Source organism: Haliotis asinina, chromosome 6 (assembly GCF_037392515.1).
Source record: "Haliotis asinina isolate JCU_RB_2024 chromosome 6, JCU_Hal_asi_v2, whole genome shotgun sequence".
Lineage (NCBI taxonomy): Eukaryota > Metazoa > Mollusca > Gastropoda > Lepetellida > Haliotidae > Haliotis > Haliotis asinina.
This window is the reverse complement of record NC_090285.1, coordinates 13,504,224-13,648,402: the sequence shown is the minus strand read 5'-3', so window position 1 is coordinate 13,648,402 and position 144,179 is coordinate 13,504,224. Positions and strand designations below refer to the sequence as shown.

Below are 144,179 nucleotides of genomic sequence, written 5' to 3'. Positions count from 1 at the left end.
CCCCAAGGACATCGTAGATTAACTGTTGTCTTAAGTCATTGTGAAGGTATGGCTGTTACGATGCCTTAGTGCCACTATTTCTTTGTGCACAGGGTCCCAGACCGGATCTATGATAAATTGAGTGATGGTATGTGAGTAAGGTTTTATGGCGCTATTTACAATATTCCAATATGACTGCAGACGTTGAAGGACATACTCTCAATTCCATTACTCGAGGTCGTAAGCTGCTGTGTACCCGGGTCCCGCTTTACAAAACTATCCTAACTACTGTCGTGCCTACTATAAAGCGATGGTAGCGTTAAGATGATTGTAACTCTCATACTTTAACGTTAACTTACGACTGGCGTGGCTCTGCGATAGCTCTCTCAAACGGGGCACTGTAACAATGAGCTACGACAGCTGTAACGCTACGATAGTTTTCTCAAACGGGTCCCTGTAACAAAGACTTACGGCAGTCATAGCACTACGATACTTTTCTCAAACGGGCCCCTGTAACAGACTTACGACTGTCGTAGCGCTACGATACTTTTCTCAAATTTGCCCCCATAACTAGACTTACGACTGTCGTAGCGCTACGATACTTTTCTCAAATGTGCCCCTATAACTAGACTTACGACTGTCGTAGCGCTACGATAATTTTCTCAAATGTGCCCTTATAACTAGACTTACGACTGTCGTAGTGCTACGATAATTTTCCCAAATGTGCCCCTATAACTAGACTTACGACTGTCGTAGCGCTACGATAGTATTGTGAAACGATCACCGATACGTAAAACGACAGGATATCGGACAAGGATATCGTATCGTTAGAAAGAATACCGATAGAATGAGTAACATGTACTTACTCAGGTGTGGCCAACACATATAGATGTAACGGTATACACTGAGCCCGACCAAGGTTTTCATGTCCGACAAGGCCAGGATGAAGGTCGTGAAGGCTTGGATGAGACATCCGATTTCTCCATACAAAAATCGCTGCGCAAAACAGGACGTAGTGGTCAGGGGGTACCCAAACAGTGAGATACCAAGGTCCGATATTGTTAGATTAAGGATGAATAGATTCTGGGGATTTTTCAGAAGCTTCTTGTTTTTGTAGAAGATGTGTAGAACAACCACGTTGCCGAAGGTTGCCAGGACACCTGAAGACACAGACATATAAATACAGCAAAACACCGTTGTGTCGAAAGTAAAGGGACCACAGTTCGAGTTATCAAATGTGTGACACAATATCGTGGTTACAGTTGATCTTCGGTAACCCATGCATGTCGTAAGGGGCGACTAGCTGGATTAATCACCTGTGCCCCGTTAGTCAAGGTGTTGGTAGAGCTACGACAGTCGTAACGCTTTTACTTTAACGTAGACTTACGACAGTCGTAACGCTTTTACTTTAACATAGCCTTACGAAAGTCGTAACGCCCATACTTTAACATAGACTTACGACAGTCGTGACTCCCATACTTTAACATAGACTTACGACTGTCTTTGCGCTACGATCGCACTGAGGAACGGGACCCAGCACCCAGATTTTCGAAGATCTCTTAGCGCTAAGATAGTCGTACGTCAATGTTATTGTATGGCACTTACGACTATCCTAGAGCTAAGAGAGCTTCGAAAATCTTGGCCCTGGTTTATTACGTATCGGATACTTTTTTGTTTCACTTCATGATATATTTTTTCAAAAACGGACTGTGTGTTGTGATACTACACACTTTCTGTATTTGTTTCCGCATGGCATTAGTCATGGTCACACACTACCTTCAGTAATTTTTCTTATGATAATGTCTTGTTGAACTTAATTACAACCTACAGTGATGTTTGTTATGAAATATCTTTGCTGAACTAAATTACAACCTGCAGTTAGGTTCATCATTGACAATGTCTTTGCTGAACTTGATTACAACCTGCAGTTATGTTTATCATTGATAATATCTTTGCTGAACCTAATTACAACCTACCGTGATGTTTATTATGATAATATCTTTGCTGAACCTAATTACAACCTACCGTGATGTTTATTATGATAATATCTTTGCTGAACCTAATTACAACCTGCAGTTAGGTTTATCATTGATAATATCTTTGCTTAACATAATCACAACCTGCAGTTATGTTTACCATTCATAATATATTGATCAACTTAAATACAACCTGCAGTGATGTTTATTACGGTGATATCTTCCTGAACTTGGTTTTAGTTGTTATTAATCATGATAAAGAAAAAACCATGATGTTTATTGTGACATTATTTTATTAACCTTGAATTCACAAGATATCAACCATGCACAAATGCAGTAATTTAGTGAGTTTAGTTTTACGTCGGTTTTAGGAATCGTCCAGCAATATAACGCCGGGGGACACCAGAAATGGGTCTCACACATTGTATCCATGTGGGGAATCGACCCTGGGTCTTCGGCGTAACGAGCAGACGTTTTAACCACTTGGCTACCCCATCGCTCTGTGGTCAAATATAGACATAGACAGTGTTTATTAATGAAATATATCAGTTTATAAATTCAGATTATAACTTCTTGTTTGCTCTTGTTTCGATGGCGTTCTTACGTCGGTATCATTATGTAGCTTGATAACGATGTAAGAATCTACACCAAAACGTCGCTCAACGTAATAAACAAGATTTGTAGCTTGATAACGATGTAAGAATCTACACCAAAACGTCGCTCAACGTAATAAACAAGATTTGTAGATTGATAACGATGTAAGAATCTACACCAAAACGTCGCTCAACGTAATAAACAAGATTTGTAGCTTGATAACGATGTAAGAATCTACATCAAAACGTCGCTCAACGTAATAAACAAGATTTGTAGCTTAATAACTATGTAGGAATCTACATCAAAACGTCTCTCAACGTAATTAACAAGAAGTTGTAATCCATAAAGCTGTATGCTTCATTTTCGGCTCACCAACCTCTAGAATGCCTATTAAACAAGTGGTAGTGTTTATTGTGATACTATTTTGCTAAGCAAGTTTTCAAACGATGTGCTAATCAACCAGGACCCGATATTATGTTATAATTCTACCGAACATGACATTAATTAGGATCAAATACAGACAACTCGTATTGGTTTTTTAATCTAAAAAATATATTGTTGATGCTTAACATGCGTACGACGTACTTTATCAAGATCAGTTGGGAAACCTCCATTGTGTTAACGGCAAGGGTGTTTTCCCGATCTTGGCACCAGCATAATATATATGCTCTTGGCATCAGATATTATTGATTAACAGCAGGTGAACACTGACATTTTCATTTAAAGGACTGCAACTTTCGCGTGACTTGAATTGCTGGAGTATTCCTCGCTTAGGTGAAAAAATACAAGAACATTCATTCATAGAGCTGCGTACTGGCACATGAATTGTAAAGCAGTATATTGCGATACGTGTTGCAATATATTGGGACCTTTCCCAGTGTTTGACAGTGAGTGACACTAATTATATGCATGTCAGTCCTAATTTCTACAACATAAGTTCCTAAACATACTGTATATGTAATGGTTTCGATAACAGGAAATTTAAAAATTAAAAAATTTAAAATTAGGTTGCATAGACATGATTTTCATGTTCTTTTTCAATTTATTGTATTACAGTGTCTCATTATCATTGAATGACGAAGGCAAACATTCGTTGTGACTGAAAGACTGGTTAGATTTTGATTTAAACCAAAACGATAAGCACAGAAATTTTATCTATGTTCTTTACCCAATGTACAGATTCTCAGAATAATCATTGCAATGGGTATCGTTGGAAAAGCGTATTGCGATAAACCGGTATATCGGCAATACGATGCAGTGAGTGAATGAGTTGGGTTTTACGCCACACACAGCAATATTCCAGCTATATGGCGGCGGTCTGTAAATAAACGAGTCTGGACCAGAACATCCAGTGATCATCAACATGAGCATCGATCTGCGCAACTGGGAACCGATGACACGTGTCAACCAAGTCAGCGAGCCTGACCACCCGATCCCGTTAGTCGCCTCTTACGACAAGCAAAGTCGCCATTTGTGGCAAGCATGGGTTGATGAAAGCCTATTCTACCCCGGACCTTCACAGTCTTTCAGTGGTGTTTTAGAAATTGAGAATTACAATGTGGACAAAAAGTTATGGATAAAATCTTTACATTTCGTGAGTGTGAAGTTTCGATAAACATTCTTGTACCGTTGTCAAGCACTCTTGAAACAGATGCAGTTGTGATCATCAAAGTTAGTTCTACAGCATTCATCCACACGTTCAGAACCATTTGGATGGTTGAAAGCAATAAAATTAACTTGCTATTAAACAATGACGTCTTTGTGTGGCATTTTTAGAAGTTGGACGTCTTATAGAACAAATATAAATGGATCACAATTTCTTTAATTCTCGACATTTCGATACAGGTTGTTGTAATGTTTTGAAGTATGTATAGTTTTGATATCTATTATACTGTTTAATAACTTGTTTCATGAGTGTTAATGTGAAATAACGTGTATAAAACAATTTAAGAAGTTATTTCGTACACATATTAGTGAAATTACGATGAAGAGCGCGACATGTATATGGAAGGCTACATGTGTTGAGTGAACAACAATCTCTCTCATTTAATCGTAGCGATCGATTTTTCACTAAAGGAAGGTTGTTCCTAAATTAACAATGGATCTAAATTACATTTCGGATCTGAAAAAAGCAACGCTAAAAAAACCACGAGTGTCAGGTTGCATAACTGACTGAGCAGTGTACAGGTGTGTGGAAATTCATGCTTCACAAACTTAGTGTATCCCCAGTAAAACTGAAGCGTTGGTGTAACCTAGTGGTTAAAGCGTTCGCTCGTCTTGCCAAAGACCCGAGTTCGATTCCCCACATGGTTGCAAATTGTGAGACCTATTTCTGGTGTCTCCCACACTTTGCAGGTTAATCATCTGCCAGTGGTAGAAATGGTAAAAAAAACTATTAGGACGGGAAAATAACGAAGCCAAAATACGTCTCTATATTTTGCCTCATAACCCTAATTAGTTTATTGTCATATTTGTATGATTTTGAAAATTGATAAAATAACACACGGTCTGCTTATACTTATAGTAAATTTCTAACATGACAGCAACATTTATACATTGTATAGATTGCCAAGAATGTGAATCCTATTTCACACACATACGCGATCTAATGTGTGTTTTCTTTCATACAGATTCTGCTGAATGCTACAAGAAATAAATTAAAACAAAATGCAAATAATGAATTTAAAACAGACTAATTTTTTAACAACAATGTCAGACTAATACCTTGTTCAGGAATGTATCCATCAATAACCACCTTAAAGAACGATATTCCATTCATCTGAAGCTGGTAAATAATCTTGCTCTATGTCGTATTTCTTACAACATTCTAATTTGCGAAAAAGTGACACATCGTTTCACGTCTTTCACATTGGTGAAAACCTGATAAACCTTTCATTGGTCACCCAAGATAGCACACCTGGCAACTAATTGGGCGATGTCCGCCATTCTAAGTAATTTTGTTAACCAAAAATAAGCAATTAATCAATCAACGCAATGATGGTTAATTCTTTGAAGGGATGATGTTGTTTTTACACTCGCACTTTACGACAGGGTATAGTCAGCATAGATTAGTACATCAACACACACTGCCTTTTGACAAATCCGCTGTAGAAGATAAAAGTAATTAATCAATCAGTGTGTTATCGGTTAATCCTTTGATCGATGTTTGTTTTATAACTCTGCTGAGTATTTACCCCAGACAGGAGAAATGCCAAATGGGAACCTTTGTTGAGTAACCTGAGTGGTGTTACCACTAACCATACCTGTTATAAATTAATTAACTGACTATCAAGAGAATGATGACAAATAACATGTGTAGGCTTACACCATCAAACGCGAGTTACAGCAAGGAAGATGTAATCTCTGTGTCGCAAGCGTCGAAGATCTTGGCCCTGATTTATTACGTATGGAATACATTTCTGCTTTACTTTATTTCAGGTGATATATGTTTTCAACAATTGTGTGTTGTGATACTACGACTTGCAAGATATTATTATGATAATGTCTTGCTGAACTGAATTACAACCTGCAGTAAAGTTTATTATGACAGTATATGGCTGAACGTAATTACAGTCTACAGTAATGTTTATTATGATAATGTATCGAACATATTTACAGCCTACAGTGATGTTTATTATGATAATGTATCGAACATATTTACAGTCTACAGTGATGTTTATTATGATAATGTATCGAACATATTTACAGCCTACAGTGATGTTTATTATGATAATGTATCGAACATATTTACAGTCTACAGTGATGTTTATTATGATAATGTATCGAACATATTTACAGCCTACAGTGATGTTTATTATGATAATGTATCGAACATATTTACAGCCTACAGTGATATTTATTATGATAATGTATCGAACATATTTACAGCCTACAGTGATGTTTATTATGATAATGTATCGAACATATTTACAGCCTACAGTGATGTTTATTATGATAATGTATCGAACATATTTACAGCCTACAGTGATGTTTATTATGATAATGTATCGAACATATTTACAGCCTACAGTGATGTTTATTATGATAATGTATCGAACATATTTACAGCCTACAGTTATGGGTTTTTTTTATGACAACGTCTTGCTGAACGTAATTATAGCCTACGGTTATGTTTATTATGATACTATCTTGCTAAACTTGATATTACTTGTTATTAATCATGGTCAAATAAAACAAACTATGATGTTTATTATGACATTATTTTACTAACCATGATATGACATTATTTTACTAACAATTTTACTAACCATGATATGACATTATTTTACTAACCATGATATGACATTGATTTACTAACCATGATATGACATTATTTTACTAACCATGATATGACATTGTTTTACTAACCATGATATCAATCATTGACAAATGCAGTAATTGGGTGAGTTTAGTTTTATTCCGATTTTAGGAATATTTCAGCAATATCACGGCGGGGAACACCAGAAATGGATTGTTTTAACAACTAGGCTACCCCACCGCCCCATGGTCAGATGTAGACATACCGTAGACTCTATTAATGAAATATATCAGTTTATAGATCACCACTTCTTGTATTACGTTGAGCGATGTTTCTATGATTATCAATCGTTATTTAGCTTGATAACGATGTAAGAATCTACATCGAAACGTCACTCAAGGTAATAACCAAGAACTTGCAATCCATAAAGTTATATGCTTCTCAAACTTATAGTTTAATCCCCAGTAAAACTGAGGCGGTGGTGTAACCTAGTGGTTTGGCGCTCTTCTTGCCAAAGACCCGAGTTCGATTCCCCGCATGGTTACAACATGTGAATGCTATTTCTGGTGTCCCCCATCCTGATAATGCTGGAATACTGTTAAACGCAATATAAAACTAAACTCACTCAGTCACCAACTTGTGGTTAAAATATGGAACGAAGTAATTAAAGTTAAGAAGATAAAATGTATACTACTCAAAAATAGTTAGAGAAGACCCGATTCTTTCACAATAAACTATAGTATATAAAGTATATACTAAAGTATATAAACTATAGTACTAAAGGAATCCAGTGTTCTTATGTTTCGTTGAGTGGTATATATTGTTGGGTGAAAATCGTTTCTTTGATTGACACAACGGTCGCTCTTCGTAGAAACGGGATTACATGTGAACGGGCAAATAAGGTCGCATTAAAGATTATGATTTCATTGGCTTTAGAGTGAGTGAGTGAATTGAGTTTCACGCCGCTTTTAGCAACATTCTAGCAACATCACGGCGCACGACGCGAGAAACGGATTTAAGACAGTATACCCATTTTGGGGAATCGAACCCGGGTCTTGGAGGTGACGAGCGAACGTGTTAACACTGGGCTAACCACCGCTTCTTGTCTTTGGTGGTCATTGAGACTGACAGATTGTTTGACAAGTACTAATAACAGTATACCTTACCAACAAGGAAGAGATACATGGCGCAGGCGATGTACCCCACGGTCGTCAAGGGTGTCACTTTGTAGACCCTCTTCAGGTATTCCCATTCATTTTCAATATAGGTGACGTTGTTGCCCAGGGAAACGTTCATGCTGTAGATGTCAGCAGTCATGCTGGTTCTGGTACTGGTTCTCGTCCAGTTCAGTGTTAAACGAAATCTTGATAGTCAGAATAAATACGTCTTTCTATCAGCGAACCGATGTGTATCCAGAATGGTACAGCCTCATACGCCACGCCAGAATCTACAGTTTTATATGTCGTCCAAACATTTACAGGTTCCTACGGCGCGCCAGGATCTAGAGATTCACAGGGCACGCCAGGATATACAACTTCATATCACGCACCATAATCTAGAGCTTCATACGTCAAGCCAGGATGTACATCATCATACGTCACGCCAGGATCTACAGTTTCATATCACACAGCAGGATGTACAGCTTGATACGCCACGCCAGGATATACAGCTTGATGTGTCACGCCAGGATCTACAGCTTCGTATCACACACGGGGATGAACAGCTTCATATAGAACGCGAGGATCTACAGCTGTAGATTGACGTCTGAAACCCCTAGTAATTACTTTTACTAAGGTGGGTCAAATGCTATCACTATCGTCCGCGAGTTTCAAGAGCGAACGGGCAAATGCCATTTGCGTGTCGCACTTACTGTCAAAGGCGACATTTCCCCGCCCCCATCAACAGATACCGAATCTGTTTACACGACGATCACAATCAGCCAATTAGGACATACCATTCATGAATCTGCCTATCAGCGTTGATACTGATCAGATGATATAACACCGCGTCATTCTCCAAAGCGGGGATAAAATTTTACCTCCATTGTATCTTACACTGCCACGTGTCAGTGATGTGTAGCAATCAGACTCAGAGTCAATTTACCGTCCACGTTGTCGGCAACGTGAGCATAGAAGGCATACGATGCGACGGTGACTTATTGCTGAGATCTTGACGTAGGCGTTTCATAAGTTTTGACCATGGTTACTAGTTTGCTATATTGAATGAGTTGAAAAACACTGCCCGTTGGTTGTAAACAGCTGATGATAAGAGTTGCACCAGCATCTGCTGAGCTGCATCATGGTGATCACATGTGCAGCGGAAGGTTGGCTGTACACCCACAACACTACAGAGAGAGAGGCAGGTTTTGTGCCGTTATGTAAGATTAATGGTTCAAATTATCGATTTTCATTAGGCAAGTTCACACCAAACACCATGACCTAAACTGTCCACCGCCAAGTGTCAACCAGACCCATTTACCAGTGTGTCGTGTGAAGTATACAATGAATATGTAATCTGGAAAATAATCATATCCAGACCCTAGTAGTTGATGTGAAACTTATTTTGTGTGGGAGGTACCGCCCAAATGGTTTCATATAACTCAGCTCTCGTCACGAGTGTAGAAGACTTGTTGGTTGGTACCATGAAGACCCTAGCTTGTCCGTAATTCTTTACATAACAATCTGGACAAACAACATGGCATTATCACCACCGTTCTGAAAAGAATCCTTTACACTCGTCACATACTCGGACATGAGAACTAAACAATTGTGAAATTTGTTATTTGAATGTTCCCAATGAACATTTTCCACTAAGAAGTAACGAAAAAATGATAAAAATAGCGAGCAAAGAATAATTGATCAACGAGAAAATAATTGAAATAACGCGACATTTTTCATGTTTTTCATTTATGTTACAAATGTGGTATGTTTGTATCTTTGTGGCCATATCAGAGGAGTTATAGAAACGATAGTCAAGAGTGTGAGAGTCCCTTTATTGTTGGTAATGTCGGTACATTCGGAGGGGGAGGGGAGTTGGTGTGTGTGTGCAGGTCACAGTATCAAAGGCTGTTTGCTATCAATTATTTCGTTACATCCCGGGTACCTAAACTTCCACTCCGCAAAATCTGGTACCATGTTTGTAAATTTATGTAGTCAGGATGAACACGATATGCTTTTGGAAAGATGAGTTGAAGGTTGTTGTCATTTAATCCCACCATTTTCGCAATGGCAAAGGGGGCATGTGGTAAAGATGTACTAAAGATGTATGTGACCTTCACTATTGATATACAACTGGATTTGGCACCTATCATCATCACCATGATCCCCACCACAATCGCAATAATTGCTTTGAAATTAAATTGGCAATGTCCCTACATCCGCTGCCGACACCTCATCGCTGGGCATCAGTGGACATCTCTACATTAATCAGTACAGAGTGCGAAATCTGATTAGATGCCTGTGGATATGTAATTACCATGTTGAAGCTTGCTGTAGCGATAAAGAGTGGTGTTTCCATAACAGACCTCTTCATTACTGAGTCGCCCGCATCAGCCGATTACACTAAGTCGCGATTTAGGTAGGCTGCGATCTGCCAGACTACTTATTTAACTATGACAAATGCCCGCAAGATGAGGCCTGGACTCTTCCTTGAACACAGGCATGGCTGAAAGTTCGCTCTGATCAAACTGATGGTGGACGAGAAGGGACATGGACACTTGTGTAAATTGTGGGTTTTTTTGGTTTTTGGAGGTATGCGGTTTGTACATGTGTGTGTGTGTATGTGTGTGTGTGTGTGTGTGTGTGTGTGTGTGTGTGTGTGTGTGTGTGTGTGTGTGTGTGTGTGTCCGTACAGTGGAGTCAAATGTCACCTTTATCAGTGTTCAGCCTGAAGGTGGATTATCCCCTGATTCCCCGTTCTAATAGCGAAGACAGTTCAGACTTCAGTAGTAGATTGATATTCGCCCATAGCCTGAAGACAATTAGCAAGTACTGACACTCGCTTATCCAAATGAAGAGAAAGTTGACTGATTAATGTAGCCGGTGAATGACCCGTGAACTGCAAATACCTGCCACTCACACGCTCATCTGGGCAGATGGCTGAAAACAATTGCCACACACACTCTCATCTGGGCAACTAACTAAATATAGTTGCCACACACACGTTCAGCTGACCATAGCAAAGATCACAGGATTTGATGATAAACAAGTCATGAAAATCTTACTCTTTCCAAAAAAATACCAACACACTGGGACACCGAGGCCTCATATATGTAAACACTCCGCTTTTTTCGACGGATATCAAAGACGTGTTTCTTTCAACCCAATTCCTGGAAAGATCTTTAAAAGAAACATTCACAGATTATTTTTTCATTGTGGAGAGAAATAGAAATATTTGCCACACACACGTTCAACTGACCAGTTCACGAAGAACATCAGACACAGGCTCATATAAAATACCTAGCTAGAACACTTGATTGTGAGGGCAGTTGATAGAAGCATGTTCTCCAAGGACACGTGATTGCTAGACCAGTGCGAACTGACAAGCTGCAAGATAAAGTTGACCCACACATGCTCACCTAACCAACTGACAGAGACTAGTTGCCTAACCTTACATATGCTCACAGAACCAACTGACTGAGACTAGTTGCCCAATACACTCTCACCGAACCAACTGACTGAGACTAGTTGCCCAACACACAATCCATTTACCCGACAGTAAACTGCGCGCGGTCACATCTTATACCCTTCGTAAGAAACTATTAATGCTTTTGTCTAACAGTAATGTTTGATTGCATGAGTGCATACACTGATACGATACAGACAAGTATCAATTTTCCTGACATTATGTGTTTCGTTTATGCTTCTGTTCGAAGTATATAGCTCTCCCAGCTGTTCTTAAATCAGACTGAAGACTCAGCGATACTCAGGTTCGATACATATATAATTGCACTATAACAGTTTCGGGTTTTAAGACAATATCAAAATTTAAGACATCTTAAAGGATCGGGTAAGTAAACTTATAGAAATTTTAAACATCTCGAAAAAGCACTTTGAATAGGAAAGAAACATTTTTGGTAGATTGTAACGACTTTCAATTCTTTTATTTGCAACCTAGAATGAGCGATTAGTAGATTGGTGCCCTTGCTGCGTCAGAAATATATACAGTCGGCACTGGAAAAACAACTCATTTTTCAGCAGACATTTCTTATAATGAAGAATGTTTATATTTGTTTTTGTTGTGTTAAGTATTTTATTCTCTACGCTTTCTTGTCCTTGCAGAAGCGTAGGACAGAAGAACAGGGCTCGATTCCCCCCTTTGGTACAATGTCTGAAGCCCAATTCTGGTGTTCCTCGCCGTGAAATCGTTGCAACATTGCTAAAGGCAGCGTTAGTAGTCACTCACTGACTCTGCCAACTGTCTTTACATTAATGTATTAATGACGTCTGTCAGTGTAATAACATATTTGAACGTCATTTCCCATCTCGAGGGCGGAGATCGAACTTGACCTTCCTCTCATTAGGCAGACGCTTTATCCTCGACTAGCCGTGGGAGGTATTATTCATTGCTTTTTTTCCTTGTGGTGCACAAAATGGAATCGTAGATATCGGAATTTACTTCTGTGGTTGAAACGAATAGGATAGGGCAGCATCACCATAGGATTGAGTATGAGAGTTAAGCTGAGGTTATCAGAGACGGGTTCTGTGACGGAGCAGATCCACAACAACAGGCAGCAATATGAGTAAAGAACTTCGAATTCCACTTCATCGTAAACATGTTTCCGCCTTGCAATTTCTGAACAGCGAGAACAGACGATTTAGAATGGTATGACAGACAAACAATAATAAACAGTATGGCAAATGTGCGGAAATACCAAAGATCACAGGATTTGATGATAAACAAGTCATGAAAATCTCAGACTTTTTCCAAAAAATACCAACACACTGGGACACGGAGGCCCCATATATGTCAACACTCCGCTTTTTTCGACGGATATCAAAGACGTGTTTCTTTCAACCCAATTCCTGGAAAGATCTTTAAAAGAAACGCGCACTTGTACACGTTATGTCTGTATGATAATGATTAACATTCACAGATTATTTTTTCATTGTGGAGAGAAGAGAATCATTGCTCCGATTTAAAGGGTTTTAGTGTCGGTTCATGAACGATGTATTTATTTTTATCAATTATTTCAAATATTTATCAACATTTATTTGAGCCTTGGAGACGAAAAAAATCCCACTACCGTGACTAAACAGCTGAATGCTTTGTACTTTCAAGAATATAAGTGTGTTCTCCATGATCACGTGCATGTTCTTTAATACCATTTGTCGACCCATGAAGGACCAGGGGTAGAATAAGCCTTCAGCAACACATGCTTGCCATAAATGGCGACTATGCTTGTCCTAAGAGGCGACTAACGGGATCGGGTGGTCAGGTTCGCTGACGTGGTTGACACCTGTCATAGGTTCCCAGTTGCGCAGATCGATGCTCATGTTGTTGATCACTGGATTTTCTGGCCCAGACTCGATTATTTACAGACCGCCACCGTAAAGCTGGAATATTGCTGTGTGCGGCTTAAAACTAAACTCACTCACTCATTAAAACCATTTGTCAGAAGTATGTCAAAGTCATCACAAGTTTCCAGGATTTAGTGTGATCAAATCTCAGTACACACTGATTATGATCCTCGACAAAGAGAAACAAAAGAGTGCTTAAAGCGTGTGTCCGTCACGACCGGGTTCTAGTCTTCACGGGTAAAATGTGTGAAGCCCATTTCTGATGTCATATTGCTGGAATATTGCTAAAGTAAAAGTCACCTCACTCACTCACTGAAATTGAAGCAAGAAAACCCCACAAAACCCTTTCCACATTTGGAAAGAACATTTGCTGTTTTGCTGAAAACAGAGCCGATTATCCAAACACGACCATTCAATAAACATGGATAGTGCCCTTTATGGATCAATGTCATTTTGTGTGGGTAAAATGTTCGCTCGTCGTGTCGAAGACCCGGGCTCAGTTCACCACGGGTACATCGTGTGAAGTCATTTCTGATGTCCCCTCCGTCTTATAGTTGCTAAATATCGCTAAAAACGCAATAAAACCTGTCTCACTATAGAGTTGTGACAATACATCGTAGTACCGATAATCGTGGTACTTTATCAGATGATAAATAAATCGATACTTTTTTGTATCATGATACCTATTGCTGATCTTAAAAGTATTGTTGATTTTCACTAGAAATTGACGGTTATGTGAAAATATACACTGTTATTTGATATAAAAATGTATGTTTTTAAAGAAAATAACTAAAGATATCATATCGTGAAGTGCATCGAATCGAATCGTATCGCTCCAAGATATCACTCACTATTTGGTCATGTGAACAAGGTGTCCGACATCAAATCAGAAGTTTCGTGGTTTGAATCCAATCACATGACTCGAAAATAATATGGCCGTTATGAATTTATCACCCTTTCCACACAGCCCAGTGGATACCGTTTTGTCTCTCTCGGACTTTAAATCTCTCTGGATTTTAAATCTGCTCTCCATATCTAAATGGATCTAGATAAGTCTATATTTGAGACCATATCTTTGAGACTAAATCAATATAAGTCTCGCATACTTGGATAATTACATGTCATCGAATCCCAACTGTGTGGATCGATGACCACCTTGATTGAATTGTACAGACTCGAGTTTCTGCAGACCGCTGTCATGTAGCTGAAATATTGCTGAGGTTAGGCTAAATAATAAACTAATACTCAAACAGACTAAGTTGACGCCATCTCGCAACTGAAACCGTACTTCACTTGAAACCGTACCTCATGCAATGTAAAACACAACTTTGCAGATCCTGATACCTTTCGGTATGCACTTACCGAAACAAATCATCAGAAATGCCAATTCAACATATGAGAAAAGGCTCGCGAAATCGGAGTTCCGGGGGAAAAGTGGTTTCAACAGCTATGCTGCGCTGCGCTCATAACGCATGCGCAGTGGATTGGTTCGCGGAGCTTGAAACAGTATGCCTGCCCCTTAGTAAGTGGTCGTGAACAGTAATCTAATCTTGTAACAAGTAAATAATCCACTTCTTACATAAAAATAAAATCAAACAAAACATGGTGATTGTGATAAGCAGACTCTGTCACAGAGAAAACTCAATGTCTGGTTTATTGACACCTGTATGTTTGCCTGCCTGTTTGCTAATGACAACATGCAATTCACAACTTCAGTCATTGATCACATGCAATTTGAAATTCACACCTATCAACACCTGTAAACAAAGAGACGGCTAAGCGTATCGGCAAATGACACAGAGGCCAATGAAAAGGCTTCGTTATACTTGAGTGCACACTCACAGACTGATTGGGTTCGGTATCGCGGCTGCTTCGTTTCGAGGGAGGTAAACCCAAGTACAAAATAATGCACTTTTTGAGATTATACACTTCTAATTTGGTTTATTTGGGGTTTTGTTATCAGCAATACATTTTATATATCACGAATCAGTGATGACTGTGTTTTAATTATTTTGGAGTTTTGGTTGCATGTGACCTTTTAGGTAGTAGGAATAAGCAAAGTATGCGTCACAAAATACGTGTAAGCAACTTAAGAGTGAGTGAGTGACTTAGACATATATTTTGCGTCAAATTGTAATTGGATCAGGATGTACTGTTGCCATATCTTAAAAACCTATCACCAACGGACAGAATACTCTCTATCACTAAATCCAAAATTGCTTTGTAACTAGGTATAGGAAAATATAATCTCTGAATGTTAGACCACGCTGCGAAAAGTAAAACTGGGGCAATAGATCACATTAGAACCGACAGGATCTCCACACTGAGGACCCCAGGGACTTACGGTACCTCTGCTTCCTTCGTGGTGACCCCTGAAGATCAGGGTTAGAATTGATCTTCACTAAACCATGATTGTCGTAAGAGGCGACTAAAGGGATCGAGTAAACAGGCTCGCTGACTTGGTTGACACATGACATCATATCACAGTTGCCTAGATCGATGATCGTGCTTTTGATCACTGGATTGTCTGGTCCAGACCCGATTATTTACAGACCGCCACCATATAGTAGTTCACCAGCACCAGTGTTAATATATTTCCTCTAGAGCAAACAGTGTGTCTTATTTTTTACCTGTCCGTACAAAATATGACATTTTATGTCAACACAGACAGTCTTGTCAGAGGTGATTAAAATATTCACAAAGCATTCATATCGGTGTTACATGTGTGTCAATGTTTACCTAACGGCTGTTCCCAAGTGTGTCTACGTGTAAGAATGTGCACTTTTTACACCCGACCATAGCACTGATTATTTAAGTAACATGCTGATTCTGACTTGGATCGAGTTTATATGTGGAAATGGCTCACGTGTGCAGGAAGTCGTGCAATGGGTCCACTGCGATGACACATATTTTAAAATTCCCAGTCAGGACGATATTGCATTCTGTGATAAAACACTCCACAGTTGGAAAAGTATATCGGTAAAGCTTTCTGTGGTACGGGCGGTGGGGTAGCCTGTTGGTAACGTTCACTCGTCATCCCGAACACCCAGGTTCGATTTCCCACATGTGTGAAACCAAAATCTAGTGTCCCCCGCCGTGATATTGCTGGAACATTGCTAAAAGCGGCGTAAAACTCAATTCACTCTCTCACTCACTCTCTGTGGTACACATACAAGGACAGTTGGACAATTCCACTTTGGACGCATCAGTTATTAAAAGGGATGTCCATTGCGAACCCTTATTTTGACGTACCCCTTGTGGTCCCGTATTTCATGTAATTCGGATGTGTTTGTGACTTGTGGGGCATGACACGCTATTCGCAGGGCAAACAACTGACATCAGTGTTTAACCGAGATTAATAAACGCAAGTTCATGGCAGTATTCTGAAAAGCGAAAAAAACCCACAATTTTCGAAAAAATGAAATCTCATAAAAGTAAGCGTTCATGTTTATGTCTTCTAGTTAAAAACTTGACAAGAAACAGAGCTGCCTTTCTTTTCCTGTTCAGTATATATGAATTCATGGATTCTCTTAAGGATCGACAACAGAAACGGGTTTTGTCCTCTTTTTCACGTGCATTTCAAGTATAAACCTCTTTACTGTTAGACCCCGCAGTATTCTCCTGTTTGAATCTATCTTCTCCCAGTCAGTTGGACTGGATTGAACTGGACTGAACTGTACTGAACTATACTGAACTGAACTTCAAGAATTTCAGATATTAAAATTTCATTCACATACGTTAAATGCATGTGCACATATACAATATTGTTACGAGTGTGTATTTTCTGTAATTTGTATTACTGATTGGGTGACAATTATTGTTGGTCACATTGCTTGGAGTTTTGAGTGGTATATTATGGGTCACATTTCGTAGCATAAATGTTCAGAGCTATTCGCACTTTGGCAGTAGGCTTTAAGGTAGCGCTTTAGAGTTACCTTCCTTTGTATATGTGTTGATTAGTTGTGTTTACTTCCGGGAGAATATTCTACGTTAATGGTGTTGGTGGCACATGTGCTCGAATATTCAAGAGTCAGCGACCGTGTTGGTCGTGTTGACGACACGGACACGGACACAAACACACGCGGATTAACTGGAGTTCATCAATCGGCATGCCTCTCCGTCAACGCTTGACCTACATAACCGCTGCATGCTACATTCAGTATAACTGTGTCTCACTCTCAAACGAAGACTTTGAGTTACTTCATATTATATTTGTGACCCATTACTTTATATTTGACTCAGTTGCATTGCACATGAAACCTCTGTTGTGAATCTTTGTGTCTTGCTTTTGTTTGCTCAGTACATATTACTGAATATTTCAGACTTGTCAGTGTTATATTTCGCTGGTTCTTGGGGGATTTCTTACACCTTTCGTCACGGCAAATTTTTAACCGTAGCAAAATATAGCCATAGACCTGGTTAGTAAATAGGACTTGTGCTCTTGAGTGAGGGTTTGTTGTTTTGCACCGCATTCAATAATATTCTATTTCAATAACGACCACCTACTGCAATCCACGTTTAGAAGGCGTAATTGTCAAAAGGAGCTGCGATGTGCTCCCTCAGTTGTGCCATGATTCAGATCATAGGTTCGAATCCAAGAATAGTCAAATAACATTCCTTGTTTGTCAGCACTAAACCCATCCCTTAAACGAGTCCGATCATGTCGCTTTGTACCTCTATAATACTTTGCCACGTGTCAAGGAATCGATATTGCCATGAACATCGGTCACGTCTTGATATCCATGCCTACGTCTAATGGCAAAGTTTGAGATAGATTTTATGCACGCTTTATTCGGATCGACGAGTGATAGGACAAAACCTTAATTTGGGCTTGTGTGGTGGTTAAGGTGTTCGCTTGTCATGCTTGTTCTTACATGGCTGACATGAACGAAGGTTTCTGATGAACCCCACCTTGATATTGCTGTAATATTGCTGTAATATTGCTGAAAACGGCGTAGAACCATAGGCATTCGTCCAACTTCTAGAAATTCATGATCATTTTGGAAATAGTGAATTTGAAGTTAATATACTGAATCCCGAGTAGCCTCTAAATGCCCCCGGAATTCCTCTTTCCAAAAGAGGAACCAGTAGAGAACTGGGTTAGAACTGGTCTTTAGCAACATGTGCTTGTCAGACTCGCTGACTTGGTTGACACGTGTCATTGTATCCTAACTCCTTATATCGATGATCATGATATCAGACACTGGATTGTCTGGTCCAGGCTCGATTATGACAGGAATGTTGCTTAGTTCGGCGTTAAACAACTAATTACAAAGGTAGAGCAAATGAGAGTCGGCAGCTTCAACGATGACGCATTCTTTTGTCAAGTCCTGACAATTAAAGTGCATACAGAAGAAGGTGGTTCAGCTTAAAGACAGTCTAGGTCTGCCTATGCCAGTATTGCCCAAATAAGAAAAAAAAGTTTGACTTTTTATATAAAGCGACATAATGAAATGGTCTCACTGTACCACGCACCAGGCACTGCCATTCTGTCAATTTCCTTAATATTCCGATTGTTTTGGCTGCAGCAGAAGGTGTATGTATTTACGAAACCAGGGAGAGGAAATCACGTGGCCAGACCTCGGTGTTTATTTGTGGTAGGGGCATGTACACAGTGGGCCGCGTGAGGCCAAACAGCCTGAGCCAATTAGTCGTCGCTATCCGACATTGCGCAATCTTGAACTGATTTAAAATGTCACCTTCGTTCTATTGCAGAGTTTGGTGAAAAGCAGACAAGTGCCCAAACAACGGTCTACTGACTGACGATGGTGTTCAGAAAACAATGTTGATGCACACATCACATGCGATGATGTAAACATGTTGATGTAAACATACTGTCATACAGTATGTATGTATGTATATATGTATGTTTGTGTGCGTGCGTGCGTGCGTGCGTGTGTGTATGTTTGTGTGCGTGCGTGACCGCGTGCCTCTTACGACAAGCATGGGTTCCTGAAGGTCAATTCTAATCCAGATATTCACGGGCATCTGTCTGTCTGTCTGTCTCTCTGTCTGTCTGTTTGTCTGTCTTCTTATGCATTTGCAAACTGTTGGCCATCTAAGCGACCATTTATTGCAACAGCATGAACAAGCTGACTTATGAAATAGACGGGAATACATGCCATCGCCAAATCCAAATTTTCTAAGAAATGAAAATGTTATACAGTTGTATACAGTCAAATTGGGATTGTTGAGGAATAATAACTGTGGCTTGTTTTCATTGTTTCGATTTGTCTTGGGTTGTTGGTGTCGGTGTTGGATAAGTGTGCTGGGTCTGGATTGCAGTTCATTGCTTGAGAACGGTTTGCAGCTGGCTTTCGATTGCTTTGGATTGCCTTGGATTGCTTTGAATGATTGTAGTTTGCTTTGGGTTATTGGGCTTGCCTTCTATTGTTGACGCTTGCTTTAGAGTTATAGCCATGTAGCTTGCTTTGGATTTCACTGGATTACTATGGGCTTCCGTTGTGTCGACGTTTTGTACCCTTATGTCATGTTGTGGATTGTTACGGCTTGGTTTATATCAGTGTGTCATGCCTTGCATTGCCTTGGCTTGATTTGTATCACTATTTTGTATCTATTGTCCTGGCTTGTTTTATGTCACTATAGTTTGCTTTCTATTGTCCCGGCTTGTTTTGTGTCACTATAGTTTGCTTTCTATTGTCCTGGCGTGTTTTGTATCACTATAGTTTGCTTTCTGTTGTCCTGGCTTGTTTTGTATCACTATAATTTGCTTTCTGTTGTCCTGGCTTGCTCCGTATCACTATAGTTTGCTTTCTGATGTCCTGGCTTGTTTTGTATTACTATAGTTTGCTTTCTGTTGTCCTGGCTTGTTTTGTATCACTATAGTTTGCTTTCTGTTGTCCTGGCTTGCTCCATATCACTATAGTTTGCTTTCTGTTCTCCTGGCATGCTCCATATCACTATAGGTTGCTTTCTGTTGTCCTGGCTTGCTCCATATCACTATAGTTTGCTTTCTGTTCTCCTGGCTTGTTTTGCATCACTACAGTTTGCTTTCTGTTGTCCTGGCTTGTTTTGTATTACTATAGTTTGCTTTCTGTTGTCCTGGCTTGTTTCGTATTACTATAGTTTGCTTTCTATTGTCCTGGCTTGCTCCGTATCACTATAGTTTGCTTTCTGTTGTCCTGGCTTGTTTTGTATTACTATAGTTTGCTTTCTATTGTCCTGGCTTGTTTTGCATCACTATAGGTTGCTTTTTGTTGTCCTGGCTTGTTTTGTATTACTACAATTTGCTTTCCGTTGTCCTGGCTTGTTTTGTATCACTATAGTTTGCTTTCTGTTGTCCTGGCTTGTTTTGTATTACTATAGTTTGCTTTCTGTTGTCCTGGCTTGTTTTGTATTACTATAGGTTGCTTTCTATTGTCCCGGCTTGCTCCATATCACTATAGTTTGCTTTCTGTTGTCCTGGCTTGTTTTGCATCACTACAGTTTGCTTTCTATGTCCTGGTGTGCTCCATATCACTATAGTTTGCTTTCTGTTGTCCTGGCTTGTTTTGTATTCCTATAGTTTGCTTTCTGTTTTCCTGGCTTGTTTTGTATCACTATAGTTTGCTTTCTGATGTCCTGGCTTGTTTTGTATTACTATAGTTTGCTTTCTGTTGTCCTGGCTTGTTTTGTATCACTATAGGTTGCTTTCTGTTGTCCTGGCTTGTTTTGCATCACTACAGTTTGCTTTCTATTGTCCTGGCTTGCTCCATATCACTATAACTTGCTTTCTGTTGTCCTGGCTTGCTCCATATCACTATAGTTTGCTTTCTGTTGTCCTGGCTTGCTCCATATCACTATAGTTTGCTTTCTGTTCTCCTGGCTTGTTTTGCATCACTATAGTTTGCCTTTTGTTGTCCTGGCTTGTTTTGTATCACTATAATTTGCTTTCCGTTGTCCTGGCTTGTTTTGTATTACTATAGTTTGCTTTCTGTTGTCCCGGCTTGCTCCATATCACTATAGGTTGCTTTCTGTTGTCCTGGCTTGTTTTGCATCACTATAGTTTGCTTCTGTTTTCCTGGCTTGTTTTGTATTACTATAGTTTGCTTTCTGTTGTCCTGGCATGTTTTGTATTCCTATAGTTTGCTTTCTGTTTTCCTGGCTTGTTTTGTATTACTATAGTTTGCTTTCTGTTGTCTTGGCTTGTTTTGTATTACTATAGTTTGCTTTCTATTGTCCTGGCTTGTTTTGTATTACTATAGTTTGCTTTCTGTTGTCCTGGCATGCTCCATATCACTATAGTTTGCTTTCTGTTTTCTGGCTTGTTTTGTATTCCTATAGTTTGCTTTCTGTTGTCCTGGCTTGTTTTGTATTCCTATAGTTTGCTTTCTGTTTTCCTGGCTTGTTTTGTATTACTATAATTTGCTTTCCGTTGTCCTGGCTTGTTTTGTATTACTATAGTTTGCTTTCTGTTGTCCTGGCTTGTTTTGTATTCCTATAGTTTGCTTTCTGTTTTCCTGGCTTGTTTTGTATTACTATAGTTTGCTTTCTGTTGTCCTGGCTTGTTTTTTATTACTATAGTTTGCTTTCTATTGTCCTGGCTTGCTCCGTATCACTATAGTTTGCTTTCTGTTGTCCTGGCTTGTTGTGCATCACTATAGTTTGCTTTCTGATGTCCTGGCATGTTTTGTATTACTATAGTTTGCTTTCTGTTGTCCTGGCTTGTTTTGTATTACTATAGTTTGCTTTCTGTTGTCCTGGCTTGTTTTGTATTACTATAGTTTGCTTTCTATTGTCCCGGCTTGCTCCATATCACTATAGTTTGCTTTCTGTTGTCCTGGCTTGTTTTGCATCACTACAGTGTGCTTTCTATGTCCTGGTTTGCTCCATATCACTATAGTTTGCTTTCTGTTCTCCTGGCTTGTTGTGCATCACTATAGTTTGCTTTCTGTTCTCCTGGCTTGTTTTGTATTCCTATAGTTTGCTTTCTGTTTTCCTGGCTTGTTTTGTATCACTATAGTTTGCTTTCTGATGTCCTGGCTTGTTTTGTATCACTATAGTTTTCTTTCTGTTGTCCTGGCTTGCTCCATATCACTATAGTTTGCTTTCTGTTGTCCTGGCTTGCTCCATATCACTATAGGTTGCTTTCTGTTGTCCTGGCTTGCTCCATATCACTATAGTTTGCTTTTTGTTCTCCTGGCTTGTTTTGCATCACTATAGTTTGCTTTTTGTTGTCCTGGCTTGTTTCGTATTACTATAATTTGCTTTCCGTTGTCGTGGCTTGTTTTGTATTACTATAGTTTGCTTTCTGTTGTCCCGGCTTGCTCCATATCACTATAGGTTGCTTTCTGTTGTCCTGGCTTGTTTTGCATCACTACAGTTTGCTTTCTATGTCCTGGTTTGCTCCATATCACTATAGTTTGCTTTCTGTTGTCCTGGCTTGTTTTGTATTCCTATAGTTTGCTTTCTGTTTTCCTGGCTTGTTTTGTATCACTATAGTTTGCTTTCTGATGTCCTGGCTTGTTTTGTATTACTATAGTTTGCTTTCTGTTGTCCTGGCTTGCTCCATATCACTATAGTTTGCTCTCTGTTGTCCTGGCTTGCTCCATATCACTATAGTTTGCTTTCTATTGTCCTGGTTTGCTCCATATCACTATAGTTTGCTTTCTGTTCTCCTGGCTTGTTTTGCATCACTACAGTTTGCTTTCTACTGACATGGCTTTTTTTCACTATCACTATAACCTTTTTCTGTTGTTGGTTTGATTTGTATTGTTGCACTGACTTTTTATTATTGTTGCATGCTTTAGAATGTGCATGGCTAGGTTTCGATTGTTGATGCTTGTTTAGGATTCATTTGACTAGCTTTGACTTCCTTCGCATGGTATCGATTGTTTCGGAATTGATCAAGTATGTTTTTAATCTTTGTTTTCCTCAAAATCCTGGATGAATGTTTTTAAATGGAAATATTATGTATAACCACGCATTTAAAGAAAAAAAAGAAGATTTGTGCAATTGGTTTCTTCATACTCGTAATTGTTTCCCGCAAGTAGTACATCCCGGGGAAGGCTGGGTTCGCTCTCTATGTGCATCCCCCGAAGCTGAAACTTCAGAAAACAGTGCTGTTAAAAGTGCCAGTGAACGTCTAACCCCAGTTCTAACACGGAAGACCCGTTATTTGATTAAGCTTGTCATAGAGCCAAGACTGCCCTTCCCAAAATATACTCATGAAGCCATGGACATGATTCATTCGAAAATAGCATATAACGGAGGCATATTTTCAAGTTGAAATCGACACTTCTACAACAAACGCTAACATATGCATCCATCATGTGATGCCAACTCCTTGAGATCGTGACGTTTGTAAATTGCGGATGAAGAACGACTGCATGTGTTTTGCGTGCTGTTGACGTACAAAAATGTAGCATTGGCGTGAGAGATTGAAAACTGCGCGTTTATACTGTATCAAAAGCATTATATTTTAGGCAAGGAGAATTTATTTCCCGATTGCATCCGTAACAGGAACGGGATATGAATCATCTGATCAGCTGGAAATCACTTTTATTGTTCTTGAAAAAGTGTTATGGGACCCGTTGCTCTTAATGTTATGGTTCTTGCCCTCACCGTCGTTTGTGACCTGTCTTAAAATGTTTTAATGTCGAGTTAATTTAATCTAATGTCGAGTCAGTTTCACTGAGGTTTGTTTACAAGTGGCACAGAAGGACTCAGTTTAAGGAGAGTACTTCATCCCTAAACCATTGGGTAATACACATGGGATGGGAAAGTGAGACCAAAGCTGCTCTATAGAAGAAATTGTGTCCCTTGGTAGCACCTGTTGGCTGACCTGGAATAGATCGTGTCCATTATCAAATATACAGGAGATACTTACAGTTGACCTGGAATCTGCATCAGTGGCGCATTGTACATATCTACTCTACTATACATCATATAGTAGAACACCCTTCTTCACATTGTACATATCAACAGCTGACCTTATATGAGCATCAAGTGCATCAAGCTCTCCTGACCTAGAATGTGCAGGAAGAAAAGCTTACCACACATTGTGCTTGTCCACATCTGACCTAGAATATGCAGCAAGAAAAATCTCACCACACATTGGACAAATCCACAGCTGACCTATAATGTAAAGCAAGAAAACCTCCCTCGCATTGTACATATCACCAGATGGCCTAGAATATGCAGCAAGAAAACCTCAACACACATCGTATAAATCCACAACTGACCTAGAATGTGCATTAAGGACACCTCCCTCATATTTTACAAATCCACAGCTATTTTAGAATGTGCATCAAGAACATCTCACCACTCATTATACACATCAACAGTTGACCTAGAATATGCAGCAAGACCTCCCTCCCACACATCGTACATATTTACAGGTGAACTAGAATGTGCATCACAACACGTTACCACACGGTGTACACATCCCCAGTTTACCACCAGATCTGGAACAGTCTCAACATGCCATAGATCTGCAGTATATCAAAAGGTCACATGGTTGATAGCGAGGCGCGCGGACAATGATCTGATCTTGGCTGCCAAAAGACATTGTCTCTCGGGATGGTTGTATGGCTTCACTTGATTCGGATTTCATCTACTGCACGTGCTTCCGCATTACTGATTAAAGAACCACTTCTTCATTACTGAATGTACATTTAACGACTTCAGTAGGTTTGTGATTCAGTGGCACTAAATAAAAGCGATATATTTTAACGCCATCGAAAGCTTTATTTGTTAGTGGTGCTCAGCGTTATTCTGGAGGTGGTTGCTATGTGTTCAGATTAGAAGGTTTCGTTGTGTGTCTCATGTTATTCGGAATAAACATTATTTAATTTTAGAAGGAGTACTCAGTTACACAAGGTCTAGCAAATAAATGTAATGATTTCAACATTGTTAGAACCATGTATCAACAATGATTCTTCAGTAGAATAGTCCATGTGAACCCTCACAGCTGTGGCTCACAAATGATGTCACGGTTTAGCGCTATACCGTCATGAAACAATGGAGTCCGATATATGTTTCCGTTGTAAATGTACCCAGTAATATTAAACATTTCTTTCAAACTTAATTTTAAATTTATGTATTATCGCTTTCGGAAAAAAACAACAAACCCACTGATGTACCTTTCAATTTTGACATTCAGGAAATTATATAAGTATCAAGAAGTCTTTTCAGTGCAGCTAAATGACCGTGATCAAGTCCCATTTAACAGATTTAACAGACCAATCAACAACGGTAACCCCGTTCATTTCCATAGTATGAGTAGGTACTTCTTGTAATGTCTGTTGTGATCAAAGTGAAAGGCAAAGTGATCATTCTGCTTTATATGTATACGTGGACGAGAGAGTGCTCCTTTAACGGAGCGCCCTTTTCAGAGCACTGAACACTTCATTACTGGCAAGACTTTTGAAATGGATGAACAATGTATGCCAAAAAAGCAGCTTAACGAGAAAAAGCGTTGTGATATATCCGAAGACAGAGACGCCTGAGTATCAATACTGACATGAAGCTTGGGGTAAGACAAGGAAATAGAAGAAGTGCGTTGTTATTTTATCTGTTAAAGATGGAGGGTCATTATACCAACAATATTTGTGAATAAAACTCTTAATGACTTGATATATAAAAATTTATACTTTCTTGATTTATATGATATGCACATAGTTCTTGCAGACGCGCGCATGTGCTGCTTTTAATTTTATAAAGTCTAATTAGCTTTAACACGTCTATATGTAATTATGAAACTTTGATATGGTGTCAACAGAGTATATCAAATTTCGTTTACAACAAACATGCTAATGAACTGACGAATGTATCGACTGTGTTTTTCTTTGGTCCCTGTCCCTTGGTGTATCGTCCTAATGCATATAACAAACTACGGATATACCGAACTAAAATTGGATGTACCTTCACCATATCCCACCTTCGTTTTTGCAATGCAAAAAATGTACTTCTGTGTCAACATGGTCACCAGCAGATGTGTTTTCCATCCCTAGCACCCTGATGGCACCCGTATTATTGTGCATAACTTCCCTGTGTTATCAAGAATAAGAGATATCAAATGTTTGGCGCTAAGACTCTTTTTGGTAAATTCGGTGGTTCGTTATAAGCGAAGTTTGTGGAATTCTAGCAAGAGCAACATCTAATCTAGACGAAAGATTTCGGAACAAGGAATCGTCATTGCATAGATACAATCAAGCTAAATCTCTAAAAAGGTTTGATCGAATAGCCAAATAAGTACACAGATTTCATCCATGGAAAACTGTATAAACATACACTGTTTCATCCCGTAACCTAAAGCAGTATTGCCTTATACATGAATACACCAGGTGGTAGTGTTTTGCCCGAGGTGGGCGTCTTATGCTTAGAAGAAACTGTTGGTGGAATATGCAATATTGGCTGGACACCCAGGACAGTCAACCCTAGTCCTGGAGACGGAGGGGAATATATATTTTGTATGTAAATTGTATGAATGACAGGTGGTACCAGGATACCCGAACATGCTACACATTTCAACCGGGTGTCATCACTTTTCATTGCTCAGTCGTACTAATTTCGCATATAGGAGGTTCAAAAATCCCATCGCACGACGCCCGGGATAAGTCAGTTTTCGTTATGGACAATTAAACTATGGCGTCTTACTTTCTTACGGTTACGGTTTCAAACTGCAAATAAACTTGGATTTCATTTCATATCTGCTCAAAATGTAGCTATTGAATTTCGCAATGATAATAAGTAGGGTTATCTTTCTTTGCTTTTGATCACTTTTCTATTAATAGTCCATTAACAAATGCCATGTTGATCATAAAAATCAGGGCAAGATGAAAATTAGTCAGAACAAGTTACTTTCTTAGAGTAAAAAAATGAACCGCTGCATATTTATTGCCCTTTGAAAACCTTTAAAACTGAATCTGAATCTGTTTTACTGAGGATGGTCAGTTCTGTCCACTGGTCATCACCTATCAACACTATTTTACGATTTTCTTCTATTCAGCGCTAATTAATTGTGAAGTGCTAGCATCCATTTGTCCTTTGCCAATCACACATCGACGCCAGTTAAATGTGTCTCCTTTGTTTATCCTGCATATTTGTTGTTTAATTACTTGTGCTATTCTCACATATACATGCTCTCTGCCTCATACCATGCATTCATCTGATGAAGAAGGGAGGACATAATCCGAGGCGTTGTGTTCCTCATGATAAAGAATTTGGCATCTATGTTTGTCTCTTTGCATTGGATGCAAGCTGTGAATCTGGAAGGCCGCCATGTTTCTAATCCACTATAGCATTATGGAAACAAATACCTCCACTAAGACTCCCTTGAACATTTGCTGTTTTGGACTTGTACCATATGTTTTCGTATTTGTTCAGGTGAACAATTGTTCACCCTTATGCGACCAGTTCTTACCACCAGTATTTAATAGTGATTCATTAACATATCCTTATAATAAAGCCAGAATTAGATTTTGCTTTTAGCGGAGATTTCTTATGGAAGAGAAAGTATTGAGTCCCTGTTTATGAGTCACAAAGAGTTTCAAACAACTCCACTTTACACATCAAATCTGCCATTGTATATTCGGCATTTTCATTTCATTTTGCAACATGAAAAGGAATGTTTCACAGCAGACATATACCGATGAAAGGTTACGGTGTTATTTAACTTTTTTAACCGAATTAAAATAGATTGTAGCATGAGCACATCCCGGTGTCGCGTTGTGAGGAACGAAAGACAAAAAAAGCACAGCCAGTCTTTCCCCCGTTTTCTGCTTCATGCTGAAGTCAGCTTGTTGACATTTTCCGCCACGAGCCAAAGTCACGTGATACGTTATTGTATCAGAACCAGACTGGTATCATTGTGTAAAACATTACAACACATCCCTTAAGCAAATGCTACAACGTGGACCGTTCCCTGCCTGTTGGTCACAGAGAGACCAAACCTACGGGTTTCTTTGTATTTGAAGGCAAGCTTCTCCAGACCATTTTGACGCGTACAGACGTTTTTAAGTGGATGCCTACTAGGGCCGACAGACCAATGGCCTTTAAGAGAATCCATCGTCACTAAACTTTCAAAGGCCCGATTCGCTTGTGGCCGGCGTTTTTTGACATCCCATTGTTTGTGCAGATTGGGATTCGTGGCGATCTTTCATTGCCGTTTCCCCCAATACGACCAACGCCTGTCTATTCAACATCTGCTCCACTTACCGTCTGGATATTGGCCTGGAAGGATGGAAATTCATATACTTCGAAATATACTGGTAATATGTGTTCTGCTTCTCGTTTGCGTACAGCTCAGCTTGCAGCAGAGGGATTATAATGAATACGATGACATCGACGACGGACTGACACCAGCTCCCAGGGCACGACGTCCACGACCAGATCGACATCGTACAAGCAGTCGGACTAGAGGAAGGGACAATAGCAGGAGAGAGAGGGAGAGGCAAAGAGAAATTGAGAGAAGGGAACGAGAGAGGGAAATAGAAAGGAGAGAGAGAGAGCGTCAGCGGTCGAGAGAGAGGGTGGTGTACACTACCCAGGGATTGCTACCCCCACCCACTGAACCACCCTTCACTACCCAATCCCCTGTCCCCAGTGGTGGGCTGGACAGTTGCGGGTGTCCAGCCAATATTGAATATTCCATCAACAGTCTCAACAACTATGTTCAGACGTCCACTTCGGACAAGGAACAAATGAATGACCGTTTGGACAAGATTGAGAAACAGTTAGAAGAATTGCGCGAACTTGTGGAAAAGGTGGATGAGGAGTCTCAAAATTGGAAAAATAGTCTACGATTCCCCGGACTAAGTGTTCTAAACAGTCCCACCAGCATTGCCTTTTCTGATGATGCACCAAGATCAACGGATACATTCAAAGGTAATTAGATGCGAAAGTATGCGTATTTAAACGTAAGTGACTGATAAGTGAACATGATATATGATATATTTACAATTTTTCACAGATTCATAAACACATGTTCATGATAGACCTGGGCCCAGATTTTCGAAGCTCTCTTAGTGCTAAGATTGTCGTAAGTGCCATACATTAACAATAACTTACGACTATCTTAGCGCTAAGAGGGCTTCGAAAATGTAGACCCTGAGGCATTTCTGTAGACTAATATGTAAAGCGTTCGCTCGTCATACTGATGACCCAGGTTCGATTCCTCACACGGGTAAAGAGTATGAAGCCCAACTTTTGTGTTTAACAGGATACTGCTAAAAGTGGCTTAATACCTTACTCCCTCACTCACTCATAATCTAGCCGGGTTTGCATAATCGGCTCTGCTTTGAGCAAAGATTTCTTGTTGATGTGGAAAGAGCTTTGTTGCTTTTTTTAATTTAATCTGGACATGGAGGCTTTGATCTTTTGCTGTTTATTGGGTGAGATTAGATTTTTAAATGTTTCGCTTATTAGATGTGCTTACATTTATGGACCATATTTACTGCCGTTCACAGATGGCATGGTTTGATAGGTCAGTTATTTTACACCTAGCTCCTCCTTAGATGCGCTTACATTTATGGACCATATTTACTGCCTTTCACAGATGGCATGGCTTGATAGGTCAGTTATGTTACACCTAGCTCCTCCTTAGATGTGCTTACATTTATGGACCATATTTACTGCCGTTCACAGATGGCATGGTTTGGTAGGTCAGTTATGTTACACCTAGCTCCTCCTTAGATGCGCTTACATTTATGGACCATATTTACTGCCGTTCACAGATGGCATGGTTTGGTAGGTCAGTTATGTTACACCTAGCTCCTCCTTAGATGTGCTTACATTTATGGACCATATTTACTGCCGTTCACAGATGGCATGGTTTGATAGGTCAGTTATTTTACACCTAGCTCCTCCTTCAATGTAACAGGGTCATGCCTTGTGGTTTCAGCAGATAAACGAGACAGATTGTCATATGACATTGACAGTCGTTATATTTCACTCTGTATTCTGCCCAAAGTGACGTAAAACCGCTCATAATGTAGCCAGCTCTGCTTTTTGCAATGAATTCTTGATGATGTGGAAAGAGGTTTACTGCTTAAATTATTTCAGATTATCTTATTATCTGTGCTTACATTTGGGGACTATATTTACTACCGTTCACACGTAACACGTTTTCACAGTGTAATTATTTTCCATCTAGCTCCTCTCTCAAACTGGCAGGGCTAAGTCTTGTAGTTTAGACAGATAAAACAGACAGATTGTCGTGTGACATTGGCATACCATATATTTCACTCTGTATTCTCCAAAGTGTCAGATCGATGTATTTGGGGGATGAATCTGTCCTGGTACAAGAAGATGGAATCTTATTGTGCATGATGAAGATATATAGTAAATTTACGTTACCCAATATCCCAGAATTTTTTGTCGAGGTACCCGTAAACAACTCCATTGACTTTCGGATTAACATTAAATTGAAATATCTTTAAAACTGACATTACTCACTGTAAAAGCTATTTAATGTATTAAAACCATATTTATCTAATTCACTATTACACTTTGTTTATGTTCCTAAACATTATTCCATCGGAAATGGTGCTGTTTCTGCCTTATATTAAAACACTAAAAAAAATTATAACCCACTGCAATACTTAGCAACAGGCACTTGAACCTATACGGGCCATACACCATGGTCGTAGATGATGCCACGTTGACAAATAACGTGAAGGTTTCATTTGATCTCACAGCTCCATCAAAATTAGATTATGCCAATGATGACATAGATGCGTGTGTCTGTGTATGTGTCTGTGTCAGTCTGTTGACATTAAGTTTAAAATCGAAATTACAAATTTCATTAAACAATGAAACTGATACCATAATTCCCATTGTACAGCTAGCGAGCAATGAGACAAGAGACTTCATGTTTTGGTCTGTGGAGGTTTCACATTCAAGCTGCATTCAGTAATTGTGGAATGCAAGTGACTATACAAGGCGAAACACAAACAAGTCTAAATTTGCAAATATTTACGGGCAATTGTCATGCATTCAATTTCATGTCAGTTGAAATCTACTGATATTTACCTGTATGTGCATTTAAATATACAAATTTATTGATATGAAGTCTTGCAAAAGAGTATTGCAGGATTGACACAGTGAGGAGAGAGTCAGAGGTAAGATTTTGGTATTTGCTAGGAAATCACATAGGCTGTGATGATACACCCATTATCCAGTGGTGGTCGATATTCGATTACATTGGGCATCCTTACCGTTAATAACTGGTGTTGTTTGACATTCGATTAAATTTTATGTCTCGTATCCACAAAAAAATTGTAGGTGTTTCATGTTAGAATATATTGGACTCCTGTTCCCATAATAGATGTAGGTGTTTGATATTAGATTATATTGAACCTTGTACCCACAATAACTTGTAGGTGTTTGATGTTAGATTACATTGAATCTTGTACCCACAATAACTGTAGGTGTTCGATATTAGATTATATTGGACTCCTGTTCCCATAATAAATGTTGGTGTTTGATATTAGATTATATTGAACCTTGTACCCATAATAAATTTAGATGTTTGATATTAGATTCCAATGCACCTCGTACCCACAATAACTGTAGGTGTTAGTACTCATAATAACTGTAGGTGCTTGACGAAATATTATGGAGGATATCCATACTTTCAATAACAGTTTAACTTTGTTTTTACATCATGCTGGACGCCTGTACCCTAAAATAAACTTTGGTATTTCATGGTTGTTCTGTTTGTTGTTAAACGCCACGATAAACAATATAGCAATTACATGATGTTAGTCTTTGACTTTGGGCGTCTGCACCAAAGAATCTAGTGATTGGCATGATGACCATCCGCCCATGGTTTTGGGATACGATTATGTGTATCACCGATCTTGGCCACCAGATATCGACATGTCACCTCTTTAGAAAGAAAAAGGTTGCTGAAGAGTAATTCATTAATTCTTGCCTGAATATTCCAAAATTTGCAGTGTGCGCCTGTTTCCTAAATAACAATGATCGTTTTATGTCAGATTACAGTTGACGTCGATGACAGTTTATATCTGTACGCAGTGGGAATGCCTTAAAAACAGGTTTTGCAACAAAATATTATCAACTCGTTCTACGAGTGTGTTTTCTAAACACAAACTCCTACGTTTGGTGATGTATGTTTTATAAGTTCTATGGTATGTTCAAATCATTTTACTGTCAATACGTTTTCCCGCTTGAGTCACAAATTGTAGTCCGCTAGAAACAACGCCACTTCAGCTCAACCTGCAACCAACTGCATGCATATTACCTAAAACTAAGCCCAGGACCCAAATTCCGGAATTTCTCTCCATTTGTTTACATCTTTAATCCATTATAGTCCCTAACAATAACATTTCTTACCGCATAAATGTGGAGGTTTGCCCCATGTTCGGCTGATTATATAGAATTGTTGCCACACTTTACTCGAAATTGTGGAGTTGGCGATTTCCTTTTTGAACACTTCACGATTTTGTCTGTATGTTTGTGTGTTCATGTGTCTGCACTTGCTTGCTTCGCTGGTGTGTTTTAATTTTTTAAATCCTTTCGACACATTTGAATACATTCATCATGGGGTCATGCTCCAGTTAGTATGTATCTGGATTTGTCCATCCGTCCATCGATCTATCCATCTACAGATGAATTGCAATCTGTCTCAGAAACTACTAAGCATAAAATACTCAGTGAAACGGTGACCATTGTCAAGCCAAGGCCAGGTATGTGCGGTTCTTGCAGAATTTATCTCCTAAAAATAAAAAAAAGGTTATTTAACATACTATCATTAAAATATACAGTTCTCTTTTTGTTACGAGGGGGTGTACAGGGAAAGGAACAGGCAAGTGGTCGAGAAGCAAGTGTTAACAAAATTATTGATTCATTAACCTGTGCCGTCTTTATCTTTTCTCTCACGGTTATTCCGACATCGGCTATGCGTCTATTAAGTGCCAGTTATATATCAGTGTTTATATATTGCAGGAAAGCTTTCATTTCAGCATCAAGTTCGTTAATAATTATGATGACAATCATTTATCCATGACCCAGTATAAACGCATAGGTTTGTGTAGCCTTCTGTGTGTTCCTCTATTTTGTCCCCGGTTTCCTCACAAATTGTGCGATAAAAGGCTTGTATAGAAACCTTGAAGAAAACAAAGGAACGCTTTTGCTTTCACGTGATCCCTTATTTTTTCCCCTCGGTTTATATATTCATCTATTCCTATATTTAACTGTTTGTCTTCGCATCTACATTATGCAACATTGTGGGATGAAATAATAAGTTTATAACACCACCACACCCCCTACACCCAACCCCCACCCCCCGCAACACACACACAGACACACAGACACACCAACCATCATGATAATCATGATCTATCTATTCAAACTCTAATATATCTATGCAATCGCCAGAGATTTTATGAGTCATGGGGTGCTGCTCCGGTGCTTAACCGAACTTAAGTTGTAACCCACAGATACATCTATGTGATAGTACTACAAAATGTCTTGAGGTTTGTACACCCAAAGTGAAGAAGCACGTGCTTGCGTGATACGACAGCGCTAAAACATGTATGCAAATGTATGAAAATAATAGGTAAATGCAATAATAAAACACTAATAACATGTATGCTTACAAAAAACAAATGTGCATGCATACTACTGCAATGTTCGACATTCAAAGCTTTAAGAATACTCTATACGAAAATCCGTTACAAAAATAAATACCAAAAAAAACATGTATGCAATTTTACACCATTGCGTCCAAGCAAAGTCGAAACAAATTACACACGCATGCAGTACTACAACACTGTTAGGAATGCAAGTACAGTCATAGTCAGTAATGGGCATAACAACAATTTTATAAATACACTCTAAATTTAGTAAGACTGTGACAAATAGATAATTTATGTAATGCTACGCAATGCTGTGAGGTATGGAAATGTGTAGCTGGTAGTGAGGTAACGCAGTACACTGCTACAACATGCATGCGTAACATGCATGAAAATGTATACCAATAAGGTATATACGCAATGATAAAACACTATGAAACATTCATGAAATTCTCCGACAAGTAAAACATGCATGTAATCTCACAACAGTGCTTAGCATACAATAAGCCTGAAACAGATTACACGTGCATACACGTCTGCAACAGTGTTGCCATGCAAGTGAAGCTGTAGCAAATAAGGTTAATGCATGCAGTGATCGTTGTGCATGCAACTTAAATAATGCATGCGTTACTTCAACAATAGTGTGCATTCTAGTACAACCGTCACAAAAACGCTTTTTGCGAAAATGATTGTTTGCTCATAAAACTGTAACAGGTATAGCAGGTTTTATTACAGAAATGTTATGCTTACTAATACTGAATGCAATGCCAAGACAATTGTATGCATTCTTGTACAATACCAGCTATCACGTTTGTAACAATGTTACACAATACCCTGATAACACAATATCCGAATGTTCGAGTGTTACATCCTGTGTGTATATAATGGCATCTCGGTGTGCATTACAAGAGTAACAAACTCACAGCAACCCAACACCACTTTTACGACCGCTTCTGAGGTATTTCCCCAGGTTAAACACCATTCCCCGCTTGCCTCCGCTGTTCCTTGTCTCACCCCTCAGAGCGGAAGTACAGACTCGTGGTTTACACCCCAGGGGAAGTTCTTAGCTTGTCAATTCTCATTTACATTCGCTGAAGCATTTGCGCCAGAAATAGATTCCGTGAAGTCGGCATATGAATTAGGCATGGTGAAACCCGTTCCTTGTCCGACCATCCGAATGGTGCAATAATAGAAACGAGGTGCCTCTTTCGGGGATAGGTGGTTAATCAAATCAGTTTATCATGTACAGATGTACAAAGGAAATGCCAGCTAAACTTGATGCCAGTCTGTTACCACCTGCTTGTACTACATGGCCGTAATACTTTGTTTGACGTGACTGCAAATATTATAATTGTTTTTATACTAAAATGATGTCTGTAAAATTTGTGTAAGCTATCTCTTTTGTTGACCGTGATGGATTTCTTTTAATTGTCCCCACTTTTCCTGTTATTGTAATTATTATTATATAAAAGGTAAAATATTCAACGGGGGAATATAATTCTTAGAAGAAGTAAAGATGTTTCGTGTTTTAATGCAACATCATCATCATCATCATTATCATCATCATCATCATCATCATCATTGCCATTACCATCATCATCGTCGCCATCATCATCATCATCATCATCATCATCATCATCATCAATGCCATTACCACCATCATCGTCGGAGGCGCCATCACCATTATCATCTCTCGCTATCGCTGTCGCTGTTTTCGTCATTGTTATGTTCATCATCTTTGAATTTTCAAGATAGTTCTCGCCATTTCCATCAGCATTCTTGTCATCATTGTTTCGCTGAAAATTTTCTTTAGCAGTCATCCTTATCAACATCATTACCATTTTGTCATCGTTACAACCATCGTTATCATCATATCGAATGAGCAGATTAAACACAAAGGTCAGTGCGCCCCATGAGATGCCCTCCTGTGTCACCAGCAAAACAAAACAGTCAAAGAGCTTAACGATCCATTTCAGGTCAGTCCTCACCCATCGACCCCGGCAACAGCCACCTTCGCCCCACACTTCCTTCACAACCTCTCCCCCGTAACGTTCCTATCCTATTCTCTGTATTCAAATGCAGATCTAGACAATATTTAACGTGGGTTTGCACTAAGATGATAAAAAATCCACCTGTTAACCATCTGCAAGCGATTCGTTTTCAGCCGTATATTTACCTTCTCAAGAACTGAAGTTTTAGAATGGAAAACGTTTGGACCAAATTGGTCACACCCTTACAAAGTGACGAAAATTATCCGTTTTAAAACAATACATGTCGGTGATCTGATCCTTGACCCCATTTCATTCTGAATATTTTTCATCCGGTTTGAATTACTTCATATTAAAAATGTTTATGACTATATTTTTGCAAAACAAGCATTGACCCCGAGGGTGGCATTCCTGATTTTGTAGAAATTTTCAAATACGTATTTGTTTCTCTCAGGACAGCACTCACATTACCATGACAACGCGAATATTGAGCAGTTAGTTGGCATTTACCAATAAACAAAAATATTTAATCAGACGATTGTGGTTGAATTGGCCTTCAGCAGTCCATTCTGGTCATAAAAGGTACTAACAGAATGGTTGATGAATATCATTGTATCTGACGATGCTCATGATGTCACCCCCAGGTTGTCTGGTCAAGACTCTATTACTTACAAACCCTAATCATATATTTCATATACTGCCGAAATACACTCAAAACAAAGATAAATTGACAGTGACTACTTAATACCCTAATTTTTTCGGTCTAATGATAGTCAAATGAAAAAAAAGCAATATCACATTGGCTTTCTCGAAATAGTCTCTTTCTCGATGGTTCGGTATGCTTCGTGTAACGAGGTTTGATTGTATTAAAACACAGGGCTGAATTGTCATCTTAAAGTGGTACCCCTTTCAATGATGACACATGTAATTTCCAAAGCTTCCTATATCATAGAGGCAACATCTAGTCCATTCTTTGAGTGAGTGAGTTTAGTTTTACGCCATTTTTTAGCAATATTCCTGCAGCATCACAGTGGGGACACCAGAAATGGGCTTCACACATTCTAACCATGTGTAAAATCGAACGCGAGACTTCATGACGAGCGAACGCGTTAACCACTAGGCTATCCCGCCGCCCGAAGTCTATTCAGCGTTTAGTAAGACGCAGACAGACAGATTTAGTAAAATGGGGTTGCGACGAAAATAGTTCGGTACAACAGTAGTTCGTTATAAGCATTCGATAAAACGTACAAGTGGTCGGAGCAAAATCCATTACGTTGTATCTGTCAATTTGTTACAAGCGTGTTCGTCATAAACGTAGACTACTTGAGACAGAGATTCCATGTCCAGTTAATTTCTTGACTCGTGTACATGGATATAAAACAGAATTCGAAATTCCTTAACATCTGCTTTACATGTGTATGCCGACTAACTTACACGGCATGCAGTCTGTGAAGCCTCGAAGACTGGTAACCTGTGTTAAAGTCAACCAGGTGTGGCTGGAAGCTCGATCTGACCTAGATATGGCCAGATCCATTTGATATGAACAAGGTGTTTGTATATCGGATACGGTTCAACTGCATGGTGTAGAGGCGCCTATTAACTCTTGAGAATTAACACCTTTGACATGAACAACACACGCATGTTGTGAGAGGCGAGTAACGGGATCGGGTGGTCAGACTCACTGACCTGGTTGACACATGTCATCGTATCCAACTGCTCATAATGTTGATCACTGGATTGTCTGGTCCAGACTCGATTATTTACATACCTCCGCCATATAACTGTAAAATTGCTGAGTGCGGCGTAAAACTAAACTCACCCATGACAATAAGAGGTCTGTACCAGGAACATCCATGAATATCTTGGTTAGAATTTATTTTCAGTAACCCATGCTTGTCGTTAGAGGCAGCCACAAGATTGGATGGTCAAGCTCGCTGACTTGGTAGACACATGTTATTGTATCTCAGTTGCGTAGGTGGGATGTTGCTGGGTGCGGCCGTAAACAACCAAACTAGTCTACAAACATATAATTGTTTATCTGTTACCCCTTGCTTTTATATATGGCCTGTTGTCTGTTTCACTCTGTATTAAAGGTTAAGGTTAGATATAGGAATATACATGAATTCGGTCATCTGACAAACGACTAACCGCGCTTACTGCTTTATCAGGAGGTTTATAAACATGGGCGCTATACATTTAACACAAGTTGACACCAGACGGAAAGCACATGGTGACATAGCAGACCAAACCGATATGTGGGTTCCAGCGGTTAATCCCTCCTGGATCATTCCAAGCTTACGTTACAATGTAAACATACCGCCCCTTGTCGAATATGCTTTTCACAAATGCCAAATGGAATCGATATTTCGACATGCTGCCAAAATATGCACACATGGTGATGACCTCTCTGCTTTGTTTTCAACAGATTGTCAGGATGTTCTAGATCGAGGGAACCCCCGGCGGGGGATCTACCAGATCAAACCAGAAAGCAGCGCCTACACCTCCCTGGTGTTCTGCCAAGACGGATGGACGCTCCTACAAAGGCGGTATGACGGTAACACAGACTTCCACAAGTAAGTCATGACGTCATCGGCTGTAGCTATCAGCCAAATCTCTTCAGTGCACATGATTGGTCACGGGGTAGCACTTTGGTAAAAGCGTTCGTTCGTCACGGCGAACACCTAGGTTCGATTCCCCACGTGGGTTCGAATGTTTAAAGCCCATTTCTGGTATCGCCGCCCTGATATTGCTAAAATATTGCTAAAAGAGACATAAAACTCAACTCACTCACTCATTCCTTTGTAGACTGTAGCTCAAAGTGTAGCCTAGTGTTGGAAGGGATATTTCAGCGTAAAACGGCGTAAAAGATTACTCACTCACAAGGATGATCCATACAGTTTTCAAAACCACACACCACATACAATTACACAATCAACGTAATCTACATTTATTAAATGATCCTTATTAGTTATACCAGGAGGTCATGATATTTCCACAATGTAATTATTCTGTTTAAAGATAAAAGACACTAAATATATTTGAGGAAACAATTTTGAACAGATTCATATATTTCATGATTCAAAACAGCTGGCCAAACCTAAATTACTGAACACTTTGAACATTGCTGATTCTTCATCGTTGAAGGAAAATCTTTAATTGCTTGACTAAGGACTGTTCTAGTTGCGTAGAGTTACAGTTAAATACTTTTATACAAAATCGACCACAATTGTGTCTATTTAGGAAGCTACAGCCGAGTCTGCATTTACAATAAACAAAGTGAAATATATTAACACAACGCTCAAGCACGAATGTTTACTGAAATTTATGACCACTGTTAATGTAACACATATAAGAGGACACGTTAAGGAAGAAGTCATGTCCTGTTAATCGATAAATTGGCCCAAGGTTTGACGACCGTGGTGCCAAAATGGTAAGTAGAACATTAGCAGAAAAGGAGGTGATCAGTCTTCGTCAGACACAGTGCCAGGCTCTTGGGCACCAAGTCCCCCACACTTAGGAAACACTCATAACACATTCATTATAGTACCAGTTCCCTGTGTTATTGACTCATCTATCAAATCTTGGAGCCAAAGTAACATCTTCTTGTATTATCTGTTGAGTTGTAATTGCGTTCTATCTTTATAAATGCCACAGGTCTATCGCCCGTTTAAATTTGTTTTATATCCACATCAATCTCAACACTATCTCAGACTTAGATTTTCTTTGACGGTAGGAGGTTGACCTTTTGATATTATGTCGCCGTGATAAAGAAGGTCGTCATGGAAACAGCAGTATATCTCTCCGATGATAAACTGTATCACAAAGGAATAAGGTGTTACTGTAATGACGAATGAATCCCTGTTATTAGCAATCCCGTCACACTATTGTAAAAAATATTCTAGCAAATAATCCTAACATGCACCTACAAAACAACACTGTAACACCCAATGCAATGTAGCATATCCCTGTACCAAGTAATCATATCACACAGCTTCTACATAACCCTGTAACAAGTAATCATATCACACACACGCGCGCGCGCGCGCCTATAACACATATCCTTGTAACACGTAATCACATCATACACCTATGGCATATCCCTGAAGCAAGTAATTATATCACACACCTATAACATATCCCTGTAATAAGTAATCATATGACATATCTATAACATATATCCCCGTTACAAATAATCATATCACATACCTATAACACATTTCCTCGTAACAAGTAATCATGTCACACAGCTACAACATATTCCTGTAACATGTAACCATATGTCACAAGCACATTACAATCACACAACAACAGCACAATCTCATGACAAATAGTACCATTGCACAACATTATTAAAGGATTTGTAGCGGGTAACGTCACACAACAACAATATATCTCTGTAACATGTTATCCATCATATACCAGCAACATCTATACCACCACACCACAGAAACACAATCCAGTGTTACAACTGATTCTGTCTAAACAGTCATATGTGTTCTAAAACAAATCTGACATTGAATTGAAGCGCTTCCTCCGTTCTTTTACACGCACGCGCGCGCACATACACACAAGCACTTGAAAGACCGCCGTTCTTAATAAGTCAGCATTCAACACTGATTTGAAGAAATGAGCACCCTTTCAGCGAGCAGCCAGCTTGTATCAGCGTGCGCTGTACTGCATGCGATATGGACGCCTCAAGATATTTCAAGTGAGGAGACGAGCCTGGTGATGGAACGACGTAAAAAGGGAGTTAACTCCTCTTCGCTTAGCGACTAAATGCGTACATCAGTTGTGGTTCAGATTACATAAAAGAAAATGTGTTTTCATTGCCTTCTCTAGTAACATTAAATATATGTATATACTGAGGGAAAATGTAAGGCATCACTTGAAAAGACAAGTGTGCCTTTATTTTTTTGCCAGGTTTCTTCACAAGCTATGCGATACAAAGCTTTTGGAGAAACCTGGAAAAAACTTCCATGTGATCCCTTATGTTTTTCCTCGGTATGCTTGGAAATAACTAAACTATAAACAGCCGCTACATGTACATTGTCTGTTTGTTTAAAACATCAAAATGACCTCCACAGCAGCCATCTCTTTTTCCTAATGCCAGAAGCTAAACAGATCAACCCCAGCTCCGTACAAAATGTCAACGGCTTGAAAATACCTGTGGTCACATTCGGTAGAAGTCATCGTGTAATAAATACAGCACTTTATATAAAAACAAATATCGTCCGTTAAAATTACTGGATGAATGAATATTTAAGCAGCAAAATGTCTTACACAGAATCACACAATCACAGCGGTCAAATGATACAGTCTTTACCCACCCTACCGAAAGTGGTTGTTGAACGACGGATTTTGATTTGGAGTAGTGTTATCTTCACTGTTCAGGGAATATTAGCCCGACTAGCCTTTTCTTTCTCCTTTAATGATGTGTATTAAATGGGTACCCGGTGGGATGAGATGGTTTAATGACTATTTACTTTCCTTCCTCAAACGGGTAAGCTCTCCAAAATGTGTTCACATACTGGCCAGTTTAATACTGTAGTTTTTAAAACATGGTATGATCCCATTATTAGTGAGTGAGTGAGTTACAATTTAAAGTCACCTCGACAATATTTCAGCCATATAGCGACGAGAAAGGATTTACACACAGAATAACTATATGCTGCTTAATCGCATTATTAATATTATTATGGTTAATCCTCTCTTTCTATCTATCTATCTATCTATCCATCTATCTATCTATCTCTCTCTATATATATATGTATGTATATATATATATATATATATATATATATATGTGTGTGTGTGTGTGTGTGTGTGTGTGTGTGTGTGTGTGTGTGTGTGTGTATTCTACCTCGTTTGCGGAATTCCAACACGTTTGTTTAACAATATTCCAGCTGTATGGCGGCGATGTTTACATAACCTAGTCTAAATCAAACAACCCAGTGATCAACATCATGAGCATCGATCTGCTCACTCACACACTCTGTGTAGTGTTAATCACTCACTCCCTGTTGCAGGAGCTATGAAGACTACATTGAAGGCTTTGGCAACTTCTCTGGTGAGTTCTGGCTTGGCCTTGAGATCATGCACCAGCTGACCATGGTGGAGCCCTTTGACCTCCGAATCGACCTTGAGAGCCGATCAAGCAAGTTCTACTATGCCGTCTACTCAGGCTTCAAAGTGGGCAGTGAAGACGAAGACTATCGACTCGATTACACGAACAGGACCAGCGGAAACACCCGAGATGGGCTTCGGCACAACAAAGGTCGAGGGTTCTCGGCTAGAGACCATGATCGAGACTCATGGCGCAATTACAGCTGTGCCAATCATTATCGATCTGGATTCTGGCTGGATCGATGTGGATCCGACCTGAACAGGGATCCCACTAAGGGTGTATTCGGAGGTACAAAATGGGGAGGTCGTTACGTGAGAAGTTCCCTGATGAGGATGAAACCGGCAAGATCAATGAGGCCGAAAGACTTCAACGCGTCACCATGAATTAACACCAAGGAGGTTGAACATTGAGACTGTTTTTAAAACAAGTGGACGATTGTTGAAATGAAATGACTGTTCTTTAGCGATCATCTTAAACTTCATCTAATCAATACTTATTGCTCCAACCTGACGGCTATGTATACACAACGTGTTCAATCACCAGTATTCACCAATATTCACCAGTATTCACAATGAAAAAAGGTCATGTGTAAATCAAGGATATTACATGAGTCGTTCTCCGTGCAGCGTCTTGTGCGAACCCTACGGGGCTCATCACACAGATGAGCAGAGTAGATTCTTGCTGACGAGTACATATTGCACGAGAAATATGGCTTTGCAGCGATGTTGTATGAGTGATCATTGGTCAAGGCACTGTCCATCTCTCCGGACAGTGTCGTTAAAGGAGCTGGTGCTGCAAAGCGGCCGTAAATATCCACGGTTGATGATCTAACGTTGAATATACAGAACCGTTGTTGAAGAAAACAAAGCTAATCACCTACAATATGCCACCATAAGGATTGTAAAAGTTTCTGGTAATCGCCAGCGATACGGTTAAGCACCTTAATGTGCCCTAACTTGGTTGGAGTATTGTTATTACGCTATGTGATCGTGTGTGTACAATATATAGCAATAGTGTTATCTATTCCATAACATTCTTTGTGATAGATCTCCGCCACAGGTCAATATGATATCGACTACTACTTGAATTCTGATATGACAAAGCATAGGACTGTGTTATGTATTATCAACTTGAATATGCAAGTGCAATAATTAAAGTTGCTATTTATACGACAGATTCAGTTTGTGTTTTTCTTTCTGGTTGTCATGTGCAATTGTTCATGCTTCTTTTTCCTGTACTGGGCGTTGGGGGAGCTTGTTGATTAATGCGTTCGCTCGTCACGCCGAAAACCTGGATTCAATGGTGTCAATGCGTGAAACCCATTTCTGGTGTCCCCCGCCTTGATATTCCCCGACTATTGCTGAAAGCGCCGAAGAACTCATTCACTCACGTTCTTGGTATTTAGAAGGCGCTTGTATTAGGACTGCAGAGTTGTGGCCCCTTGGTGTGGCAGGATTCGACGATACATCAGGGCCAGGCGACATTCTGTAATATAACTGAAATAGTGTTCACTCAACAACAAAAAAAACATTCAGTGTGCTGAGCTTATGGCAGTGAAGTAACAGCACCTTCGGTTTGGTAGTTCCGTTCTGTAGATTCTGCAATGTCAGACTGTTTTAAATGAAAAGTTGCAATCTATGCATTTTGAGACCAATAACAGAACGCTGACCCGACATTATTGCTCTGTGTGAAGCTCCATGTGTCCCCTGTTCTGATATTGCAGCAATTTTGCTAAGCCGGCGTAAAACTAAACTCAGTCATTCACTCCTCCTGATAGGCCAGGGGCATTAGACACAAACAGTTGGTAACATTGGGAAAAAAAGTAGAAAGCTGAATTTTTCAGGAAAGCTTCACATTGTCTCAACTCTTCTAAGCAAATAGCAAAGGGAAAATCTGATTTAAAAATTCCCAGTCATCGTACAATCAAGTCACACAAGGTTTTGACGCACATGCTCGAGCTGGCGAGTGCGAGGACGCTGTCAAACTCCGGATATGAAATACCTTTGACTATATAGCGGCAGGGGTGGAATACCATCATGATTGTCAGGCTTTCTACTATGCTGGTACGCCATTTCCAACTGAGGACAATACTCGATACAGCAAAACATAAAGCATTTAAGGAACTCTGCATGCATATTCGTGAAAACAATGAATGTCAGTTTTCATTTGATATGTCACATGGCATAATTATTGACAAAGTATCTGTGTGTTTAATCATTTTAATGGTTTTGACGGCCATCTTAAAATTGGCGGCCATTTTGAAAATGCCAACATGCATGCTATCAATATATTTAGATTCCTTGTGAGATGAATTTTCATTTGATATGTCACATGGCATAATTATTGACAAAATATCTGTGTGTATAATCATTTTGATTGTTTGACGCCCATCTTGAAATTGGCGGCCATCTTGAAAATGCCAGAAGGTAGAATTTGCAGAACTTTGTACTTGGCAATGATGTTCTGAAGCTTTCCTGAATAATTCAGCTTTCTACTATTTGTTTCCAATGTCATGTCTAATGCTCCTGGCCTATAAAGAGTAACTGGTCAAATGCCGGCGTAGGCAGTGTCTAAAGAACACATATTTTCAAATTTATTTTATTTGGGATGAGGAAAAACTTTAGTTTCCAAAGATAATTGTTGGTTCTATCTAGATTGTACTCATAACATGAGACTTAAATTACACCATACGGCGTATATGAACGAAGTTAAGCATATAAGGTAGTCTTCTTACAGCACTAGACCAGACAGAATGAATTCCGAAGATGATAATCACCGTTTGTCTCTTTCGCAATTCTTAGATCCAAAAAGCAATAAAGCATGTTGATGCAGCTGCTTTTCTTTCGGAAACAACAATAAGAGAGTTTATTGACTTCGGAATCGATTGAAAGCACCTTGGCGGCTCTGCCATCCTCAATGCACTGTGGACATTTGAGAAGAGACTTGAAGATAATTACTATCATTGTCCTCCAAGCCATAACTAGCGTGAAGAAGATTACCATTAGTGCAGTGTCCTAGCGGTTAAATCGAATCAGAATTTAATACTTCTAAGACAGTGCACTATCAAAGGGCTTTTGAAAATCATTTTACCCAGTGTCAGTCCAACTTCAAAAGACAAACGAAAGTCTCATGGATAATTTGATAAAGGAAAACGAAAAACCTACTGATTTTCTCATGTTTATTATTAGGGTAAATAACGACCATTCCTTTTATTGAAGAGTGTTGGTTGATCTGTGGTTTGTGCGACGAAGTTTGGATTTTGTGTCTATCCTTTTAACATTAACTAGTGAGTGAGTGAGTGAGTGAGTGGGCGAGTGAGTGAGTGAGTGGGTGAGTGAGTGAGTGAGTGAGAGGGTAGGTGAGTGAGTGAGTGAGTGAACTTTGTAGCCACTAGGATACCAGTTTGTGAACGGAGGCTGTAGTATAAACGCTCCGTCAACGCGAGTGTCATTTGTAGTTGCTTGTGACAATAAGTTCCCAGCAACTGGAGCGACGTTGTTGTTCAGAATGTCCAGCCGTCTGATCAAAACGATTGCGCGTCACTATAACCGCATCTGCTAGATCCTTGCTCATAACATCAATCCCTGGTTTGTCTACATTATTCGCAGACCACCGTCAAATGTCTGGATTGTTTTTAAGGGTCAAACTTTCTGCCTTCTGAAGTACCTACTCACAATGCTCATCGGTGTCAATGTAGTTTCCATTTCTCCGAGAAAGGCGGTATTTGCTTTGCTTCAGCATCAGCCCATTTCAATCTCATCGCTCCTTGAAATATGTTGATGTTCAGCGAGTCATGCTAAAATCTATGTAACATGTTTTTGCTTTATTTTCATAAATATTTTCATTTTTAAGTGGATCACACAACAAGGTATGTAAGTGTAGGTCAAGGAAATAACGATATTAGCGTAATAAATAACATATACTATCGTAGCAAGTACAAAAGATATTGCGTCGCATACTTACAAGAGGTAGTCAGGTATAGTCAGGGTACATGTCGTAATTTGGGGGTGATTATGACAGTAATAACCCAGCCTAACAAATACAGTGAATAGCATATAATAGACTTATATGTACAAACTGTTAGCCGGACGTTTTTATCAACCTAAGCAATATTACAAAATTTATATTTTTTAACAGACAGCTATGGTATTGTTTGAAGATTTTTTTTTCAATTTTGGGATCACAAATGACAAATTTTGACAGTTACACACAAGCATTAGTGTGAACACCTTACAGATGTGCTCATGTGGACTGAAGGATTAATTTGTCCTAACACTTGGACGCATGTTGACTGTATATTATGTCGTCTCATTGACATTTTACGGCCACATCTGACAATTGCAGTTCATGATACATCTCAAAATGTACCGTGAGTTCGTACACTCTTTAAATCACCCTGGGATGTGATAATGAAACTAGTGTTCTCTTCACTATCTACAGCCACAAGATTTGATTTATTCTTGTAATGAATGGTGCATTATGATTGTACTAATTGTTGCTCGTGTCTTGCAATAAGCAGATTCTCTCATCAAGAACATAAAGAAATACTTTGCATAGCGCCCTCTTTTGTACAAAAATCGTTCTTCAATTCCTCGGATAGTTTTCAGAAAATTCACATCAAGACAATGAAATGGAATCTATGGCCGTAACTTCTGTCACGCAAAGCACGCATTTGCGTACAACAATTTTGTTCATTTATACTTTTTTTTAACTTGACTTCCAAACACTATGACTGAAAGTCGACTGACTTCTTTGGCTTTGCTTCATATTCACCGTGACTTCGAATTTGACATTGATAGTGTCATCGACGAATGTGCTGGTCAGGCTGACAGACGTCTAGAGTAAGTTTTGCCTTACTAGGCTATTATTGTCTTTTGGAGACACTATATTAGCAGATTGAACTTCCAAGTGTGTCAACATGTATCAAATGACTTTAACTTTGGAAACTTCGTATTTGCTCTGAGGGTAAGGATGATTCACACTTCAATAGCATTTCAGTCTCTGCACAAATTGATGTTGTTATTGAAATTTCTATTAAAGGTTGACACCAATCGTACAATTTGTCTTTAGTGATGGACATTGTGACAATTCGGGATACGCTATGTCTTAGTATTGGTTTCCCAAAACACCCGTTTTAGATTTTGCTAATTATTTTGCTTAAAAGTATCTCTAATTTACTAAAAACGTATTTCAGAGAGTTTTCATTTAAAAAATTTCTCTCGTTGAGGCATGCACCGAACCCCACTACCAGGCTCCAGTGCTACGCGCTCTTGGCCAAGTGACTTTGAGACTTCACTGTTGCTGTTTGCATACAATTTCGTTTTCCTTAGTTACTCCCATGGCATGCCGTCCGGAGAGGTTGTTATACAGCACATAGTCTCGTCCATACAAGTCACCTTGTTAAGTGAATATAGTTCATTATTCCCATTGTTGTCAATGTGTCACATTTCAGATGGAACCTTGTTAGTGTCTAGACGAAGATGTGATGAGGCTGTGTCTCACTGCCGGATGAAGATGAGGAGGCTCATGCTCCATGATGTAACTTCTTCACAAACATTGATCATTTGGGAAAACTCCACGCGATCGCTTGCTTCCTTTCCAATCGATATCGGTTCCTACGCAACTCACACTGCGCATATGCGGAAGAGATCCCATTTTCAATTAGATCCGACTATCGCAGAGTCGTTTGTCGAGCATTCAGCGTGGTCTCGCTGAATCTGTTGTGACAGTACGCCCTGTTGCAAGATTAACTGGATGCAAGTCTGGAGATCTATGTGTCTTTAGAGCTGATATGGAGATCTGAATTCCTGGATAAATCTACGTGGTCGTCTCTGTCGGGTTTAAGGACTTGGAGTCATGATATCTATTGATATCATGGACAGGCTGCCATTCAGTACAGACAGACTCAAGCAGTCAGCGCCATGTGCCTTGAAAATAGCTGGGTAAGTATAATTGTGTTGTGCTAAACAGTCCTTCATGTATTGACACTTGCATTTTGATACGCTCTCTCCGCTGCGTTTTCTCCAAGCACCGACGGGTTATGGCTTGTCAAAACATGTGCTGATTATTGGTATTTAATTCAGACTGTTAACATCGATTGTGCTGCTCCATCGACGCCGAGCAAGATCAAATATTGATAGTGTGTGGATGTTAATCTCACTTAGACTGACTGGTGAAATAATATGGGTTTAGTCCATGCTGTCTCTCCAAGCAGCTGTTCAAGCATTGATAGACATATTTACCTTTTGCCTAAGAATGCATATATATTTGCAAGGCATTGGTATTGACGTGTTTTATTGTCAACAATTGTTCATAACATATAACAGAAAGGCAATGCATACGAAGCAGACAATACTATGCATTGATCAAACGGGGCGGTGGATTAGCCGAATGGTTAGAGAGTTTGTTCGTCACTCCAAAGACCCAGGTTCATTCCCACATAGGTACAAGGTATGAAGCCCTTTTCTGGTGTCAGCCGCCGAGATATTGATGGAATGTTGCTAAACGCGGTGTTGAACTATATACTCACTCACTCACCAAATATCCAGCCACTGGAACCGATCGTAGACATTTTTCACCTCCGAGGTACTTTATTAAGCGCCAAGGGGATTCCTACGTCACGAGCGAGGAGCACCCCCACTTTAACGATCCCCATTAAGAGGGATGAAGCAGGGGGTAACATCAGCGTGATTGACCATCATCCACATCTTGATATGCTGGTTAGCCAAGCGATGTCACAACAGACAACCTTGAATACCACTCGTGGTACATGGTCGATATCCATATAGAGTAACAGAGTGGAACCCTTTAACTTCGGACATCGGTTTGGTATTTTTGACAGAAATCCATGACAATTTTAGCTTTATCCGTAACAATATATCTTTACTCTATGACTTGATCATCTGGAGGCCTCCGCACGAAATCTTACTGTTCTGAAATTGAGATTTTTGTGGTATTCTGTCAAAATATTTATGGATTCGTAGAAAAGTAATTAAAAAAGTAATAAAATAAATAATAACAGTAAGTAAAGTAAAGTAATAATAAAATGGTAATTGATACTGTACTGGTATGAACAATGTAAAATGACAATGGACGAGCGATCCCTATTCGCCATTCTGACCTTTCGCCAATCTGTTATCCTCATTGTTGACCCATTGACATTCATCAATGTGGAGGAGACACACTCTGTAACACACACAGACACACACATACATCCGCGCGCGCGCGCGCACACACACACACACACACACACACACACACACACACACACACACTCCGAGAAAAACCCACTAACAATATACGTACATTTTTTAACATTAACCAGCACGACCTATAGAAGGGTGGTGGGTGATGGTAAATTATTGTTCCGAGTTGGCAGGATACTGTACCTGATACATTCATATATTCACTGCCTCTAGTTATCAGTGCTTCTATCTGGACTCCTGGGTTGATAGTTATGTCATGATACTGTGCCATTGTTCGATCGATGACCATTACGTTTCAGTATTCTCTACACCCAGTGTCTGTCAAGCTGAAAGGAAATATTGATATTGATATTGATGGTGGACGTCTCACGCATCTGCCCATTCAGATGTCAGGAACCACAATGCATGAGTCTGTGCTGAATACCACAAATACAAACTGCCTACTTTACGAGTGACCCTATCAACTGAGGCGGAACAATTTAGAGTTCAGAGTTCCTACCCTTAGGTGTGTCAGGATCCTGTGCACGGGCTGATCCAGAGGGGGGTTACAGGAGTTCGACGCCCCCAACATTGAGTTTGATTTCGTCGATAGTTGGGTTCCACTAAAATCCCTGAATAAAAAGAGATAACTCCTAATAGAATATCTCATGGACCTGATTTTGTGTATGTACAAGGACAGCAGAATATCAGCATCATTTACATATTCTTGTTTCGTACTTCTTCTACCGACCTCGTCAACAGCTTGATTACCGCTGCAACAAGTTACTAATCCCACAAAAAGTTTTGGGCTTAATGTGACAGCTAACAAGCCATGCTTTAACATGCTTGTTTCACGTGAAGACTAACGAGATTGGACCTGTGAAGATCCGTGATAGAATTGATCTTCAGTAAGTCATGCTTGTCGTAACAGGCGACTAACAGGATTGGGAGGTCAGGCTCGCTGACTTGTTTGACACATGTCACCGTATCACCGTTTCGTAGATTGATGCTTGTGATGTTCATCACTGGACTGTCTGGTCCAGACTTGAATATTTACATACCGCCGCTAGATATCTGGACTATTACCGAGTGCGGCGTACAACAACAAATCAAACCAAACAATTGGGTTTGTCAGAGATGCATGTCATAGAATCCTAGTTTTGACGAAGGATGCTCATGATATGTTATCAATCACTGGAATGTCTGTCCACAGTTGATTATTTACAGACCGCCGCCATATTGCCGTGGGTGAAAAACAAGAATGTCACATGTAACAACGGAATAAAAGCAGGCAGGCCAAAAACACGGCAAACATCGACATCATTAAAAGTAAATCTTGGCAGTAATTCACCCTGACAGTAATTGAACATACACGTCCATCAGAACCAGGAACATCACGAATACCTATTCCGGGGACTTTCACTAACGTCCTTGTCAGTCATCACTAAAATCGGCATATGTTAAGATGAAGAAGCGGCCTTCGAGAGCGGATCAGATTGCCTCTGGGTAATATGATCCGTTTACTTCAGCATGTCTCGCCATCGTAACAAATGGATCCGTCATTATCTTCCAGGAAGACGAGATGGTCACATGCGCCGTCTTGTCAACAGAGACATACGATAGCATGTGTCTGACGAAGCCGATTGGATCTGATGGACAATGGTCAAGAATGGCTTCTTTTGTGTTAGCGGGCGTCTGTTTATGGCATGTGTTCATCTGAATAGAAATCCTCGTCCCTGTTCCAAGTTTGATGGCTATTTGATGAGCTGGGTGAGCCCAGATATTCTACGTGTCTGAAATGGTTAAGTGTGCCATCGGTGGGGATGCTCTGTATATTCATAAGACTTATTCACGATCGATAACACATAGTACTTGTCTTCTGAAGAAGGTATTAGCCATGGGTGGCCGAGTGCTGTGAGGCCCCTGAAGCCATTTCCCTGAGCCACAGTGGATTGTTTGTAGTGTCTAATACTTAATTATGATCCTTTTCTCGTCCTTTGTAGCATTTACCTACGTCACGTTCCCTTTCAGCTAAAAATTACGAAAAGCTAGTTTTTTTGGACTGAAATAACTTTTATAATGTTAACGGTGTTATGAAAATGTAATATATATATATCTTACAAACACAAAGGAGTGGAGCAAATAGAGTGGAATAGAGACCGGCATGCACACATGGCTCGATATAGTGAGTGAGTGAGTGAGCTTAGGTTCACGCCTAATAGTCTAACAATATCGGAGAAGACCGAATCAGGATTCTCATATTGTACCCATGTGGGGAATCGACCCCAGGTCTACGACGAGAAGACCGAACGCTGAGATACAGCTAGAGTTCACATACACAAAAGCAGCATCATACCCACGAGATGTCGCCATTTCCATATGAATGACTGTATTCCAGTTGCAGCATGTTTCCTCGATGTAAATAATTCCTTGTACTTAAAACTTTACGACGTAAACCCAAGGCAGTTATCCCCGAAGTCACCATGGAATAAGTGACCATAGTTTTACGCTGTCTTTAGCTATAAATCGGCTGGGGACACCAGAAGTGGGCTCCACACATTGTACTCATGTGGGGAAGCAAACCCTGGTCTTCGGCGTGGCGAGCGAACAGTTGAACCATTGGGCTACCCAATCGAGCACGGACGTCCCTAAGTACGATACTAATATTAAGTAAATCACTGTCGAGTGACCATTTCCTTTTTGCTTCAAAATTAGCCACTAGTTGATGAGTTTAGTGTTTTGGCTCTGCAAGTTATCGTGTTCAACAATAACAATAGGGAAGGCTCAAACATCAAGACGGTACCTCCGCATTGGTGAGCACGTATAGCATTGTGCACTAAGCATGTCGATTCATTGCCTGAACATATTCCACTGATGTATCAACATGCAACAGACAGACACTTGTATTATTATACAGCCTCACATCACATTACCAGGTAGTCACAGGGGATAACCGGAAACCATTTATATCGACAACATGCTATCTTGAATCTCCGAACAATCACATTAATTCGCCAAAGCGATGGAGACTTACCACTTGAGGCACGTTCTGCTGCACCAAGTTAGAAGGCAGGGCATAATTGAAATACTGTTTAAAGCGGTGTTTAATCAAACGTATTCGCTCTCATTGGTATTTACAGGGTGATGAGGTAGCTCAGAGTTTATTGCGGTAGCACATTTCGTTTGATTTCACAGAAGGTTACAACGTATGATGTGAAAGAGGCTTGCTAGGATATTGCTGGAAGGAGGCTCACTCACTCACTCACTCACTCACTCACTCACTCATTCACTCATTCACTCATTCACTCATTCACTCATTCACTCATTCACTCTTCTTTGGGCAGCCGGAGCTGTTCTATCGATTTGACCCCCAAATCACAAACGTTATCAAAACATCCTGAGATAGTAGCTAACAGTATACAAACGCTAGTTCCAAACCATATCTACTATACTCAAATAAAACGCAGAACCATCAAATAACCTTATTATTTCACGGTGTCGTTCAAATATAGGGTGGTTTCTTTTGCCCGGCACTTTACCTGAAAAACTCGAGTCAGACAAGACGGATCCTGTAAGTAGAGCTTATAATGGAATCACCATGAATATAGAAGGTCGTGGCGTATGTCCCCATACTGTTGCTATTGTTAAAGGAGAACTAGTACGGTGATGAAAACGGAAATTGATTTGCTCTTCGAGGTGCAGTGGTCACTCGTTAGCTGGTAATGACATGGTGCGATCTAATGTCTCCATGGCCAGACCCTGTTTCTTAATCACAATCTTCCTTTCCAATCTGGAGGTGCATGTGCCCCGGGTTATTGAAACACCGTAATTCATTGTGCAAAGTTTCCTCCCTTCGGATCGTATGGATCCTGTACCTGTCCTGATTATGTTTCATCGTTTCTCTTTACCATTACCCTGCTCCATTGTTTCAAAGTGGTAAGTCTTTAAGGCGCCCTCCAACAGCAAGAAGACCTAATTATCGTTGAAAGTCTGTTCAAAAGGGAGATAAGCCAATCTTTACGAGACCAGAGTGTTCACAAGCCTGTATCAAAATCTCTCTACCTGTCTCTACCCTTGTGGACACTCTTTAACCTGGAATATTCGTTAAACTAAACTCGCTGAATCATGCAAAACACATGATTCATTATGTAAACACAGAGCCCCTGATAAGCTGCGTATCCGGTTTAAATACGCACAGAAAATGTCCAAATGTTAGATACGCAAAACGTTCTAAACATGCGTATAGAATATAATTATTTATACAAATCGCTTGCGTAATGAAAAAGACATTGATTGCTGTCACGCTGTACTGTTATTATACGACTAGAGTTGTTGTACTGTCTGTACAGAAAGAGTGATATTCTATTACATCATTTCCATCATATTTCAGTTGATTTTCCTTAGGTATGACATAAGGCAGTACATAGCTGCTTAGTAAACGTACTCATTGACATATACTTAGGTGAGTAAAATCACTGACATACCCACATATCTGAAACAGCGGGTAACTGAAAATGAAATACCCACTCAACATTCATAATACCCATTCCCAAAAACACATTGGGTACTGTACCCACATGAGCTGAATCCTGTCTGGAGCTCTGTAATATAATCAGTCTGCCAACTACTAGCGTAATGTTTCAGCGCAAGGAAGCGGATTTAGGGCTAAAGTTTAAACTGCATCTTAAGAGGAAAACGCGATTATTTTTCAATAATGGAGTCTATTATATGATAATAACTGTCTTCAATCTGGAATAAACGACTGTTTGTAAGCCCAGCTTATTTAATGTTTTAATCTGTTTCATTTAGTAATCCCACTGAGCACAAACTAAAACACCAGCATGTACATGCATCTGAGGGTCACGAATCTGAAGCTGTTATTGCACGATCAATGGAGTTGGTGTTTAAAGAAGGAACGGTAAATCAATATTCTAAATACACCTAACGCTATGGTTCTATTCCGAATATCAGTTTAATTCACTATGTACAGCAAATCGTAATTTACAGGTTTCTTGAACTGACTGGTGTTTACAGTAAACATGGAAATAAACATACCCGGAAAATACAACAGCAATTTTCCCCTGATCATAGAGAACATCGCTTGACTGATGCCGCACAGGGTATGAGAGGGACAGAGGGTCAGTTGTGTGTGCCAATCGCCTTGTTCAACACTGTTGGGTTGTGTTGCTTGTCAAAACCCGTTGAGATCCGGTTTAGAAATGGTATTCAGTAGCCCATGCTTGTAGAGGCGACCGGGAGGTCAGACTTGCTGTTTAGGTTGACACACTGTCGTCGTATCCCAAATGTGCAGGTTCATGGTATTAATCATTGGATTTTCTGGTCCAGGCCACCGCCATATAGGTGGAATATTTCTTACTTTGGCATTGAGCAGCAACCATACCAAACGAAGCATGTCAAAGATTTTTTATTTCAATTCGTTGTGACAATTGGCTCAACATCTGTGGTCGTGGATTTCATCGTAGATGCAGATGTAACGTGTTATCACTCCATCCGGCCGTGATTTGACTGATGTATCAGTCAAACAAGATTCAAGATGATCTTCAGTTCACCTGTCCACGAAGCCAGTGAGAAGTGCATTATATTAAAGGTAGATATCGAGAGGTACCCACAGATTCTATGGCCTTTCCTTTACAACTCATAACGTACGTGTTCAAACGTACGTGACCCGTGAGGGTTCCGGGATAGAATACGCCTTCAGCAACTCATGCTTGCCAAAAAAGGCCACTGTGCTTATCGTATGAGGCGACTAATGGGATCGGGTGGTCAGGCTCGCTGACTTGGTTGACACATGTCATCGGTTCCCAATTGCTCAGATCGATGCTCATGTTGTTGGTCACTGGATCGTCTGGTCCAGACTCGATTATTTACAGACCGCCGCCATAGCTGGAATATTGCTGAATGCGGCGTAGAACTATACTCACTCCCTCAAACGTACGTAGTAGTAACCAGTGGAGCAGGACAACGCAGACTTGGTGACGGAATGAGCACCGTTTGCAGTAATCGCTCGATGATTACCTTTATTCCATAGTCGAAACCATATCCTTTGACCATGTAGATACTACGATCTGCTAGACTCTGGCACCAAAGCGCTTGCATACTATTTGTCGCTATCCAAATGGTTTTATAAAACGGTTTCTCGTAGTGGGAAATACTTTGATATTGATGTCAGTATTACTAAACGCCTTTGCGTTGATCAGTTGGTATGCATTCCGAACATCACGTTGATAAATGCAGAACATAATACATAAAGTAATATGGTTGGTTGGTCTCGCAAGCTGAAACGAAAGTCTGTCTGCGTATGGTTCTCTCTGTCCTTCCCTCTGTCTCCCCGAATCTGACTGTCTGTATATGTAAGTCTCTCTGCATCTATCTGCCTGTCCGTGTCTATCAGTCTCTCTGCATCTCTACCTGACTGTCTGTGTCGATCAATCGCCCTGCATCTCTATATGACGGTCTGTGTCCGTCAGTCTCTCTGCATCTGTATCTTACTGTTAGTCTCTGTCTGTCTCTTTTTCCCTCTACGTCAGTCCGTCTGTCTCTCTATCCGTCTGTCTGTCTGTCCCCCTGCCTCACTCCGTCCAGCGTGGACCGTCCTCGATCGGTTTCTGTGTGTTTGCGCAATACTCTCAATACCATTCGTCTCTTATCTCGCATCTGAATTTGGGAGCACCTAAGCTAATCAATATTCTCTTCTTCAGGGAATTCGAATCATGATTCAGAATCTATGTACAGACGGCATTTTTTTAAAATAGGGATACATTCTCAGGGCCCGTCGTCTTTGTCAGTCAAGATTATTTTGCACGTCTTATAAAGGGTTGAGCTGTAGGCCTTGAATCTGACATCAAAATACGACGCAAATCCTTCATTTACCTAGATGTGCAATCTAACGTTTTTTTTCTGAAATGGTGGTAGTGGAATGGTGATGGCCAAAGCGTCTGTATGGGTCTTTATGGGACATTAATTCCCTAGTCGCCAAAAAGCGTGATACCTGGATTAACAATCGTGACTGTATATTGAGTGAAAATTCCCCTGCCTTTGCGGGTGTTTCTCGCGAAATAACTTTTTACATCTTAGTAATCCATAAACACGTGCTAATGGTGTTGGAATCGTAAAAAGAACTTGGCTGTTAGTCAAAATATGATATGAAATGTTTTTTGTCTCAATTATTTAACGACAAAACAGTCAAAGGGTTTCGAGATAACGAGTTTTCCCGGAATTTGTGTTCAAAATTCCAAGATAATTCCTCCAGTTATGTCAGATGTTTTCTTACAGAATGGTTTGCGTGAGAAGGTCGAGTTTCACCAGACTTTGCACAGGTCATAGCATGAAGAGTAAGTCGCCTTAACATGACAGGTGAATAGCGTCTTGACTTTCCTAATTGGCATTTGATAAGCCCTTGTCTCGCTCATTGGCAGCATATTACACGCTAGGAAATTTCTAAATTACTCTTAATTCCAGGAACCATTTGCAATAACTGCAGTGTCAGCATAATGGCAACCAGTGAGTTATTCCAGGCGAATTGTATTACCATGCTAGTAAAATGCCTACCTTCAGTGTTTATGGTGGAATGAGTCTCAGACGTGATGCGGTCTTATAATACTCCATTCATGTGTTAACAGGATTTAATTTCAAGAGCCAAAGAAAGATGAAAAAATAATGAAAGGGTCTGAAAATTAATGTTTTGTATTTTCAAACTTATCATGTCATCCCCATAGTGAATTACCCGTATTTGGTCTGCATTTAAAATAATTGAGCAAAGTTTAAACGGGGTAGATTCGAAATGGGTGTCACAAACTGAATCGGTGAAGGAACGCATTTCAATATTCGCGAATTCGGCGTGACTATGAAACGTTTTAAACCACAAGGTTAAGCCATAGGCGTCACTATTATAATCCAATCAACTGGTTCAGTGGGCATATTTTAAAATACCATAGAAGTGATCTGGTTAATTTAGGTTGAAAACACGTGATGTTCGCAATGGAAAACTGAATACACCGTTTATGATATAGCACGCTTAAGAAGTAAACAACGTGTGCTCATTTCATAATACTATAGTTATAATGTCATGAAATGACAGATTCACTTCATATTGCTATGGATATTCTGTCATAAAATGACAGATTGACTATAGTTATATGACAGACTAAAACTGTGGGAAGACTAAAACTATGGCAGATTGACAATGGTAATATGATATAACAACAGCAATATGACAGATTATCTATATCAATATCACAGATTAACATTCGTAACATGACATATTGACAATAGTGTATAACAGATTAACCATAATAATACTACAGTAATACCATGTAATCAGCATGTATGATGCATTAAAAATAGTCTCAATGTAGCTTGTTATAATCAAGGACAAGTTGGGTGTATCAGCTTGTTTCACCTGAAGATATGTGTGTGGTAAGTTTTCAGTGGAGCTTATACCACCAGGAGATATGCTGGATGTGTTTCCAATGGAGCTTGCCTCGGGGAAATAGTGAGTGAGTGAGTTTAATTTTACTTTTCATTTCTATGTTTCCCTCAGAGGTCAGATGGGGTGTACTGCAATAACCCCTGATGTTTGAGTGAGTGAGTGAGTGAGTTTAGTTTTTCGCTGCACTCAGCAATATTCCAGCTAAATGGCGGCGGTCTGTAAATAATCGAGTCTGGACCAGACAATCCAGTGATCAACAACATGACCATCGATATGCGCCAGTGGGAACCGATGACATGTGTCAACTAAGACACCGATCCTGACCACCCGATCCCGTTAGTCGTCTCTCACGACAAGCACAGTCGCCTTTTATTGCAAGCATGGGTTGCTGAAGGCCTATTCTACCCTGTGACCTTCACGGGTCCTCGGGTAAATAGAGGCAGAGCAAGTTCAGTGAGGTACAGGACTTGGTCTCAGATGACGAAATGTTGGGCAGGTTCTCAGTAGAGCTTGTCGCAGATGAAAATATGTAAATTGAATTTCTTAGCGGAAATTACCTCAGTTAAAGGATGCAATGACGTCAAGACGTGTGGATATTGCTTGTTTCGAGGTTTAACGTGACAGAGATAATAAAGTGTCGGACCAAGCCCCACGTTCACGATAGAGCTATTGATTTCTAGTCATGCAGTAGTATCAGACTTGTCTCACAACAAAACTTTATGTAATTAAGTTTCACTTCTCGTCTCGGGCATGACCAAATCTCGTCTGAAAGCCCAAACGTGATGACGTTTCCTGAAGTTTGTGCAGCAGTAATCAGTTTCCACTGGACAGTTAAATACCGTTCCTGCGTCACTGCTTGCAGTTCGGTTGCCCGGATAACCCTGAATGTCTTCAAGCACGGATATGCCTACGTCTATTTGTCAGAGCATTCTAAGGATAAGACCGAAAAAAATGTTCCTGTTCTCGTAGGAAATACTATCTGGCATGTTGTTTCTGTTCCTGTAGACGCCCTAACTTCTTTCCTGAAAAAGGAGAAACATGGACCATCGCAGCTCGATGTGACATCAGGATCAGAACTGGTTTTCAACATCCCATGCGTGAAGTAAGCTGAACGGGATCGGGTGCTCAGGCTTGATAACGTGGTTGACATATATCACCCCTTCCCACATGTTTAGCTCTATGCTCAATAAATCTTTGAAGGGCATTTAGAAGTGGAAAGCATAAGAAAAGCCAGATGTATGGACGCCAGCTTCTCTATTGTGGACAACACAACGTTTCGGGGCGTAATCCTCTCTCTTCCTCAAATGATGCTCATGATGGCAATCAATGGACCACATATCCAGACGCGAATGAAGAGGAGTTCATTTACATCCCACTGTCAAATGGTCATGCTTCAGATAGTCGCGCCCTTCAGATAATCATGCCCTACCGGTGAGGGAAAATAAATGATAAATACATGTGATAAATACATGGAAAGGCAAGTCAATTGCTCGAGAAGTAAAGCACCGCTAAATGTGGTAGGATTTGAAATAATGTAGTATTCCGCTCTTGACAGTTTATGCTGACGTTAATCCACAGGCGATCCGTCCCGTCTGCTCATTTTATTTATTTTTTAATCTGAATTTCGAATGGACGCCTTTATGGTTGAATGGATACATGGGGATTCAGTCTGAAGGGCTCAGGGTTGTACTCTAGGCTTAGTCTTTGAATATATAGTTACATAATTGTGATAGTAACAAACAAACCCATTATAGTTGAAAAGAAACCACAAGGGACACCAGAGATTCAGAACTTGAGGGAATCTAGACTTGCTTCATTTAAGACTTTAGAACTGCAGAGAAGGTTTGGCATTAAGGCAAAATAACATTGTTCAGGGACTGTGAGAGAGACTATAGGGTGCGTTGTGTCAAAAGATGTCAAAAGAGGGCATTCGTCAGCTAGTCAGTCAGTCAGTCAGTCAATGAGTCAGCCAGAGAGTGAGTGATCCAGCGAGTGAGTGAGTGAGTGAGTCAGTCAGTCAGTCACCAGAAATGGAACAATTTATTTATACATGTAAGAAATTGTACTTCACCTTTAAAGTATAAGTCGAAGCATAATAGCATTATATAATTCAGCTCCACCGTCCTATTCTTGCGGTATTAGAAAATATTATATTGGCGTATTACATACTCAGCTGTTACATGAACCTAGAAGACTAGGTTACAGTCTGTACAGAGTAGGAAAAATCACTGATCCACCCTGTGCATGTGGAAACCAGTCCGAAAATACTCATCACGATTTCTAAGAAACATAGAAAGATTATGTTTAAAGCTATTCAAGATGTCTGTGGTAGAGATTCTGTGATTACATTATCTGTTATTTTGAACGGCATTGCCAATCTGACAAATCAATAAAATGAAATTATATTCAAAACCGTTAATCAAAATGTATGCAAATCTAATCGATTCCGGTTGTCTTCTCTCTATGCACGTTTTACATTATAACATTTCCCCCTGTTATCCTTCAATCATTCCCTGTCTCTGTTTCGAATAGGTACTTGTAATGAAATCAGTTATTGTAAATACCTTTGCAGATGGATTTAATTCGTTGAAAGAACTTGTTCCCAGTCCTTTGCACACTGTAAATAAAATATGTTTAAACTAAAACTAAACTAAGTAAGTGGAATTAACAAATTGTGCCTGGGTCTTCAGCGTGACGGGCGGACGCTTTAACCACTTGGCTACCCCATCTGGCTACCCTACCGGCCGTTGAGCGTTCATATTTGGCCTGAGTGTGTTTACTTGGTTTCTTAGTCTACGATAACGTATATTACATTGCAGTTATAGCCGTTCCTGCAATATATATATATCACATCATTACTTTTAATTACTCTTTTCAGCAGACCAAAAATCATCTTATTTTCTCCGATAGAGAGTCACATCATACACAATACGGCATGGGATATAGTCCAGGAAGATTATGATAAAACCTGGTTATACGTGTCAGTATTACTTGAACATACACATCGACAGAATCAGTGTTATGTTAGTACAAGATACTTATTATGGATGTGCAACTCTTTATTGTTTACACACTGTGTAAATAATGTGTGTAAATAACAAACACGTTGCACATCCACAACAGGTGTCTTCTACCCTACAAGCCTTCAGATGCCTTTCAAACATCAGTGATATGTTGGCACGGAAACCAAATGTTCTTAAATTGAGAGCGTATGAAGTGTTGACGGGTGACATGTGTTATATAATAGAACTAGTCCTCATAGTCTGTCAGGCTGGATCGTGAGCTCTTACGGCACTCTTTTGTTTCCAAGTAATTACATAATACATTTTGACGTATTGTGTACCAGTCGATCCCTACAAAACAACAAACATTAAAAAGAAAGGCAAACACTGCCGACCTCACCACTGGGTTAGAAAAAGTCTTCGGCAGTTCACACTTGTCAGGACGAGACTGACGGAACTGGGTGGTTAGCTTTGCTGACTTGTCTTATTCTAGAGTAATGCTCATAATGTCAATCACTGGATTATCTGGTCAAATATTTACAGACATTAACGAATATTTACTGACAGCCTACATAGAACAGACATATTGCTGAACATGATCTTAACAAACTAAGTAAGTATTTGTGTAGTCTAATTCAAACAGCATGACTTTTTGCAGTTTTCCCATTTGACCACTTTGAGATTGAAATTCTCAGGTGAGCATAGGGATTGGTAGAGTGTAGTTTTACGCCGCTTTTATCAATACTTCGCCAGCGCAAACACCATAAATGAGCTACACACATATGACCTGGGTTGGGAATCAAATTCGGAGCGTCGACGAACGGGAATGGTTTCAACCTCTGGGTCAACTTTCCAACCTGAAAGAACATCTACCATATGCTTGCTTACTTAGTCTGATGAACCTCTAGTAGTAAATAATTTAATCCCATATCTACATGTGCATTTAGTATATGTTTGTGAGACTCATTTCTCATTTCATATATTGTAAGACAGCCTCCGTGGTGTAGTGGTTAGAGCGTCCGCCTAGAGAGCGGAAGGTCGCTGGTTCGATCCCCGGCCGCGTCGTACCAAAAGCCGTTAAAATATGGTACTTGTTGGTCCCTGCCTGGCTCTCGGCATTAATGGGTATGAAAAAGACTGGTCGGCTCGGAGCCTACGTGTCTGAGTTCGATTTTCATGCTTAACTGCCGTATGGTGTCTCAGTGAGACAGCTCTATAAAAACAGCTTAAGTCTGGGCTGGTACAAGCAGTCAAACATACACACGCATGCGCGTCGTCATAACAGCGAAATATTTTTAAGTGCGACGTTTCACCCACCTCACCGCACCTCACCTTGCCTCGAGTTGCCTCACCTCACCTCACCTCGCCTCACCTTGCCTCATATATTGTACAAGATATAACATAATTCAAAGTACACACCAGCCACGTTAAAGTGCAAATGAAACTCTTCGTGAATGTTTAAGGTGACTGAGAGGAATTTAATGCCTTCAACACTACTTCATCAAAGCATGTCAACTTATGGTTGGGGTAAAGACCAGTGTAATACGAGTCTCAGACGTTTAACACTTTGATGAATCCGATGTTTAAGTAAAATCGACGTCCCTGAGAAAACTGGATGGGATTTAAGCACATTGCTCACAACCGAACCCAACACTACCTAGTCTACATGATCTCTATGCCAAAAGATGAGCAGGGAGCTTATTTTATCTTAAGAGGCTTGACATTTTATGGCGATCGTCTTCTGTACGAACCACCTAGTGAAGAATCTGAAACACCGTCACATTGTATGGGTTAAAGAAGAGACACTTCTCGTAAACGTGTGGGTGATTCACTGCTCCCGTGTGGCTCACGGAGCCATTTGCCTTCGTTCCATCCCAACAAAACCCTATAAAACAAACGCCTATCACCCTCAGTATTAATATCAGGTTCTCGTGCAGATGGGTCAACGTGACCTAGACACAACATTAAAGCAATACGCTTCGTAGAACGATCTTCACTACCAATGAACTTGATCAATGTTCTAACCATCGATCTGGGCTCGATCTATCATTTGCATTAGACACTTTGTTCCATCCAAACGGTGGCGGTTTTAGAAAATACCGCTGCATTTACTGAGTTTTCGACATAGGGACAATGCACTGTTTTCTGACGGGCTTTCGAGCTTAGGACTGAATCATTGCAGAATGGTGGATTGGGGAGCGGCATTTAAAGAATATAAGAATTCAAATTAAATCTAACTCTGAATTGATTTGTGTTAGCATTAACCTCGGTCGCCTTTGATTACATTGTCTGGGTTGACTTTAGTGACTTTAATCTGTGGGGAAGTGTGCATATTTTACTGCAAATGTGATCGATTACACCAGCGTGACGTTCAAAAGGTCAAGGGCTTTCTTGAGCGGCGATGATGTAGTCCATATTTAGACTGTTATATAGTCCGAGGTATGAATTATATTGGCTTTGAACCCATTTCACGTCATAGTTTCCGTGGCACAGCGGGTAGATTGACATATGTTATTGAATACACGCGAGATATGATCAAAGAATTCGCTTCCGCATCAAGCAGTCAACCATCTAGGAGGTTCAAATATGTTTCCCCTCAGTATCCGTTTCTCCAAGCTGATGGCCAGATGACGACTTTATTGCCGCAACTCAGTATGTTCACGATTGTGTATATAATTACGAAACCTGGCAAGTCGGGCGCTGTGTGCCTGAAGTCTACACTTCCTATGGATCTGTATAAACAGACACTATTGAAGTCGAGAGACAGGGCACGAAGCACTCTCGAGGCAAGTATTTGGACTCCTGTCTGCATCATTTTTCTTTGAACGTGATAGATTGTCTGCTCTAATATTCATTCTTTACATACAGTGATGTAGCTTATGCATTTCCGACGGCGTAAAGACCCTTGAAGATCAGGGTTAGAAATGGTCGTCAGCAACCTATGATTGTCGCATGAGGCGACCTAACAGGATCGGGTGGTCAGGCTCGCTAAATTGGTTGACACATGTTATCCAAACTGTGTAGATAGATGTTCATGTTTGTCTCTCTTTTGTATGCTCTAGACCTAATTATTTACAAACCGCTTCCATACAGCTGTAATATTGCTGAGTGTGGCGTTAAACAACAAACCAACCAACAGCGTAAAACAACATACATTCGACATTAAACACCCTCACTGTTCTGTCTGACCTTATAGTATTACCCCCTGTCTGCCTGCTTTCTGCAACTAGGTCTAAATACTAGATCGTCTGAACGTCCAATAGCCCGAGTGATTACTTTATATATTTAGAAGTTGCAAATTGCTTCACATAGCATGGAGCCCCGCAAGGAAGGTTTCCTCTATATTCGGACTCTGACTTTGGCACGCTGCAGGTCTTCTCCGTTTTTTCATACGTCTTTGTGCGAGAATAATTACGTGGATCCGACCACGGCTGTTTAAATACTGACCAAATTTAATTTCGCCATCGTTGATATAGCACTACCTCGGTGTGAACATGTGATCTTTGATCTTTCGCTCAGTATTTGGGAAGCATACACTTCCAGCGGTTGATCTGAAATTAGTTTCGTTAATCGATGGTAGTGGACCTAGTTTGCAAGTTATTGTATGGTTAATTAAATAATATTGCTGTCAGTTGTTCGTGAGAAAACCCCTGAAGATTCTGGTAAGAACTGATCTTCAGTAACCCATGCTTGTCGTAGGTGTCGACTCATCGGATCGGGTGGTCAGATTCGCAGACTTGTTTGACATATGTCTTCTTATCCCAATTGCCTAGACCGATGTTCATGCGGTTGATCACTGGATTGTCCTGTGAAAGCTTGGTTATTTAAAGATCGCCGCCATACAGCTGGAATATTGCGGAATGCGGCGTAAAAACTGGCCTTACGCATTCACCCGTGAGAAGAGTTTATTGTGCTGTATATGGATATTCATGATACTGCAGTTTCGACTATTTAACTAATGTTATTCTGGGGATCACACTTTCTTTGTAACGTACATATCCCAGTACAATACCTGTCCCGGGATTGGAGCCCACAACCTCAGTGTCAGGCACCTAATTGCCAGCACACAAAGTCAGCCATTTAGCCCACTCAGCCACCGAGGCTTCCACAAAATGGAAGAATTGGTAGTCTAGACCAAGGGCTTTATGTACCAACTTGATGTGTGTAAAGTATATATTCTAGTATCTTTGTTTATGGGACTCATCTCAAAACAATCATTAGAATTTGTACTTTCCTGGAAAAGTGTAATCAGAAATATAGAATGTTTTACGTTTGACCATTATCTGAGTGGCATTGTGTGTTTTTAGTTTCGACTCGAGACCCCACCCCCACCCCCACCCCCACCCCTCCCTCCTCCTCCCGCTCCCGAAACGAGACAGTTATTGAGTTGTTGGTGCTGGGCTAAGATTGTCCTGTTGCAAGAAATATCTATGTGATTGCCTTGTTTCGAGGGGAATCGAGCAGGGATCTCTTTGTTCGGCCACCACCATTGATACTTCCCCCTCTAGCCGTGCTCTTTTCTTAAGCAGCGTAAATTTTCATTAAAAAACAAAACATACAAAACAAAATCAAATTCACAAATGGTCATCATTCTCAAATTGTTTCTAAATGTCAAATGTTGCAAATGTTTTTCAGTCATTTGAAACCTGAATACAATAACCTCCAGCAAAGGTGTCTTTGAATCCCAAGTAAGCGTGGATCCAGAATTGAACCCTAAAATGTCACGATGTGCTTGTATGTTACAATGACCTCACTGTTAGCTAACCCAATAAGCCAACCTAACAAACTGGTCACATAAACGAGGACATCGGCTGGAAAGAAACACAGGAAGACCATTAGTTACAATAACCTTAAATTATGTTTCTCCAATCAATCACAGCCGCAGACACTTCTCAAAAACATATTGTCAATTTGAAAAACCTAAACACGAGCTCATCTTATCGGATTCACATTTACAAAACATTTGTCATCAAGGCCCCACTACTAATTTCAACTAATGATATGGGTTTGTTTCATGCACTGTTTCTGTTTTATCTTTTCGCCTTCAGTGCTCCAGCACTTAACATTCACATACAAAAGCAAGGTCCTTTGAAGTCGGGAGAAGAATTGTACAGTGAAATAGATCAAAGTGGTTGAAGTTTTCTTCACGTTTTGTAGCTGTCTCCGTGCACAATCGCTACGGCTTCTATGATGGTCTGTGCGGAGTCGAGGATGTACAGATCAGTGCCGCTGAATGGGTTTTTGGCTCCTGTTTCCATGGCCACAGTTGGAATGGAAATAACAACATTTCTCTCACACTGCACAAGTAACAACCTTTAGGTCCGTGTCAGTTTCAAAGAGGTCCAATAAATTGGCAGAACGTGCGATCTGTGCGTGCCACGTTAAATTGACCTCACAAATTATGATTGCATTCAGCTTTGGAGAAGCACTGACGGCGACATCAGTTGTAATTGCTTTGACATTATAACAGAAACACACTCTGTTTAAATATTATCATCCGTGTTGTCACTGACATTGGATCGAGACAAAGGAGAACATAGAAAAGAACTGTTCAGCACTAAACCCGCACTAAAAGCATAGGCGGCTGTGCGATTAAAAGAATCATACGTATATGATTCATAATCGAATAGTAATGATACAGGTGTTAGATATATAGCACGAATTAAAGGAAGGTTGGCTATTGAAAATATGTCACTATCGAATAGTGCGGAATGTTTGATATATGGTATACATAAAGCGAAATTTGTCTATTAGAATATGAATCACTACTGAATAGTGATAATGCAGACTGTTTGATATATGACATACGTTGGCTCTCAGAATATGAATGAATATCGAATAGTGATGATACAGATGGTTTGATATGTGGCATACGTTAATAGAGCTTTGGCTCTCAGAATATGAATCACTATCGGATAGTCATGATTCAGAATGTTCGATACATGGTACACGAGAATGGTCAGTTGTCTATCCGAAAATGACTATCGACTATTGAAGATACAGAATGTCTGATATATGGCACATATGAATGGAATGTTGACTATTGAAACTGAATCACTATCGACTGTTCAAGATACTGAATGTTTGATACATGACACATGAATGGAAAGTGGTCTGTCAGAAAACGAGTCACTATTGGATAGTGATGTTACTGAATGTTTCATGCACCTTGCCGGTACAAGTGAAAGTAATGTTGGCTGACAGAAAATGACCACTATATGTCTACAATACCTCCTTTAGACAAAATAGACTATTAAAGGTGAATATACTACCTTTCATATCGTATTACTCTATTGGTAGTAATTAGCTTAAAACATACCAAATCCATACCTAATTCCCTCTGTTAGTTGGACTAGTTATTAGAGTCTGATTAAGGGTGAGTTGGGATTTTTCCACTAGACTTCCGCTGTATTGTAATATCGTATGTCAAGATCACAGTAGCAGGACAGGAAGGCCTCACGATGTCTCCTACTCACGAAGCTAGTTCGATCTGTGCAAGTGTCATGTAGAGATAATGAATCTTAAGGAACATGCTCCTAGTACCTCAGTACCTCACCTCAGACTGTGTATTATAGATAAAAAGACTGCTCACGAACTGGGGAATGATAGTTCATGTTTTGGAAGACGTCCAACAGAGACTCTGTCCATATAGTGTTTCCGTTTGTAGAAGATGAAACGAGGATTAGTAGGACCAATATTTCAGTAACATGGATACCGTTTTCAGATACGTTATACTGATTTCGACCTTACGAGGCCTTGTGTGAAGTCCTTAGTGGCAAGAGTTAAAGGGTGTCCAGAACAGTGAGCTCAGGTCACAAATCAGCTAAGGAAGGTTGAGTCTTTGGATGGGTGAGTTGACTCCTGAGAGTTTTTAGGACTTCGGTCCTGACTCACAATGACGCACACGCGATACATGTGGTCCCACCTTAGACAAGTCGGGTTGTTCAAAACTGCCTCTGTTCACCAAGCAGGAAAAATGGAAACCCCATAGGATATGACTATTAACCTTCCTGCTCCTCACAGTCGGTTTGGATGTTCTGGGGTAGAAATATTGTTTCTCCATGCATTGTGCATGGAGAAATCCTCATGATAAATGGACTAGTGATAAGAGGTAGGGGGTAAGGATAATAATAACAATAACAATAAGGACAGTGTGTTTTGTTTGGTATGGGGTGACCTTGAATTAAGCCACTGCCCCAAAACCCCTCTTCACTCTCTAAACAGTAGTTCAGTCAAACCGCCGGTGCCAATCAAACAAAATGGCTACGTGACAGAGATCGTCCACATTCACGTTGGTGAATTTCATATTTCGAGTTTCATTGTAGCAGTAAGGATACTGGAACTTTGGATTTGATACTTAGCTTATCGGATCCTGGCACGAATAAGTTACGTGTAACTGTACGAAGTAAAGAATGTAGATCCTTAGACCAGTGAGTTACTGTGTTAACATGGACAAGGTCTCTCTCTCTCTCTCTCTCTCTCTCACACACACACACACACACAAACACACACACACACACACTCACTCTCTTTCTTTCTCTCTCTCTCACTCTCTTTCTCTCTCTCTCTCTCTGTTGTCGTAAAATAACCATCTGCAGATAATGTGAAGTCTGCTGTAAGTGTTTTTAACATCTTCAGATGATGTAAGTCAAATGTAGCTTCGTTTTAACATGTGCAGATGAGGTATTTATTAACGTCATCAGGCACGGTATTTCTGTCATTTTTTCATTTTCAGCTATAACGTCGACAGTAATATTTCTATAAACTTCTCTTCTTCCGGGGTACGCACGGCAACACAGACACTTGCCCAAATTTCATATACTCAGTTAGATTTACGTTCTTCCAAATTTCAAACGTAGATTGTAAATAAACACGATGTGTTTGAAATGCATCGTGCTCTCTCAGCTTTAGTTTCAGAAATGTTCTGGATGACGTCAAACAGTTCCCATTTCCTTATTCCCTATTCTGCCCCTTCATAATTATGTCAGAGGAAGTAATTACCATTGTGTAATGTGCATGGGATTTAATTATTATCCCGTCCCACGGCTTTCTCTAAATAGCTGTAAAATTGCAGAATGCAAATTTGCAATATATTGCTAAACGATAATTAGATTCGAAACATGCTAAATATGCAATTTGTTTGAACAAATTCATTCTATGATGAATCAATTATCAATACCATGTACGTTGAACTGATCCCATTCGGTACAGAGAGTTTCACGTCCTGTAAGTTTGATTTGACGCATTCACATGTTTGACGAACAAGGTCTCTTGACAGTTCAATTGCAAGTAGTGGTCTAATGGGCAATATTCAGAGCAGCAGCTACGGAAACCACCCCATGTTAGAAATAAGTAAAATAAATTGATAAGAATATAGAATGAAGAAAATATGTTTCACTGGACATCCGAGATGTTTCTGAAACCTTTGTCTTTGTCAGTTCAGATAATTTTCCATCAGTCTTCCTAGACTAAAATGTTTCTTCACAGGGGACTGGTCAAAGGTTGGTTCTCCCAACTTTTAAATACCTCTAAAGATTTATGTTCGTCTAACTGTTTGACAACTTTGGTGATGTGCCACCACATGGTGGATAGTTTTCACATGCACAAAGTACAGGGGAATTATCATGTCTAAAGTACCACAGTTTGTGCAGTGCTTTCAAGTCATTCATAGAACACGACATTAAGCTTCACAAAGAAGCAGCTTAGACAGAGACAAGCCTAAGGTCTTTCTTCCATCACGTAAACTTCAGCCCACAAATTTGGCAGATAACGAGCATCAGAAGCTAAGGTGTGTGAATCCGTTCTCAGACGTAACACGTTAAAGAGTCTCTGCAGTTACTGAACTAAACACGTGCTCAACCTATACCCTGGGGCACACCATCACACCTGGCACCTGTCATTTAGGGACCTGTCCTGAAAAAAACACATACTTGCTTCAGCTCCCCTAAATTCTTCCTCACTCGGGACTTTCTTAACAAATTCAGACCCCACTCCAACGTATTTTAAACAGGTTCGTTAAAGGCTTACCAGAATTCCAGATCCTTGTGATATTTAGGGTAATCATATAACACCAGTCGTCAATACACATTTGATACATCTCATACCTGAATCATCTCTGACACATCTTGAGGTAAAACTTGTTGTGGGGAAGCAGAACCTTTGACGAAATGCGTTAGACTGTTGAATGATTCTTTTAGGTCAAATCACGTGGTTGTTATTCCTCTCCTCTATGTAATTCAACTTGAATCTTTTTCTAAGGCAGTAGCTACTGCAGCTTGTTCATCATTTTCTGGCAGTTTATGCCTATCAAAGGAGGCCCATTTTACGAGGGAGACAAAGGGCAGTGGAGGATCGGTCGTGCAGCGTAGTATTTGAAGCGTTCGCCCGTTACGCCAAAGATCTGGGTTCGACTTCCAACAAAGGAATAATGTATGAGGCCCATTTCTGGTGTTCCCGCTGTGTTAGTGCTGGAACATTGATGAAATCGGCCTAAAACCACATTCACACACTCGGTGATGCAATTGCTGGAATTGTAAGAGAATGATTGTAACTAGAAGCAAGGTCCCAACTGTGATAATATTGATCTGTTAGGTAGTATATACAATTACCCAAATAGAACGCATGTTGATACGGATATTGGATGTGAAATTCCAAAAAGAGACACAGCAGTTGTTCCATACCTCTGGAATACCCATTTACGTATCGACCCAAGCACTCCATGCCAGGAGTACGATGCTGCTTGTGAAGTCATTACATCCATCAAAACCCTTGAAAGACCAACTGACAAGCAGCAAATCAGTTGCAGGCCTGAACCCCGTAACCTGCAAAACAAACCACTGTCTGAATTATTGCTGACACGTGCAAAAAGGCCTAATTTACAGTAATTTCATATTGATATTTTGGCCCATCTATCTGTCGTACGAGATTAGAGAAATGAAGGAAAGATTTGTTTAAAGTCAGAATATCCATAAATCTTCAAGAAAAGAAGGATGGTATTGTCCTATGTAGGCTTGATCGAATTCACCCTTCGTCCCTAACTACACAAAACATTTCTCCCCAATGGTGCCACGTTTTCGATCCACAAATGCCTCCCTAGTGTAGAATCAGCTACGTACCCAATGTACGTTGATGCGTTAATGTGTGTGTTCACAGAAGAGAGTGTGGGTTCTGCAAATTTTGTGCCTTGTAAAAGAGCATTCTCACGCAACTCAAGAGTGTGATGTCTGATTGATTTCTTCCCCACGACAGATCATTAACCTAAGGAAATGGTTCTCTTTTGATGGAGGATACACATCTCTTGGAATGTCACATCTAAGATTTACACGTTCTTGCTTGGGGGCTCTTCGGGGAACTTCTTCTGTGATAACATTTCCTTGTTGAGGCCAACCCAAGAAGAATATTAGCCACCGGTTTACAGTGGACAGAGATTGGCTAAACCTAAGTACTTCATGCATTCATCATCTTGGTATGAAAGTTACTTAACTTCATTCTGTGTCATTGCTCAGGGTGTGAAGGTGGATCAAAGGGACTGCGATATATAGAAAGACTTTCAAAAACAATCATATTTGTCGTAGATACAATGATAACTGCCTTCCTCCAGATTACCAGTAGTATTGGCCTAGAAACATAGAACAGCAGTTGAAGAAAAGAGACATGTTCACACATTGCCGTTCTTCAATCAGCTTCATCAATGACCAACATGTTCGTCGCTTAATGATTCTGATGTCACTTGGATCTTAAGGTTTTAATTTAAGCACCTCCTTCTTATTGACATTTGATACACTTTGATTGATCATGAAGAAAGAAATTTCGTGTAAAAATCATAAATATTTTATGAAACATTTATTGGAAATGAAACATTAAACTTCCACCTTACTTTCTTTTACGTACAGCGTCTTATATATTCATGGCAATATGTTCATGGCTGAAGAGTTATCATATTTGAGAACCACAATAACTACATCTAACAAGGTAGTCACATGAAAACAGAAACTTTGCTGAATAGAATTTTTGTGGCGTCCTGACTTTCCAGGTAGTGGAGTAGCCTCAAATTATTCTTCTTTCATCTTATGTCAATCACAGCAGACACCTTTCAGAATTGGGTTGTTACATTGAAAAACCTAAACATAGTTTCATTAGAGCAGATGTATTTCCAATACATTTGACTTCAAGGACCGAGTACGGAACTCCAACGAGTTTGTATCCTAATAAAATTGCATTGGCTTTTATCTTCTTGCCTTCAATAACTCTCCACTTAAAACGTCTACAAAAGAAATTTCTTTGAAGTCAGAAGAAGCACTATACAGTGACATGGATCAAAGTGGTTGAAGTTTTCGTCGTGTTCCGCAACAGTCTACGTATACATTCAGTTTGACTTTCAAAATCGAAGAAAAACACGCCATTGAGAATTTGCATTTGTCTCTGATTGCCTCAGTGACAATAATAATGGCAACACGGCACTACACGCTACAAACTTAACATTCGTGGACATGTCACCTTTGCATGCCATGTCAAAAATATAATTTTGCTGATGGAAAGTTTTGAAAATACAATGGCGACATTATTAGTAATTATTCTGACGTTAAGAAAACAACACATTTGTGGGTCTTTGTATAAAATGATACACGTTGACGCTGACATTGTTCGATGTCAAATACACTTTAAGCCTGTGTTTATACATCACTATCAAATGGTGACCATACTGTTCTAGGTCAGAGAAGAGTCGGTCATTTGGAAGTCAACGTTATCTCTAGGATCAAACTTGTTTGGAGAATATTCTGTGACTGACGCTAGAACTGCATCACTCGCCTGGGTATATTTTATAGTATATTGTCTGATATATCCTGGTACTTTATTGGTAGTATTTGTCCTAAATAAAATCTTTCGTAACCACAATTATTAAGTTCCACAATTAATTCCATCCATCATTTGGATTGGTTATTAGGATTCTGCTGAGCTGATGTCTGAATTATCGTGCGTCAGAATCATACTGACAGAAAAAGAAACAGCAAGCGCCTCAATGCTTCATCCTACAACGCTGACTGAGAGCAACTACAACGACTCCTTCTCAAACACTAGCTGGGCCAGAACATCAAGCGTCACAATAATTCCCTATCACAGAACATCAAGCGTCACAATGATTCCTTATCACTGAACGTCAAGCGACACGGTGATTCCTCGCGAACCACTGACTGGACAGAAACATCAAGAAATACAATGATTACTCTTGAAACACTGACAGGACAAGAACATCAAGAAACACAATGATTCCTCCTGAAGCAATCACTGGACAGAAACATCAAGTTTACAGTGATACAGTGATTCCTCCTAAAACACTAATTGGGCCGGAACATCACGTGACACTCAACAATATTCAAGTAAAATATCCGGGGTCTGTGGGTAATCCAGTCTGGCCCAAAACATCCAGTGATTAACATCATGAACATCGAATACTCAATTGGGATAGATGACATGTGTAAACCAAGTCAGCGAGGCTGACCCGGTAGTCGCCTCATACGAGAGGCATCCATTGCAGAAGACCAGTTCTAACTCGGATCCAATTCTAACCCGGATCTTCAGGGGTGGCTTCCAGGTGTGTGTGTGTGTGTGTGTGTGTGTGTGTGTGTGACACTTCGTACGTACGTACGTACGTACGTGCGTGTGTGTGTGTGTGTGCATGTGCTGATCAAGGCCAAAACCTTGTGACACTTGTATGAATGGATCTGTGAAATTTGGTGATGACACCACGCGCGCACACACACACAGAGGGAGACACACACACATACGCTCGCACACAATAAATAAGTAGCAATTACGCAAAAACTTTCCGTTTCAACCAGTATTTTCAGATTCCACATTTGTATATTGCAAATGCAACAACATGCTTGAGAAAAGTACCATGGCCTTTCTGTATCACCTCCAGATATCAGTGACTTATCTTTAACTGGCATTACAGTGGAAGCTGTCTAAACCGGCATTCACTGGGACTGAAGAAATAATCTAGTAGCTAGATTGTAGAGCTGATGATAGTTGTACAAGCCATGGATGGGACTGAGAGTTTATGCTGGTATATGGAACGTGCCGGATTGGACAGATGCCGGTTTTGACAACTTCCACTGTACATAAATCGTTATTAATTTATTATTAATTGGGCTTCCAATTCGAGTGATGAATATGTCATAGAAGTTAATCAGTAATTTAGTTAATCATGTGATTTAGTTTTAACGCTCGCCTTATTGAACGCTCTAAAAATGTACACCGAATATTACAGCATGCTACAAAACGTTCTATATTTCAAAATAAAATATATCAGTTGTCTAATAATTTGATCAGTTATGTTCGAACATAATCAATCTGTGATGAATGTGTTATCAATGCTCTGTACGTTGAATTGATCTGGTACCGCTGAATGTTTCATCTCTATCAAGATTGATATGACACAGCAACCTGTTTAAGGAAATATCTCTTGAGTATGAAATTGTGAGGATAGGGTTTTGTCCAGGAACTCGCAAATATTTCAGTAAACACCCCAAAACAAAAACAACCCTCGACATGTTTCACTACTAGATAGATTTTTTTCCCGACGTTATCTTAAATTAAGATTACTTTCACGTTTCAATCAATGCCATCGATTAGCTCCTTTCAGATTAAAATGCTTCTTCATAACGAATTGATCAAAGATTGATGGTCTCATGATGTAAATTCCCACCAAGATGTAGTTAATCTTAAGCATTGGAAGTGATTGGTCATGTGCCGTCGTTTTCACATAATCCAGTACACGCTGATTCAAGCGATCTCAAGTACCGTAGTTTAGTGTGAAGGGTTCTGTGTCACAATTTGCAGTACAGAGTATGCAAAGCTACTCATCATAAAACACAAATTTGAACTTCACAAAAAGCTGCCGAGTTGGAGACAGACCCAGACCCACGTTAGATTCACTTCGCTGTTGTCACAGTATCGGATAATCTAAGGAAGGGTGATTTTGCTTACAGGCATAATTTGATGAAGACTCTGTGACGCAGTTACAGAACTAAACACGTGCTTATCATGTCCTTAGGGGCACATAATCACAGTTGTCAACTGCCATTTGCACACATGTCCCGAAAGAGCACAAACGTCCTTCGGCTTTCGCTGCATTAGGCCTGGCTTCCTTAATGAATACCGAGCATAATCACATGTTTATGCATGCAGTAATTACTTTTATTACAAACATATCTGTACCCAACTGACGGATATAAATAATTGTTTTAGTTTTGTTCCCATTTCGGACATTTGAATTGTATCTTAGTCGCATTGTGTGTAACAGACTACAGTTATATTAAACTACAATTAGTGGTCCCCTTGCTTCAATTGCAATCATGAATATGTTATGAAAGCTAATTAGTATTGTATAGTAAATATGCCCCATGACATAAAACCATTACAGAACGCTTATTGACAACACAGAGCTGCATTGATTGATATTATAAAGAAACATTTATTGTTTGTGCAACTAATTTGGTCTGTTACGCTCTTTGTTCGAAAATAATCAATCTGTGATGAACGTGTTATCAATGCTCTGTATGTTAAATTGATCTGGTTTCGCTAAACACCCACTTCCACCAAGATTGATTTGACGCAGCAACGTGTTAAACGAGAGTCATCTCTCGACTGTGAAATTGCGAGCACGGGGTTTTGTCTGGGAACACACAAATATTTCAGGAAACAGCCCAAAGTAGCAAACAAAAACAACCCACGAGATGTTTCATTTCTAGACTTCTTTTCGACGCTATCTTCCTCAATAAAGATTACTTTCACGTTTCATTCAATATGCCATCGATTTCCTCCTTTTAGATTAAAATGCTTTTTCACAGCGAACTGGTCAAAGGTCGATTGTCACATCATTTAAATACCCTCCAAGATGTAGATATTAAGCTTTGAAAATGTTTGCCATCGTTCTCGCATATTCCAGTTCCAGACAATTCAGGTGATCCTAAGTGCCGTTGTTTAGCGTGAAGGGTTCTGTGTCACTGTTTGCAGTGCAGAGTATGCGAAACTACCCATCAAGAAACAGGATTTTGAACTTCATCAAGAAGCTGCTGAGGCGGAGACAGACCCAGGGTCTTTCTTCCATCACGTTAGGTTGCGTTAGCTACTGTCACGAGGAAGGATGATTACTGCTTAAAGGCATAATTTGGTGAAGACTCTGTGTAGTAGTAACAGAACTAAGCACGTGCTTAACATGTCCGTAGGGGCACATTTGGCACCTGCTATTTGCAAACATGTCTCGAAAGAGCACAATCCTCCTTCGGCTTCATTGAATTAGACCTAGTTTCTTTAACGAATACCGAGCATAATCACCAGTTGTTTATGCATGCAGTAATCTAAGTTTATAACGAACTAATGGAAAAAGCATGTTTGTTTTTCTCCTGTCTTATTTTCCGAGCATTTCGAGTTTATGAAATACGCCTATAGCGGTCTGACATATTTGGTAACTTTGAGTTCGTTAAACCCGTAGTTGATTGTATATGTTTGTATTAAGAGTTCACCGGCTGTGTGAATTTCATTTGAACTTCCTACAGTCTTAGCCATGACAGTATACTTAAATGGTTGGTTTCCATAGCAACGATCTTCTTGTCGTTTGAACTTTCCCAGACTCTTTCCGATTATGACGCCTGGCTTATGACGCTTAGGTTGCCATAACAACAAGGTCCCTATTCAACCGCACTGTGAAACTATTCGTTCCTAAATCACAGTGGACCGATATGTCGTAAAAATAGGCATTTCTTTGTTTAGGTGAAGAACATACCATCTTGTACCGATTTTTAAATTTAATTTAATTTAAATTACTCAAATGTGGTTAATTAACCCAATGGAATCTTTTTCAACAGATTTTCAAGATATAACATTAGTTGGTACTGTAGCTCGCTCATCAGCATGTGGCACGATTTGTTGTTTTACGCCGTACACAATATTCCAGCCATATGGCGATGGTCTGCAAATAATCGAGTAAATCTAGACAATCCAATGATCAACAGTATGAGCATCGATATGACAGTTTGTTTCCGTGAATTGAGATAATGTTTCCAACAGAACCATTGCTGGAAACGGGGAAGCGATTTTATCAGCTGTGATAATGATATTGATAATGATGTCCCACAAATGATACAGCAGAGAAAACCTATACAGATGTGGGATGGGAAATCGCCAACAGAGATAACACATTTGTTTCATGCCTCTCAGAGCCTGCTTAAGGTATCGACCCACTCATTTCACGTCAGTAATAAACTCGTGGATCATGAAAAGCCTGCAGCTCAACACACTAAGTGTATTCATTATATTGATGTAAAACGGACAAGAAGGATCATGTAATCGTTGATGGAAAACACTGAAAATACAATCTTGCAACACAAACAGCTGTCAGGAATATTGTTTATTGGGTGATCAACCATAACCTTTCATTCACACTTGATATATAATATAAAGCTATCTAGATCTCATTCAGAGTAACTGGCTGATAATTGTTGACCAAAACACAAAATGGTCATACGTTTTCAAAAGTTGACCAATAGTATTGTATTGAAATCCTGGTATCCCTGGAGGGTGGTCACTGCTATAGGAGCAGGTGTGTAATTACTTGGCATTAAGGAAAGGTTGACTAAGTCTTACAGAGATTACTTGTATATTGTTGTCACGTGACAGTGTACCATCTGCTTGATCTACAGCATTTCCTTTCCCACTGTAGGTAGAGACACTGATCCGATACACCTAAATAAGAATTTGAAGTAATTTGAATGACGATCAGCATGAGTGATGTGAAATGAAGCTGTTATACAACAGGCAGTTGTAAAATCTGATCGACTCCCGTTTTCCCATGATAGAACAACACTAACACAAGTTCACACAGGATGGAATGTCACATCTCAGGTCAACAAGTTCTGACTTGAATCCTTCTCAAGGTCTCCTTCTGAAATCGCATATCCTTCTTAAACGTTTATAAAAGAAACCCAAAATTAGTCACTGATTTGAACGATAAAATTTAGTTTAACTTGCCCGAGTTGCACAACGTTCGAGTATGGAAAAAAGTATCCCTGACTTGACCTTTTTCACTAGTTAAATAAAAGAACCTTAAATACCATGAAATACCTCCAAATGAGAATGTATCGAATTCGTCCGAGAATAAGATGCCACCTGAAACATTGCTTCTGTGACCTTCTTCACCTTATTGTATCGTCACTTCAATGTTGATGTTAGACGTGCTTTGTAATCACACAGAAATGAAGAATCGTTTCATTATATAATTTTTAGAGCAACTACGTTGAAATACGTTGAAATACATACATAATGCTTTTAATCAATACTCAATAAATCAAGCAAAACAGCTCTTGTCAAGAGAATAACTTGCACAGAGAAGAGATTATTTTGTTATTATTTTTTCTAATTATATATTTTTGTTATTTTTTATAGTGTATTCATCTTACATTATGGGGTTTTTTTACTTTAAATCACAGCTGCAGAAGCATACTAGAATCAGATTCTAAGCTAGAAATAACTCAGCAAGATCTAATTTTACAAGATCCATTTTCAAAACGTTTGACATCAAGGACTCGGCTGTTCAATTTTGCCAGTGGTACGAGTCTGTTGCATATAAACAATGCAATGTTGCTATTTTTTCTTTGCCTTCCTGCGCCTCCGCTTTTCCAGCAGTCGGATACAAAAGCGAGTTTCTTTACAGTATGGAAAATAATAATAGTCGGACAGATCAAAGAGGTTGAAATTTTCCAGAAGTTTCGCTGTGCAAATTCGATACTGGTTCTATGTTGGCTTGTGCATGGTCGAAGAATCATCTCTGATGAATGGTTGAAAGCCTCTTACTTCCATGGTCACGTTGGAAATGACGATAGCAGTATTTTTCCGCACTGCACATATAACGAACGTAATATTTGTGTCAGTCACAATGAGATTTGAGGCACATCGTATGGCAAGTTAAACTGATGTGGCCAATTTGGATGACATTTTGTTGATGAAAAACTCCAAAGAAGCAATGATAGCGACATCCGTTGTAATTATCTTGGCGTCATCAAATTTGACTATAGCTATTGTAACCAAGAAAATATGAATATAATAATGGACAGAACTTTTTAATGAATCTCTTCCAAAAGCGCAGCTGGTTTTACGGTTCCAGCATGTGTTTTGGAAAACAAACTGTTTATGGGGGTCTATAATTATGTTCTGACCCTCACATTACATGTGCCATAAACGTTAATTATTCGCCTGAATATAACACATACGGTACGTTCAAGATAAGCAATTGCAACTTTGATCCCTTTAGACGTTGATGCGATATGGCCCCAAGGTGTCTTCCACAGAATTTTTTAAACTCCTTGAAAGCTGTAACTCTGGAAAAGTAACTGATCTGCTTGACGTATGTATAAGGCTTTTTCAAACCGTCAAAGAAATAAGCATGCCAAGTGGTACCTCCGAAGGTGTTAACGCGGTTACGAAGATGGAAGCTGTGAAATATTGCTACCCATTAAGGCAAAGTTAACTCTTAAAGTCATCCGTCTTGTCCCAGAATCTCTTGAGGAGCATTTTATAATCACATATGTCATTGAGGCGTGATGTTGCCTTTCCTGTCTCAGATTAACTAGATTGCCTTATGTACCCTTTTATTTACTTGGTAATACTTTATCTCAAAACTTAAAACTGGAATCTAAATGATCTGATAAAAAGAGTTACATATCGATCATCTTCTAAAATTGGACTGGTTGTCAAGGTTTTGCTAAAAACAATTATTTTTTTATTCTATTGTATTTTTTATTTACATCATTTGTACTGATTTATCGTATATCAGCCACTCGATGACAGGACATTAGGCACTTCGTCTCCTACTCTGACATATAGTTAAACCTGTACAAGTGTCATGAAGAGATCGTTATTGCAGTGAGAACCTGCTCCTGACATTCGCTCCAGGCTCTGTATTATATGTAAAGATACTGCCCACGAAGAAGGGAATAATTGGAAATGTTCTGACGTTTTTCTCCCTGAGCTCAGGTCATTTGGTTTCTCTTCCTTTGATTGTTGGTGTACCAGCCTGCATCTTCCCCTGGCCAGTTCTTCCCCGGTACGGTTTTGCGGAGGACAGTTCGTTCAAGGGGACTTTGTGGGAATAGTTATGTGGGAACATATAGCCTGGGTAAATTTTAGAGGATTACCTATTCTGGAGCATTTTCTTTCCGATCTCTTTGAAAATATTAACACTTACCAAAAGTGATAAAGATTCAACCTAGGAACGATTCTGGTCAGTTTGGATTTCAGACAAAGCAAAATAGAAAAAAGACAATTTTAGCTCTAGCCAGGTAACCACCATATTTACTGAAAGATACGATGAGGAACATTCAGCCTTCTCAGCAAGTTCTCCTTCCAAATGAAATTAAGATTTATTGACAATGGTTCACTGACAATCAAAATATATATAGTTCTTGAGTTATTTGAATGAATGTAAAAATATACAATAAGCCGAAATAATTGCACTTACTTCAATTTCGAAAGACAGATCTGACGAATCCTTTTGAGTTTGATAAGCATTATACTTCTAAACAGCTAAGAATTGTCACCTTTTCATGTGACGTGCACAGGATATACAAAGTAACATATAGTGTAATTGTTAAGATGATGTACATAAAACTGCTCACTGACAACAATCGCATGTAATGTGTCAGACACTGCAATATATCGTATTGTAAAGTCATTTTTCAACGCAGTGACTAGAATGTGTTTGAAGGGACAAGATTTTTACCATAATTATCTCATTTTCAATTTTTCCTTTTTAACAAACATCAAACTGCCCATGGAGGGGACTCGGACTAAGTTCATGTTTATTTGAATTTAATTTGTATAAAATCTCATTGATTTATTCAATCATTTGCAGTTTAATCCCATCGTTAGAATATAGTTGCTACTTCTCCACTTGACTTACAACATATTTTATTTTCCATTCTTCCATCATCCAGATGATTAATACAAATATAATGACGATCACGTGTGTGATTGAAGCTTAATGCATGTCTATCACATTCAATATTTAGCAAAATCTAATTAGGAAGTAATATTTATATTATTACAAGATTAATTTCTGAAGACTAAGATTTCAAAAAAAGTGTATACAATATGATTTTGCTGAAGAAATCCTCACGCAGAGAGATTTGGAGTTAATCATGTTTACGATGATATCACAAGTTTGAGAACCGTGGAATGTAAGACCATATTCCACGAGAGGAGACGAACCTTTCGTAGCTTGCACACCCCCACCCCCCACCCCACCTTTGTAAAACTTCCGTCCGTATCCCCCTAGATTTTAATGATGAGGAAAGATTTCTTCGAGTGGCCTTTTCAGAAGTCGGATATGCATTTCAGTATGTATCTAAGGGGCATACGGGCAAAGGTCCTCCCAAGAAGGCATATCGATGGGGCTGATTACCACTGCGTGAACTGCATAATTTTGGGCAACGGTTCCACACAGAATAATCTAATCAGGTACAAAATGCATAATGCATGTTGGCCACACATCGTTAAACGTAGGTTATATTAAATACCCAAATGTGTTCATTCTCATCTCCCGCCATGGTAAAATATTCTCTGGTATGAATATGAAATGTTCAAGCTTTGATTAATGTATTATGCTCTGTGTGATGATTGTATTATGCTCTGTGTGATGAATTGATTCCACCTGCTCCGAACACTTCATCATTGATTTTACGCCTTTGTGTGTTTAATCAGACTCTTCTCACGACTGAGTTTGTGAGTACCGTGTTTATTCGAATAATATGCAAATATCACAGCAGCATGGGAAACCCCCTCAAATAAAAAGCGACTTTGTAACCTTTGTTTCATTGAAGATTTGGCGTGTTTCATTTAAGGGTTTTTTTTTAATGATATCTTAATAAGTTACGATTGATTTTACCTTTTATTTAACTATCAATTGATTGAAATGCTTCTAGGCTAATTTTACTTCAAGTAAAATAGTTTGGCTGTTGACATCTTAAGATTTGGCTCGTATAACACGCTAAGGAGTCTTTTTTTTAAATAATATCAATCTTGTGAGTAGGCCATCGACATCTTCATTTTTAATGAAAATGCCATTTGGTCAAATATTTGGGCAAGGATTTGGGCAAAGGTTGCGTCTTTCATCGTAGTATTCCAAGTGTGAAGTTAATCCAAATTGTTGAAAATGTTTAGTGCCATCATTCCCCCTTACCAGAAATATTAGATGCAAATCATGAAAGATGCACAATTCATAGTGCAGAGTTAGCGAGGCTGCTCAATCTGAAACACGATTTCAGCCTTCATCAAGAAGCAAGTGAAGCAGAAACAGTCTGGAGGTCTTTCTTCCGCCAGCTTAACAGCTACAGTATTCGGTAATATAGCGTGCAAAACAGGCTGTGTGTTTCCGCTTTAAGGAATTATTTGGTCAGGAATCTGTGACGCAGTTACACTGCTAAACATGTGCTCAACATGCCCACGGGGGTTCGTCAACTAAGTTGACATCAGCAACGTAGTTGCGTCTCTGCAAGCGGCATAAACCTCTTCATTGCTTCAGTAAGATGCTGACCTCTACATGAGTGAGTTTAGTTTTACGCCGCACTTAGCAATATTCCAGCTGTATGGCGGCGGGCTGTAAATAATCGAGTCTGGACCAGACAATCCAGTGATCAACAACATGAGCATCGATTTGCGCCATTGGGAACCGATGGCATGCGTGAACCAAGTCAGCGAGCCTGACCACCCGATCCCGTTAGTCGCCTCATACGACAAGCATAGTCGCCTTTCATGGCAAGAATGGGTTGCTGAAGACCTATTCGACCCCGGGACCTTCACGGGTCTGACCTCTACTTGAAACATGAGCATACAGACATGCACCATTGTCTCACCCACCTTAGAGACAACCGCAAAATGATTACAATGATTATATAAAACACCCAGGGCCCAGATTATTACTTCGAGAAACCATCAATCTCATATGAAGCTTCTATTATTCGTTTTAATTATATATTGTCAGTATAGTTTCGTCGTTTGCCCGGGAAAACTTGTATCCTGGATTAATTCCAATTAAGAAGCTGGGTTGTCAGTTTAGCAGATGCATTCTTTAAGCTAAAGCCTGTAATACCTTCAACGCTTATGTGAAGACACCGTGTTATGTATGATAGTCACTGTGAGGGAGTAGGACGTCCCATCCTGACCGACATGTGGGTGGTAGCCATAGGTTGGTCAAATTAACCTGCTGGTATTCACATGAATCAAATCTGTTTTGCCCCTAGGATCTCAGCATATAGCCAAGACTGGTTATTCGTCTGTTTCTGGTTTCTTATTTTGCGCATCGATACCATGACCTTGTTGCCATTCTCGTCTGTGAGTGTAGGCGCTTTAACGTTGGACTCTGAACAATGGGATCAGTACTGGAATTGGAGAAAAATCTGTGAATAGAAGCAACGTCGCAGCTGTGATAATGATATTGGTAATGAAGGTTCCACAGCTATAACGGCCCAGAAAGCACGGATGTCAATTCAGATGTGGATTGGGAAATTCCCCGCAGAGCTAACGCACTTGTTTTATACCTCTCGGATCCAGCTCAGATCTCAACCCAATCACTTCATGTCAGCATAACACTGGCTCATAATGAACTGTCTGTGGCCCAATGTATTAAGTGCAGCCATTTCACTGATGTATAAACTTGGATGACAAAACGTGCAATCATTCATGGAAACGCTGAAATACAAAACGACATCCAGCAAATGGGTTGAAAACGCGATATCATGCAATACAAACTCTGTCCGACATATTGCTGACTGGGGCATTAAACCTCAAACGTTTGCTCACTCTTGATATTGATTGTTCGGCCCATCTGTATCTCTTGAATAGAAACCGAAAGGTAATGTTTAACCCAAAGACAAAATTTCCATTCATTTTCAATGGTGGAGTAATGGTATTGTCATGAGGAATTCTTGAGGAATTTCCATCAGTCTCAGCATGAAACATCTTCCCCATCATTTCCATCGCCATCATTTCCACCCTATCATTTCCATCCCATCCCCACCCCCATCATTTCCATACTCATCACTTCCACCCCATCATTTCCATACTCATCACTTCCACCCCATCATTTCCATCCCCATTCCCATCATTTCCATCTCCATCCCCATCATTTCCATCTCCATCCCCATCATTTCCATCTCCATCCCCATCCCCATCATTTCCATCCCCCATTCCTCTCATTTCCATCTCCATCCCCATCATTTTCATCCCCATCCCCATCATTTCATCCCCATCCCCATCATTTCCATCACCATCATTTCCATCACCATCATTTCCATCACCATCCCCATCATTTCCATCCCCGTCATTTCCCAGCTGCAGTTTACTTTACAGTTTTGAACGTTAATACACATTTTACATGAAAAGTCCGAACAATGGAACAATTACAGAATTTTTGAAAAATAAAGTGTAAATAGAATCAATGGCGCTCCTGTGAACAATGGTATTTATAATATCGGATGGATATTGTGCATGACACACGCTGGCACATTTTCAGCTTATACTGATATTCTAGCCAAACTATATATCTTAAAGGACCATGAAGATCCGGGCTAGAATTGGTCATCAGTAATCTATACTTGCCGTAACTGGCGACTAACGGGATCGGGTGGTCAGGCTCGATATGTTGGTTGACACCCCTGCTCATGATTTTGACCACTGGATCACTAGAGTAGAAGTTGTCAGCCATAAAGCATTATACCATCTGAAGTTCTTGAAATACATGCCTATAATGTTTCCAGAAAATTAAAGCTTCGGATGATTAGATTATTGAACCCTACATGCTGACGGACTTGGTAGACACACGTCATTGTATCCCCCTCGTGTAGATTGATGTTCATGCTTTTGATCACTGGAGTTTCTGCTCCAGACTCGATTATTAGCTAGAACATTGCCAAGTGTCGCTTTAACAAGAAACCAACTACAGCATCTTTCTTTATAGTACAAAGTCTTGATAAATTGATGTACAACAAAAGGTTTCTAATCAATATTGACCATTCTGATTATCACAATTACCAAATAAATGAATTTATCTGCAGATACCTTCTTAGAAACGCAGTTTTTATATTTTATCCTTTCGCCTTCCTCTGCCCTATCAGACGCAATATCCTCAGGGGAGACGGGGTAGACCTGTGGTAAAAGCGTACGATGGTCACGCCGAAGATCTGGGTTCGATTCCCCACATTGGTACAATGTGTAAAGCCCATTCCTTGTGTCCCCTGTCGCGATATTGTTGGAATATTGCAAAAAGCGAGGTAAAACCCACTCACTCACTCAAAACGTTCGCATGAAAGCGTAAGGTTCTTAAAGTCGGGAGAAGAACTGTACGATGTAAATATATGTAGGAAATTTTCGTCACGTTCCCATACCGTCCCTGTGCATATCCGGCATTGATTCTATGCTCGTCTCTGGAGAATGAGGATGTACAAATCAGTGCTGCTGAGTGGTTTTATAGTTCCTGTTTCCATAGCCACAGTTTGAATGGCAATAACAATATTTCTCTCACACTGCACAAGTAACAAACTTAGGGTTCGTGTCAGCTTCAAAGAAATCAATACATGCCATGTTAAATTGATCTCACAAATCATGATATTATCTTGCTTATGGGACTTTGAAAAACAATGACGAAGGTATTTATCTCCATTCTACCATAACTGCGTTGTTAAGATTGAAAAGCAATGTAGCCAAAAAGTGGAAATTTAAAAAAAAGGATTTTAAAAAGTGGACATTTTGAAAAGGGAGTAAAAAATCCGCATACTATGTTGGAAAACCAGAGGTATATAAGGTGACTGTATACCACTGAATGACTTTAATTTACCAGTCACATTTCACTATTTACTGCTGTCATGTTTTAATATATGTTAGATATTGAAATAGTTATTAGTCTTGTACTTTTGAATCATCTTTGTATTTTGAAACCGATTCTTATTACTGGCCACGGCATCGATTCCAGACTAGACATTTACAGTGTTCCCAGAAATTATTGAGAAAATCTTTGTTTTTTTCTTATGATGCTGGAAATGAAGATTGGAAAAATTGCTTTCACTATGCACTAAGCATACTAAATAAGGGAGACAACTCTTGAAGGCTTAGAAGGCAGCTCATTACGTCAAGAGTTATCTCCCTTGTCTGAGCAGACGGCTTCCTGTGTTGACATGGCAGAATTTACAGCAAGAGAGAAAAGAAAGCTCATTCTAGATGATTTTGAAAGGGGTGAGGCTCATGCTAAAGTGTTAGCTTGTAGACATGGTATTCTTCTGTCTACAGTATACGGAACTTTGAAGAATATTCAAACAGGAACCGGGATAGAGCACAAAGCAGGGGCAGGTCGGCCTAGGAAATTCAGTGTTGTGGATCGCCGAAGACTTGGGCAGATTGTGAGTAGGGACAAATAGAAAAGTGTTGAGAACATCAGAAATGAAATCATTAGCGGAGGAAGTCCTCAGGTATACAATGAAACAGTTAGGCAGGAATTACAGAGACTTAATTGGGTGAAAAAACGTGGAATTCCCTCGCCGTTGATGAAAGATGCACAAAAGGAAAAACGTTTAAACTGGTGTCGGGCTCATGAAAATCAAGATTGGGATAATGTTTTCTTTTCGGATGAACGTTCTGTTTGGCTTTTCCCTAACTGTGTGAAAATTTGGACCAAAGATACTGTCAAACCTATCTACCAGCGACCAAAACATAGCCCGAAGTGTCACATGTGGGGAGGCATATCGGCTCGCGGAGTGACGCCATTGTGTGTTTTCACGGGAAACTTGACAAAAGAAAGATACGTTGACATTCTAAATGGTCACCTTCTTCCGACAGCACAAACATTGTATGAAGATGATTGGATTTTCCAGCATGATAATGACCCAAAACACACTGCGCGCTACACAAAACAGTGGTTGTCGGGCGAAAATGTTCAAGTTTTAGACTGGCCCAGTTACAGCCCAGACCTAAACCCGATTCAGAATGTGTGGGGAGTCATGAAGGACAGAATAAACCAAAAGGGACTGAGAAATATTGAAGATATGAAGGCCGAGGTGGTCCAATATTGGGATACCCTGTCACACGATTACCTACAAACTTTGATGGGTAGTGTGCCTAGGCGTATTCAGGCATGCATTTCTGAGCGAGGAGGTCTAACAAAGTACTAAAACAAGACTGAGACTGTAAAAGGATGATATTTTAACATGTTTATGTAAGTAAAACGCCAGAAGTTAATAAACGTAATGAGTTACATGACGCAACATGATTCTCAATAATTTCTGGGAATACTATATAATGGTTAGCGATGGTGTCCTTTTGAGCATAATTATTTCTTGACCAAATAGTATGTGAATTTTTCCAGAGATATTTATAAGTAATCTTGTTACACACCCGTTCCGGGTTCATTACAACTAAAAGCCTATTATTCCACGAACTGATTTTGGATCGTTTAATGGGATTTCCGTTAATTCATCCATGCAAATTACATTTTTTCGAAGCTAGTGTGAATACCGAAAAAGTCACAAAGAGTCTTTTTGGGCGTGTTTCTTGGATGATTAATAAATCATTTGAGAGAAAGCGTGGGAAGATGCTGCTATTATCTAACGTTCTAAACCAGAAGCGAAAGCCTATTGGTAAGATTGGCTAATTTGATCATCCAAGGCCATGACACTTGCTACAAACTGACTCAATATATCAACCATCTTGACAACTATAACCCCTCGTCGTGGCGGCCTGGAGTTACGCTATCGTCTCTAAGTCGACTAATGGTGTCCCCCTGCTGAGCAAACTAAGACGGATCTGGCTGTTGATTGGACTAAAGGTGATGAGCGCAGAATCTGATGTAACTACATTATTGCTAACTGTGAAGATCATCATCGTGAAGATCTCATGTTGCTGATGATGAGGGGTATGGTGTATATAGTTTAATTCCGCATTCAGCAGGAATGAGCTATAAGGCAGTGGCTTGTAATTAATTATCTGCAAACAATCCAGTGATCGACATCATAAGCATCAACAGAACTGAGATACGATGAAACTGTATTATTGCTAACTGTGAAGATCATAATCTTGAAGATCCAATGCTGCTGACGATGATGAGTTGTCACTGTATCTAAATTAATATTAAGGTGATTATGCATTTTAAAACATGAGCATGTTGTATAATGTATAATTCCTCAGTCAGCAGTATTCAAGCTATAAGGCGGCGGTCTGTAATTAATTATCTGCAAACAATCCAGTGATCGATATTATGAGCATTGATCAACCGAATTAGGATACGATGACATCAAGTCAGCGAGACTGACCACCAATTTCCTTACGACAACCATGGATTACTGAAGACATTATACCGGATCTACAAGATGGTCAGATGAATGTGTTTTATAAGTGTTCAAGTATCAGATGATTAACATTAAAGGTGATGTTTTAGATGACTGAGAAGAGTTACGCCTTAAGAGTCCCACCGTTTGATATTGTATGGATAAAACCACGGAAATTCTGCTCTCAGACCGGATGCTCCCTCCAACTGACCACTGATGAGTAAGCTCAGAAATGAACACGTGTACATAGGTTTCCAGCACATCTTGCACATCTCCTGTGGTCATAAATAAATTAAATTAGATACATTTGAATCAGTTAACATAAGTACAACTCGAAAGACACAAGGGCGTTTTCAGTGTAGCACTGAAATAAATTTGTTCAATTAGCTTCAGGTTAAACAGTAGTTCAGTCAAACCACCGGTGCCAATCAAACAAAATGGCTTCGTGACAGAGATCATACACATTCACGTCCGTGAATTTCATATTTCGAGTTTGGTGTAGCACTAAGGAATCAGGAGCTTTGCTTTTGACGCTTAGCATATCGGATCCTGGAACGAAAAAGTTACGTAACTCTACGAAGTAACGAATTTAGAACCATAGACCAGTGAGTTACCGTGCTAGCATGGACAAGGACTCTCTCTTTCTCTGTCTCTCTCTCTCTCTTTTGACCTCTTGACTTTATCGACCTATTGTTAGTTTTCGTCCAGGCTTGAATGTCCTAATGTAAACCATGAACAGTATGTAACCACAGGTTCCAACGGTTTTCAAATCCAGCACGTAGCGCGTCCTAAATTCAACATTGCACCTAACTCACCCAATCACATCACAGTTTAACCAGTAATTTAAATTACGTCAACTTAAAGTCAAAGTTGATATTTCTTCTTTGATGTTCCTGGTGTTTATTGATCTTTGATAACGGGAAATGTCAAACAATCAGATTAACGTTCACTTGGCAGCATATCAGAAACGTTGCAGGTCGATATGTAATTTTAATGTTAAATTGAAGATAACATATTTCCTCTCTTGACGATGTATCAGGAAGATGAAGTGAAATGCTGTTGTGACTGATGAATGATGCTCAAAATACAATCAGCTGACAATGCTTGGCAATCATTCGAAGATGACCTTCATCAAGGATGTTACTGTGTACCTTTCAATAAAAACCTGAACGTATTTTCTAACTCGAGAGCAGTTAATATTGTTTATGTGCAAAGCAGATTGTGGTCGATTTTGTGTGGTTATTCTTCATAAATGTAAAATATCGATAATAAAGAAACATGTTTTATATATACAGCGAAATTCCACTGGGCTCAAAATAGCGTTGAATATAAAAGCATTTTAAAAAGTTGGGGATATTGGATTTACGAGTTTGGTAACAAGCAAATGATGAAGCCAAGGAGAAAACAGGGGATGGAGAGAAATTAAGGGAAAATGTGACAATTAGTCCATTCAGTTGGAAATGTTTTATCTGTATTGATATACGTTTTCTCCCATGCACTGACATTAGCTCGTGGTATGCTCCCCTACTTTTTCTGAATGGTGTACATTAGCTGATAACGTATATCCGTGACGACGGTAGACGTGTATTTCACTCCTGATAATTTATTTCATTCCAGCACACAGACATTTAAATTTTTCACAAATTCAACCATATTATCATGCAGATATGACTTTTGCAATTTATTAAGGAGTTCTGAAAGAGGATAATAATGCTTTCCAATTTATATGTCTAGTAGGTATTCATCTTCTGTAAAACTATTTTTCAGGAAGTACTTTATGCGATCCATTATCTATATTGATTCTTTTGTTTCTATATTTGTATTTCTGGTAGGTATCCGTCTTCTACAGTAATGGAAAACTATTTTTTCAGGAATTACTTTATGCGATCCATTATCTATATTGATTCTTTTGTTTCTACATTTGTATTTCTGGTAGGTATCCGTCTTCTACAGTAATGGAAAACTATTTTTTTCAGGAAGTACTTTATGCGATCCATTATCTATAGTGATTGTTTTGTTTCTATATTTGTATTTCTGGTAGGTATCCATCTTCTACAGTAATGGAAAACCATTTTTCAGGAATTACTTTATACGATCCAATATCTGTACTGGTTCTTTTGTTTTATGTTTTCAGTGCTCTTTTCTCTATAATCGGCATCGCTGCGTCCATACGCTGGGCAATGTCCTCTTCACACACACCGCAACTCAGCGATGTCCCAAACAGCGGATGTAGTTCTTCATCCACTGACGGTTGCCCATGGCAACACGTAATATCGGACTTAGCCAATCGCCTGCAGTTACTTGAGATGGCATTCAAAGAACAAGTGGCTGCCAGGGAAACAATAGTTAAAGAAGTCAGTAACCAGTCCGATGTGAATTCTTCGCTGGAAAAAAAGTTAACGTTATTTCTTCATCGGTTGTCACAACTGGATTCCCATATACAAAGATTAGAGGCCAGACTTGAGGAGCTGACAAACAGACTACATTCTGATGGTAGGCAAGTTTAATGTCTTTGTTGTCATAGCAACAGACTCAGTTAACTTTGAGTTAGAATGGTAGCCCTATCGTTAAATTTATTTATAGCGAACACTAACACGTTGTTCGTTGTATAACACGCTTTTTGCCAGTCTGAGGACAAAACTGACTTTTAGAACATTCCCTCTCGTTAATTTTATTGCTGAGTATTCAGACATAATCGTTGACATAATGGCCAATGATGTCAAATTCAGCAAATATCATTGTTCTTGGTGGTTACCACGAACGTATTCTTATTGCAAAGACGCATTTAACACTCTCTTTAGATGACATTCAGAAACTTGTAACTAAAGAACAAGAAAAGGTTGTGAAAACAATTAAGTTGAACGTACTTTAGCAAAACCGATTTAGACAATGATACTATATTTGCGAAGATTAATGATGAAACATAAGAGTTCAAAGTGAACAATCAGACTTGTTAATTCACGAAACACAGTCGTAAAAGACGGTAACAAGACAGGAATGAACCAATAATAATCAGTGATGACTAAAGGTTAGGAAATAACGAAAACATAAAGATGTACTTGAAGAAGGTGTTGGGGTTACATTGCTTACCGCAGATGTATCTCTCGTGCAGCATGCATTTCCCAGACGCATGATGTTGAATACCACACGTTTACCTCTGGTGCAACAGGCATGGTTTCTTCCATGTGCTTTATTGGGAGAAAAATCAAACATGACGTCTTCACTGTTCTTGACATCACAGATTACATATACGCTATCAGAACCGGTTGCATCTAAGCTTCTCAGTAGGTATGATCGTTCATACTTTATAAAATGTCAGTGTTTAGTATATTGAATACTCAGCTCAAATTTCTAACATTTGGGTTATCTCATAGCCGGGAAGGAATCATGTAAATCCTCACAAAAGGCAAAGGATTAACGTGATTCATTGCTAAATTTCATTGGGGCTAGATAATCCGTCATTCCCCGCAGCTCGTTGGCTATTCCCAGGTTCCTGTCTTTTGAAGATCCAGTCTTGCCCATATCAGACTTGTTCTAGGGATCATAGCTTTCTTTGACTGATAGTGTTCATTTTGTGAAGATGACAGTAGATAGATAGCTCACGTCGCATGCCCACACACTAAACCTACACACAGTACGGTTTTAAAACTGGATTTGCAGTTCGAATGCATCTTTTTTTTCTTTGAGGCGACAGGTTGATCATAGCTTCCTGTCCCTGTTTAAAATTCCACCAACAAATTAAACTGATAAAACATTTTCCATATTCATGTGAAATCTACACTAAAATCAGCCATCTTAATATTCGTGGGTCTATGAATCATTATTATACAGGATCACACGAGGTATTAACAGTATTCTACATGTGACCATCCTTCAAGTTGTCTGTCGTCATAAGCTCATGAAAAAGTATGTCAGTTGATGAAACACGCATACTGAAGGTATGAATCAAAAGAAGGATTTCTACTGTAAATTACCCTCGTCTGTGTTCGTCAAAATTCTGTGACCCTAGTTTTAATCATCAAAGAAAGCGCCTCATGGTTTGTACCTCAAATTGCAGCCACACAAATCTAGAGCTACATGTATACTGACAGTAAAAGGAACACAAGTTTGGAAATTGAAATTTCATAAAAGTATGCGTCATATTTGTCTTCTATTTACAAACTTGAAAAAAACAGAGTTGCGTTTCTTTTGCTGTTTAGTATATATTGCCGATATCCGTCTTGTCATACAGTGTTGGGGTGACATTTCATAGCTTGGAGTCATTATGTGTAATCAATATATGGAACCAATGACCAGTCTCGATGGCCTGTATATATTTAGTTCAGAAGAGCAAATCAATAGAAGAGAATTGACTGTTGGTTAGTTTTTAGGTGATATCAGAAAATCGATCAACATGAGGCTCAAGTGCATGAAGGCCAAATAGCCTTCCTTAAACTTTACCAATCGCAGCAGGAATTCGGAATCGTATGCTGTAAAAGATGTGCAGAAAGAGCAGCATAATCTGTAACACCGTTGTGTCGAACTTTTGATGTGTCAAATTGACCGTTGCCTTGAAGTAAATATTGTCCCCTATGTATTGTATAGTCAGTTATCATTTTAGTGAAGCAAGGATAACTGGAAGTATGTGCATGGGTCCCTTCGACTTCGACACATCCACGTGTGACTGCAATTGATGTCCATGTGATTTGCTACTTTTTACTAAGTCTCTATCCCCCAAGAGATATTAGAATGGGTGCTAACGTATTGTATTCTTGAGGATTAGAACCCCTGTGTTCAGCGTGATGACTAGCAAATGTTTTCCCCAGATTTACTCCTAAGTCCCTGTTCCACTGTTAAATGGGTGCAGTGAGTAAATGATCCAGTGGTCTTTGATACTTCGTCGACTGACATTCTAGTGTTTGGGTAGATGAAGAATGAAGGCTGTTTTCATGGATCTACAACTTCTTTATTCTGTGTAGGCGATGTTCCTGTATAGATTCTAATGTCGTTGTCAAGCAAGTGTTGCACATCTCTTACTTGCTTGACATCGACATTAGAGTCTGTGTCGACACGTCGCCCACACAGAATAGGCGACGTTCCTGTATAGATTATAATGTCATTGTCAAGCAAGTGTTGCATATCTCTTACTTGCTTGACAACAACATTAGAGTCTGTGTCGACACGTCGCCCACACAGAATAGGCGACATTCCTGTATAGATTCTAATGTCATTGTCAAGCAAGTGTTGCACATCTCTTACTTGCTTGACAACGACATTAGAGTCTGTGTCGACACGTCGCCCACACAGAATAGGCGACGTTCCTGTATAGATTCTAATGTCATTGTCAAGCAAGTGTTGCACATCTCTTACTTGCTTGACAACGACATTAGAGTCTGTGTCGACACGTCGCCCACACAGAATAGGCGACGTTCCTGTATAGATTCTAATGTCATTGTCAAGCAAGTGTTGCACATCTCTTACTTGCTTGACAACGACATTAGAGTCTGTGTCGACACGTCGCCCACACGGAATAGGCGATGTTCCTGTATAGATTCTAATGTCATTGTCAAGCAAGTGTTGCACATCTCTTACTTGCTTGACAACGACATTAGAGTCTGTGTCGACACGTCGCCCACACAGAATAGGCGACGTCCCTGTATAGATTCTAATGTCATTGTCAAGCAAGTGTTGCACATCTCTTACTTGCTTGACAACGACATTAGAGTCTGTGTCGACACGTCGCCCACACAGAATAGGCGACGTTCCTGTATAGATTCTAATGTCATTGTCAAGCAAGTGTTGCACATCTCTTACTTGCTTGACAACGACATTAGAGTCTGTGTCGACACGTCGCCCACACAGAATAGGCGACGTTCCTGTATAGATTCTAATGTCATTGTCAAGCAAGTGTTGCACATCTCTTACTTGCTTGACAACGACATTAGAGTCTGTGTCGACACGTCGCCCACACAGAATAGGCGACGTTCCTGTATAGATTCTAATGTCATTGTCAAGCAAGTGTTGCACATCTCTTACTTGCTTGACAACGACTTTAGAGTCTGTGTCGACACGTCGCCCACACAGAATAGGCGACGTTCCTGTATAGATTCTAATGTCATTGTCAAGCAAGTGTTGCACATCTCTTACTTGCTTGACAACGACATTAGAGTCTGTGTCGACACGTCGCCCACACAGAATAGGCGATGTTCCTGTATAGATTCTAATGTCATTGTCAAGCAAGTGTTGCACATCTCTTACTTGCTTGACAACGACATTAGAGTCTGTGTCGACACGTCGCCCACACGGAATAGGCGACGTTCCTGTATAGATTCTAATGTCATTGTCAAGCAAGTGTTGCACATCTCTTACTTGCTTGACAACGACATTAGAGTCTGTGTCGACACGTCGCCCACACGGAATAGGCGATGTTCCTGTATAGATTCTAATGTCATTGTCAAGCAAGTGTTGCACATCTCTTACTTGCTTGACAACGACATTAGAGTCTGTGTCGACACGTCGCCCACACAGAATAGGCGACGTTCCTGTATAGATTCTAATGTCATTGTCAAGCAAGTGTTGCACATCTCTTACTTGCTTGACAATGACATTAGAGTCTGTGTCGACACGTCGCCCACACAGAATAGGCGACGTTCCTGTATAGATTCTAATGTCATTGTCAAGCAAGTGTTGCACATCTCTTACTTGCTTGACAACGACATTAGAGTCTGTGTCGACACGTCGCCCACACAGAATAGGCGACGTTCCTGTATAGATTCTAATGTCATTGTCAAGCAAGTGTTGCACATCTCTTACTTGCTTGACAACGACATTAGAGTCTGTGTCGACACGTCGCCCACACAGAATAGGCGACGTTCCTGTATAGATTCTAATGTCATTGTCAAGCAAGTGTTGCACATCTCTTACTTGCTTGACAACGACATTAGAGTCTGTGTCGACACGTCGCCCACACAGAATAGGCGACGTTCCTGTATAGATTCTAATGTCATTGTCAAGCAAGTGTTGCACATCTCTTACTTGCTTGACAACGACATTAGAGTCTGTGTCGACACGTCGCCCACACAGAATAGGCGACGTTCCTGTATAGATTCTAATGTCATTGTCAAGCAAGTGTTGCACATCTCTTACTTGCTTGACAACGACATTAGAGTCTGTGTCGACACGTCGCCCACACAGAATAGGCGACGTTCCTGTATAGATTCTAATGTCATTGTCAAGCAAGTGTTGCACATCTCTTACTTGCTTGACATCGACATTAGAGTCTGTGTCGACACGTCGCCCACACAGAATAGGCGACGTTCCTGTATAGATTCTAATGTCATTCTCAAGCAAGTGTTGCACATCTCTTACTTGCTTGACAACGACATTAGAGTCTGTGTCGACACGTCGCCCACACAGAATAGGCGATGTTCCTGTATAGATTCTAATGTCATTGTCAAGCAAGTGTTGCACATCTCTTACTTGCTTGACAACGACATTAGAGTCTGTGTCGACACGTCGCCCACACAGAATAGGCGACGTTCCTGTATAGATTCTAATGTCATTGTCAAGCAAGTGTTGCACATCTCTTACTTGCTTGACAACGACATTAGAGTCTGTGTCGACACGTCGCCCACACAGAATAGGCGACGTTCCTGTATAGATTATAATGTCATTGTCAAGCAAGTGTTGCACATCTCTTACTTGCTTGACAACGACATTAGAGTCTGTGTCGACACGTCGCCCACACAGAATAGGCGACGTTCCTGTATAGATTCTAATGTCATTGTCAAGCAAGTGTTGCACATCTCTTACTTGCTTGACAACGACTTTAGAGTCTGTGTCGACACGTCGCCCACACAGAATAGGCGACGTTCCTGTATAGATTCTAATGTCATTGTCAAGCAAGTGTTGCACATCTCTTACTTGCTTGACAACGACTTTAGAGTCTGTGTCGACACGTCGCCCACACAGAATAGGCGACGTTCCTGTATAGATTCTAATGTCATTGTCAAGCAAGTGTTGCACATCTCTTACTTGCTTGACAACGACATTAGAGTCTGTGTCGACACGTCGCCCACACAGAATAGGCGACGTTCCTGTATAGATTCTAATGTCATTGTCAAGCAAGTGTTGCACATCTCTTACTTGCTTGACAACGACATTAGAGTCTGTGTCGACACGTCGCCCACACGGAATAGGCGATGTTCCTGTATAGATTCTAATGTCATTGTCAAGCAAGTGTTGCACATCTCTTACTTGCTTGACAACGACTTTAGAGTCTGTGTCGACACGTCGCCCACACAGAATAGGCGACGTTCCTGTATAGATTCTAATGTCATTGTCAAGCAAGTGTTGCACATCTCTTACTTGCTTGACAACGACTTTAGAGTCTGTGTCGACACGTCGCCCACACAGAATAGGCGACGTTCCTGTATAGATTCTAATGTCATTGTCAAGCAAGTGTTGCACATCTCTTACTTGCTTGACAACGACTTTAGAGTCTGTGTCGACACGTCGCCCACACAGAATAGGCGACGTTCCTGTATAGATTCTAATGTCATTGTCAAGCAAGTGTTGCACATCTCTTACTTGCTTGACAACGACTTTAGAGTCTGTGTCGACACGTCGCCCACACAGAATAGGCGACGTTCCTGTATAGATTCTAATGTCATTGTCAAGCAAGTGTTGCACATCTCTTACTTGCTTGACAACGACTTTAGAGTCTGTGTCGACACGTCGCCCACACAGAATAGGCGACGTTCCTGTATAGATTCTAATGTCATTGTCAAGCAAGTGTTGCACATCTCTTACTTGCTTGACAACAACATTAGAATCTGTGTCGACACGTCGCCCACACAGAATAGGCGACGTTCCTGTATAGATTCTAATGTCATTGTCAAGCAAGTGTTGCACATCTCTTACTTGCTTGACAACGACTTTAGAGTCTGTGTCGACACGTCGCCCACACAGAATAGGCGACGTTCCTGTATAGATTCTAATGTCATTGTCAAGCAAGTGTTGCACATCTCTTACTTGCTTGACAACGACTTTAGAGTCTGTGTCGACACGTCGCCCACACAGAATAGGCGACGTTCCTGTATAGATTCTAATGTCATTGTCAAGCAAGTGTTGCACATCTCTTACTTGCTTGACAACGACATTAGAGTCTGTGTCGACACGTCGCCCACACAGAATAGGCGACGTTCCTGTATAGATTCTAATGTCATTGTCAAGCAAGTGTTGCACATCTCTTACTTGCTTGACAACGACATTAGAGTCTGTGTCGACACGTCGCCCATACGGAATAGGCGATGTTCCTGTATAGATTCTAATGTCATTGTCAAGCAAGTGTTGCACATCTCTTACTTGCTTGACAACGACATTAGAGTCTGTGTCGACACGTCGCCCACACGGAATAGGCGATGTTCCTGTATAGATTCTAATGTCATTGTCAAGCAAGTGTTGCACATCTCTTACTTGCTTGACAACAACATTAGAATCTGTGTCGACACGTCGCCCACACGGAATAGGCGATGTTCCTGTATAGATTCTAATGTCATTGTCAAGCAAGTGTTGCACATCTCTTACTTGCTTGACAACGACTTTAGAGTCTGTGTCGACACGTCGCCCACACGGAATAGGCGATGTTCCTGTATAGATTCTAATGTCATTGTCAAGCAAGTGTTGCACATCTCTTACTTGCTTGACAACGACATTAGAGTCTGTGTCGACACGTCGCCCATACGGAATAAAGAAGTAGTATATCCATAAAAATGGTCATCATTCTTAGTCTTTGATAAGTCTGGCTTTGACCATGTGTCTTCTTGGCACTTTCAGAATCGCTGGGATTTTTAGTCATAGTCATGATAATAGTTGAAGTGATGCTGCGACTTCATCCCAAGGTTCAGAAGCTGAATCCATTCCGAAGATTTTCCAGAGATGGGAAAGATTGCACTCAGAAAGTGGAGAGAGATTCTTCGTCTGTTTCCAAGGTAACTTTGCCATTTCATTGAAATAATAGTTTTCTTTCATATACCTCTCTATCTCGCTCTATCTCTCTCTCACTTTGCATGTTAGTGCACAAGGGTTTTTTTCATGCCTTTCATCCTTTTTGCTTGTTTTGTTTTTACTGACATCAATACGGTTTGCAAGAAAAAGTTTGAAACAGTATCGTTTGAAGCTAAATTGTAAAACATGCTTTACTCATATGTTAATAACTGAAGCCCCCATTAAAATCAGATTTCGCAATATTCCTGTTTGGTTTCTTCAAAGACAAAAGAAGTAGTATGTACCGCTCAACATATTTCCTCATAAGCTCACTATCTTCATGATCAGCATGACTGCACAAACCTCATTTGAACAGAACTGGTTTTAAAACACCCCGCAGCTTATCATTATCGATTCCGCAACATCGGAAAATATATTTACGATGAATTTGACTTCATCAACATGAAAGATGGTTTTGGAATGATAAGCTCTGGCTTATGTCTTGCCAGAGGATGAAGCTGAGCCGCCCTTCTCTACTTGCAGATGTCGTTGTATGTGTACAGCATGTTGAAGTGGACACCGGTCAACCTATCTTTAAAACGATTTCCCCTTCAGCGTTCTAAGTACAGGAAATCGTCTCTCCCGTCTACCAGCGCCTCAACCAATGGCGATCACTCCCCTAGGCACCGTGTTGCTGTAGGTTCTTAAAAGTGTATCTTCGGCAGTCAAGGGTATATTTTCCACATATTGTCCTCGGCGAGCTTATGTCACGAGTGACAAATTGGTGGTTTAAGCGTTTGCTCGTCACGCGGATAATATATTTTGATCGAGACTGGAATTTGCTTTGTTTTGTTTTTTCATTAATTTCCGTGTGAGCATTCTACTTGTTTAACTGCCGAAGATGGACAGATTTAAAGTTATTGATAGATTGTAGCATGCACCAAGGATCTAGCCCGCTTCCTGTGATGCTTTTGTTTCATACTCTACTTACGTCTATTACATCTCCTATCGTAGTTGTGTTGAATATTCTTTCAAAAGGGTAGATAGAATTTCCCTTAACAATCAGTAGTCTTTGATTACCTTCATTTATGCAACAGGAAATGATACTACTCATATTATACACAATTTATATTTTAATCTCAAATCGATAACTGATGATCTGAATGATATAGCGAAACTAGTTTAGGCCTGGTACCACAAAAGATATTGTTAAGATCTTCAGTCGCCCAGGCTTGTAACATGGCGACTAACGGTATTGGGTGGCCACGCTCGCTTATTTGGTTGACACATGTCATCATGTCCCAATTGCTTAGATGATGGTCATGTTGTTGATCATTAGATTGTCTGGTTTCCACTCGATTACTTACAGACCGCCGCCATATTGCTGGAATATTCCTGAATACGGCGTCAAACAACAAATAAAATAACAAACATCATCACCATTGCCATATTGTGTTATTACTATTACATGTATTTTCAAGAATATTCAAAAATTATCCCTCACTCGCATTCATCTTTCCAGAACGGAGTCAACTTTTCGCCCAAACACGGACTATCCCTGAAGAACGAGCTCTGCGTGGTTTTGTTCAAACGTGAAAACAACAACATCGTGGCGACTCTGATAGAAGCGATCCTGAAACAGCTGGATGATGTAAGGTTGTCCGTAAAGCCCCACTACATGATAGAGGGACCTGAACACCTCAAGTCCATACCCAGGGTCAAGCTGTTTCTGGTCGTGTCCGAGATGGAGGACAAGGGTGGGCAGAGCTTCCTTCGGACACAGGACAGTGACCTGCACACGTCTGCTGTTCGTTTCATGAAATCTCTTGGAGGTACGTCGAGGTTCTGTTACAGAATAATGAACAATGAAGTTCCATGTTTGGTTTACTTAAAATGTCAAACTGCGTGGAAATTTTTAAAAAGACCATCATAAAAAATTGTCAAAATTTCAAATTGCAGAAAAGTAACTTAAAGTATATTTTTCATTTATCTGCATGTTTGGTCTAAACATTATTGGACAATATTTCCCATCTGTTCAGTTAGCATGGAGAACGATGGGGTACTGACCGAAAATGAATTTTACCTATATCTCTTAAAACAGATAGCTTGAGAGATTTGCTCCTGTTTCAGAGGGCATCCGTCTTTTTGGCAATCGTACCTGTATACTTGATTTTTCATTCACAGAAACACATTTGGTAACTTTTACATATATAGCATCAACTATTTTTTGTGGGGTGGCGAGTTTCTCATGCCATATCCTTCATATCCCAAAGAAGATGCAGCTGTGATGATGTGGGGATGAACTGACTTTTCTCCCTGTACCCCTTTCCTAATAGTAATGGTATTGTGTACCTTTCCGTGATGGATTAAAGTTTGTCACGAGGAAGGCGCCTGTTCGATTCCCCTCATGGGTGTAATGTGTGAAGTCTGTTTCATGTGTCCACTGCCGTGGTATTGCTGAGATGTGGCTAAAAGAGGTGTAAACATCAATTTACACACTGTATCTATCCATGCGACTCTCTCTGATTAATACTGATAACATTTATTATTTCATATTTCATATTCGTGATGGATCTTGCTTTTATTCCAAAACACGTAATGTCCCTGCCAATGCTGCAAATGTTACTTGTCCTGATGTACGAAAAAAAACTTTTCCTAATTTAAGTTTCTTTGAGGACGAAATACCTCAAAACCTTTAACAGTTAAACTGTAACAATGTTAAAGAATATGATTTTTTATGCATTGTTTGCAGCTATTTGAGCAATAATAAAAGTTTTATTTTGTAGGCACATCTGTATCTTATGACGCTTTTTAACCTTTATGAATTCAACTGGGATACGGGTGCATTAATGAATCACAAGGCCTGTGACGCACCAAATTGCAAGAATTTACTCACGCCTGGTGCTCCGCTGAGATGGAATTCACGCATGAGTCTATTTCAGCACTGCTTCATCCGAGAACACTTGATGAATGTGCAACATGTAGTGGAATGATACAACCTTTAACTTAAAACAACAACAAATAAATATAAGCAATTGTTTTATTTCAGCTCAAATAATTCTCATCATGGCAAACGACGAAGGATCCAAAAGGTTGACAGCGCACAACATGTACAACACCAGTTTACGTCTCGTCCAATCACACGAGGTGTTACAAGAGTTGGCGTCCACCGGAAGAGTGTTCAGCATCTGGCGCGAGTTGACGTCCCATCAACTAAGCCATCTCAGGAAAATCATACGTTCTGTTTTAAATATTAAGACAAGCATACGGTGAGAGGAAATTACCGACCGGGTGTGTCCTATTCTGAATTGCATATCGAAGTCGTGGATGGAGGAGGTCTCTGGGATACCTCACACAGACTGGGGAGAAAAGGATTGTGCATTCTGTGTAGCCGGAAGTCAAGACGTATGTCTACTGCGACAGTTTTCTGTAGACGTTGAGCCTGTTCTGCAGTAGCATTAGACTGCAAAAGTTTGTCGGCCACTGAAACTATGACGTCAAACTGTCCGTATATGTCTGTGTTTCTCATCTCCAGCCAGACCTGATTATAAAGTTCTTGTTTCAATTGTCCAAATCTCTGTGGAATTTTGATGTCATGGATACACCACTATCCTTAGACGTTCCGATTTTATCCAAGTCCTGCTTCGGACAAAGATACTCCCTCTGCATCATAAATCAAAGTGATAAACCAAGTGATCTAAATTTTAAAAGTGAAAACGGAAGTAACACAATTACTGAAAACATTTTTATTCTTTTTAATTTAGATTAAGTATTTTTTTTATTTTTTTCATAAAACTGAAGATGTTCTCTTTTTTTTTTCTTTTCTTTTTTTTCTTTCTTTTTTTTTTTTTTTTTTGGTAACTATGTATTTGTGCTATTTATGTTCTCCCCTCTTGCTGCTTCAAGACTGAGATGAGACACATAGCAAAAATACGGACAGCATTATAGCTGGGCATTCAGACCAGATGAAAATAGATTTAACTACATTTCTTGTCCATTGAAGCGCTATTGTTAGGTGCTACTGAACACAAAGCTGCACCAGAAAACTGGTCATTTTCGTAGTAGCTGCAGCGGTAGGTCAGAAGACTTTCATACATTCCTGTGTCTCTTGTCACAAAGCGATTGGCGAGTTGTGTGTGTCATACCGTAAAGTCAAGACAGATTTGATAATGAAAATTGCCCCTTTGGTAATCCAATTATTTAGCCATAGTTAATCCCAATTTCGGGAAGTGGACACATTGAATAGGGAAACCTAGTCTGTAGGTTTCCTGACCTGAAATACATGGAGCTCAATGCAAATCTAGACTGTGTGGCAAAACTATATTTCCACAGTTTCGGGAAAACGAAGAAAGTCTCTGGGCTGCTTTTAATTGTATTTTATTTTCATTGAAAACCTTTTTTCTGTAAATTATGTCCATTTCTTACTAGCTAATCTCGGAAAATGCAGACACACAATAATTGAATGACCTTAATTTCAATCTGATTTCCACGGAGGAGTTTAAATTTTCCAATTTACCAATGTGACGTACCCAGACCTGCTATTAGTGGAATGTTGGTGGAAGCAGGGCAACAATAACTTTCTAACTCCATTTTGCCAGAAACTGAGTGTGAGTCGCGCTCATTTAAGACGTCAGTTACCGTCTCAAACATATAGGCTATCTCTGGAGTCCAGTGAATCCTGTGAATCCCTGACTTCACCATGAACGGTTTGATTTCTGACGTCCGCCATCTGCTTTTACCAAGGGATATAACCCACAACTCTGAAATAAAAAATCTTCATTTTACCCCACGGGCCTAAATTTCGGTACGGAATTCCTAATTTAGACACAAGGGCGAGATTTAACATGGGATTAGATACAAGAAATCCTGGTTATTTAGTGTCTTGGACGACACTCGCAAAGTTGTGTTAAAATCTGGGGGCGAGATCGCGTTGTGGTACGGGACACGTGAACCATTCGGTAAGCGTATATTTCTATCCACATCATATCATAATTCATCCTAAATGCTCAAGATAGGTATTGTGACAACAATGATAGGTTCACATTACATGCAATATGTGCATATGCAATCACTGGGTGCGTTACAAACCGATACTCGGTTAGAGTAAGCAAATGAATCGGTTATTTCGGGCTTGCAAATACTCGAAGCGTTTATCACTCTCCCAAAAATGGTGTTTGCTTGTCTGGCGCTGTTAAAGAACGTATTAGGAGTGTCTCGACGACGAATGATGAAGTTATGATTGTTGACGACTGCATTCAACCTGTGGAAGAACAAAATGAGGATGCTGGGATGTAAGCTTGGGTTTTTTGTTTGTTTGTTTGTTTTGTTTTGTTTTTGTGGGGGGGTGTTGTTTTTTTGTTTGTTTGGTTGGGTTTTTTTGGATTTTTATGTTTTTGTTTTGCCAGTTTAGCAGACGAACAATTTTTATCAGTCTTCTAATTCAAATTGTCCTAAGGCGCCAGTTTGACTTGAGAACGAATCGACCTCACCCAGCGATTGATGTGACTGCAAGCGGCTGTAAGTTAGCACTCCGTTGTGATGAGAATCGCTTAACATCACTTGCAAGCGATTGGTTGTTTGCAACGCACCCACTATCTTGATTCATTTGTATGTAAATTACAAGTCAGCATTGTTTGCAACTGTTTTATTGGAACAGTTCAGAAACCGAAAATTCATTTTTTACGTATAGTTGTTAATTCTTGTCGTAAAATTCAGAAAAAGCTTCATTTCTATATACTCTAATCCTCTAATCCTAAAATATATTACTTCAGGACTTTACTACTGACTTGCAACTAACCAAAGACCTTCATCGACAACACTCATAGAACAAATTCACAAGTACTTTATGTGAACAATGCATTCACTAACATACTGTAAGGCGGAGACAAAGATTAGGCAGTCGTCATAGGCGCCGCTGGTATCTGCTGTGCGGAGTGGCGTCCCTTAGGCGTGACAGAAGCCTGTGATCTAATCCCCATCACTCCGATTTAGTTTGGGTTTTGCAAGCACGATGCCCGTTCTCGTGAGTTCAGCAAAGGGTACCAGTGCATGACATGCCTGTATCAAAGGTTTTCCTGTGGTCGACCTGACCACATGGGCTCGAATCACAGTTTGGACAATAATTTTGAAAAATAAAAATGTAGACTTTTGCAGTCGTATATTGTGTTTTTTGTGTTAAAATTAACTAATAGTTCAAATTTGCACGAAATCGGTAAGGAAATTATCATGTTAGAAAATTCTAGCCTCATTGCATGAAATACCAACGGAATAAATGTTAGAAATGATTTGTTCATTTACATATGACCTCACTGTCTCATCATGCGAGGGGTTAAAGAAAGTATTTGAAAGAAATGGTCTTGAACAATTCAGAACTGATCTAGAACCGATGTCATGCATATTCAAATAGTTTTGTTCATTTACATAAAAGTTGGCTGTCTCATGGTCCAATCGATAAAATAAATTAATATAAAAAAGTTATTCTAAAAAATCAGAAGTGATTCAGAGCCAGAAAAAAATCAGAAGTGTTCAAAATAGGTTTGTTTATTGACGTTTGAAGTAACTGTCTCATTGCCTATTGAGAGATTTTTCTTGAGTCATATAAACATTATCACCTGATGTATTTATCTACATACGAATATATTTGTACTATAACATGAAGACAACGCTATATTTGTCGATGTCACACCTTGTTCAAACTACTGTAAACATGCTCAGTGTGTTCCTTTGTGCCAGTTCATTTACAGTGGCTGTTTTGTTATGTAATATATGGTTGTTGATTTATTATATATGTTGGTAATTCAGTAAACATGATCAGAGCAAGTTTTCTGTGTTGGCTTTCTTTGTCCTTTTTGAAAAAAGGGATTCATAATTTTAATGTACGATAATAAATGATTGAGTTTAGTTTTACGTCTTTCGGGGATATATGTCAGCAATACCACACATGAGAAATGGGCTTCTCATGTAGGGAATCGAACCAAGTCTTCAGCATGACGAGCGAACGCTGTAGCAACTAGGCTACCCAACCGCCGGGAAAAGACATGAACCCCGAGTTGTTTCCTCAAATATACGTAACTGTACATGACGATAGTAAGAAGTTTTCTGAAGTGATGGAAACAAATGCAGCGATGCCAGCCCATACGATTTTACCATATTCATTACAAGCATACTTGACTACGATAGCAGCAAGAATATACCATTTAAAAAATACGTCAAAATAATAAATAAGATAGCACACGTACCATACATGTTCACCCACATTTGGTTCGGTATCATGTATATACGAACTACTGATTTAGGTGAGGACATTGCTATTAACAAGTTCTCAGAATATCTAATATTTTCAGTGATTATCCTTTGGAACTTTTACACTAATTTTGGCCCAAGAAATAGTGATTTCTGTATCTCTTTGGTCCCCAAATAATAATTTCTACATCTCTTTGGCCAAAATACTAATTGGGTTAAATCATGGTTGGCAAGTGTCAGGAATTTGGATCACAGAGCTCTAGATGATTTTTCAAGCAATTTGCTATTTACCCCCATGTTTGCTTATGTATGAGTACTTGAAGCTTTAAGAAGTTACTAGCAGTTTGTATACCCCCACTACTTTAATGAATTGTTACTTTCATCCTTATAAGGTAAATATATAAGTATAAATGCAACTCTGTACACTAAAGGTTTTCAGTAATTGTCCTACTGCCAAACATTTGGCAGCCATTTCTAAATACTCAACGTGGAAATCATGTGAATATTAGAGTAAACCCCGAACACTGACTTCGGCTATAATAGTATATGTACCTATAGGCATCGCCTACCATTAACTAATGCTGTTGTAGAGTTTGTGCGCTACGACGAATTATACTCAAGTCAATTTAGTCAGTTGAGTTATGCACGCAAGGTATTATAGACCGATTGGGTTTTAAGTCCTTTTAACGCTTTCTTGTAGTCACAGGTTTGCAATTAATTGAGTAAATGTGAATTTTAATGAGTAAAATACTCAAATAAGCGCCTTATCTGGAGCTCTGGAGATCAGATGGTCAGACTAGTTGGTCAATGCAAGTCATCCCAATTGCATAGGTGTTCATAATTTCAACCACTGGATTGTCTGGCACAGACTTGATTACTTACAGTCCGTCGTTACACACATGCAACAGGCGTGAGTGACGGTGTGAACAACACATAGTCAAATACGTAAAGCACAGTCGACACAGAAAACAAGCAACTCAGTATTGCATACTATTACACAATTTAGGGGATATTTTATAACTACATGTACACAGTAATTGATAGTTTGTAGGTTTAATTAAATTAACGATTTAACGCTGTATAGTATACGTAACGGGGACATCTGATTGAGAAGTGCATTAGTTGTTGAACGTCAGGTGATTTTAGCTTTTGCTAAATGATTAGCGCAATCGTCCTACTGTCCATCACCTTATTTACCATGTGAAGTCAGAGTCGCTATTATCTTATAAATCTATTTTGAAGACACCCCCTGATTTCGGCGAGACACCTAATCAAACTTCCAATGTCAGGATGGTTCATGACATCCCATTCTTCATGCAGAGCAGCGCCAAGTTCGTCCATAGTTGTTGAGAGTATATGTACACGGTGATGTCCAAGGATGCCCGAAATATACTATCCCAAAAAAGAAACGCATACTCGATTTGTATTTTTAAAAACAAATATTAATAACCTATTGTGTTCAGAGAATCGTCAAAATATGTAACAAAAGTGTCCATAACATGATTTCACACAACTGAAAGGCGTCGTCGTAACGCAACAGAAATCACCTTCCAGTTGAAATTGTGCAGCAAAGAGCATTTACTGTGTAACAATACAAATCCAGATTACTTTCAGAAATGTCCGTTCGTTTTGAAGGCGTTTCAAGGTCGAATCACTACATCACGTCCTCACTACGCGACATCACCACTGAAAGAATACATGCTGGAGATTACCTATCTTCTGTTACCAGACGTCTGAATGTTAGTCTGAGCAAGATATCACGGCTTGCAGCTCGTTGCAACCAAACAGGTATAACAAATGACCGTCCCCGTTCAGGCAGACCTCGAGTTACCACTGCATCACAGGACCGGTACATCCGGGTTCTACAGTTGCATGATCGTACTGCCACGGGGGAGAGCACAGCAGCCAGGTTGCCTGGACATACGAGGATATCCGGTCAAACTGTACGGTAAAGGTTGAAAGAGATTGGTCTCAGAGCCAGGAAACCCGACGTCGGGGTCGTGCACTAAAGTCTATTCATCCACGATGGCGCGCAATCGTTAAGAATTCGTACCAATATGCTCCTGTTCAAGTTTCCAACACGCCAACTTCCAACACGCCAACTTCCAACAAGCCCAGTTCCTGACATAACAAACGGGGCATATGTCAAAACACATAAACGAAATGGAAGGACAACTTTCAGCCTGGCTTTCATCGGTAAAATCTACAGAACTCACTGACATGTTTCATCGTAAATTTCCAGTGGAAACAGGCTTCACACATTGTACACATGCGGGAAATCGAACCCGAGTCTTCGCCGTGACAAGCGAACGCTGTAACCGCTAGGCTACCCCACCGGACCCTTATCAATGTAAATGTGAAACGTGACACAAAGTAAGCTGAAAATAGCAACCACCAGGACACACGTTTTCTCCCCAGTCACCCGGTATTCTGTTTTTAATTACAAAACACACAATGGTCCAGGTAAAATACATCTCAAATATATTTTTTATCACGAATAAAACATTCCAATATTGTGTTGTTTTAGTTATAAAGCACACTATATTCATGCTAAATATTATTAACGATACGGTCACCACCTTGGTAGAATTGACTGCCAAAGCCGGATATATATTTTGACGTGTAACCCAGCTTGACCGTCTTTGAGATTTCCTGCAGCCACGCTGTTTCAGTCGTGATAACGTTAGATGGAATCTATTTGTCACGCGACAGCGAGTAGGACCTTTCGAGAGTGCAAGTACGCCTTTGTAATGCATGTATCCATTACAAACCAACGCTCATTTCAAGGCTAGATAACGGTAAACTGCTCGTGGCTGGTGTCAATAACCGTGATGAGGTCGATCACTCATGATTTTGCCTAAGTTAATGTAAGAATTATGAATGAAATTTTGAATAAGATTTGCACAACAGATAACAATAATCAGCCCAGATACGTGATGGGTTTGTTTTACCAGCATGCGTAATGGCACGAGTTGGTTAACACGTAGATCAAATGATACACGCTCCCTTTGATTCTGCATATGGGTTGGTGGATTGCAAAAGCACAACATCGTCAAGTTCGGTAAGTAAGTAGCACACAACATCTTTTCAATATAATATTTGTACTTTTATTAATGCTGATTGAAGCATTTTGTAGTATAACTAGATGTAGTTCCTACAAATACACACGTGATTTATATATGCACTTGGCATATGCCGGTCTTTAATATTCATTTGTATTTTCCTGTATTGTCACAAAATATCAGCATAAACGAAAATCACACATAGAATGAATTCAGATTTGAGGGGTTGTGGAGTACTTTATATCAACAATGCATTCACCTATAAACTAAAATTACGATGAGGAGAGAGACAGGGTGTCTCTGGCATCTGCTGTGCGAATTCATTTATATTTTCCTGTATTTTCGCAAGTTATCAGCATAAATGAAGAGTCAAAACAAATTAATTTAACAAACTTTCAATATGGTTAAATGAAGATTTATTTCATTGAATTGTCTGAATGCTCCCTAATAAAGACACGTCAAGGTTGAAAGTCAGACAGACAGTATGTCATTATGTACTAAACCAGAAGCTGCAGAAAACAAATATGGAACTATTGTGGATTACTCGAGAAAGCATAGTTACTAGTGGTACAAGACGATTTCTAGTCATTCTATCCTAGTTAGGCTATAATAGTAGATTAAAATTAAAGATTTCATGTAGATCAAGTATGCACTATTTCGATAGATGTTCACAATATGTTAGACTGTAGCTCTGGTACGCTCCAACATTTCCTAAGAACCGTGAAATACTTTGGAAAGTTATAAGAGGGTCATATGAGTTATAAAAGGGCTGTAAGAGAAAGTCATATGAGTGGGATTCATTTCAGTAAGATCATGATGGAACGTGACACCAAATGTAAGTATAGTATGACGTATTCCATATCACTTTATCCCACTTTCGTAGATCGATGCTCACGATGTCAACCACTGGATTGTCTGCCCTAGATTTGATTATCTACGGACCGTATAGCTGGAATATTACTGACTGCGGTTAGATAACAACCAAACCAACAGTCATCGACGAATATTGGCCCACTTAAGCATCCTGTTTCAGTCTTAAACCAATCCCCTTTAGAAAAGGTATCAAGCTACAACTGCTTGTCAAAAGAGGCGACAAAAAGAATCGGGTGACAGAGCTAAGAGTCATTGTATTTTACACTCGTACTAACGATCACTTGTTCGGCACCGCCTGTCTTCATATTGCTGGAATATATTTATACAATGCATGTTTTTTTCGATTCTATTTAGTTAACGCTATTGGGTTAGCGCTTTTTTTCACTGTAGTGAACGTTACGTTTTGTGTTAATGGATCGTGGGAGTAATCTCTGGAGCCGAGCTGGGGCGAACAAGATGCCTTAACCATGAATTGTTTAGACATATCCAATGAAGAGACATTAATCAGATGTTATACGTACTGAGGTGAGGTGATATTCTTGAGAACAGTTTGCTCAGATGACGATGCGCATGTGTGACTGCTTCTACTAGCCCGGACTTAAGCTGCTTTTATAGTGCTAGCTCGCTGTGATACCATGACACAGTTAAACATGAATGCTCCACTAAGACAGAATATACTGACTCCGAATAGACCAGTCCTTGTTGTACCCGACGTTTGCTGGCCAACTGAAACCTGAATATGACGGTGTGAGTGACGGCCAGACCTTACATTCCATTTAGGTGGCCTTTTACTCAAAAGTATTGCGCAATAGAGTTGCTGGGGTAAGGGAGATAATCACTGCACACACACACACACACACCCCCCCCAACCCCCCCCCCACCACCACCACCCCCCACCCCCACGCCCACCCCACCATGCAGACGTCATTTTAAACCTTTCATAAAATATGTCGTACAATATTGCCAGGCGATACTTAATACCGGTATAAGGTTATCGGCTGGCTAATGGCGATACACAGTCAATTCCAAATCCTAGTGCTCCAGTTATACATTTTACGGACTAAGTAAATTTTGGTATGCCTTAAAAGGTAAGTAATTATATTTTCTCTACCTAGCTGCATTTCATGCAATAGATTAAACGAGTAGAGGTAAAATATTGACAACCCACACATCATGTTTTATTCTAACATGTCCGTTTAAGTTCCATTAAGGAAGATACAAAAATGTGACTGAGAATGTGTTAAAATCCGCAGATGAAATAATGAATTTTGGATAAACCAAATCCATGAACTACTTCAGATGGCAGTAATTAAGATTTATCTGAAGGTCTGTTTGGATTGAGGTACAGTGATTGTTTTTCTTTAACATGATTACAATTATTCTGCTAAAAGCTTCTGGACTTTGTTTTATTGCGCCATGTGACTGTTAGTGACGTTGATGAAAGGTTTACGTTCGTATACAAAAGGAGTGGCTGGACGTAAATGTAGGCGTTTGTTCTCATGAGTAACGAGCTACGATGTGTAGTAACGACTAATAGCATGCAATGTGTGTGTGTGTTGGGGGGGGGAAGGGGGGGATTTCAAGAGAGATCGTGACAGAGATCATGACAGAGTAAGAGAGGGTGAGAGTGAGAGAGTGAGAAAGTGAGAGAGAGAGTGTGTGAGAATGAGAGAGAGGGAGTTACTTTAGTTTAGTATCACGCCGTCTTTAGCACGTTTCCATCAAGGCAAGGGACACCATCAAGGCAAGGGACACCTAAAATGGACATCACACATTGTACACATGTTGGGAATCGTAATAATCGTAACAAATACTTCACGATTAATATCCGCATCTTAACAACCGAGACACGTCAGCATTAACACCTTACAGTTAACCTCTATCTATTGTCTGCCTGTGAGTATGTGAGACACGATGAGAATTATGTGTACATTGATTCTGGTCCACCACAAGCATAGCTAAGTAATACCCAACACTCAACGGCTCTCTGGATCAAGTAAGTGTAGCTCTCAGTCTTAAGTCGGACTAGCAGCTATATGCATAACATTTAGTTTTATGCTCAAGTGACAGAGCGGGTGATTGTGGTTTGACGCCGATTTGAAAAAAATTTAGCGTTAGTCGAACGGAGCATGTCTTTTATTCCAGCGTCAATGGGCATACGAATAGTAAGTGAGTGAGTTCAGTTTTACGTCGCTTTAGCAATATCCAAGCATAATCACGACGGGGCAACCAGAAATGGGCTTCACACTTTGTACCCATGTGGGGACTCGAACCCGGGTCTTCACCTTGAAGAACACAACATTGCTGAACTACTACTTACCCTTTCATCTGCTCGCTTAATATCAACCCGCGTGTTTTAACTGTACACTGGCACACTGCCAGGCCTCATTTGCCATTTCTGAGGTAACCTAATTGTAGAATACTTGCCTTATATTTTATTTCAAACAGAGAAATTCAAAATGAACTATTAGGTTTAACTCGTATTTTCTGTAATTTGAGATTTGTTACTGTAGATTATATACCTTTGAATGTAATTTGAGCCCTGTAGTATTAAAACGAACTAGGCGTTGCGAAGATAGCATGTTTTATTGTATGAAACGTTTTACTTTAGTTGATATACCTTTCATCGTAATTGGAAACCCCTGATTTCGCAACATACATACCCTTACAAATCTTTTCCGCTAGTAACCCCGTGACACCAGGAGCGGACTATAAGACTGGATTGTGTTCTAATGTGTTGATCACGGTAGTAAGTAAATCACAACACCAGAAGTGCCCCGATAGAAAAGGAGCCTGTATTCAAAAACCTACACCTGAGTTAGTAACTGTATACATTGTCAATACGAGGTCTTATTGATATCTCACACTGTTTTTTAGGGTTTTTTTTCATACTCTGTGTTATATTGCCTGGCAGTAAAATGAATAAGTTTATAAACAACTTATTCAGTCCATTGTCCATAAAGAGTTCTATTTCTATATCATTTTATAGCTAGTCTTCTTAGTGATTGACAAACCTGTTCAACTACTCAGGTCTTTTTATAATCGTCTAGCCGTGGTCTCAAAATCTGAATTGGCTAATCATCAAATGTAGTGTCTGACGTCCCTTGCCGCACTACGTAAGTATGGGAGATTTAGTGTCGTTAGATATCGATATTTAACGAATCGTACGAGATAAAGAAATTCCTGTTGTCAACGTTTGATTTCTCTGCAAATAACAACGTCCCTCAGACAAGTGGGAGAGTTTAAGTTTTACGCAGCTTTTAGAAATATTCCAGCACTATCAGAGCGGGGACGCCAGAAATGGGTTTCTCACATTTTACCCATGTGGGTAATCGAATCCGGGTCCTCGGCGTGACAAGAAATTGTTTCTACAGCTAGGCAGCCCCACCACCCTTTCAATCAGGTGAGCTGTTGCGTTTAGAAAAAAAATTCTTTCGTCTTTAAGTTCATGAAGGTAGCATGTTGCATGCATATCCATGTTCGTCACCTTTGTCACCTCTCATTTTTATGCGTCATTTCAACAGGTGAACTCTTCACAGTCGTTATAACTTTTAACATGTTACTTACAATATATGTACCTGAACGTGATATTTACGTCATAATTTGCTCCTTTATTTATTGTTAGGTACCCTACTGGTTAAACCGTTGTCTCAAAGTTCGAATCCAGGAATGAACAACGGCTGTCCATATTTGGTGTCCCCCGTAGTAATATGGCACTATATGCAAAAAGGGAGCGATGGCGTAGTATACTGGTTAAGGTGGTCGCTCGTCCTGGGTTCGAGTCCCCACATGGGTACAATGTGTCCATTCCGAGTATCCCCGCTGTAATATTGTTGGCATTTTGCTAAACGCGGCGTTAAAACCACACTCCCTACTCACTCCCCACTCACTCAATATCATTTAAGAAGACTCACGGCCAACACCGAAGAGCGACACCAAAAGGTTTTCTTTCGATGATCAGAAAGTAAATATCCTGTGGTCTGAAGGTCTGCTTTTCATTTCCAGGCAACTGTTCTGAGCCAAAATGGCAGAAATGCAAAAGCTAATAAAGGCAGACTTGGTGCTTCGTATTTCTAACCCAGAAAAGCAAAAATCCCACATTGAGTGTTTAAAAGCCCAAGGGTTCAGTGTGGACTTGGTCGCGGACATAGTCTCCGACACCCAATATGTCCTGCTCCGCTGTAGCTTCGTGGGACTCTGCAGGGAAGCTGAGAGGATGAAGCTCCAGATGCCTCTAAAGAATGTAAGTTCATTACACTCTCATCACGGTAAATCCATTCGTGAATACACCAGCTAGCATATCAGTTATGAGGGTATGTGGGGTATATACTACAGCGTTTTCTCGCCACGCCGATGACCTCTGTACAATGTATGAAGGCCATTTCTGGCGTCACCTGCCGTGATAGTGATGGAATATTGCTAAAGACGATGTAAAACCATACTCAATGACTTAGTACCTCTCCTGTGGAATAGATATCTCTTGTATGCATAGACGACCATATAACTGAGAATATACCCATTGTATAGACGGATAATATCATAAAAAAATGATATATATATAGTTTTGTGGTATTGTTATGTGGCGTCATAACAATCTGTTTAACTGAAATCACTTCTTCATGAAGATACACGATTGAAAAGTGTAGGAGGAGGTCTGTCTCGTCCATGCTGTCAACACCGGCATCAAATACAAGTCCCGTCCGTGGCTTATACATTAATCATCAGCTCTGAAATCCTGCGCATTGTCTAAAACGTATTATTCCCTCAGTCTCAATGGTGGTTTGTATGTTTGAGTCACTCCAAATGTAGATATATATTTTGTTCAGGAGCTGGCGGAAAAGTTGGAGTCAACCTGCCTGTCCATTGAGACATTCCTTGACGATCACCTTGCAACAGACAATGAAGGTCTGTATATGTTAAGTTGTTCACTGGTCACGAGGGGGGATGGGTTATTTTACCCTCGATGTTTTTCGGTCCAAGGAAACATAAACAAACATCGAGGGTACATCAACTCATGGGCCCCGGGGCACCAGTGAACAACGTATTTATCTTACTGAGCACCTACATGTTAATTTTGAAATGTTTGAAGCATGGGTATATGATTGAACACTTCAGACAATCTGTGTGAATCAAACTATTTAAGTCTTATATCTTGCTTTTTAGTCCCGCAGATATTGTCTCTGTACAATCACCGTGGTGTAATTCATCTTCGTACTATTCAAAAGGACTACATTTGAACGTTTTGTCAAAATTTTTAATTGGAATACGAAGATTACCGTTTCGTAGCCATCGCTAGATTTTGTAGTCGACAGAAGAGAAACAAATTTAGAGTTTTCTCCCTCCAGTCGATTCACAAAACATCGGTAATATCCGTGCATCATGCGTGCTTCAATGTTATTCGAGATGAAGAAGTCCTATCACGAAGTACCGAATGGGTTTCCATTGGCAGCGGGGTACATTGCAATATACCTCGCTTGTAAGTGGGGTACATCGAAGATAACAGAACAACGCGTAGCTAATCAGAAAACGATATTTATGTGTGAGGTAAGATAAAATGTCTTGTACACGTACATGTGAAATGCTTATATATCATTCATTCATATCGTATCATCGCTCAGTCGTATGATACATTCAAGGCCACGGTAAAGTTCTCTACAAGTTTTATAGTAGACGCGGAGAAAATTTCTTTATTTGATAAAACTTTGACAAATATGATGTCCGATGTAAATCCATACTCACACCATCATCCTCAATCAGTCCAGGTAACAACTGACTAGACTTAGCATATGTTTATGACGGGTGACACAGGTGAGACAGGACACGCTCACCTTTTCGAGAACACCTGGTATCATCACTATTTCATAGTGAGTCATAAACACCTTATTATGCTCTGCCATCTAATCGCCTGGTGACAGTCACTGGATTGTCTCGTCCGGAGTCGATGAGTTTACAAACAATATCGTACAGCAGTAATAAACAGCTAAAACAAATATTTGCTATGAAATGTCACAATTGTACAAATGTGTCTGCTTTTGACAGAGATTTCCTCTCTTTGTCGATTGTATTTGCTTCGCATAATTTGAATTAGATTCTGTGAATAAAGTACTGGATGTTCTACAAAACGTATCGTTACTCTACAAATACTGCGCTGTTTTGATGTAGTAAAATGTATTTTTACAGCTTGATATAATTGACCAGGATCCTGTTACGTATGTACTGGCATGGATTTTTTACATGTAAATATGTTTTAAATATATTATGTTGTTTTTTATTCATCACCTTATTCGCCCTAACATCATTTATATTTCGACGTGTTTAGTATACCCTACATTCCTCCATTATCTGGAGGTAGCAAATCACTGAGTTGTGTCCCTTGGGCTCATGAGGAACCCATGTCTGAGTTCGAATCTCGGTTCACCAAAAATTTGTTTCTCGAATCACATGTATTCACGACATCATGGAACTACGTCGTGTGTACCAGCCCCTCCATCATCATCAACGTCATCGTTGCAGTATCCCTTCCTACACAACTACTCCACTGTTGCAGACGACTTCATCAGCGCGCCATTCGTACACTGCAAGGGGGACAAATTCCATGGCTTTGACAACGAACACACTTTCTTCAGGCCATCATTAAGATCTTTACTTGTGAGTATGTAGACCAAAATTCATGTGATAATGAAACCTTATCAAAACACATATTGTACATTGTTATCAAAACACATATTGTACATTGTTATCAAAACACATATTGTACATTGTTATCAAAACACATATTGTACATTCTTATCAAAACACATATTGTACATTGTTATCAAAACACATATTGTACATTCTTATCAAAACACATATTGTACATTGTTATCAAAACACATATTGTACATTCTTATCAAAACACATATTGTACATTCTTATCAAAACACACATTGTACATTCTTATCAAAACACATATTGTACATTCTTATCAAAACACATATTGTACATTCTTATCAAAACACATTTCAAACAATTGGGAAAACGTTAATGGCAGACAAGCAGATCACCGTCCATGCATCATCACAGTATACTGGGGATAAGAGCTTAAAATACTGGTACAGTTCATAACAATGTTAAATGTTAGATATACATGTATACGTACGTATGTATACGTCATAATGGTATGTGGTTCATACATTAGTAGATTAAGTTACTAAGTAAAATTTCATGACATGACTGAAGTGTATTGATCGTTGTTACACAATATGACGCTCATAGTGATTTTACAATCTAACTGTAACTTTTTCATCCATCTCATATCTTCATACAGGCACATCGTATTCTTTCGGAATACACTGCAGCTCGGTTTAAGGCTAAAGGTATGTTAACGTTTGTGATTTTACAACAGATTTAAACCTATGTTGTATTTGTTTTTTAGATAAATATATGTGTTTTGGTGAACTCAAAACTATTTATAGTGAATAAATAAAGTATTTTCCGGAATCTGTCCGACAATACTTGTTGTTAATAGTATCGTATCAATACATGTATGATATACGGATGAGTATGCTTCATAATGGAGTATGACTCATAATAACTTCATTGCTTACACGCAGAATCGTCTACTCTCATTCAGTGCGGGACAGATACTGATGTTTGTTTGTTTGTTTGTTTGTTTTTCCCAATGGGGAAATGAAGTATTGTCTGACAACAAGAATACTTTAGAAGACATTTCTTGGTATCAAATTACGTCATACTACACTGTGCATGAATGTGACGTCATATTACTTGACCAATGAACACTGACTGTAGCCACATGTGTCAATATTGGACTTATCCACCTTCCTGGACAACAATGTTATTTTATTCAACTCGGACCCCAGTAGAGCTCATATCCAGTCAGTTCAAGAAAAATAAGAAATGAATTGAATTTGTTTTTATTTCAATTCTCTTAAACAGTAAAACGTTCTTAAATTATGAAACTATTTGACGTAAATGACAAAATAGTTACTCCATGGTTTTATATTTTGACAGCGGTACCCCTGAAAGGCTGCCTTATCCCCCACGCAATCACACTCGGAGCGTCATACAGCGACAACAGAAGTTCCAGTACTTCCAGGAACCATTCCAATCGCAAAACCGAAGTCCACAATACCAGCACTAAGGACAATATTGCCTATAGCAACGACTACGAGGAATACACTGACATGGAGCAAAAGTGGGCATCATTTAGGAACTGCTATAAGTTTCAACCACTCTGGAAAATCAGAAACTATTTCGGGGAAAAGATAGCTTTTTATTTTGCATGGATAGGATTTTTTATCACGTGGCTGTGGATACCATTACTTATTGGTGTGATTGTTTTTTTCTATGGTGTTGGACTCTCAGTCAGGTAAGCTCAGCCTTCTTTCGGTCACATTTCTGAGAGTGAGTGAGTGAGTTTAGTTTTACGCTGCTCAGCACTATTTTAGTTATATGGCGGCGGTTTGTCAATAATCGAGTCTAGACCAGACAATCCAGTGATCAACAGCATGAGCATCGATCTGCGCAACTGGGAACCGATGACATGTGTCATCAAGCGAGCAAGTCAGCGAGCCTGACCATCCAATCCCGTTAGTCGCCCCTTACGTCAAGCAGAGTCGCCTTTTGTGGCAAGCATGGGTTGCTGAAGACCTATTCTACCCCGACCCCTTCAAGGGTCAAATACCTAATCAATATAACGTTTTTCTAGAAAACGCCAAGTGATATGTCCATTTTTTCATCCTTTCTCATCACATAGTGCATTACAATGTCTTTATGCATAATCTGTGCATGGTGTAATTGTTATTTCTGCAGATTTTTGGCCTCATGAAACAGAAATTGCGATGTATAATGTCCAGCTTAGACGCATTAGTGACACAATTGAAGTCCAATGCAATATCTTATATTACCTCACTCATATGGCCCTAACCTACGGTCGTTCGGATTAAAACAAGCAGTCTAAATCTACTGCTTGACGAGAATTAGACGAGGCAGCGCAATGAACGCGTTTGTGACAAGAGGCGGGCACGTAATCAGGAGGAATACACTTGGCTGCTACAGGTAGTCTGCCGATTAAGCACATGCAATACATGCTGACCATGACGTGAAATCAATACCACTACTGTTTAACATGTGTCTCTTAGAGCGATTTAGTTCAGCGAGACACCATCACGACACGATTCGCACGAGGAAACTGAACATTTCAATATTTAACCGACAACCTGTTTCCCTCTTGTTTCAAATGTAATGTTCTGGAGGGCGTTTCCATATATGCAAATTGGGGTCAGTTATCAAGTCGTCGCTCATCTCATACTTGTAAAGCGCTATACTAATCCATGTACTCCATCCACAGTGTGCACAGAAACGGCGTCAGGTCGACCAATGGCACAGAGGGGTAAGTTCTTCAAAGACGGTACATGCATTTTTATTTCCATACCAATATATGAACAGAAACGAGCTAGATATTTTTTCATTATTCCTTTTTGTTTGCTGAGTGACGATAGCCCCGAAGTGCTGCAGTTTTTAGACGTCTTTTGATAACTACGAACAAGTGTATTATGATCTGCTGAATTTATTTTCAGGATCAAAATGAAATTATCTGAACTGATGAACTTTATTCAATTAACATTCGACAATGACGCCACCCCATTCTTCGCAATGCTGGTATGTATTTGGGGTAAGTAGTCGATTTTCGTCAAACATTGGGCGACGTAATGTGGGCGAATAGTGGTAAATGAAGCGTGCAGTGACCACTCGTTAATCCAAAGCGACTGTTTGTGTTGAATTTCTGGATTATCTATTAATGGGTAGTGAAATTAATTATTTCTGTTTTGTTTCGGTTTGTTTGTTGTTTGGCGCCCCACTCGTCAATATTCCAGCTGTATGGCGGCGGTCCGTAAACGAACGCTTAACACAACGTTGCCACGTTTGCTACGCTTAATTAATGCCAGATTAAATGTTGGTTTAAACAGGCACACTCTTCTTGGAGTTCTGGAAGAGGAAGTCGGCCACGCTTGCCTTCGAGTGGGACGTGAAGGATTTGCAGGTCACCGAGCCTGACAGGCCTGACTACAACGAACCTGATACTTCAGTTAGTAACACAGTCAAACACAATTATTTTTTATAAAAAAGGAGAAAAAATGATATTCATGAAGATTCGTTAAGTTTGGCCTAATATTTGTTATTCTCTTGTAGGGTATAAGTAAAACACTATTGCAGTGTGGGCGAATTTCCATATCGGTGGCGGTTGCTGTACTCACGGTAAGGAAATGTCTTCCTTTCTAGGGTATATACTCTTGGAAGATAGTATCGCAACAACCTGCTCTCACAGTATCAATATGTTACCATTAACCATAGCAAAACGTAAATTTGATTTACTGTCTTGAAAAAATTACCCTAAAGCAATAATTAAATGGCAAATCGAAACCCATAAATCGAAAATGTTGATCTTTTCAAAGAAGCAAACGAGGGAAAATTCCTTTTGTAGAGCTGATAACTGTGGTCGTATGATGCTAAAAAAGCGGTCATTTTCAAGGTTCTGGTATACAAACTTCAGGAAATCACATAAGTATGAATAACGGAACACAAAGTCAATATCTGGTGTAACCTCCACCAACAGCAGTAAAATCCCTGACTTTCCTCCACATTCACTTTCTCAGTTGCGTGGTCGCACTCCTTTGTTTGCTGGCAATAGGAGTGAGGGGGTTTAGTTTTACGCCGCACTCAGCAATTTCAGCTACATAGTGGCGCTCTGTAAATAATCGAGTCTGGACCAAAGAATCCAGTGATCAACAGCATGAGCATTGATCTGCGCAGTTGGGAACCGATGACATGTGCCAGCCAAGTCAGCGAGCCTGGCCACCCGATGCCGTTAGTCCCCTCTCACAAGCAGAATCGTCTCTTATGGCAACCATGGGTTGCTGAAGGCCTGCCGTGGACCTTCACGGGTTACTGTTAATAGGACTCGTAACTAGGGCATGGCACTCCGCGAGATCTCAGTAGTTCCGGTGACAAAGAACGTTTCATACTTTTTCAAATGGTCTCATGGTTGTCAGACAACAATAAGGAACCGACAATCGTTGCAGGAATAACACATTTCCGATCTAGATATACACAAAATAGCCAGCTTTTACTACTGTCAACAGATGTGACCGCCAAGAATGGCTTTACACTTGTTTGGTCGAGTGAATTCATATTTTTCAGTCGCGCAATTTGGAACCAGAACCGGTTCTTGAATATGCACTTATCAATATAAATCTGGTGCCAGAAGTAAGTTGGGCCCCGTCTCGCATACAGCAAGTTTGTGCGCGCAAAGGGAGCACGGAACCAGCTTAATACCGGAAGTAGCGCAAGGGGAGTATACCAGGCCTTGTAGCAACGGGCGTCTGACAGGTCGTTTTGTCCACTACCCCTCCGATATTATTCGATTTCGGGCCTTCCTGTCAGGCAAATAATGATGTGGAAGCCACTATGACTGTGTTAAACATGCTACAACAGTCTTGTGATTCTTAGTAGGGCTCCATCCACCCTACAAGTTGTCATTTGTTGTAGCTCTGAACGTTGATGATGTAAATTTTACATTCATTTCTAAATAACTGTAAAAGGGTCAAAATGATTATACAAATAATTATAATTATGAATATAAAGGGCTATGAAAAAAGTGTGTTGCGACACTCTTTTTCGTGTGTATATGTTCATTTATATCTCCACAAAAGGATGAAAGATGATATAGAGAGCTGATATATATTTCCCGAGATGTCATATATTAGTTTCTGTATGTGCAGGTCGTCGTGGTGGTGGCGAGTGTTGTCGGTGTGGTTATCTACAAAATCACTTTAAGGATAGACGTATGTCCGGGCTACAACGACCAGGAGTGTCTCATCCTCACAACTGTAATGTCATCGTTCCTCAACGCTATCTCCATCACGATTCTGGGGAAGGTGAGATCATCATCATTGCCGTCGTTGAGATCATTATTATCATCGCTGTCGTCGACTTATCATCATCTCTGACGTCGACGTCATCACCGTCACCATCACAACTATAATGTCATGGTTCCTCATCATCACCGCTGTCGTTGTTATCATCACTGTCATCGTCGACGTCATCATCTTCATCTTCATCTTCATCTTCATCATCATCATCATCATCATCATCATCATCACCACCATCATCATCATCGGATGCACACTCAAAGCTCAAGATTGTTACTGATCTAGTCAAGGGTTAAGTTCATCTTGAGAACAAAATACCGCCTTTGTGTTGACTGTCTGAGTGCCAAGTTTAATGCCACAGGTATAATATCCATCAACCAAGACCACCTGTAAATATAATCAGTCGTTTGTGTGGGTGTGGTCAGACCACAAACAAACAGTTCCACTACTACTCTGGTTTTGATGTTACATCATTACATCATTACGTCAATTTGTATTGTGTCATGTTGTGTTATTTTGTGCTTTCCAGCTGTACAAATATGTTGCCGTCTGGCTGACCGAAAAAGGTAATATTTCATAAAACACCGATCCTAAAGATTGTCATATCTATCTATCTATCTATCTATCTATCTATCTATCTATCTATCTATCTATTTTGTATATTTTGTACTATCTGTTTATCTATTACTCACTCACTTATGTATTTATGTATATAGTTTTATGTTTGGTTTATTTCAGAGAATCACAAGAGTCAGTCACAGCATGACGACGCGCTAATAATGAAGCTGTTTGCATTCCAGTTTGCTAATAGTTACTCCTCCTGTTTCTACATCGCTTTCATGTTAGAGGTAAACCCTTTCCTGTTTATTATACGCATTATTGTGCATAATTTTGACTGTATGGCAGTGATTTATACATGATCGAATCTGGACCAAACAATTCAGTGATTGATATCAACTAAGCGTAGTATGTATACTGAGGGACAAATTAAGAGATCATATGAAAGGGAAAATGTACGTTTGTATCGTACAGCGTAAGTCGAAACCTTGATGTTCATTGTGATCCCTTATTTTTTCCCCTCAGTATGTAATGAGTATAAACCCTTTCTGCAATACATGCTCAAAACACGTCATTATGTATACCATTTCAAACACAAAGAGCGAAAGGTGTATCAATGCGCATAAAGAAGTCTAACGTACTATACATATTGCAAACTAGAAATCTATAGGACCCATGCTATTCACACAATGTAAAATATTCAGTCGGTTTAGGAACATGTTTAGTGATGTATTTACCTGTTGTGTATTTACAGAGGGTAGACATGTCAGTTGTGATTGGTCGAGGCGGGAACTACAGGGACACCTGTCTAGGAACGTGTATGTCCCAGCTGACCTTCCAAGTCATCGCTCTGATGGTAGCCAAGTCCGTCATCAAGTTTATCCTTGATGTCGTTCGACCGTAAGATGGTTCATTTGATTTTGATGATCCGACGAAACAGTGTCAGACAGACAAACCGACTAAATACGGTTTCGCATAATGTATACACCCAATATCTGTCCAATATTTTAGATTAGAATTGATCTGCTGCAACCCCAGATTGTCGTAAAAGGCGACTAACGGGATCAGGTTGCCAGGCTGGCTGACTGGGTTCACACATGTCATCGTGCCCCAGTTGCGTAGATTGATGCTCATGCTGTTGATCACTGGATTGTCTGGTCCAGACTGGATTATTTGCAGACCGCCGCCACAGAGCCGAAATATTGCTGGGTGCAGCGTAAAACAACAAATGATGCTATTACGGGGATGGTTGGGTAGCATTGCGGTAAGCATTCGCTCGTCACGCGGAAGATTCGGGTTCGAGTCCCCATATGGGTACAATGTGCGAAGCCCATTTCTGGTGTCCCCTTCCTTGATATCGCTGGCATATTGCTTTACACATTGTACCTATGAGGGAATTCGAACCCGGATCTTCCGCTTGACGAGCGAACACTTTAACCACTAGGCTACCCTACCGCCTCTATAGTAGTCTGAAAGAATTTCTGTAACTATTTTAAGCAGTATATACGCTACATTGCAGTTTAGTAAAACAGTGCTATAGATGGTGCAAGTCCAACATGACCGGACCGAAACAGTGTGAGACAGATATTGGCACCATCTTACGTAAAGAGTGGGAGAAACCCGAGCTGGATGACTTCACACTAGGGGAATACACAGAGAAAGTGATACAGTACGGATACCTGATGGTGAGTAGGATATCTGAGTGAGTGAGGGACTTAGAATTGACGCTGCGTTGAACAATATTGCGATATTTTGTGGCTTTAGTGTTGCCTTTTTGTTTGTTTGTTAACCTCGCAATATTTTAGGTATACAACGGTGCTTTGTAAGTATTTGACTCTGGACAATACAACCCAGTGATCAACATTATGAGCATCCTAGGCAATATTTTAGGTATACAACGGTGCTTTGTAAGTAATTGACTCTGGACAATACAACCCAGTGATCAACATTATGAGCATCTTTCTAGGCAATAGGGATTCGATGACATGTGTAAAGAAAGGCAGCTAGCCTGGCCACCCGATTCCGTTTTACGACAACCATGGGTTACTGATGACCAATTGCAACACGTGTGGTGACGGGTCACACTTGGTATAGTGTAAATAACACTGGGTTGCAGCTTGTGAAAAAATGATATATGTGTAAATTTACCTTAAGTAATACGATGAACAACAAGGTTAGGATATGGTTGTGATCTTTATATTATCCAGTCTGGACCAGACAATCCGCTAATCCACATCATCAGCATCGATCAACGCAAATGGAATAGGATGACATGTGTAAATCAAGTCAGCGAGCCTGACCTCCCGATCCCGTTAGTCGCCCCTTACGACAAGCATAGTCGCCTTTTGTGGCAAGCATGGGTTGCTGAAGGCCTATTCTATCCCGAACCTTATGCGTCTCGACCAACAAGGACGTAGGAGGGTGAAATTATATTATGTTTTGAGGTTTTTTTCTCTAATTGTGAAAACTGTTTTATGACACTTAAATATTTAGAAAGACACGCCTCATGTTCATCCGTGCCAGCCACAGTTCGTTAGTGTAGTAATGCCCAGTCAACATTTAGTTAGATATACGCTTCCTTGTGACAAACAATTTTGCACATCGTGAACAAAATAAAATTTGACCATCACAAGTGGAGTACTGAAAGTAACTATTATGGGATACAGCTGTTCGCGGCGTCCTTCCCCTTGGCTCCGTTGGTTGCCATGGTGATGAACATCGTGGATCTCCGTGTAGACGGCAAGAGGATGCTTCACGTCTACAGAAGGCCACTTGCCTATGTTGCCAAAGATATTGGTGAGTCAAAGCCTTGGAATTTAATGTATAATTATAGCGCTTAAATCTGTAATTAGCCAGATAAACGGTCCGTGGTGTTCTATTTTAACAAAACTTCGCTTTAGTTAAGAACAGAACAAAAAGCATGATGGGTTTTCTTCACAACTCTTGAAATTGGTTGTTAAGTGAAAATTTTTGGTTAATATCAGTGAAAATAAGCATTTACTGTTGCGAATGTTACAGTAATAAGTATGAAAGCCTCTTAGCATCTTTGCTTGGAAATTATTTATTTTTCACACTATATTTCTGTTTTCAGTATTTTAGTTCAAACGTTCCTCTTTCAACATGCCTGTCATGTTTTAAGATATTGAAAACGTTTGCATATTTGTTTCAAATTTATTATTAGTATGCTTGTTATCTATTTTCTGTTTTGGCATGTGTTATTTGCATTTTAGTAATGCACAATTGTTTGTTTGAGGGTAATCCATGTAATTAATGTTTTTATAGTTACTGAATCTTTTACTTTTTTATTGTTTCTTTGATACACATGCTACCATTTTTGGTTCCTTATTGTAACTGGATTTGGGCGTCTATCTTTCATTCAGTTTATACTATCCCCCAAAAGAAACGCATAGGCGATTTCTATTTTTTATAAATATCTCTTAACTACCTATTGTGTTCGTACAATCGTAAAAATATGTTACAGTGGTGTTGATAACATGTTTTTACACAACTGCACAAATACAAATTCGATATTTCCTGAATTTGTTCACTTTTATGAGATTTTTACGAGGATTAAAAAGGCATCACTACAACGCAACAGAAATCACCAGTTGAAATTGTGCAGCATTCACTGCTTGGCAATCAAAATCCAGACGACTTTCAGAAATTGGAATTCGTTTTGAAGGAGTTTCAAGTCAAGGTCAAGTCACACCTTCTGTTGCCAGTAGCTGAATGTGAGATATCATGGCTTGCAGCTCGTTGCAACCAAACAGGTATAACAAATGACTGTCCCCGTACAGGCAGACCTCGAGTTACCACTGGATCACAGGACCCGTACATTCGGGGAATACAGGTGCGTGATCTCACACTGCCACGTGTCAGAGCACAGCAGCCAGGGTGCGTTGACTTCAGAGGATATCCAGTCAAACTGTATGGGACAGGTTGAAAGAGGTTGGTCTGAGACCAGGAGACCCGACATCATGGTCGTGCTACGTCGTCACCATCGCACTTAGTGTCTCCGTTATCTAAAAATATCCACATGGTTGTATAGACATTACCTTCATCTTTCAGGCACTAAAGTCTATTTGTGGACGAGTTATACGTGTTTGAAAATACATTTTCTCTACACATTTGTCGTCTATGCGTTTCGGTTTTTGAACAGTATACGTAAAATGCACATGTCTGATGCAGCCACTTCATAACATTAGTGTGGTGCCAACAATACACTAAAGCTTAGTCTCTGAATAAATGTTCTTTGGGTGACAAATAATCCCATTTAAATTGAAAAGGAGCCCAACTGAGATGGCAGATTCAGAACCTGGGGAATTCTAGACTTGCTTCCTTTGGGGACTCAGAAAAAAAGAAAGAAATGGTTAGGCGGTACGTGAAATAATGTGGTTCATGGACTGTGAGACTGTCCCAACAGGTATATGGTACTCCATCCTGACCTTCCTCAACTTCGTTGCTGTCATCTCCAACGCCTACCTTGTGGCCTTCACCTCCTCGTGGGCCCAAGGTTGTGACCTGCTGGCGAAGGTCATCATTGCCGTCGTGTTTGAGGTATTGCGTACTGTTTTCAGTTTTGTAGTCCTATAAATCTTAATCTATGAACCGAACATGTCAGTGTCGTGTTGAGCTATCAGCCAATCAGAATCGAGTATCACACAATGTCGTAATATCCGTTTTAAATCACCTTTGTTCAGTTATTAGTACCTGCATTTCAAGATGTTTGATGGATCCGTCCTCGTATCAGAGCTGGCAAAATCCAGCCTAAGTAAAGTCAGTCTCAGTGTTATTCGTTACACTCCACCGCGGAATCTAGCAAACGCTAGCAGAAGGTCGCGTCAGGTAACCTTTAAGCGACCTATGACCGTCCGACCAAAAGCGAGACGGTTAAATAGATTTAACCAATCAGGCAACAGCTACTACTTAGGGATCGGAGGGACTTGCAAAATATTCAGGTCACTGACGCAGATTTACCATTAGCTAACATTCCCGCAAGATGACATCCTTGAATATTGCCCAAAACACTATTTTCAGCGACTGTTTACTCACCGTTGTCATGGTTGTAACGTGTGCCGTGTGCATCACCCGAAAGCGAGAGTACGCTAAATAACAATCGGAATCGTTCGGATACGAACTTATTTGAGATAAAAAGTTTCAGAGGTGTGTGCGAATGTCCACTTTTGCGATTTGGTAAGTTGTATTCTGATTGGACAATCTGAAAGGTTACCTGACGCGACTTTCCATAAGGTTTAGTTAGACTCAGTAGTGGAGTGTAACGAAAAGTACTGAGGTTAAGTTTACGTAGACTGGGCAATGTCTTATCTCAGATTGGCATCAACTTAAGTTGTATGAAATCTAAGTATTTTAGTGATATACATATATTATCTCCTCACGGCCTAACATGAAACTGTTTATTCCAGCACATAGTGTTTGTGTTGAAGTACATTCTGGCCTTTATGATCCCGGACGTGCCGTCCAGTGTCAACGAGGCGATACGTAAGGTAATTCCACCATCTTCCACACCCGTGAATTACGACATAAAATACACCTGTCCTTGGATATTCCTTCACAAAGAAGAGTTCCACTCTGACGAGTTGGTGATGGTCCTAAGGGTCAAGGTTTAAAATGACGTGAGGTTACTTTCAACTGGCGGCCGATGGTGGCAGCACTAAGAAAAACAGCTCAGAAGGTTCTTCTGCTGCTGCTGCTTCAGATAATTCCGAATCACAAGACACGGCACTCACGGGACGACCAGTAGCAACAAGTAACGTCACAGCATGTTACCATGGCTAACTGCACCCATGGGACGACCAGTAGCAACATGTAACGTCACAGCATGTTACCATGGGTACCATGTGTAAAGTCCATTTCAGATGTGATATTACTGGAAAATTGCTGCGAGGGCTTAAAGAACTGCCAAGTTGAAACAAGGTTTATGTTCATTATACCGCTGTATCATATTTTACCTGTTTCAGGAGAAGGATGTCCACCAACGGGTCTTCCAGTCCGACAACGATGGAGTTGAAGAAAACACCAGTTCAGTTTGACTGAAACAGCAGTCACTAGAGGCCACATGATGCCGCCCAGGTCAGCAATCACAGGATGCAGTTTTCCATATATAACGCTATTTGAACTGAAGATACACGAGTGTAGGATGTACGAATAGTGTCAAGGCCATTTACAAAGGTTCAGGATGTACGAATAGTGTCAAGGCCATTTACAAAGGTTCAGGATGTACGAATAGTGTCGAGGCCATTTACGAAGGTTGAGGATGTACGAATAGTGTCAAGGCCATTTACGAAAGTTGAGGATGTACGAAGAGTGTCAAGGCCATTTACAAAGGTTCAAGATGTACGAATAGTGTCAAGGCCATTTACGAAGGTTCAAAGCTGTAGTGCTGAGGGAGGGTGGTAGAACAAAATGGTGTTGCACGCCAGAGTCATCGATACCCCAAATAGATTGCAGTATGGTGTAAAGAGGCGAGCTGGAAGGAATGAGCAAAACTCCGTGTCACTAGAGTTCCAGAGAGTCTGAACACCGAATCTGTTTTATTCAATACTTACGCCAAGGATAAGTTGTTGGAGAACAGATACAACATGGGACTTGTCGGCCAATTAGTCAGTAAGTGAATGAGTGAGTTTTGTTCACGACCGCACAAACCAACATTCCCATTTTGTCACGCCTAAATGTGAGAGGAAAACCGGAAGTGATGCTAAGCTAAGATGATAGCCATATTTGTGGAGCCATCGACCACGGGCATGGTGCAAAGAACATAAGTGGAAACGGACCGCCGAAATGGGTTCCTGGCGTGTTTCAGTGTACGAAACTGTGCTACCTTCGGTACTTTCACGTTGTAGTTTCATGCACATTCCATATTGTACAGTTGTCATGTGTGTCATGATTTTTGTTAGTCCCGTGTCATGATTTCTTGTTAGTTGCGTGTCATGATTTCTTGTTTGCTGTTTGACGCAGCACTCAGCAATATAGCTATGTGGCGGCGGTCTCCAGTCTGGACAATAAATCCAATGATCAATATCATGAGCATCGGCATCAACCAAGTCTGCGAGGCTGATCACCCTACCACGTTATTCGCCTCTCATTGTGTGTCATGCTGTGCAGTTGGACATCCATGTTTTGTTCTACACTTGGCCACGTTGTGCAGATGCTCATATATGTTATGGTGTAACACTCGGTCACGTTGTACAGATGCTCACATATGTTATGTTGTAACACTCGGCCACGTTGTACAGATGCTCACACATGTTATGTTGTAACACTCAGTTAGATCATATGTGAGACAGATGCTCACATATGTTATGTTGTAACATTCGGCCACGTTGTACAGATGCTCACATATGTTATGTTGTAACACTCGGTCACGTTGTACAGATCCTCATATATGTTATGGTGTAACATTCGGCCACGTTGTACAGATGCTCACATATGTTACGTTGTAACACTCGGTCACGTTGTACAGATCCTCATATATGTTATGGTGTAACACTCGGTCACGTTGTACAGATGCTCACATATGTTATGTTGTAACACTCGGCCACGTTGTACAGATGCTCACACGTGTTATGTTGTAACACTCAGTTAGATCATATGTGAGACAGATGCTCACATATGTTATGTTGTAACATTCGGCCACGTTGTACAGATGCTCACATATGTTATGTTGTAACACTCGGCCACGTTGTACAGATGCTCACGCATGTTATGTTGTAACACTCAGTTAGATCATATGTGAGACAGATGCTCACATATGTTATGTTGTAACATTCGGCCACGTTGTACAGATGCTCACATATGTTATGTTGTAACACTCGGTCACGTTGTACAGATGTTCATATATGTTATGTTGTAACACTCGGCCACGTTGTACAGATGCTCACATATGTTATGTTGTAATACTCGGCCACGTTGCACAGATGACCATATATGTTATGTTGTAACACTTGGTCACATTGTACAGATCCTCATGTACATTATGTTATAGCACGTAGTCACGTTGTATAGCTTATGTACGTTATGTTATAGCACTGGATCACATTGTGAAGATGTTCATGCATGTTTATGCAGTAACACTTGGTCACACTGTAAAGTTGTACAGATGCTCATATATGTTATGTTGTAACACTCGGCCACGTTGTACAGATGCTCACATATGTTATGTTGTAATACTCGGCCACGTTGTACAGATGTTCATATATGTTATGTTGTAACACTCGGCCACGTTGCACAGATGACCATATATGTTATGTTGTAACACTTGGTCACATTGTACAGATCCTCATGTACATTATGTTATAGCACGTAGTCACGTTGTATAGCTTATGTACGTTATGTTATAGCACTGGATCACATTGTGCAGATGTTCATGCATGTTTATGCAGTAACACTTGGTCACACTGTAAAGTTGTACAGATGCTCATGTATGTTTTGTATGACTGGTCTTGAATGCCATGTTATACACGTGGCCGTGTTGTACAGTTGCTCTTGTACGTGTTCTTGTTCATGGATGTCACATGGTACACTTGGTCACATTGCAGAGTTGTACAAATGCTGAACTGTATTGTGCAGTTGTACTCAGTGACTTGCACGTCATTGACATCACGACTGCATGAAGTGTTCCTTGCGCTTGTCAGTCCCTGCACGGTCTAGCTCAGACTTACAAACAACCATGAAATAACTAGAGTATTGACATATGTTTATGTTCGTGTGTCTTGAAGGAGAGAGGGAGGGCTTGTGTTCTGCGGGTTTACAGTTGTACAATTAAACTTTCCTACGGATTCACATAAAGCAGCAAAACTGAAGATATTATCCAATACAGGTAAGTCGTGTTCAGTTTGTTGTAAAGTAAAAAGATTCATTTTTCAAATGAATCTATGTTGAAAGTTTTTATATTTCACTTGAAAATGTCGTTTCTGAGAATTTTCTACCTCATTCACAATAAAGACATCCATAAAATTCTTGTCTTTATATTCCATTTATCACAGCATGTCAACTGGATGGCAATGGTAACTCATCTCCTGGACAATCCATCAATATCACACAAACTCTGGTTCCATTTATCCCAGCTTTTATTCTCTCGCCAAACAAACTACATGAACATAGCACCGATGACAGAAAACTAATATTTGCACAAGTGTTGTCAGTCTGCCTGCATGCGAGCCCACACTTCTAGACATTACTCCACTGTTCACGACATGAGTGAGTATAGATTTATGCCCCTTTATCAATATTCCAGCAATATCACGGTGGACAGCATAAATGGGCTTCAGAGACTGTTTCCATGTAAGGAATCAAACCCAGTCTTCAGCGTGATGAGTGGACGCTTTAACCATCAGGATAACCACCACCCTCATAACATGAAACATGGATGGATGGATGGATGGATGTCACGCAAAAATGGGTGCTAAAATAGGTTCAGAAAATATCACCAAATATAGACAACTCTTTATTATGTACACTCATTTTAAAACTATCATTATGAAACAGGCCAGTAAACACAGGCTAACACTATAATTTGTTTACGGATCAGAGTCAACAGACCATGTGCCATTGGTCGTGAGTTTAACCCAGCTGGAATTGTTCGAGGCAAAAAGCAGCATTTTTCAACATGCCAGATAAATAGTTACTGCCACAGAATAAATAAATAACTTGAGAGTTGTGACCAATATTACTTGCAAATTCTATTAGCAGGAAGGAAGATCAAAGGGAGAGTCCTGTCCCTCGTCTTTCTTCCTTTGTTTTTTTTTTTTTTGTTCCCAATTTAGGCTAGACCAACTTTTCTTGTTTTACAGCTTTTTGTCCTTAGATAACCTAAAGGCAGTTGAGAAGGAAATATTTAAAAAGTCACTAAAGTAATATTCTTTTTAAATACTAAGAGTATTCTTCTTCTGGCCGTTTATGACGTGTAAATGGAGCAAAAAACAATCTAAAACTATATTTCTTGTAAGTTTACAGTTCTAGCCAACACAAACATTAGGATTATATATTTTGAGTGGGGCTTTATATATTTTTCTTAATTCTTGAAAACAATACGACTAATTGATCCAGAAAACAAATGAAATGAAATTGGTCTTGCCTTATCAATAACAAAACACTCACAAAATGCAGGTATTAATTTCGTAAATCAAGCTATTAATTTTACAAAATGAGGCAGAACTTCCAGGTTGTTTCATATTTTAACAGCAAAATTAGAAATTCAGCATGATTTCAGCAAGATCAGGAATCACAGAATAATAATAAACGAAAACATTTGTGAAAAACTTTTACAGCAGAGCATGAAAGGCTGAGAGCAAACGTGTTGACCAATGGAAGGCTTCTATTTTGCACCAGATATGGCCAAGTGGCTGGAAGTTAATAAACCAGGCTCTTCTGCCAGCACTGAATTCTCAGTAACAACAATGAATGATGTTACACTACAGAGTCACACATTTTCTTTGAATGAATGATTATAAGATGTTGAGGAAAAAATACCATCTTCTTTGGAAACACTATTAAGTACTAGTACTCCATTTGAAACTTTTACCCCATTTGAAACTTTTACCCCATTTGAAACTTTTACCCCAAGCGTATTTTTAACAAATATGAAAAGTTGAGTATCACACAAATAGTAAACTTTTGTAATTGCAAACAAGTTTTTCCCTCTCCTTTTGTAGCACTGTGGGAAAGACAGTGATACGTCAGTTCAAAAATATATCTTTGTAAAATATTTGGTATGTAGAATACTCCAAGATCTGGTCCAGTATTTCAAGGTGGGCCATGAAAGAGATGCTGGATAAGTTATACTTACAACTTTAACCAACATCAATCAAGTAAAACAAATTGTCATACTTGAGAACAACATAAAACTGAAAAAATCTCTTGACAATGGCTGTGAATAGTCACACTGATTAAACAAAACCAAATACTAATGCTTTTTTAAGTTTCAGGGTTTTTTTTAAATATTCTGTCTCTCGGGATCTCGATGGAGTCTTTTTGTTTTTGGCAAAGAAATGGCACAGTTACTATGAAACGAAAGAAAAGATCATCAAAACACTGGCAACATGTCTGTTTGCTACCATGGTTACACAACATAAAAATCACAATGACTGATGGAATGTTGATAATAATACAGAACAATTAAATCAACTCGAAGTTAGTGGTAAATATATCACACCTGATGATTTCAAGTCGTAATCTGTGTCTGGGAGAGTTATGTACTAATTACTGATTACAAAAACGAAAAAAAACCAGATTAATAAAGACTTACAAATAAAATGCTATATAATCTTGAACTGCATAATTACAGATACATGATGACATTAACAAACAATCCTTATCATCATATAAAATATTGTGCATGAAAAAAGATATGTGACGCCTATTAGTATTCATCTATACTATTAAACAAAAGTTAATGACGACGTCATGATTTCACATAAACATCAAGTAAACCTGTTATACAAAGACAGGAAAACTTAAATACAATGAAAGAGTCCAGAGTTCCTTGTTAAATTTGAGTAGTATAAATTATCAACATTTTCTTCAAGCAAAAAATAACATCTTTAACAAAACATCACGTCTAACCCATTACACTTTTGAAACACTACAATTAACCAAGTTCAGAAACCTTTGTAACTATTTCACTTTTGGAAAATAGTCCGTAATGAGTTCTCTCCCTTGAATCAGTGAGCCTGTCAACTAGAAAGTGGTGAGATGTCAAATCAAAAGTAGTTTAGGGTTTTCATTTTCACATTAGCGTTTCGTTATTATGGTAACAATTTCTAACTTGTCAGAGGTGCAAGTATCTGAACCACTGCCATGAACTGAATAAACAAGAGCTTTTACTTTACTAGCATCTTTCACCATGATCTCTACAAAACAATATATATATATTTTTAACAATAGAAACATGTTTCATAAAAAATAATCAAAGCTAGTTGACTATTTGCAAAAAAAAAAAGGTTACTACAAAAATGAAAACAATGGCACCATAGCTCACCTATCACTTCACACTTCACATGGGGAGTGACTTTATGCCATAACGACTTTCACACATTGTACCCATTCAGGGAATTTAACCCAGATCTTCAGCGTGATAAGCAAACATTTTACGCTACGCCACCACCACAGCATTACAGTGATGTAGAAAAAGTCAATCAATCATTACTCACATGTAACAGTAAATGAGGATTCTCCGTCAATACTTTGAACAGTTAGTCATCACAACATGTAGAAGTTCTGGGGTAAAGATCCTCTCAAGGGACAACCATTTGACATTCTAAGAATTCATCATGTAACAAAGTATATTTTGTGGCAGGCAATTTTTCTCTTTGTAACAGTCTGGAGCATAGTTATTTTCTACGAAAAAATATTTCTTTATAATTTCAGCTCCCCTAGAATATAAATGATCAGTACCTCTTAGTCTTACCAATACTGGAGGCAAGACATTAACAGACATGACATCAAAACAAACAATGACATATACTCTCAATGGCCTATGGATCTGGAGAGCTAAAATTCTGTTTATAATATGATTATATACAATGAGAGTGAAAAAAATCTTCCAAGGTGCAAAATATTCGAAAGTGCTAATAATAATGCTGACACAAAAAAATCAGAGAATGAAATGGTCGAATTAACTTTTCTACAAAACATGATCCATACTCCAAATAAAATATATGTCTACTGATATATGAAGACAATAATAGGCAAACCAGCTTTGGAGACTTCCTTACTCTCTATGTCATCAGATCTGAGTATGCTTCTTTGAACTCTAACTGCTGTACATATCTGACTAATGAATTAATTAAGATATTATATCACAAGATGGTATGGTGTGTTCTTCATTCGTATGACCATGGCATATATTGCACTCGATTAATAACAATACTTTATTTCTACGTTTAATGTAATCCCTCCTCTTTTTGCTAATATATAATTTCATCCCTGCTTAAATATCAGAACATTAGAGCAATGGCTGATCAGTTACAATCAGGACACATAAATATGAGCAAATCTTTGAGTCAACTTATTAACTTTCAGATCTTCTTACATGCTTTGAATCTTGATCTGTTGATCAAAAAAAGTACTTTCCTCAGATCAGAAGATGCATTCACTTGAAGTACTTTCCTCAGATCAGAAGATGCATTCACTTGAAGTACTTTCCTCAGATCAGAAGATGCATTCACTTGAAGTACTTTCCTCAGATCAGAAGATGCATTCACTTGAAGTACTTTCCTCAGATCAGAAGATGCATTCACTTGAAGTACTTTTCGCTAATCTGAACATGCATGCTTGTAAGGTACTGTTCTCTTGAAGTACATTTTTCTGAGTATGCATTCTCTTGACATACTTTACTCTAATCTGAAATGCATTCCCATAAGGTACTTTTCTCTTAAAGTGATTTCCAGTGAGAATGCATTCTCTTGAAGCACTTTTCTCTCTTAAAGTACTTTTCATTAATCTGAACATGCAAGCTTGTACATTACTTTCCCATGAGCATGCATTTTCTTTAAGAAAATCCTCAGAGCATGCACTTTTTTTTTCTCTGACCTGAACATGCATTTTACTGGATGAATTTTGTTAAAACCAGAACGTGTTCTGACAGATGCACATGTTCTCAATCTATCTGTCCCTTGGATATGCTTGCATCTGAATGAGAACATAACAAATCATAATGCTGGCAACTGGGGTGGTGGACAATGTAATACAAACAACGTAATGCTTGACACAAATTTAAGCAAAAGCACAACCATGCAAACAGATGAGCATGTTGACATTCCAATGGAAGCAGTTATGTTTGTACAAAGTATACAGATGAATACATAAATAAATTCAACAGGTTGACGAGGCATGAACATTCTTACAGCTGAACATCAAGAAATCTTGCAGAATGAGAGAAACAGTCATGATGACCTTGACATTCTGAGCATCTGTTGGGTCATCTTATCATTCCAGCGAAGCCTGTGTGTGGGTCTTCATCTGGTATACACATCTCAACCACTACAGAGTCTTCAAAATAGAAGGTTCACACTACAAAAACATTCAAAATCTTTGGATCAGACAGATATTTGTAAACCACCTCTACACATGTAATTTGATATGTCAGTGTTTGCGTTACTGCGCATTTCACCAAAATAAATGTACATTTCATGCGAGATATTTTCTACCAGCCTGTTCTGGACACAAGCATTTTGTCTTCTGAGAATAAGTAACCAAAACATGTATTTTGCCTAAGGAACAGCAAAATAAAATAAAAAGTTTCTCTCAGGCAATTTGACTTGCGAATGATGATCATGCTCTAAAATGAAAAGAAATGAAGTAAAATCTCAAAATTTTACAGGGAGACCTGTGTTGCAAAGACATGGAAGACCCTTGGCATATCTCAAAGCGAGCTGAATTCGACGTTCTGGTGATTTCGACAATTCCATTGCTAGCGCTATATCGAGGAAGTACGTGCGCGATCGGAGTGCACAAACAGTTTCATCGGTAGGGCGAATGATCAGTTCCTGTCGTGAGACGTTTTATTGACAACTGAAATCAAGAAATTAAGTTATGTAAAGAGCAATTAAACAACAACATTATTTATCGTTAATACCACTTCAGATGCAAAATCAATTGCCTATATAACAAAACATAGCGAGCAAAATTCACCAAGATCAGTCGTCTGCAAGTGACAGGTTATGTATGAAACAGGAAGCCATGTGATCAAAACACTCTCTCGCAGTACAGAGAGAAAAGTATGGCTCACCGTCGAAAACACATACAAAAATACCCGGATGTGACAAGCAACTGCAGTTTCGCCAATACGATGTAAAAATGCTATTTTTGTTGGAAACCCATGAAACTTTTTTGTGAAATAGATGAATATACCTTTATCACTCAAGGTTAGCAAAATCAAAACTTAAAATGATATTAAGGATAAAAAATATGTTTTTGTCTTACACCATCGAAAACCCCTAATACTGGGATATATTTCAAACTCAAGCGGAAAGATGTCCATCATTCCTAGTTCTATCAACAGATTTGCTCTGATTATTTTTTCACAAACAGAAAAATGCAATGAAAGCGTCAAAGTGCTTAAATTCGGAATAAAAAACTGTTTGTGGCTATTGGTTTCAGGAAAGGAAACAAAAAGCTGTTGACAATCAATTACTTGAAATTCAAGCTACAGAATAGAATGGGATCCTATCTCATCATGAACACAAGATTTCAAGGATGTACCAGCTGAAGGATGTTCAATACCTGGCATTAAAATATTTTCTTTCCCTTACAGTGTCCAATCACTAACTACAAAATAATTGGATGGACAGCTCCAAAATATCTATCTAAAGTTATAGTATTCATATATATATTTTCACCAATATATCTGGAAGGCATTGACATAATGTTTTCACCAACCACTGCAAATTCGCTCAGGGAATTTGCAATGACATTCACCAAAACGCAATTCTAAGTTCAAACTTGAAAATGAGTGAAGCATTATAAACATGTGATGACAATATTCCCATCCAAGACATAATAACAACATATCAGTACTTGGAAAAAATGAGGCACTTTCGGCCAAAACGATAAGATACCAATGGCGCTAAGGCAGTATCTCAGATCAAGATTACGTATGCATTATTGAACCAATTTTTCACTAGTGAGTGTTGGTGCCAATAACAACTGTAACCATGGTTCCCCTCAATATCACAGACAATTTAACTTGTGGTGTCAAGGTTGTGTGTAGTTTGAAAGAAGTAAGCTCTAGACAGGAACCTTGTTAATCTGGACCCTGCTATTGCACTAGATGTCACCTTCACCACCACAAATATACCCTCCTAATACTTCTCATAAACACAAAGAACTTAGTTAAGCACCCCCTGACATGTCTCACAATTGAATAAGCCCCAATCTTAACCCTTTGGAGAATGTTTGAGACCTGACTGGTCTTTCTATACAACAAAAGGACCCATCCCCTTGTACAGATCCTGACACAGTTGGAAGCTGCTTGACACAAGGAATGGCGCAGAGGATCAGGAGGCTGACATTAAACATTCCAGACATGGTTTGGGATGATTTACTAAAATGAACAATTATCATCATAATAGCAATATGGATTTCAATATTTTTTTTATGCGTCAAAGGATCATACAGGTCAGAAAAGCTCATGTATTCTCCAATGTGGTCACCATGAAAAGCTTAATGTACATGGTAAAGCCTGTCATTGCAAAAATACAGGGGATGCTTAGTTTAGTTCTTTGTGTATACTCTAACGAATGGGTGACTACTTATTCAGATAAATGGACCTGTCCATCACAGTTCGAGGATTCTAAATTGATTGAATATATTTTCTGTAACAGTTGTTTAATGGACATAACTCCACATAATCTGAGCTCATGAGATCAAATTCCTTTTTCACTACTTAATGGCTTATTACAAACCAACAATGCACAAATCCTTCATTATGTCAATATTACCTTCAAGGGGACATAACTCTACAGAAAGTCATTCTATCAAGAACAATCCCACAACCCCTCCTACAAACTACTTCCTAAAACCTAAAAAACAAACAATTCAAATCCCAACTTTATAAACCTGACCATGGTATTTCAATTTAACATGATTAGGGCATACATAAAATTCTCAGTCTTGTAGCACTTTCAGATGAACAAATATACAAACACTGCCTCTCAAACACGTGAAGCTTGAGATTCATTCTCAAATGCATATCTGTTAAAAATAAATTTGAAAGGCATGGGAATACTCAGTATATGTATGTTGAAAAGAAGACCATAAAATAGTGGCCACTGTATTCAATCAAATCTTGAAGTCTTCAATTTTTTAAATTGAAAGACAGAGCTTTAGGTATATGTGTATGCAAAATATCTTTTAACAGCTCATAAAATGTTCATAAAATATCACTGTTCTCGATGTATCAAAATGTTCAAATAACTAGTAATGGGTTCAAATAACTAGTAAATGTTCATATAACTAGGCAAAGTAGACACAAATACGGTGATAAAGGATTCAGGTTATGCTACTGTATGAATGCAAGCTTAATTAGAACACAAGTATCCTTTTCAGAGCTCCGAATTAGGTTGATACCTAAATTCATTGATCATGTTTATGTTATGAAAACTAATTACAAAGTATTAAGTGCCGTTATGTTATCATGGAATGTGTGCATGAAACTATGAAAGACATACAATGTAGACAAGGAACAAAGACCTAAACGATAACTCATATATCACAGAGACCAAAACATTTTCAGCGGAATCATGAGTAAAGCTTTTTTCCTGTTTTCAGTAATGGGAAATAAGAAATCTGCCATCTGTACAGATGAAATTACCTTCAGTCTTACGCAGCTGAATGAACAATCTGTATTGCTGACAAAAATTAAAAATGCATAATGGAATTTTTAACAGAACTTTATACAAAATGGCTGCAGGAATCAGATTGCTGTTCTGTGTTTTTTTTGTCTGAAAATTTTTTTAAAAACTTTCATTACGTTGTCATGCATAAACTATCTACTGTGAGAATTAGTCTTTGTATGAGTTAATATACCACTCATAAAAGGTAGGGGATATTGGATTCACAAAACGTATAAACTGTGAATGATGATGCTGAAGAGGAAACAGATGATAAAGAGAAATTAAGGGAAAATATGACAATTTTTTCCATTCCTATGGAAATGTTTCATCTGCATGGATATATGTTACACTTTCTGATAAGCATTGGCACTGGCTCGTGGTATATCCCCATAATGGAATACCCCCTACTTTATTTTTGAATGGAATAGCTGATTAAGTGATTTCGTGTGTCAGTACTGAAATCAAAACAAACTGAAAAGACATTAAAATAATCAGTGGACCGTTACTAACATATGCTCACCAGATTCCTTAAGTGTGACACTGAAACTGAATACTAGTCAAGATACTGTCATGAAAAGTTTACAGAAATCAACATTGGATTGAACAAAAGTTATCAATTTAAAAAATATTCAGATGATAACTTAAATCTGTCTGCTATTTTCGGAAGCACTGCTAGTCTCATGTTCATTATCCAAAACAGATAATATTAATCCCAACTACTACCTCAAAAAACACTACTTCTGGTCCGGAGTGAGTAGGTTTTACGCCATTTTTAGCAATATTTCAGCAATATCAAGGCACGGGACACCAGAAATGGTCTTCCATATATTACCCATGTTGTTAATCGAACCCAGATCTTTAGCAAAATGAGTGAACGCTTTAACCACCAGGATACCCGACCACCTCTTTTCTGATCCTGTAGGACCATTGTTAGATGGATATTTCCAAACAACACTAACATCATATTTTCGCTTCTGAATCCACATAAAATGGTAACTATCAAATGGCAAGAGTTTTTAAGTTCAATCACACTTATTAGAATCAAGACTTACAGCGAAAGAACAGTATTCACTTATAGTGTCAACCCAACTTTTGGGACACCCTTTTCGACAAATATCTTCCAAACAACACAAACTCACCACACACCATTACCAGGATAATCTGACGGTTAAGTAATGTGTTAGTTATTGTTCTTTAATGCTTTTGAGATGATGCCTCGATACAGACATGTCAACCTGAAGCCTGTGCTACTATGACCCAAGGTCATGCACATGAATTGCAATCTGACCCAACTCAAAAATTACATGTTGATGGAAAGAGGTCAGTTTTGTGTTACTTGGGAACTTTTTGATCATAGGGGGGGTTCCAAAAGTTGGGTTGACAGACTGTAACTGTCTGTGACAATGTTGAAAATCCTAAGTAATAACAGTCGAACCCAATCGCTTCAGTAAACATCCAAGATAGAACCTGCATCCTCTCACACTTTCAATAACAAACATCCTTGAGACAATGGATGCTTCAATATAATGTCAGTGTTTAATCTAGTTTAAACTGCATATCTTTTTACGATAATAGTTCAGAGATGTTATTACAGGTTCAAAAATCCCTCAAATACAGAGTTCAATACTTGGAAACTAAGTTTTAAAAAATCACCATAAATTGGTACAGGTAACAAATTTAGATGCACTATGTGTTTTGACATCCATTCAAAATCATTCAGATCATGAAGTTATCGCTGTATTACAAAAACATATGCCTCCTTATAAGGTATGGTAATTTCTTTCTTGTCGCGCTTTGTAAAATTTGCACCCAAAGAAAACAATAGCCATAATGCCAGCACAGAGAACGATTCCGCCGATGAAGGATGGGCCATCGAAGTGTTGGGTTGCCTGTCTGGCGGTGGTTGTAGTCGTGGCAGATGTTGATGTGTTTGTACTGGTAGGAGGTGCTGTTGATGTTGATGCATTCGGTGAAATTGATGACGTCACGGGTGCAGTACTGGTCGACTGGTTGGATGGAGTGGTAGGGCTTGATACGATGGTTGCAGGAGTGGTAGGGTTTGTCTGGTTGCCAGAGGGTGTTGATGTTGGTGCTGGTTCGGTCCCTGAAGAAATAATGAAGGCATGCATGAGTGAGTTCAGTTTTACACTGATTTCGGTGAGTGATACCCCAGTTATATGGCGACAATCAGTAAATAATTGAGTCTGGAACAGACAACCCAGTGATCAACAATATGAGCATCGCTCTACTCAACTGGGAATTGATGACATGTCAATTAAGTTAGCAAGCCAGACTACCCCGTCCCATTTGTCACCTCTTGCGACAAGCATAGTCACCTCTTGTGGCAGGCATAGCGATCTGAAGACCTAGTCTAACCTGGATCTTCAAAGTCTACACCGATTTTAGCAATATTCCAGCAATGTAACAATGTGATGATCATGATACACGATACAATAACAGTAACTGAATTTCAGCAATATTACAACATAGTATTAATAATAAGATTTAAGTGTCTAGGACAGCAATTTTGTAGTCCAGGATCCCTGAAAATTAGACCAGGAAGTCCCAGTCACCCTCAAATACAGGACTGAAGGTAAACCCCTGAATCCCTTAATAAACCCTCAGAAATATTATTACATCTACATGACATCATTCTTAGCAAATATTCAAATCTGGACCATACAATCCAGTGACTGACATCATAAGCATAACCCATGAACTGATACACAATGACAGGATCAATTAGGTGAGCAAGCTTGACAATCTGATTCCATTTTGGTCAATAAACAGTTAATGACTGGCATTGTGTTTCCATTATTTAATATCTCATAAAAACTGTTCCCAGCCTACAAGGTCTCAGAGCCAGATATGTCAGCCATTAGCTTGTAATCAATTATTACAGTCAGTGTATGAAACAGCCACTGGCCTGACAGCCTATGACTACTAAAAATCCAGTCTGGCCACTGGCCCGACTGACTAGCAAATTTTCCTGAGGTCACATATGAATATACACTTTGAAATCACAAAAGATTGTGGTCTAATAATTGATGGTATTTTTAACTATTTCAAATTCATGTAATCTTTGCTTAGTTCTACATTCACATTTTGAGCTAGTGAATTGTTTTGTGGGGTAGTAACTTTCATGCATAGCTAGCAGTATTGGCAAGCAAAATCTGGAAACTATTTCAGACTCTCTTTACAACTGCAGCTTTGAAAACTTGACACAGTACTTACTGGTAAGCAAGACTTCCTAGCTCATTTCATACATACCATTGCATGTCATTGCCAAGGCAGGGTCTGTTTGCGGACAGGTTTCTGTCATGTTGGTTGTCAGATTGAAACAGCCTGTTACAAAAAAGAAACATTTAATACATTAGACAAGAACACTTATTCAGGGTATGCCCTGATGCATTTGACAAAATCAGTTTATAGATCCTCAGGTAGCTCATTGGTCTGACACAATGGCATGTCGATTCTCATAAGTAACATAAACACTGGGATACTGATAGACACAGCTTCAAATAAAAATAGCATCAAGACAGATTCTCTATTATTTATCATCAATACTTATATTATCCTGGATATTTATCTAGCACACATATCCATGCAACATGTACCTGCTCAAGGCGCTGGTATTTTCCCCCCTCAATCATTGGATGTCAATCAGTACATCATATTTTCAATCTCAACTCCCTGGGGATCATACAACTCTTTCAAGTCATTAGGCAAAAATCAGTTATTACGGTTTTCTCATGCTTACAGTATCCATTCATAGCTGAGTGGGCTGGGGTACATAGTCACAGTACATTGTCAAAGGTATACTGCACGTTGCTGTACATGCAACTAGGTGTTTAAAAGTATTCATGTGGCCACCATCTGGTCATATACATGATATAACAATGGATTCATTGGTTCTTTTACCCATGAAACCATAGCAACAAAGACACAGCTGATCCCTGATTACAAGAGCTGTCATAACCAAGACATGTCCATGAATAGCAATGTTTCGGTGCCATAGCTATTCAAAGTTTGGAAGAAAAAAAGAGCGGACATAGCTATGCCAACAAGAAGATGACATATCCCCCCGGCCCCCACATGTTTGAAAGGACAAATAATCTGAGAGTTACCCATTGTTTTTTTTGACTAAGTTTGAATTGTTTCCATGGAATTCATGGATAAATGCCATTTATCTGTAACCAGCAAAGTCACAATTTAAAGATCTATCTCATATATCTGCCAAGATCTGTTGAAAGATATGAAATGGTTTTCAAGATGTGCTCTGGAAACGAAGCCCATCCCTCCATCTTGAGACTAAGTCCAAAACATTTCCATGGAAACTGTGAAAATAATACATCACAAAAACCTTTAAAAACCAAAAGGCACTACTTTGGGGTCTGCCACACACATCTACCAAGTTTTACAAACAGATATTAAGAAGTTTTTGAGTTCTGCTCTGGAAATGAAACACACCTCTCACTTTTCAGACTAGGTCCAAAATGTTTCCATGGAAAACGAGAAAATAATAAATCACAAGATGCTGTACATAGCAAAACGCACCACTATAGGTTCTGATTTATATATCTACTAACTTTTTGCAGAAAAATATTGAACGGTTTTTGAGTTCTGCTCCGGAAACGAAACACACCTCTCACTTTTGAGACTATGTCCGAAACATTTCCATGGAAACCGAGAAAATAATAAATCACAAAAACCTGTAAATACCAAAAAGCACCACCATAGGTTCAGATTCATAGTATCTACCAAGTTTTGCAGAAAAATATTGAACGGCTTTTGAGTTCTGCTCCGGAAACGAAGCCCAGCCAACCATAAGACTAACATCCAAACGTTCCATGGAAAAACAAAAATAACAAAAAATGCCCAAAATCTGTAAATAGCAAAAGGTACAACCATAGGCTGAGACTACTATATCTATCAAGTTTGGTATAAAAATATTGAACTGTTTCTGAGTTATGCTACGGAAACAAAATGATTACGGACGGCTGAACAGACGAGGCTTCGACTATATCCCCCCCTGCATTATATGCCGGGGGGATAAAAATGTAAGATTTAGTGTTGATTTATTTCTCAAAAACTGACTAGCACCATGTGCAAATTAGACAGATGACTAGTTACACTTTGTAATACTGGTTTGCACCAGAGCAAGAAACAAAGCACTAAATCAAGCCCTGACTGTCAATCAATATGTTCTTCCTACCTATT

General features: G+C 39.5%; 5 protein-coding genes across 5 annotated transcripts in view; 3 read left to right on the top strand and 2 right to left on the bottom strand.

Annotated features, from left to right (window-relative positions):
• LOC137286138 (opsin-5-like) overlaps window positions 1-8,103 on the bottom strand; it is a 20,270-nt gene extending 12,167 nt beyond the window's left edge. Inside the window, exons 1-2 of the mRNA XM_067817806.1 lie at window positions 7,974-8,103; window positions 846-1,139 (exon numbers count right to left, since the gene is read on the bottom strand). Of these exons, the coding sequence (XP_067673907.1) occupies window positions 846-1,139; window positions 7,974-8,103 (424 nt within the window). The remainder of the gene's footprint in view (window positions 1-845; window positions 1,140-7,973) is intronic.
• A 20,016-nt stretch (window positions 8,104-28,119) lies between these two features.
• Window positions 28,120-43,149, top strand: LOC137287122 (angiopoietin-related protein 1-like). The gene is made up of 3 exons (XM_067819261.1): window positions 28,120-29,153; window positions 38,279-38,426; window positions 41,880-43,149. The coding sequence occupies exons 1-3, from the start codon at window positions 28,508-28,510 to the stop codon at window positions 42,358-42,360; spliced, it is 1,275 nt and encodes a 424-aa protein (XP_067675362.1). The 5' UTR covers window positions 28,120-28,507; the 3' UTR covers window positions 42,361-43,149.
• A 4,481-nt stretch (window positions 43,150-47,630) lies between these two features.
• On the top strand, window positions 47,631-103,535 carry LOC137286403 (uncharacterized). The gene is made up of 6 exons (XM_067818249.1): window positions 47,631-47,919; window positions 90,112-90,470; window positions 97,794-97,948; window positions 98,487-98,639; window positions 99,466-99,775; window positions 100,993-103,535. The coding sequence occupies exons 1-6, from the start codon at window positions 47,834-47,836 to the stop codon at window positions 101,214-101,216; spliced, it is 1,287 nt and encodes a 428-aa protein (XP_067674350.1). The 5' UTR covers window positions 47,631-47,833; the 3' UTR covers window positions 101,217-103,535.
• A 9,609-nt stretch (window positions 103,536-113,144) lies between these two features.
• On the top strand, window positions 113,145-127,658 carry LOC137287696 (anoctamin-7-like). Its single transcript, XM_067820086.1, has 15 exons — window positions 113,145-113,363; window positions 113,947-114,025; window positions 115,668-115,772; window positions 117,131-117,314; window positions 118,699-118,793; window positions 119,089-119,207; window positions 120,886-121,056; window positions 121,580-121,616; window positions 121,789-121,898; window positions 122,363-122,508; window positions 123,128-123,293; window positions 124,275-124,404; window positions 126,032-126,165; window positions 127,032-127,112; window positions 127,587-127,658. Exons 1-15 carry the CDS (start codon window positions 113,145-113,147, stop codon window positions 127,656-127,658), a joined length of 1,848 nt encoding a protein of 615 aa, XP_067676187.1.
• Window positions 127,659-137,999: 10,341 nt separating this feature from the next.
• Window positions 138,000-144,179, bottom strand: part of LOC137286544 (porimin-like) — a 12,662-nt gene continuing 6,482 nt past the window's right edge. Inside the window, exons 2-4 of the mRNA XM_067818466.1 lie at window positions 144,175-144,179; window positions 142,230-142,304; window positions 138,000-141,063 (exon numbers count right to left, since the gene is read on the bottom strand). The exon at window positions 144,175-144,179 is cut by the window's right edge and continues 85 nt beyond it. Coding sequence (XP_067674567.1) covers window positions 140,720-141,063; window positions 142,230-142,304; window positions 144,175-144,179 — 424 coding nt within the window. The 3' untranslated portion in view covers window positions 138,000-140,719. The remainder of the gene's footprint in view (window positions 141,064-142,229; window positions 142,305-144,174) is intronic.

Coding starts and splice junctions, on each gene's coding strand:
- LOC137287122 (XM_067819261.1), top strand. CDS start 28,508: ATGGAAATTCATATACTTCGAAATATACTGGTAATATGTGTTCTGCTT. Junction 29,154..38,278: donor ATCAACGGATACATTCAAAG/GTAATTAGATGC, acceptor TGTTTTCAACAG/ATTGTCAGGATGTTCTAGAT. Junction 38,427..41,879: donor GGTAACACAGACTTCCACAA/GTAAGTCATGAC, acceptor TCCCTGTTGCAG/GAGCTATGAAGACTACATTG.
- LOC137286403 (XM_067818249.1), top strand. CDS start 47,834: ATGATATCTATTGATATCATGGACAGGCTGCCATTCAGTACAGACAGA. Junction 98,640..99,465: donor CCCCTAGGCACCGTGTTGCT/GTAGGTTCTTAA, acceptor TCATCTTTCCAG/AACGGAGTCAACTTTTCGCC. Junction 99,776..100,992: donor TTTCATGAAATCTCTTGGAG/GTACGTCGAGGT, acceptor GTTTTATTTCAG/CTCAAATAATTCTCATCATG.
- LOC137287696 (XM_067820086.1), top strand. CDS start 113,145: ATGGCAGAAATGCAAAAGCTAATAAAGGCAGACTTGGTGCTTCGTATT. Junction 114,026..115,667: donor CCTTGCAACAGACAATGAAG/GTCTGTATATGT, acceptor CCACTGTTGCAG/ACGACTTCATCAGCGCGCCA. Junction 115,773..117,130: donor ATTAAGATCTTTACTTGTGA/GTATGTAGACCA, acceptor ATATTTTGACAG/CGGTACCCCTGAAAGGCTGC.